This window comes from Pelophylax lessonae (genome assembly GCF_965119305.1).
Source record: "Pelophylax lessonae genome assembly, chromosome: 7".
In the NCBI taxonomy this organism is placed as follows: Eukaryota; Metazoa; Chordata; class Amphibia; order Anura; family Ranidae; genus Pelophylax; species Pelophylax lessonae.
In genome coordinates this window covers 195085946-195196782 of record NC_138774.1, presented here as the reverse complement: position 1 = coordinate 195196782, position 110837 = coordinate 195085946, and the positions used below count along the sequence as shown (strand labels likewise).

At 43.8% G+C, this 110837-nt stretch overlaps 2 protein-coding genes across 2 annotated transcripts in view; both read right to left on the bottom strand.

The window, feature by feature from the left end:
- Nucleotides 1-19507: 19507 nt before the first annotated feature.
- Nucleotides 19508-59266, bottom strand: LOC309560566 (ficolin-1-like). Its single transcript, XM_082264191.1, has 9 exons — nt 59110-59266; nt 56472-56585; nt 50555-50608; nt 48876-48936; nt 47817-47905; nt 38007-38134; nt 36333-36462; nt 32217-32351; nt 19508-19765 (listed from the first exon to the last, which is right to left on the bottom strand). Exons 1-9 carry the CDS (start codon nt 59177-59179, stop codon nt 19515-19517), a joined length of 1032 nt encoding a protein of 343 aa, XP_082120317.1. The 5' UTR covers nt 59180-59266; the 3' UTR covers nt 19508-19514.
- A 40159-nt stretch (nt 59267-99425) lies between these two features.
- LOC309560565 (synaptonemal complex central element protein 1-like) overlaps nt 99426-110837 on the bottom strand; it is a gene marked incomplete at its 5' end in the record, with an annotated part of 145026 nt that continues 133614 nt past the window's right edge. Inside the window, one exon of the mRNA XM_082264190.1 lies at nt 99426-99590. Within this exon, the coding sequence (XP_082120316.1) occupies nt 99494-99590 (97 nt within the window). The 3' untranslated portion in view covers nt 99426-99493. The remainder of the gene's footprint in view (nt 99591-110837) is intronic.

The window sequence follows — 110837 nt, the reverse complement described above, 5'->3', positions numbered from 1 at the left end:
AGAGAGGCCATTTCTTGTTGATAGATCTCCAAATTTTGAGTGTGTCTGAAATGATTGAATTGCGGGAGGAAATTTTGCGTATGGGGATTGTAAGATCCCATAATAGTCCAGCTAAATGATAGGGGGTAGCCGCATTTCTCTCAAAGATGATCCAAGGCAGACTAGAGGTACGATCATGCCACTGTGCCATCTGAGCGAGTCTACTACTAATATAGTAGGACCAAAGATTGGGGAGGCCTAGTCCACCAGCACGTGGGTGATGGTACAAAATGTTGGTTGCATATCTCGGTCTTTTACCACCCCAGATGAATTTATTTATGGTGGATTGTAACTTGGAGATATAGGCTTTTGTGAGATAGATGGGGAGAGCACGGAAGAGATATATGAATTTCGGGAGGATGGTCATTTTGATCGCTGTGATTTTGCCTAAGAAGGATAATTGATAAGAAGACCAAATTTGGAGCATATTCCGTATCTTGGTAAATAACGGGGGATAGTTAGACTGGAAAATGGAGTTGTAGTTTTTATTCAATTGGATTCCTAGATAGGAGATTTTATCCGAGGCCCAGACAAATGGGAAGAGTGACTTCAAATTAATAATGTCTGATTCAGAGAAGTTTATTGGTAGGGCTACCGATTTAGATAAATTTATGCTGAGACCCGAAACAGCCGCAAAATTTTCCAAAACGTCTAATAGATTGGGTATTGAAATGAGAGGGTCTGGTATATACAAGAGAGCGTCATCAGCATACAGGCTTAATTTGAATGTTTCTACGTCCTTTTCGTAACCTGATATTCCCGAGTGTCTTTTAATAGCCACAGATAGGGGCTCTATGGCTAGGGCAAATAGCAGTGGTGATAAGGGGCAGCCCTGTCGAGTGCCTCTACCTAGAGGGAAGAAAGAGGAGTTACAGCCCGGGATCTTAATTCTTGTCATGGGATTTTTATATAGGGCCGTAAAGCCGTTTAGGAACTCGTTTGAGAAGCCAAATCTGGGTAATAACTTTCTAAGATAGTCCCAGGTGACACTATCAAATGCTTTATGTATGTCAAGGCCTAATATTAATAACTGTTTTCTAAATAAATTTGCGTCTTGTATAATATTGCACGCCAGCCGGATGTTGTCTGTGATCTGGCGATTGGGGATAAAGCCTGATTGTGACGTGGATACAAGTTTTGGAATAATATGGGAAAGTCTAGATGCTAGTATTTTACTGAACAATTTCAGGTCATTATTAATAATTGATATAGGTCTAAAGTTTTGAGGGTTTGATAGATCCTTGTTCGGTTTAGGGAGAAGAGTCATGTTCGCTAGAGACATTTCTTCTGGGAAGGTATTGCCTTTAAGTATATAATTAAAGAGCTGTGTGAGTTTAGAGGATAAAATAGGGGAAAACTTTTTATAATATGATGCCGTGAAACCGTCCGGGCCTGGCGCAGACGAGTTACGTAGGGATTTAATCATAAGGGTTACTTCAGCTTCGGTGATGGGAGCATTCAATTGCTCCGTATCTAGAGGAGAAAGAGATGGTAACGGGATTTCTTCAAACCATGTTTGAGAATGGGTGGGTGTAATGTCTGAGGGGGGGGAGAGTAAGGTGGAGTAGAATTTTTCAAATATATTCAAAACTTCTTTAGGGTGAGAAGTGGTCATCCCAGAAGATGTATTTAATTTGTATACATGTGGGGGTTTGATATTTTGGTTTAATTTTCTAGCTAGCATTGTGGACGCAGAGTTACCGTACAGTAGAAATTTTGACCGTGAGTGTCTGAGGGATTTCTCTGCATTCTCTGAAAGAATGCTATTCAACTCTGTTCTCTTTTGATCAATCAGAAGCCTAGTGGATTGAGTATGTAGTGTACTATAATTTTTATATAATGTTTGCAACTCCTTGGTGAGCTCTTGAATTCTACTGGTACGTGTGCGGTTTTTTTTAACTGCCAATGAAATTAATTTGCCCCTCATAAAGGCCTTGTGAGTGACCCAGGTGTTCGGTACTGATGTATCTTCAGTGGGGTTCAGCCTGAAAAACTCCGTAATGGAGTCTGACATTTCTTGTGAATCTATCGGGCACGTTAACAGGGAGTCATTAAGTCTCCATGAGAATGGAGTAGGAGCAAGACCTATCCCTGATGTGTCGTAAAGTACCATATGGTGATCAGACCACACACATGGAACTATATCTGCAGAAATCGAGTTAGCTAGGATCACCTGAGAGCAATAGATGTAATCGATTCTAGCAGATGAGTTGTGTGGGTTCGAGTAAAACGTGAACTCTCTGGAGCCCATGTTTAGACATCTCCAAGTGTCGACCAGTTGTAAGCTATTAAGTCTATGGTCTAGGGATTTAGGGAAGGTCTTGGAGGTTGCATTTGGGTTGCTCCTGTCCATAGTGGGATGGGAGACCACATTAAAGTCTCCGCCTAAGATAGTGTGTGAGGAGTGGTGTTTTTCAAGTTCATTAAAGAATTCCGTGAAGAATTGAACTGAAGCACCGTTAGGTGCATATATATTGGCTATCGTTAATTCCTTTCCCATGATGCGCCCTTTGATTATTATAAACCGACTCTCCGTGTCTCTACAGATCTCCTGGACTTCCATTGGGAATGAGTTGTGGATAAATATTGCCACTCCTCTACTTTTGGATGAGTGTGTAGTATAAAATACCTGACTATAAGCTTTATGGAAAAATTTTGGGTGATTATTTTCAGAGAAGTGTGTTTCTTGGAGTAGTAGAATTTTAGCATTCAAACGTTTAAACTGGTGGAATGCTTTTCTGCGTTTATTGGGGGAATTAAACCCCTGTACATTATGTGAAATTACCCTGATAGTCATTTTAAGGTGGGGATTTGAGAGCTAATGAGATTTATCTTCCGGGCAACAGAGGTGTCTAGGACAACGTCTTTGAGGGTTAGAGTATGGAGGAGTTGTAGAGAGAGTAGGGGCGCATCATGAGAGTAGAGGTTTTGGTTGTATAATTCATAAAGCACCAGTGTCCGGATGAGGTTTTCCCAGGCATAGGATATAAAAAAACTTTCTGAATAAGTACAAAATTTGAGATATTCACAGACAGTTGTTGATAATGGTGTAGAAAAAAAAATAAAACTATGCAGAATAAAGTTTAACAAAAAAAAAAGTAGAACATGGATCAGTAGACCGTTAAGGTACCGATAAAAAAACCTTAATGAAGGATAAACTCCTTCTAAACAGGCGAACGAGAGCCAACAACAAAACAGAGTGAGAGGGGATCCCAACTGGAGTGCCAAGAAAGGGGAGACCCTCCCACTGCCGCCAATGGCCGTCGAACGCCTGAGTGGGTACAACATGTACAAGCGCAGGGCCTCTTTTAGGCCTTTTGTAGATTCCAATATAATTTAAAGGGAATCTGATTTGGTGCATCGTCTGGTTATGATATATTCCTGGAAAGAATCAAATAAAAAAAAAAAATAAAAAAAAAAAAAAAAAAAAAAAAAAAAAAGGGAGAGAAGGGGAGGGGAAGATGTCTAAATATCATGACTGATAAGATAAGGGGTAAACTATCCTGTACTACATAATAATAGGTAGATAGTTCGCATTCCTATATAGCAGGAAATTGCAGTTGCAAATGGCTCATTTCAAATATATTCTTGCGAAAAAAAAAAAAAAAAAAAATTAAACTTGCAAGGTAGAAGGAGGTCATTCAATATCTTTGAGTCACGATGGTGAGGAAGAGTTCGCAAATGATGAGGTTGCTTGAATGTGAGCATCTTGTAGAGAGGAGTTTGACCAGTAGGTGTCACCGGTTGTCCATGAGATAGAATGCAATGCTGCACAGTTCACCTGTTTTGCAAGGGAAGAGTATAAAAAGAAAAAGAGAAAAAAGGCCGGGGTAGAAAAGAAAAATATGGATGAATGAAAAATGCATAAATATGTCAGGTAGATTTGCATTTTAAGGGTATATAGAAAAATTTCCAGGAAGAGCATAACATAGTTCCAGACTCATAAGAAGCAGAAAGTGTCGGTCATATCAGGATGGTTTTAGATCTTGTCGTTGCGTGTTCTCCTGTTACCTCTTCTTGAAGCCGGGGTCTGCCATAATGGAGAGGGTCTAGGGGCCGGGGGGGGTGAGGGGTTGACGGAGGGATCCATCAAACCCAGTTTGATCAGGATTTCACGACCTTCCGTGATGTTCGTGGCAACGTATGTGGACCCATTGTGGGGGATAACTAGTTTGAAGGGGAAACCCCATTTATAGCGTATCCGTGCTGTTTGTAGTGAAGTAGTGATTTCTTTCAAATTGCGTCTTCTCTCAAGCGTAGCCTGTGAGATATCTGGGTATATCTGTAACTTATAGCCGTCTAAGAGAATATTTGGGGTGTTTCTCGCGGCTCTGAGAATTTCCTCCTTGGTTAGGAAATCCTTCATACATAGGATTACATCTCTCGGGGGTTTATCAGCAGGGGGTTTTGGACGAAGGGCTCTGTGGATCCGATCACATGCAAACTGGGATTCATTTATTTCAGGCAATAGAGATTTGAATAAACGGTTTACTGTGGGAATAAGATCCGTATATGTTTCTGGGATCCCCCTCAGCCTCAAGTTATTACGCCTATTTCGGTTGTCTAAGTCTTCCACATGTGCTTGTAGCTGACTAAACTCTGAGCTCAACACTTCATGATCTCTACTCAACTCCTTATAAGCCAGGCACAGCTCATCATGCTTCGTCTCAAGTCTGTCAGTTCTGCCTCCAAGAGCAGAGATTTCCTGTGTAAGGGTGCTTTCTGTTTTGTGGAGTTCAGACTGGAATTTAGCCACTAGTTTAGAGCACATAACCTCAAGGCTGTTGTCTAGATCTTGTTTAGTGAGAGGAGCAGGGTACTCACTGTTTGATGAAGCAGAGGGTGATTTAGAGCCAGATGCCTGTAGCTTGCTGCCTGTTTGTGTAGGGGGAGGGGGGGTGCCATCTTGCTCCATGCTGAACTTCTCCCGGGCTCTCAGAAGATAATGAGTGAGGGACTTCTGTGGAGTCTTTCGGTGCTTTTTCTTACTGGACGACATGCACAGCTGTTGCCGCTTGCAGGGGGTGATCTTTAGAGTGGGTTTTAAGGTGATTAATGGCCCCTGAAGCTGTAATCACGGCCGAGGTGAGCAGAGCTGTAAATTCAAGCAGCCATCCGTCCCGCGCCGCGCATCGCACTGCTGCTATGCTTTTTGAATGCATGTAATATTTTTTGCCTGTAACAGACTTCTAGCCACATTTGGCTATATCTATCTGTCCTTTTGTTGCTAGCATTTTATGTATATATATCTTTCCTATATTTTAATTCAATACAGGAACAATTTGAGGAGGCTACAGAAGAGCAGGTGGCCACCTCCTCCTCTGTAGCAGTGACACACAGTCACAGGCAGTCAGCCTGGGGACCAGAGGAAAGGAACTGAACCCAGAGGTCCAGGAGAACTGGGTATAGGAGAGGGTTTACATCCACTTTAAAGTACACCTTACTTGAGCTGTTCTTCATTTTTTTGAACTTAAGGGTTTTGAGTACTAGACAGTGGGGAAAATAATTATTTGATCCCCTGAAGATTTTGTAGAAGTTTGCCCACTTACAAAGAAATGAAGGGTCTATAATTTTTATCGTAGGGGCATTTTAAATGATAGAGACAGAATATCAACCAGAAATCCAGAAAAAAACACATAATACAAATGTTATAAACTGAGTTGCAGTTCAGCGAGTAAAATAAGTATTTGATCCCCTACCAACCAACAATAATTCTGGCTCACAGACTGGCTACAGTATGTGCTAATTTGGTACACAGATCAGTCCTGTCAATTTAAGATGGTGCTCCTAATGACTACTCGCTATGTGTATAAAAGACACCTATCCACAGAAACTCTTTCTTCCATTCATTCAAACATTCCATTCAAACCTCACTACCATGGGCAAGGCCAAAGAGCTGTCAATGAACATCAGTGACAAGATGTAGACCTGCACAAGGCTGGAATAGGCTACAAGACCATCAGCAAGAAGCTTTGTGAGAAGGAGACAACTGTTGGAGCGAATATTTGCAATGAAAGAAATACAAAGTAACCATCAATCACCATCAGTCTGGAGCTCCATGTAGGATTTCGTCTCATGGGGTAAGGATGATCATGAGATAAGTGAGGGATCAGACCAGAACTACACAGGAGGAGCTTGTAAATGATCTCAAGGCAGTTGGGACCACAGTAGCCAAACAAACCATTTGTAACACAATATGCCACCATAGACATGTACAGTAGAGATGGCCTTTCGGTTTTCCCGGCGGTCGGTTTGCGGCGAACTTTGCTCTCCGATCTTGCGAACATATGGCGTTGTTCGCGGCGGCCATATTAGTTTACATTGGGGAGAACTTTGACCCATGACACATCCATCAGGGGGAACAGGACAGCCAATTGAGACATTTCAGCACATGGACATACCCCCTACCTTATAAATAGACCTAAGCTGGCTGCCATTTTACGTTCTGCTTTTTGTCAGTGTAGGGAGAGGTTTGCTGTGTGCAGCAGGGACAGATTGTCAGTGATACAGATCGCTCTGTTACAGGTCCACAAAAGTCCTTTTAAGGACTGGTATTTGGTTTAGGTGTACTATCTATATTGTTCTTTTTTTCAGTGTAGGTAGAGGTTTGCTTTGGGGAGCAGGGACAGATTGTCAGTGACACAGATCACTCTGTTATAGGTCCACAAAAGTCCTTTCAAGGACTGGTATTTGGTATAGGTGTACTATTCTTTGGTGTGCACTATATAGGGGTGTAATAAACTTATAATATACTTTCTAATATAGAAAGCATATTATAGTGGATTTGTATTGTGCACTGTGCAGCATTGTGACTGGTGTGGTGAGCGTTTCTACAGCGATACTACAACTACAAAGAGTGACAAAAGCACTTTTAAAAAAGTATTATAACTGGTGTGATAGACCAGTGGCCACCCTAAATGACAGATTGAAGCGGGGTGTTATCTAACAATCTACTTTTATAACAGTGTATTTGTGTCCTGCAAAAATATTGCCTCTTTTGCTGCATTAACTCTACTACACACAGTGCCAAACTTACTGGCCGACTTTTTGTATAACTGGTGTGATAGACCAGTGGCCCCCCAATACCACAGATTGAAGTGGGGTGTTATCTAACAGTATACTTTCATAACAGTGTATTTGTGTCCTGCAAAAATATTGCCTCTTTTGCTGTGTTAACTCTGCTACACACAGTGCCAAACTTACTGGACAATTTTTTGTATAACTGGTGTGATAGACCAGTGGCCCCCCAATACCACAGATTGAAGAGGGGTGTTATCTAACAATATACTTTTATAAGTGTATTTGTGTCCTGCAAAAATATTGCCTCTTTTGCTGCGTTAACTCTGCTACACACAGTGCCAAACTTGCTGGCCAATTTTTTGTATAACTGGTGTGATAGACCAGTGGCGCCCTAATACCACAGACTAAAGCGGGGGGTTATCTAACAGTATACTTTTATAACAGTGTATTTTTGTCCTGCAGAAATTTCGCCTCTTTTGCTGTGTTAACTGTGCTACACACAGTGCCAAACTTACTGGCCATTTTTTTGTATAACTGGTGTGATAGACCAGTGGCTCCCCAATACCACAGATTGAAGCGGGGTGTTATCTAACTATATACTTTTATAAGTGTATTTGTGTCCTGTAAAAATATTGCCTCTTTTGCTGCATTAACTGTGCTACACACAGTGACAACAGTTACTGGCCAATTTTTTGTAGAACTGGTTTGATAGACCAGTGGCCCCCAAAACCACAGATTGAAGCGGGGTGTTATATACCTTCTTCCATATATACTGCGCTTCTCTAGAGAGTTTTGTCACAGGGTAATTTAAAAAATGACAGGGAGAGGAAGAGGCAGGCCCTTATGCAGGGGTGGTAGAGGTAGGGCAGGAGCAGTAGGCCGGAGCCAAAGTGTGAAGTTTCAGAAGGTGCGTTCAATTACGTCAAAGCATGCACCAGACTTGGTTGAGTGGCTCACTCAGCCTTCCTCTTCTGCACCCTCCTCATCCTCTCTATCTGCACTCTCTTCCCTTTCTACTGTGTGCACCCTCAAAGACACCACCACCAACACCACCACCTCCATATACCCTCCGCTTGAGTCACTGGAATTATTTTCCGATCCATCACAAGACATTTGTGAAGCGCAGCCATTCTTACCATCGAATCAGGAAGAGGAGGTAGCAACAGCCACCACCCAGCAGTCTGATGACAGTACCCAGATCAGCCAAAGGAGGTCGGTCCTCGCTGTTGCTGCCTACTCCGAGATCTCGAATGTTAGTGGTGGGGAAGGTGACGTTGATGATGACGTGTCTATGGATGTCACGTGGGCGCCCACAAGAGAGGAAGAGGAGGGGAGTTCAGAGGGAGAGATGGACCAGCAGATAGGGAGGAGAAGCAGGTGGAACTTACATTGCACAGGAGGGACAAAGCAGACTGCTAATGTATCAGGAGCGGGCCATCAACCATGTACAGTCACATCTGGCGCTCCCAGGATGCCAACACATGGCTCTGCAGTGTGAGCTTTTTTTAATGTGTCCGCTGCTGACAACTGTGTTGCCATCGGCAGCCTTTGCAGCCAATGCATAAGTCGCGGTAAGCCCAACACTCACCTAGTGACGACCGCCTTAAGAAGGCACTTGGACTCCCATCACCGAGCCCAGTGGGAGCAACGCCATCAGAACCCACAAAAATCATGTAACCCGTGGCACCCGTGTAGATTTGGTTTTACCGCCACGGATTGCATGCAGGCCTGCCTCTTCTTCTCCTCCTCCTACTCCATCCTCCCTCTCCTCCTCGGCTGACTCCTCCATTTTCGCTGCTACCATCTCTTCCTCTGCGCCGCCCAAGATCCCCAGAACCTATTCCACATGCAAGGTGAGACGTTGCCATGCTGTGCTGCGTCTGTTGTGCCTGGAAGCCAAGAGCCACACTGGTCCTGCACTCCTTTCAGCTTTGCTTTCACAGGCAGATCAGTGGCTGACACCGCTCAATTTGACAGTTGGTAAAGTGGTGTGCGACAACGGTGCCAATTTGCTGAGCGCACTGAAACAGGGCAAAATTACACACGTGCCATGCATGGCACACGTCCTGAACTTGGTCGTGCAGCGATTCATTGCCAGGAAAATCTCGGCCCATTTCAGAAGATCTTACACAGCCATGGCTCGCCTTGCTTACATTCAGCGGCGACACAACCTGTCCATCAGACGTCTTATTTGTGACTGCCCGACGCGATGGAACTCAACCTTGTATATGCTTGATAGGCTGCTCCAGCAGAAACAAGCAGTTAACGACTACCTGTATGAACTCTGCGGCAGGACAGGTTCTGGGGAGCTTGGGTTTTTTTCACAGCGCCAGTGGCTGCTCATGCGCGATGCATGCAGATTACTGCGGCCATTTGATGAGATCACCAAACTGGTCAGTCATGGCCAGGGCGCCATAAGTGACATCATACCTTACGCCTACTTTCTGGAGCGTGCATTGCGTCATGTCATTGATCAAGCCGTCGAGGAGCAGGAGCAGGAAGATGAGGAAGTCGCAATGTTGGATGAATTCCCAGGGGGTGCTACTCCATCTGAGACAAGTCAAAAACAGGAGTCTGAAGAGGAGTCAGAGGAGGATGGTGCCAGGGCGGATGAGGAGGAGCAAGAAGAGCATGCTTTAAAACTTTCTGGGATCCCTGGTGTTGTCCATGGATGGGGGGAGGAGAACGAGGACAACATTATCCTGGATGTTGAGCAGGAGCAAGGCCACTACACCGCTTCCAGTTTAGTGCAAATGGGGGCCTTCATGCTTCAGTGTTTTAAGGGGGACCCCCGTATAAAAAGCATAAAGGGCAAGGACCAGTACTGGGTGGCAACGTGCTTAGACTCCCGGTACAAACAAAAAATGGCGGAAATGTTACCACCATCACAGATGGCGGTCAGAATGCAGCACTTGCAGGCCTTGCTTCGAGAAATGCTGCATTCTGCTTTTGCGTGCGCTGGCAGAGGAATTTCCACTCACAGAGAAACAGTTGCAGGTACCAATCCAACAGTGCGTGCAAGAAGAGGGCGTTTTGAAGATGTGTTGGTCACTTCTGATATGAGGTCATTATTTCAGCTGACCCATCGACAGCTGTACTCCGGATCCAGCATCAGGGAACGCCTAGACCGGCAGGTGTCTGACTACATTGGGTTAATGGCCGATGTGGGCGCTCTGAGGAGTGATGAACCCCTGGACTACTGGGTGGGCAGGCTTGACCTCTGGCCAGAGCTTGCACAATTTGCAATGGAACTGTTGGCTTGCCCCCCATCCAGTGTCCTGTCTGAAAGGACATTCAGCACAGCAGGGGGGATCATGACCGATAAGTAGGGATGATCGAACTTTTGAAAAGTTTGGTTCGACCAGAACACCCGAATTTCCCAAAAGTTCGGTTCGGATTGCAGAACCCCATTGAAATCAATGGGGCCCGAACTTCTGGAATCAAAAAACACAATTTTGAAGCCCTAAAATCTAATAACTGCCCCTAACAAGTGCCTAGGGTTCTGGGTCATGCCCCAGGGACTATGAATCAGGCAAAAAAAAGTTCTTAAAAATTGTCGTTTTTGATAGAGAGCCAATTATTGAAAAAAAAAATGAGATTTAGTGTCTGGGGGGTCTAAAAAGTGTACCTGTGAAGTTTCAGCTCTGTAGCATGTCCAGAACCAGAATTATAGCATGCCAAACCTTCAAAAGTGACGTTTTTGCTTAACCGCGCCTTTCTTTTGCTCCAAATCAACTGCACAGCCAATGTGTATGATGGGGACATAATGCAGTGCACTTGGAACATGGAACAAGATTTTTTTTTGGAAAAAGGTGCTGTCTCTTTAAATGTGGATATAATTAACGGGTGTATTTTCACAATGGGGCTATTATTACCAAATGTTTTCAAGAAGTCAAAAGATGTATGTAGATGCACTTTATTTCATGTAAAATTGGTGTTTGGTGCACTTTAACTTGAATTCTCACAAGAAACAGACATATATGCACGGATACATTGAGGGTTAGGGGTAGGGGCCACAACGTAGTGCACAGTGAACAAGATTAGAGAGGTTTTGGATGAATACTGTTGTCTCTTGACTTTGAATAGAAGTAAAGGATGCTTAAAAATTGGGCCTTTGGTGGTGCCGACGATGCCTTGACACCATAACCCTATGAAAGTGCTGGTCATGAAGGCAATAATTGCCTTTGTAAGGAAAAAAATTGCAATGATATGCATCTGTGAAACAGGTGCGCAAAAATTGTTGTTTGGGTGTTGGTGAAGCCATACCACTGTAAGCCCAAAGAGCTGGTGTTGAAGTAGGCGAAAAAATTAAGAAGATGTGTACCTGTGGATCAGATGCGCAAACATGGTATTTTTGGTGTTGGCGGAGCCTCCCCACCGTAAGCCCAAAGAGCTGGTGTTGAAGAAGGCGTAAAAATTATGAAGGTGTGCACCTGTGGAACAGGTGCGCAAACATGGTATTTTTGGTGTTGGCGGAGCCTCCCCACCGTAAGCCCAAAGAGCTGGTGTTGCAGAAGGCCAAAAAATTATGAAGGTGTGCACCTGTGGAACAGGTGCGCAAACATGGTATTTTTTGTTTGGCGGAGCCTCCCCACCGTAAGCCAGAAGAGCTTGTGTTGCAGAAGGCCAAAAAATTATGAAGGTGTGCACCTGTGGAACAGGTGCGCAAACATGGTATTTTTTGTTTGGCGGAGCCTCCCCACCGTAAGCCCAAAGAGCTGGTGTTGCAGAAAGCCAAAAAATTATGAAGGTGTGCACCTGTGGAACAGGTGCGCAAACATGGTATTTTTTGTTTGGCGGCGCCTCCCCACCGTAAGCCCAAAGAGCTGGTGTTGCAGAAGGCCAAAAAATTATGAAGGTGTGCACCTGTGGAACAGGTGCGCAAACATGGTATTTTTTGTTTGGCGGAGCCTCTCCACCGTAAGCCTAAGAGCTGGTGTTGCAGAAGGCCAAAAAATTATGAAGGTGTGCACCTGTGGAACAGGTGCGCAAACATGGTATTTTTGGTATAACTAAAATGAGGTTCTGTGAACCTAAACAGAACGAGAGGAGGGTTGGAGGGTGGCACCCTGGTCCAGGCTTAAACTGAGGCTCAGCTGCCACATCGCAACGATAGACTAGTCTACAACGTTTGCATCAGGTGCATCAAAGCTTGATACCCACGACTGATTCATTTTAATGAATGTCAAACGGTCGACTGAGTCGGTGGAGAGTCTCGTTCGTTGGTCTGTGACGAATCCTCCTGCTGCGCTGAATGCCCGTTCCGATAGGACACTGGAAGAAGTATGCCAGTGGATCAGATTCCTCACATGAAAAGCCCTCTGTCACTTTGTGCCCTGACGTAATCGTCCACCATGTGATGCAGTCGACGCTGTCGATGCGATGTGGCAGCTGAGAGGCCTGGGCGGTGAGGACTAAAAAAAAGACCGAAAGGCATCCGTCAACCGCACGCCTTCTCCAACGCTCCTCTCGTGACCAGCAGTAGAGTCCATGGTAGGTTGTCCCCGTCCCTGCACCCCACGGGAGTCGGGGAACGTGTTCACCATAATCCTCTTGAGACTGTCGTCAAGGGATTTGATCCTGTGGACTCTCTGGGTGGATGGGAAAAGCTCAGAGACTTTTGACTTGTACCGGTGGTCAAGTAGGGTGGCCAACCAATAGTGGTCAGTCTCTTTAATGGCCTTGTTTCTGGGGTCCTTTCGCAGGCTCTGCAGCATGATGTTTGCCATGCGTCACAAATTTGCAAAGGCCTCAGAAGCTGACTCCTCGGGGGTCACTCAAAACGACATGATCTTGAACGTGCTCTTCCTCCTCCCAGCCACGTACTACTCCAAAGTGTCCCGAGGGAGTCAAACTAGGCCTTGCAGATTGCCGCATGTCTTCCTCCTCCTCCTCAAAGCCTGCAAAAGTTCCAGAAGAATCGTCCTCCTCCTCCTCCTCTCCCACCCCTGGATCCTGCTCGGGCCTCTGGGAGATAGGCATAATGGGGTCAGGATTCTCAGGATAAAGGGGGCCTTGAGAGGCAAGGAAGTCCTCCTCTTCCTCCTGCTGCTCTGCCTCCAGTGCCCTGTCCATAATGCCACGCAGAGTGTGCTCCAACAAAAACAGGACCAGTAGGGTGTCACTGATGCATGCACCGTCCCGGCTGACCATCCTTGTGGCCTCCTCAAATGGCGAGAGGACAGCGCATGCATCCTTAATCAAAAGCCACTGCCGTGGCAAAAAAAAGCCCAGGCGCGCTGAGCCAGTGCTGATGCCGTACTCGCAGAGATATTCATTGAGGGCCCTCTGCTGCGTGTACAGGCGCTGCAGCATAGCCAAGGTGGAGTTCCTGCGGGTGGGCATGTCACAGACGAGGCGGTGTACCGGCAGGTGAAACTCGCGATGCACTTCGGCCAAACGTGCAGTGGCACTGTACGACCGCCTGAAGTGACTGCACACCCTTCTTGCCATCCTTAGCACATCCTGCATTCCCGGGTACGAGTTCAAAAACCGATGTACCACGAGATTCAGGACATGCGCTGTTTGCAGACGTGGGGGCAATACTGGCTGCAGCACCGAGCTCTGGCTACAATCCCTTCCGCTGGCAAGCAGTGTCACCCAATGAGCAGTGACAGAAATGTACCGTCCCTGCCCATGTTTGCTTGACCAAGTGTCAGCCGTCAGGTGTATCTTACGGCTGACTGACTTGGCCAGGGACGACATTACATTGCCTTCCACATGTTGGTATAGGGATGGCAGGGCCTTACGGGCAAAGTAATGCCGACTTGGCACCTGCTACTGTGGAACTGCACATTTTGCAAAGTTGCGGAAGGGAGCAGACTCTACCAGTTTATATGGTAAGAGTTGCAGAGCCAGTAGTTTTGCCAAACTACTATTTAGACGCTGGGCATGTGGGTGGCGGGGAGTATACTTTTTTTTTTCGTTCCAGCATGTATGGAATCGAAATTTGCCATCTAGATGTTACAGCTGGTGGTGTGCTGGAGGTAGATGCGACACTGCCTGCTATATCATCATCCCTGTCAGTGGAGGCTGCCAACAGGTGACGAGTGACTACAGCAGGGACAGACTGATGTGCAGGTGGAGCATGAGGAGGAGCACGAGGAGGATTAGGAGGCCGACTGACCAATCTTTGGCCCTTTTGCGGGTTCTTCAAATGCTCCTGCCAACGGGCAAAGTGGTGGGTTGTCAAATGCCTGGTTAGGCAGCTTGTACCCAAGTGGTTGACATTTTTGCCACATTTTATTCCCTTATGACAAATCTTGCAGATCGCAACTGTTCGATCTGCATGATATGTCTCAAAAAAGGCCCAGCAAGAAGAGGTTTGTATAGTGGCCCGGGAGACAACAGGTGCGGCCTTAGATGGAGTGGGCCATCTGCTCTCCCCTCTTGCTTGCTCTGCCTCCTCCTCAACCTCAGACCCAACATCAGACTCCATAAAGGACTGAGCATCAGGCGTGGCCCGGGAGACAACAGGTGCAACCTTAGATGGAGTGGGCCGTCTGCTCTCCCCTCTTGCTTGCTCTGCCTCCTTTCCGCAGCAGGGCCACGTAGGCCTTTCCTTGGTTTACCTGACATAGTTGTCACTGAGGCTTTGGCAACTCTGCGCGGGGAAATTCACCTGCAAAACGCACACTGCTATGCGACCCAAAGTTGTTGCTAAATACAGCAGATGTGTGTGACGCACAGTAGCAAAGCCTTTTGCAAAGTGGACTTAACGCTTACAAGAACAGGCGTTAAGTTGTCACTGAGGCTTTGGCAACTCTGCGCGGTGAAATTCACCTGCAAAACACACACTGCTATGCGACCCAAAGTTGTTGCTAAATACAGCAGATGTGTGTATCGCTGCAATGTATTTTGCTGACTAGCAAGCACGTATACCTGCTGTAGATATATCAGCAGTGCAACGTGCTCACTAGATGGAACCCTGACACTTAAAACTATCCCTACAAAAACTAGATTGTTGAATCTAACTATAGTGGTATATAGTACCCTAACTACACTGCATATCCCTTTCCTCACACTAAAAGAATAGCTCCATTCAGCAGAAGAAATAATTTCTAACTGACACTGTCCCTTTTAATTTTTTATTTTTTTTTCTAACTCAAACAGCACAATCGCTGTATTTCTAACTACACTGACTGTCTGTAAGCTGAATGCTCTTCTGCTGATATGGAGCTTTACAAGCACTCGGCTATGCAGCAAACGTTGTGTAACAAAGCAGGAGTAACACAAATGCTTCCACTCTCTTCCACAGCCTCTGTATTACAGTGCTAGAGGTTAGGCGGGGCTATGTTATATACTGGGGGGCGTATTCACTCCTGATTGGCCTCTGGTCCCCGTAGTCCCTCCAATCACATTCCTAGCAGACTCCTGCCCCCTCATTGGCTTTTGCTGATGTTTCTAGGCCAATCACTGGCTTTTAAAGCCCACTTCCTGTCCCTTTGCACTTTGGACGGTTCTGGGGACCGAATACCAAACTTTTACCACAAAAAGTTCGGAATTCGGCCGAACTTTGAACACCCAATGCTCGGGTCGAACCAATGGTCATCCCGAACCGTTCGATCATCCCTACCAATAAGCTCACTCGCCTAGCTCATGACAGTGTTGACTACCTCACATTTATAAAAATGAATGAGGCATGGATCTCAGAGGAATTCAACACATGTGACCAGTAGACCATGTTTGATTAAAATTCCTCATGACAGGCCACAAATATCCACCAGACCGCCAACCACCCATAACAATCCATGGTCCTTGTCTTCGGTAAATACAGCGGCATAAAAGGCATTTTATGTCCATTGAATGCCAAATTTTTGGGGCCTTTCATGGCCGACAATTATTTATCCTGTCAATGCCTAATGTACCTCCAGCCACAGAATACAACGTTCTTAGCTGTCAGGTGAATGCTTGTGGGCTAATTTTTGGGGCCTGGAATGGGCGACACTTACTTCTGTATCATGTGAATGCCTAATGTACCTTCAGCCACAGAATACAACGTTCTTTGCTGTCAGGTAAACGCATGTGGGCTAACTTTTGGGGCCTGGAATGGGCGACACTTACTTATTTATCCTGTGAATGCCTAATGTACCTTCAGCCACAGAATTCAACGTTCTTTGCTGTCAGGTGAACGCTTGTGGGCTAATTTTTGGGGCCTGTAACGGCCGGAGCGACACTTACTTCTGTATCCTGTAAAAGCCTAATGTACCTTCAGCCACAGAATACAACGTTCTTTGCTGTCAGGTAAACGCATGTGGGCTAACTTTTGGGGCCTGGAATGGGCGACACTTACTTATTTATCCTGTGAATGCCTAATGTACCTTCAGCCACAGAATTCAACGTTCTTTGCTGTCAGGTGAACGCATGTGGGCTAATTTTTGGGGCCTGTAACGGCCGGAGCGACACTTACTTCTGTATCCTGTAAAAGCCTAATGTACCTTCAGCCACAGAATACAACGTTCTTAGCTATCAGGTAAACGCATGTGGGCTAATTTTTGGGGGCTGTAATGAGCGACACTTACTTATTTATCCTGTGAATGCATAATGTACCTCCAGCCACAGAATACAACGTTCTTTGCTGTCAGGTAAACGCATGTGGGCTAACTTTTGGGGCCTGGAATGGGCGACACTTACTTATTTATCCTGTGAATGCCTAATGTACCTTCAGCCACAGAATACAATGTTCTTTGCTGTCAGGTGAACGCATGTGGGCTACTTTTTGGGGCCTGTAATGGCCGGACGACACTTACTACTGTATCCTGTGAATGCCTAATGTACCTTCAGGCACAGAATACAACGTTCTTTGCTGTCAGGTAAACGCATGTGGGCTAATTTTTGGGGCCTGGAATGGGCGACACTTACTTCTGTATCCTGTGAATGCCTAATGTACCTTCAACCACAGAATACAACGTTCTTTGCTGTCAGGTGAACGCCTGTTGGCTAATTTTTGGGGTCTGTACTGGCCGACACTTACTTCTTTATCCTGTGAATGCAGAATGGAATTGAAAATCAATGGGTCTGTAAACGTTCCGCCAAATTGTGGAACGGATGCGGACCCATTTTACAGACGTGTGAATTTACCGGCTGCTGTCAGTTCTGACTGATTTAGGAAAAAAAAAATATATATATTTTTGCTGGAAAAAAAAAAAAATTATATGGCAACTTTTCCAATAGCAATACTTCTGTTATGATAGTGTCCAATGTTGTGGGATTATTTGTGCACAGCTAGTAAGTATTTTATGGCTGCAAATATGACCTGAAGGTTTTTAAAGTTCGCCTGCCATTAAAGTCAATGGGGCCTGCCACGAACTTGCGGTTCGCGAAAATTTGAGAAAGTTTGCGGATAACGTTCGCGAACCGCCCCGGCCGATGTTCGTCAATCACTAATATACAGTTTGCCAATGAACATCTAAATGATTCAAAGAAGTATTAGGAGAAAGTGCTATGGTCAGATGAGATCATAATTGAGCTCTTTGGCATTAATATGACTCGCCGTGCTTGGAGGAAGAAAATGTTGACTATGACCCTAAGAACACCGTCCCTACAGTCATGCAGGTGGAAACATTATGCTTTGGGCCTGTTTCTCTGCTAAAGGTACAGACTGACTTTGCCACATTGAGGGCAATAGATGGGGCCATGTATTGTAAAATCTTGGATGAGAACCTTATTCCTTCAGCCAGAACACTGAAGATGGGTCATGGATGGGTCTTCCAGCATGACAATGACCTAAAACATATTGCCAAGGCAACAAAGAAGTGGCTCAAGAAGAAGCACCTTAAGGTCAAGGAGTGACCTAGCCAGTCTCCAGATCTTAATTCTATAGAAAATTTATGGAGGGAGCTGAAACTTTGAGTTGCCAAGCGACAGCCAAGAAACCTTGAGGATTTAGAGAAGATCTATATAGAAGAATGGATCAAAATCCCTCCTGGGAGGTGCACAAACATGGTAACCAACTACAAAAAATGTCTTACCTCTGTGCTTGCCAACAAGGGTTTCTCCACCAAGTACTAAGTCATGTTTTGCTTGGGGATCAAGTACTTATTTTACTCACTGAACTGCAACTTAATTTATAACATTTGTATTATGTGTTTTGCCTGGATTTTTGGTTGATATTCTGTCTCTATTATTTAAGATACACCAATGATAAAAAATGATAGACCCTTCATTTCTTTGTAAGTGGGCCAATATACAAAATCTGCAGAGGATCAAACATTATTTCCCCCACTGTATGTATCCCTGCTGGGGAGATTTTTCTTCGCCTTTTTGATATTTTCCCTCACTGCCTGTAGTGTTTCTGCAACAGATTGTCCCCAGTGTGGTCAGAGACAGAAATAAGAGCCAGGCACATTGTGTGAAGTGCAGCATTATGTTTTATTATAAGTCAAAATCAGTTAAAGCCAATGCATATCAGGGTCTATTTCACCATGCTTTGACAAATGCTGAAGAAAGGAAATCAAAAATGCCCTGGTATTTCTAGTGTGGTCCTAGAGAGTAACTTCCAAGGATCTGTTACTGCAACTTTGAACTTCTAGAACAAACCCTTCTGTTTGGTCCCTTCTTCCTGTGATTGTTTTTAAATTGGTGCACACCCCAGATCCAATACTACACTGTGTTCAATTGCAGTTCAATCTGACCCAGGGCAAGAGAAGCCTTGTGTCATATGAGGCTATCACATTAGACAGGGGTGTAGCTGCAAATGCAGAAATTTGATTTGTAATTGACACCTCTAGTTGGTGTAAACCATAAAAATACATACCTAGTATAGTTAAAGAGTAACTCCACTTTTGTGGGGAAAACAATAGCAAAAAAATAAAAATCGAGCATATACAATTGCGACACAAGTCATACTGCAATGGAATGTTCTAAAAATTACCTTTACTTTTCAATCTGCAGAGCTGTCATTTTCTGTAAAATACAATGCAATATGGCTACTTGGAGGTGTTCTGTACGCAGATGGTGTACAGAACGCACCCTGGAAATGTTATTTCCTGCTTGTGTGATTGGCTTCCTGATTTTCCCAGAAGTCTGCACTAAGATACAATTCAGATTTTGGGCCTCCCTGCAAGAGAAATGTAATTTTTGATGAGATACTCCCAGAGGGAAATCATGTCTAAGGGATGCAGACCCTGCTATTTTCCCTATTTAGAGCCCTGCAGGTGCAGCAGCTGATTGATAATTATAAAACCGCTCCCATACAGATTCACTCGACACAGACACAGAAAAACAAACAGTTATTTCTTCAGAATAACAAAAGGTAGGAATCTGCAACAAAGTTTGTTAAAATCTTCGCAATGTACATAGGTCACTCAGAGGGAACATTTTTTTGTTTTGTTTTTTTCAACAAAAGTGGATTTACTTTTTAAAAATGTTTTTTTTTTTTTTTTTTTGCAATTGAACACCCAGTTAGAAGCCATAAAGGTTTATTACAGAGTATGCAAAACAGAGCCTGCCTTTTATTACATAGGTCTGATTTTCATCTCACACTGTTTGTAGGAGTAGTTGTAGCCTTTGCCAGTTTGCCAGTTTATACCATCAGCAAAGGATTCGTGGTTTCCTAGCAAGTACTGTCCATTCAGATTGGCAGAATGGCACTGATTGTGCCACCAGGGTCCTTTATAGATCTGGACACAATCGTGATGTTGGTCTGTGTCATTATCCTGGTCAGTAGTGGAGAACTTCATCCCATTGTGAGGTGTCATTGAGTCTCCTGAATGAATGACATTAATGTGACACATATAATCAACCAGTCTACTATGATATAGTAGAGATACTACAAGAGATAAGACTCTCATAACTTCACCAGTAAATAAGCCATATTGCCCACCACTCCAGTACTGACCCTGCATTGCCTGATTGGGACTGGTTTCACACTTTTGCGATGCTGGAAACTCTAAAAATCCTGTGCGGGTTCCCACATTGCACCTGAATTCATAGTGACATCTGTCAACAGCTGTGGGTGTAAATGTGAAGTTAATGACACCCCCAGATCGATTCACAAATCGCAGTGTGAACTGTGAAATGGTACAGGAATTGGATTGCATGGGTGTGAACACCCATGCGATCCGATTTCAGTGCGGACCAATAATGGGTCTTCCATCATTTTGGTGCGAATGCGATTCAATTTCATCTATACAGTTTGTATGGCTGAATTTGCATCGCACAGACATCACATGTGATGTGCACAGCAATGCGGTGAGAATTACATGCAATGTATGTGTTCACGCCAGTGTGAACCCAATCTTAGTAAAACAATAGGTGTGAGTGAGCCTTTATAGTTGATAATTCCTCAGCTGTGTTCCCAGAGAGTTTTTTAATTTCGTTGAAAATATTTAAAATGCATATGAAGCCAAAACTTTTTTAGTTTTAACGTTTGGATTGTTCAGATGACAATTCATCATTTTTGGATTTCCCTTCCCTTTTCTGTCTCTGTGACAATGGTCACCACCAGAACAAATAGTTACATCTACGGGGGAACCCATTAGCAAAAATATGGCGTCTTTGTCACAAGCATTTCCTTGTGTAAAAAAATAACTGTGTTAACTCCTGCGCAACCTCTAGTTGAGAATATAACCCTTTATTTTACTTTGGATCAAATATCATGACCTGTGATGATCAGTAATGCTAAAACCCCTCAAATGCACCTAATCAATGTAAAATTAAAAGACACTTTAAAAAAAATGTATTTATATTATAAGCTTAGATTAGCTAGGTGCCCCCTTAAGGAGCAAAAAGACCAGTTTCACCTTGCTGGGTATATATCACTTCCATAATTCCAAATGACGATGACGTAATTTGCTCTTCCCCCACAGGTTTCACCACTGTCACATGACTTCCTCAAGGGTTATTATTATTTGATAGTAGTTTTTTTTTTTAAGTATTCATTATTTTTAAGCAGAGAGGTATGTCACCACAAGGTGGCACTGTGGACACCAACATAATAAACTATAATTGACCAATTTTTGAATAAAGATGTTCACATTTTAGTTGATTTGAGTGTTGGTGCCTAAAAAGTCCTTCTTCTTTTGAAAACTTTATTCTGTTCATTGCTTTTACATCCATTAAGTGCATCTGGAGTTGACCCCTGAGGAGGTATCACCATTATTGATAAAGACAAGAGTCACGATAATTGATGTTCTTGAAGGCTTTTATTTATTTTAAGCTAAGCTTACATAAATTAAGGGAGGTTTTCAGGACTTTATTATGATCTTTATAAAGGTAGTGCAGCATTATTTATTCAATCACATTTCCTTGTGTAAACTACTACAGGTGGTCCCTGGGTTACAAACATCCGACTTAGGCCCCTTTCACACAGGCGGACCGTTCAGATCCGCCTGTCAATTTTTTTGGCGGATTTGAACGGTCCCCCCATGCATTCCTATGGGGCATCGGATGTCAGCGGAGACATGTCCGCTGACATCTGATCCGTCAAATCTGGACGGATGGAAACCCTATTTTCCATCCGTCCAGCGAATCGGATCGGATGAGAACGGACCGACGGTCCGTTCCCATCCAATTTCCCCCATAGAGATGCATAGGGAACTGACAGCTGTGTCTCCGCACACAGCGCGGAGACACAGCTGCCATCCTCCTACTTAGCGGGGAATCGGCAGAAAAACGGACTCAGTCCGACGGACGGAGTGTGTGAAAGGAGCCTTAAAAACGACTCCTACTTACAACAGGAAGAAGGGAAGGGAGACAACAGGAAGTAAGAGGAAATCTATACCTAGGAAGGGAAATTTCACTCCTGTAGGAGTTCTCATGGGAAAAAGGTGTCTCCACTGAAGCTTTATCACCAATCCTTGTTTCCACAACCAAAATTTTCAAAATCTATTCTGTCATAGGGACAGAAAGTGAGGTGAAATCTTCGGCACAGGGGCCCAGACAGCTAAACAAACATTACAGGGGTGTTAACCCTTCCCTATGATATCCAAAAAACTTAAAAAGACCAGTTCAGACTTAAAAACAAATTCAACTTAAGAACAAACCTACAGACCCTATCTTGTTTGTAACCCAGGGACCGCCTGCAGTCCCAATAATGCACCATGTTATAGAGATATAGAAAGGCAGTCATGTATGAAGTCCAGCTGGTGTGACAACTATGGCTCTTTTTATGGGTGTAGTGTAGAAATTAGCATAGCCACAAAGAGACATGAAGTGCATTATCTACAGGATTAGCAGGTAAAAATAAAAAGCCTGAAAAATGAAAACGAATGCAGCCACTATATCTAAGAAATGGTAAACTGCAATACAATACATTTTTGTTTTTGTGTTTAGATACACTTTAACCAATTTTCGGCCCGCCGCAGTACATTTATTTGCCTGCATGAACCTGGAAGACAGTGCTGCCATTCGCTGCAGGATAAGCTGATCAACAGGTCCCAGTCAATGATTTATGGCCGGCATTTGCTGATTGGCTCAGCAAATGACAAAAGAAAGCCCTATTTCGGTAAAAAAAACACAGGGCTCCCTTTGTACAGCGATGTGCCGTATTTTTTCTCCCAGCAAAGTAGGGAGTAAAAACTGGCACATTGCTAAGTAAAACACCACACAGTAAACACACTTAACATTGTTAGGCACACATTTAACCCCTTGATCTGCCTAGATGTTACCCCTTCGCAGTTCCCCTTTAAGGCCCGATTCACACCTATGAAGGTTGCAGTTTGCATATTCCGTGTGCATTTTGCGTTTTTTAATACACATTTCTGAGCCAATGAAGTCTATGGAACCAAAATCCAGAAAAAAATTCCCTGGCCCTTTCCATAAAATGTACAGATGTGAACTTGACCCGTTGGAAACCATGTTAATTGGACTGTAGTGTGTTTTGGCAAAACTGAAAACGCACTAAAAAATGCTTAGGTGGGAACCAGACCTAAGTTGCTGATCGCCACCATTAGAAGTATGAAAAAATACAGTAAATAAATAAAAATTACAGAATCTATACCATAGTTTTTAGACACTATGACTGTCACGCAAACCGATCAATATAAACTTATTCGTATTTTTTTTTTACCAAAGACATGTAGCAATATATATTTTGCCCCCATTTTTTTTTTTAATTGGATATGTTTTATAGCAGAATGTAGAAAATATTATGTTTTTTTTTTTTTTTTTTCAAAATGTTGTCTTTTTCCATTTATATTACAAAAAATAAAAAGGCCAGTGGTAATCAAATACCACCAAAGAAAAAGCTCAATTTGTGTGAAAATAATTATATAAATTTTGATTATGTACAGCATTACATAACCGCCCATTTGCCAGGTAAAGTATCGCAGTGCTGAACTGCAAAAAATTGCCGGGTCATGAAGGCAGTAAAGTCTTCCGGAGCTCAAGTTGTTAAAGCCTCTGTTAGGTTTTTGCCATTTCCTGTCCCTCTAAGGCATGGGTGTCCAACCTTTTGGCTTCTCTGGGCCTCATTGAGTGTAGAGAAATTTTCTTGGGCCGCATATAAAATATATACTATAGTTAAGGTATATAAGTAATAAAACGCTGCTGCGCCCTTCCCAAGCTGCCACACCCCCCCCCCCTCAGCACTAATTTAACACAACTAGTGGATGATCCCCTCCGAGGCAGCCTCTGCCTACAGTTAGTTGGAAGCCGCCGTGGCCGTGCCCCTGACTCGACTTCCTTCCTCCCCAGCAAAAAACAAAAAATTGTCAGGGGGCAGTGGGCGGCATTGCCTGCGGTTCCGGGCCGCATGGGGCCCCGCCGGGCCGCAGGTTGGACATGCCTGCTCTAAGGTCTGGTTCACACCTATGCATTTTTTAGTGCGTTTTCAGTTTTGAATGAGACACACTATAGTCAATTTAACATGGCTTCCTATGGGTCACCTTCACATCTATGCATTTTAAGGAAAGGGCCAGGGACTTTTTTCTGGTTTTTGGTTCCATAGACTTCAATGGACACAAAAACATGTATTGAAAAACGCAAAATGCACCTGGAATATGCAAACTGCAACCTGAATAGGTGTGAACCAGTCCTAATATTTTATGTGATTGCATCTTAGAGATGAATAGGCTAGCTTTTAAGTAAGCCTGCTCTCAATTGATTTAGTACCATGTATGTTTTACCTCTTCTCTTATAGATTAAACCTAAAAACATCAAATGGCCTATTAAACCTCAAACCGAGGTGTATACACTAGAAGATTATGGAAAATTGTTATCAAATACTTACCGTAATTTTCTTTTCCTGCCCTATACTCACGTCAGCACGCACACAATGGGTTAACACCTCCTCTGGAGCCCACCGGACCACCTCTTCCCAGCTAAAGACAGCCCCTCCCCCACTGAAGTGTTCGATAACCTAGCCTGCAACAAGACACTAGGGAGGGAGTCCTGTGCTAACGTGAGGATAGGCCAGGAAAAGAAAATTACGGTAAGTATTTGATAACAATTTTCCATATTCCTGGCCCACCTCCCGTCAGCACACAATGGGATATAATTAGCTGAATAAATGGGTGGGAAAGAACACATGAAAAGCAAAACATTAACAATCCAAGAAAAGATGCCAAAGACAAAAATAATTTATATGTCTCGTCCCAAACTTTACATACTTGCTGACTGCACGCCTAGCATGTAAATTCAAATGAAGGGCTAGCCATCTCTCATATATTCTTCACTGAAATCCTGGCATAACTGCCCCAAAGGCCGCCACCCCTCTGGTCAAAGAAGCTTGCCCCTGTTCAGAAAGGCCTACTTCCTGCATGCCAATCTAATCACCCCGGTAAACCAATAGAAGAAGACTCAAGAACCCGACGGTGAAAAAAAAAAGGATTGTCCACTTTTCTCATGTCTTTGACCTTTCCAAGTACATGGTTAGCAACTTGTGTAAGGACCTAAAGTCTTCCTGCTGTGTACTCAGTTACTCCATGTGAATGCTTGGATGGACTGCCCCCAGGTTTTCCTGGAAACTGGATACCACTTGGAGATGGACATAGTATCATTATTTCTGGTAAAAAAGACACAAAAGTGATATTTGCAGGAAAGTGCTGCAATCTCCAAATCCTTCTGTCTGAAGCAACTGCTGTCGGAAGTACTAGTTTTACCACTGGGAACCACAATATAAATGAAGCTATTGAAGCAAAGGGTGCCTGTACTAGTGTTTTAAGAGCCAAGCCCAAATCCCATGATGGGAAAAAGGATTTCCTTGGTGGCCTTATATGGATTACAGCCTGCATGAAGCATTTGTTCAATGGCTCTTCCTCCTATCTGCAGCTTGAAAAAAGGGCAGAGACCTGTACTTTAATTGAGTTGTATGCCAGACCAACCTCAAACGCTGAATATAAGAATGTCCAAGATATTGGCTAGAGCTGGGGACACAAGAGAGGAAAAAAAAAACTTTGCTGGGCAAACAGAACAAACTTCCTTCATATCATCTTATATGTAGCGTCCATGGTCTTGTGGTCTTCAAGGTCTGAACCACCTCGGATGAGAATCCCTGCACCTCTAGTCCAGTCAATTCAATAGCCAGACAATTAAGAGTCTCACTGGATAGGGGTGCTGCCATTGACGTTGGCATAAAAGATCTTATTGTTTGACTGGAAACAGGATTGGTGGTGTGGATGATATCTGAGGGAAGCAATTAAAAAGTAAGGCCTCCTCGGCAGGTGGAAAGCACCTGTATGGCATAAACGTACTCTGTCCAAATGATCAGAAGAATCTTTATAAATCAAGGACACTGGAGGAATACGAACACCAACAGAAAAAAAACCATGGCACTGTGAATCCACCTTGTATTACTTCACCTTTGTACCTTGTTACAAATACCGAAAGATGCGTGTTCAATAGACTCTCTATGAGAACTACCGCTGGAAGGCCCCATAGAGCCAATACTAGTTGAGGTACGTATTGTTTGAAAATAATTTGCATAACTGATCCATTAGTGGATCCTGCTTTTCCCAGTAAGTAGACTGCTGTTAACTGCTTATAAGCGGCTCTCCGTCCAGCAAAACATTTTATTACGAAAAGTAACAGGAAAAGAAAGACACTTGGCGCCCCCTTGGTGGGCAATATAGGCTACTGCTGTCTTGTTGTCAGTAATAAGCTTCACTCGGGCCCCTTGGAGTAAGATCCTGAAAAGGCTTGCAATGCTAGAAAAAAAACTGCCTTACATTCAAGACAGTCAGAGCATCTGCATTCCACTAGGTTCCAATGACCTTGCACTTGTCTCCGCAGACTAGAGGCAGACTGGCATCCGACGTCAGAATTATTCCATCTCCTGGGCTGAGAGGGACACTGGGGTCCAAAACTCCAGTTTTTGCTCATTTGTGCAGACAAAAAGACCTTCTGGTGCATAGGCAGCCCACCCCATTGACAGAGTAAGGCAAATTGAAAAGCCCTAATGTGCCACCTGGCCCAAGGCAGAACTGGAATGGCTGCTGTAAAACATCCCAATGGGGACAATGCAGTCCTTCGCTGACATAAATTATGTCTCCATGACTCTTCGTTTTAGTCATTTGGAAAACCACTTGAATTTTTTGGGCATGAAAAACGACTCCGATCCCTCATAGATTAAGAAGGGAATAACTGCTTTTCCTGTTTGTTCACTTGTCGACTGAACTTGAAAAACGATTTCTAGGACAAGGTTGTGATGCTTTGCAACCTACTGGCTTACACCTGCGACAATCAAAAACATTGTCCAAGTAGTGGTAGAGCCTTATCCCCAAAGACAAATTACTGCCACTACTGCCAACAAAATGTTCAAAAAGTTTCTTGGTGCTATGTCAATTCGAAAAATGACAAACACCTGAACTGGAAAATACAGCCGGTCACTGCAAATCTCAGATGTCTCTGGTGTTATGCACCGATTGGTACATGGAAATATACGTCAGTCAGGTAGATTGACTAACTGGTCCCAATGCTGAGCTATCGCCATGACAGTTTGCATGGACTCCATCTTGAATCTTTTGTTGCGTATGTACCCATTCAATTTCTTCAAATCCCGACAGTTGGGAAAGTTCCTGATGCCTTGGGTACTAGATAGAATGGGAAGAAACCCCCAGATTTGTTCTTCTGGCGGCAGCAGCACTATGGACTTGTTGCAGTAGAATTCTTGTACGTAATATTGCAGTAATTCTTTCTTCTTGGGATCTGTTGATCAGGAATAAAAGGATTTGGTGATTGTACTCCCAGCTAACTGTCTTTGAGGTTTGTCTCCCAAGCCCTCCAAAAAGGAGGCTATCCTAGTTCCCACTGGAAGACAATGTTCAGGCCCACCTTCAAAAGACTTTCCAGATGTCTAGCAGCCTGCTCTGGATTTGATTCCATGTAAAAAGGAAGTTCAAGCTCCTGTCAGTGTGATCTGGTAAGTTTCAGCCTGGCCTATAAGATTGGCCTCCTGTACCCTTCTGAAGATTGACCGACTTGAGAAAAAAAAAAAGACGGCCGTTTCCTCTTGTTAGACTGTGGCCACAATCTCAACATTTCTTTTGTCAGTCACTCGCTTTGTCCAGCGTTTTGTCAAACAACAACCTCCTATTATGGAGAATATTACAAAGGGCTTGTGTGGAAGCTTCATCCACCCACATCAGTGTGACCTGATGTGCCAGCCCTAAAACTAGGTCTACTGAAGCCAAAAGTCAGCAGCCAGGTTTAAGTCCTTCAGAACCATGCCCACTCCTGCATGTTCCACTGGAAGTAAAGGCCATTTCATAATGCTTTAAACATCACAGTTAATGCTGTGGCTAGTCAGCAGGCAAAAAAACCTGGCACAGTATAGATTTTGTGCAAGTCTGCGGGCCAGTTGACCACAACTTTTGAGTTGAAGGGGCCTTTCTGCATGCACGATTTGAAGTGTTCGGGTGCTTTTTTTTTTTTTTTAATGCGTTTTTCCATGTTACAGATGCGTTCCATACAGAAAAAGTGCAACATGTTCTCCTTTAGTTGACTGTACTGGAACACACTGCACTGGTGTGGCGTTGGCCATTGGAATCCATGGTAAACACTGTTCATGCATCTTTTACTCAGGATAAAACGCATTGGACTGCATCTGGTGTGAACCAAGACCACTTTTCATAGGATCCCTAAAGGTATTGAAAGGCAAAAACACTTATGCACCAGACACTAGCAGGCCCCATCCACTCCTGGAAGTGCGTTGCTTAAACATGCATCAGCCAGCTTCATTGGATAAGGCTTGGAGACCTTTAATGTAGTCTGGTCTCCTTATCAGATCTCTCTCATTCTTCCTCAATGAGCTTTTAACTTTATCGTCATGGGAAAAGAAGGCCCTTCCTTTTTCGCATCTGGAAATCTCTGTGTGCTGTCCGTGATGTTGTGCCTGAGTCTTGAATGTGGTATGGATATTTGCTGCATACTTTCTGCTACAGCCTCTAGGCTTTGAAATTTGTGCATCCACTCCTTATCCATTGTCATTTGAGGCAATACATGCAAATGAATTTCCCATCACTGCAGACTGCATGCATCCAGGGCTGGGCAAGGCATTTTCTATTGCGCTGATTTAAACGCATGTGAGCCATTGCCATGTGAGCTGCTTGAGGAGCATGAAAGCCGCCCTGTGTGGGAATCTGAGGAATGCATATTGTCCTGGTCGGGAGATGACCAGTGGCGGGTCTTAGGTTTTGAATTTAGGGCCTCTGCACCGAAAAAAAAAAAAAAAATGCAAAACACCATACTTTGAATTCCTTGAGTACTCTTTTAAAAATTGTCCCACGCTGCCCCCATCCTACCTTTGCTAATCTTCTGTGCCACTGACAGGTATGGTGAGCTCATACAAAAAAGAAATATGGAAAAAAATCATGATTCTCTCACCAAGAAAAAAACAGGTACTCTGTCCCTTTTAGACCCCTCTGCTTTCATCTACTTACTTCAGAAGCAGCAGCAGGTGAGGCCAGGCAGTCCTTCAAGAGGAAGACAGGAGACACAGAATCTGAGACAAAAACCAGTCAGACTGTCTAACCCCCGGGAACACAGTGCAGCACAGCACAAGAGAAAACTGGCAGGACTGCAGAGAGGAGAGAAACCAGTTCCTTTGCCGGCTCTAAAGCCCCGTACACACGTACCGATCGTCGGCCGAACGATCGGCCGTCTTTTGTCCGAGGGCTGTCTTGTCTGTTGAAAAGTGCAAAAGACTGCACACGAATTTTGTCGGCCAACAACAGCCGACTGCAGAAGTGATGTCATGTGATGGTTAACTTTGCTTGTCTTTATTCTTTTCTGAGCATGCCCAGTCTTGCAAATCTGCTGTCTATCGGCCGAAATCTGTACTGACTGGCGAACAATCAGCCATTCTGGTGTTGGCCAACAAAAATTTTAATGCTTGCACGACAGATTCTGTTCAGCCGAAAATGCGCTGTCGGCTGTCAGAAGCATCATACTAACAAGCCTACAATCGGCCGATCGGTCGTCGGCCGAATCTTTACGGCCGACAATCGGTACGTGTGTATGGGCCTTAAGACTGTTTAAGCTGCTGCTTGGTGACCGGTGGTCCACCGCCGCTCTCAGACCAAAGACAAAGCCAGGAGAGCAGTGCGGCATGCTGCCTATACAAGACAGGAAAAAATCCAATGGTGACATTGCAGAGCTTACTAATACCAATCCTGTAGAATATTTGTGCTGTTTAAGCAACATTGCCCGCGGCCCGGCACAAAGGGCACCCAGTTTCAGGAGGGTTTACCATCCAACATTCAGGGTCTTCCAACTCCATGAGAGGCTGAACATGGAGCGGTAGGTTCGGCAGGGGGGGATCCTTGCAGCAAGATAAGAACTTACCAACTGCAATCCACAGGTGGCCTAGAGCAGTGGTTCCCAACTCCGGTCCTCGGGACCCACCAACAGGCCAGGTTTGCAAGATAACTAAATTACATCACAGGTGATCTAATTTGCTGCTCAGTGATTGCAGTATTCTAGTCTGCATCCCCCAAGGTAATACTTAAAATCTGGCCTGTTAGTGGGTCCCGAGGACCGGAATTGAGAACCACTGGCCTAGAGAATGACCAAAAAAAAAAGAACACTTCAGTGGGGGAGGGGCTGTCTTTTATTTAGCTAGAAAGAGGTTGTCCAGTGGACTACAGAGGAGGTGTTAGCCCAGTGTGTGCTGACGTGAGATGGGCCAGGAAAATTTATTTGAGACATCTGAGACCTTCCAAATACATTCAGCCACCCGTTGTGTGTGACGAGACATCGTAAGTAGGATCCCTATTTTATACATGAACCAAAGCAGATTCACTCTACATAAACTACTAAGGGATTGGAGAGGTAGAAATATGTCTTTGCACATGTATTCTTAAACTGACCATCGATTATACAATTTTCTTATTCAATTTCCCTAAGATCTACCTTCAACTATGTAGTGCAAAGACCTACCTGATTGCATACAAATTGAAAGTATTTAGGTTTGACCTCATATTATATAGTTTTGGTAAATCTGAAGGAAAATTGTACAAGCAAATTGTATGGCCAACCATATCATACCCAAATGTCAGTCATATACATGCAGTCTGCGGTATTATTTATTCACCACCAGTATTAAGGGCATCTGCAGAGTGCATGTATATGTATAGATTTTGGTATAATACTGTAGACCCTTTAAGATTTCATGCACAGTGGCACATATCTGCTTGCTGTGGGGGCACCCAGCAGGAGGGAGGGGCCAGTAGAGCCCAAGCGGGATCCGAGAAGAGGAGAATCCAGGCTGCTCTGTGCAAAACCACTGCACAGAGCAGGTAAGTATAACATGTTTGTTATTTTAAAAGAAAAATAAACCAAAGCTTTTGGTTTATTAAAAAATAATACATGGGATATTTTGGATAACTGAGGTGGCTGAATTTATATATATATATATATATATATATATATATATATATATATATATATATATATATTATTATTTTTTTTTTTTTCAATGTGATTATGTAGTACAACTTGGTTGCAACTTGGATGCGATTTGCATATTGAATGGGGCCAAAATCACACTGAAATTGCACCAAAGTAGTATAGGAACCTTTTCCAATATTGCCCCATGCTGAGTTGCATTGATGTGAATGGCCACCATTGAAAACATGTGATTTCCATTTTCATGCGATTCTGTGCAACTCACATAGCATCTGAAATCACACTAGTGTAAACAAAGCTTTAAAGTGATTGTAAAGGCTTAATTATTTACCTAAAATTAAAAGAAGGTTATACTTACCTGCTTTGTGCACTTATATTGCACAGAGCGACCCCTTACCTCCTCTTTTGGGGTCCCCCGCTGGTGCTGTCTGATCCTCTTCTTCTCGGTGTGCTCTCATAGCAAGCTGCTTGCTAGGGAGGCACATGTGTTAGAGTGCTCCCAAGCCAGACTGTGTGTGTCCATAGATCTGCATGGTTACACTCTGAACCTGAGACTAGACTATATATATAGTGAAGTAAATTTATTAATAAAAAGACAAAATACACCCCAACACCAGCAAACAGGAAACAAGTAAACATGAAGACCCAAGGTAACTACAACCATATGACCAAAATGCCTAACTAAGTAACAGGAAACCTAACATACAAGATGGGGAGCACAGGTCACAGAAAATACTGAAGATGCAAGGAAGGGGGGAGTCAGGAATGGGTACAGGAGCAAGGAGAGCGGATATAAGGCAGCTGGGTGCAGGGTACAGGATGCAGGTCAAGAACAAGATCAGGAGCAGAATAAATGGCTGCAGCATTTGACCTAGTCCCACAAAGCAAATCAAAGAACTGAGGCAAGGTATACTAGAAGAGGAGAGACTTAAAAGATAAGTTTGCCTTTTAAAAAATAAAAAATAAAAATAAATGCACATCTTTTTGCAGACAGGCACAGCAGTGGATCAATACTGGAATGAGGTAAATATTTTGAGGGGGGAACAACTAGTGAAAAGTTATTTACATGAATGCAGGTAATGCATTAAAGAGGTGCAGTGCCGTATCGCAAAAAATGGCTTGGTCAAGTGGTTAAACAGTTATTTTTCTTTCGTGTCTCAACTTCCACATCTATTTGCAAATGCATGTAGCTGAGACACTTGTTTTTATTCCAAATAAAAAAATGAATAGGTGCTCTTTGTCGGCTAGTCAGGTAGAGTGCCTGGAAATGTTGTATTGTGCTAAATTAATTATTCCTTCCATTATCCATTGCCAGGCCTGGATTTAAATGAATTAAAAAACTGCCAATTTGTGTTTTCATATAGAAAGCTTACCTGCATCACCACTTGTAAAACTCCCCAGTTGCAGCATGTACTTCTCAGATTCTCCTAGAATTTTGAAGGATCTGTATTTAGCAAATGATCTCACTGCTTCAAAGTCTTGAAAGTCCACCCTCAGTTCCCACTGCCCTGAAATAGCATAAAAATTAAAATAAAAAGATGGAAATTTTTTTTTTTTTAAGCCCGTAGCGTGTGAAGTCAAAAGACTCCACCCGGTGCATAAAAAAGTGCACACACACAAAGTGAGAACACAAAAAGTGCACAGGGTGTGCGAAAACGAATGGTCTTCCCTCCGAAGAGGTAGGACCCAAAACCTCGATCCCCTGGGGCGCAAGACTCCTGACAGGGATTTAAGGTACTTGTGGTCAGTCGGCCGAAACCAAACTGACCCCGTTCTTCAGGGGGACTGCCGAAACAGCCCACCCCAAGTACTAAGTGGAGCTCCCCCGAAGGGAGACCCCATGAGAGAGGGCGAACTAAGCCAAAAGGCCATATCCACCCCCTCCCAAGACTCAAGGCTGGGCCCGAGGACCCACACCCTCCAAGTCGTGCAAATAAGGAAAACAAAGGTGATAGTGCAGGTGACAAACCACAAAGAAAAAGAGACTAACAAACAAAGAAGTGGGGGAAGGGGAAGTGGGGAAAGTGCTTTGGTGCCATGTGAAGAACCAAGGCAGGCCTTCCAGCCGGAATAAAAAATTCCTCTGGTGCAAGCCAAAAGGCCTGTCCCAAGAGGCAGGTGTGAAAAAGGTGTACTACACTTGATCTTAGCCAAAAGGCCGAGAAGCGATAAAAGATGGAAATACTGTATTAAAAAGCATTTTTTTTACTATTACTATTGGACAGGAAAAGACAATGAACTACCAGAGTGCTCAACAGCGCCCTGGTAGTTCATTGAGAACTACAAGCCGACATCCGCAAAGGCTGTCAACATACCTCCCAACTTCCTGTGATGGGAATCAGGGACATCTATTAGCAAAAGTATGTAGGTATAAGGCAAGCCCCTGCCAGGGCCCCCTTAAAGGAGAATTGTACAAAAATAAATGATTAGTTAAACCCACAAGAGCTTTTTTTTACCCTACTATTCCTATATATTGGCTTTTGAAATTTCCAAATGTAGCAATTGAGAAGTTGGATGAAAGGTTTAACACTGGGAAACACTTTTTGATAGATAAATAGTGCATCTTATATACAACTATATAGATCAGACCAAAATGAGGAACAAATGAGGAGGAAAGAAGGCCAGAGGGACTTTGTTCCAAATCAGGGACAGTCCCTCAAAATCAGGGACAGTTGGGAGCTATGCTGCCGATACTTGTAGTCTCCCATTCACAGAGCACTGTGAATGAATGACGCGCATGGGTGGAGCCCAACACGACCGCGTTTTCTTTTTAAATAGAGACAGCAACCAGAGGAAGAAGATTCCCCGCTTGCTGTCCCTAGAGGCAGCGGAGTAGGCAGCGGCTACAATAGTGATATTATGTTATATGTTATGTTATATGTTCCCAAAGGGGAACTTATTCTTTATTATAAGGAAGGATTTCTCAATTTGTCACAGAAAACCTATGTGTAGTGATTGATGGGGGGGTATTAGGCAGAAAATCATATGACAGCTAAAAGGGTGTTGCATATCTAAGAACTGGTTTTGTGTTGGGGGAATAAAAAAAGGATTTAAAAATTCCAATGTGGGTTCATTGCAATAAAGATCTTGTTTCTTACTAGTGTTATTGTTTCTCTACTTTTTCCCCCTTTTTTCCCCCTAAAGTCTGCACTGAGTTTGAAGTCAGATTACAAACAATCCCTGCATCACGTGCTACATTTTTGGTGAGGTTCATTAAAAAACTCTTGTATGAGCAAAGTGGTAATATAGTGGCTGCGGCTTTTCTTATTACAACATTGAGACTGCTCAAGTTTTGATAATTAGGACAGGTCCTCTCACTTAAAGAATATGTTACTCCAACATTTCATATTCCTGATATTCCTGATACAGTACATTGTGAAAGTATTCGGCCCCCTTGAACTTTTCGACCTTTTGCCACATTTCAGGCTTCAAACATAAAGATATAAAACTGTAATTTTTTGTGAAGAATCAACAACAAGTGGGACACAATCATGAAGTGGAACGAAATTTATTGGATATTTCAAACTTTTTTCAGAAATAAAAAACTGAAAAATTGGGAGTGCAAAATTATTCAGCCCCCTTAAGTTAATACTTTGTAGCGCCACCTTTTCCTGCGATTACAGCTGTAAGTCGCTTGGGGTATGTCTCTATCAGTTTTGCACATCGAGAGACTGTAATTTTTGCCCATTCCTCCTTGCAAAACAGCTTGAGCTCAGTGAGGTTGGATGGAGAGCGTTTGTGAACAGCAGTTTTCAATTCTTTCCACAGATTCTCGATTGGACTCAGGTCTGGACTTTGACTTGGCCATTCTAACACCTGGATATGTTTATTTGTGAACCATTCCATTGTAGATTTTGCTTTATGTTTTGGATCATTGTCTTGTTGGAAGACAAATCTCCGTCCCCGTCTCAGGTCTTTTGCAGACTCCATTAGGTTTTCTTCCGGAATGGTCCTGTATTTGGCTCCATCCATCTTCCCATCAATTTTAACCATCTTCCCTGTCCCTGCTGAAGAAAAGCAGGCCAAAACCATGATGCTGCCACCATCATGTTTGACAGTGGGGATGGTGTGTTCAGGGTGATGAGCTGTGTTGCTTTTACACCAAACATAACGTTTTGCATTGTTGCCAAAAAGTTTGATTTTGGTTTCATCTGACCAGAGCCCCTTCCTCCATATGTTTGGTGTGTCTCCCAGGTGGCTTGTGGCAAACTTTAAACAACACTTATTATGGATATCTTTAAGAAATGGCTTTCTTCTTGCCACTCTTCCATAAAGGCCAGATTTGTGCAGTATACGACTGATTGTTGTCCTATGGAAAGAGTCTCCCACCTCAGCTGTAGATCTCTGCAGTTCATCCAGAGTGATCATGGGCCTCTTGGCTGCAGCTCTGATCAGTCTTCTCCTTGTATGAGCTGAAAGTTTAGAGGGACGGCCAGGTCTTCGTAGATTTGCAGTGGTCTGATACTCCTTCTATTTCAATATTATCGCTTGCACAGTGCTCCTTGGGATGTTTAAAGCTTGGGAAATCTTTTTGTATCCAAATCCGGCTTTAAACTTCTCCACAACAGTATCTCGGACCTGCCTGGTGTGTTCCTTGTTCTTCATGATGCTCTCGGCGCTTTAAACGGACCTCTGAGACTATCACAGTGCAGGTGCATTTATACGGAGACTTGATTACACACAGGTGGATTCTATTTATCATCATTAGTCATTTAGGTCAACATTGGATCATTCAGAGATCCTCACTGAACTTCTGGAGAGAGTTTGCTGCACTGAAAGTAAAGGGGCTGAATAATTTTGCACGCCCAATTTTTCAGTTTTTTATTTGTTAACAAAGTTTGAAATATCCAATAAATTTCGTTCTACTTCATGATTGTGTCCCACTTGTTTTTGATTCTTCACAAAAAATTACAGTTTTATATCTTTATGTTTGAAGCCTGAAATGTGGCAAAAGGTCAAAAATTTCAAGGGGGCCAAATACTTTTGCAATGCACTGTATGTGCCTGCTGTACCATGTACTTGTATGAAAAAATATCCTGATCTCTTTTTTTAAGGCATTTCTTCCTTTGTAATGGCTATTGTTTCTGCCAGTCCCTCTTCTTTCCTAATAAAAACTGACCACACTAGGCATGAAAGCATAGCGTGGTCTGGCTCTGCTGAGAACTCAGCCTGCTCCCCTCCAATGATTAGACTTGCGTTGACATGCCTACCCCCTAACCAGTAAGCTGCTGTCTCTCCTCCCCTAGCTCTCTGAGCACCCCCCTATGCCGCTGAGAACAGAGGATATGTAAAAACGTGGGAAAAAGGTATTTATAATGTTTTTTTATATTTATACAAAAAAAGTTGGGCCTTTCATTTCTATTTTAAACTGCATAGGTTGTTTTACAACTTGAGGGTTCACATACTGTGTACTTTAACAGTCAAAACTAGAGTTTCGCTCTGAAGCAAAGTTAAAGGTCAAATTCATATGAAATCCTGGTTACCATCACCTGAATTTGTTATTTGGTGAATATATTCATTCCCTAACCAAAATTCGGACAGGTAGCTCCCAAAACCCATCTTGTAAGACTTCCAGTCTCGATAGAAATCAACAAAGCCATCCATACGTCTTTGGAAAACCTAGGCCAAAAGAAACAGACAAACTGTGTACAAAACGTTCTGAAACCTTAGTAAGTGTAAGCTATTATTTTCAATCATTAGACAAAAACATTAAACGTGGTTTAAGAACACAGTTAATTATCCATTTCTTGCAAACCTTGCACATGTTTGCTAACCTTAATGGAAAATAACAATGAATTCAATAACTCACTTATAATGGAAAACTCAATGAGTTATTTGTACCTACACCCTAAAGTAACCTTTCTCAACCAGAGTTCCTCCAAAGGTTGTTAGAGGTTCCTAAGCAATTTCTTCCTCTTGGATACGTAATCTCTGACACCAATGATCTTTTTGGCTTTTTGTAATGAGGGGAGGGGGGGCATTCCTTACACTGACCTCCGGTATACTGGGGTCCTTCTCCACTGAACACCAATGTATGTGGGTCTTTCCCCCACAGACCATTATTCTTCACACTGACCACCAGTGTAAGAGGTCATTGCATTTACCATCAGTGTAAATGGGTGCTTCACTGACCATCTGTGTTAGGAGAACACTGCAATTTTCAAACTCTGTACTTCTTTCCTGGCCATTACTAAAATGTGTTTGAAGTTATACTCTATGACCTCAGTGAGTAGAGATGACTAGAGATAAGGGACACACACAGGAACAGTACTGGGGCTGCCAATCACAGGTTGTGTGCTGAAGCTCCCTTCCCTGTCACCTTTTCTCTTTTGGTGTCAGGAAAACTTGTCAGAAGTGCCTCATGCAGATTGTAGCGGAATAAGGTGGCAGACACTTAGTGTTCTGGATAGTACACACTATAGAAGGAAATGCTTTAATCATAATTTATGACTGAAGTTTAGAACCACTTTAAAGCGGTATTCCAGCCTCCCCTCTCCCCCACCAAAAATTAAAAATCAGCAGCTACACATCTGTCAAAACCAGGTACCTGATACAACCCCCCCCCCCCACCCAAAAAAAAGTGCCAAATGTGGCAGAGGAGGGGGAAGGATGCCAACAAGCAAAACTTTCCCTTTTGAGTGAAGTTCCACTTTACTAAAGATTGGGTTTAATGTAAAGAATACATAATGAGATGGTTCCTTTTTTCTTATATGTAGAGTCTGTTATAGTCACTAAGCCAAGCCACAGACGGAGCGATTTTCTCTTCTGCAACCAGGAAAGAAGGAAAGAAAATCGATTTGATTCCCCCATCAACACTAACTGTGTTGGCCGCAGAGTCATTGTGTTCTCCTGGCTGGGGGGGGGGGGGGGGTATTTGTCCCCGTCGGGAGAACACAGTGGTTATTGCTGGCGGCTATAGCAGCTGCTAGCAATAATCGTACGTAAGGTCCGACAGGTTGGTTGTACCCAAGTTGATTGATCGATCAGATTAGGTACATTCAGCCTGCCCATACATGGTTCGAATCTCAGCCGGTTTCTACTGCACCATCCAAGATTTTAACCATCTATGGCCAGCTTAAGATATGTGAGAAAAAGTCTAATTTGAATTTTGTGACAGCCTTGTGGCCTATGGAGCACTTATCTTTTCTGGCAGATACACTTACATTCCAGCCTCCCCCATCCGTGTGCATGTCACAGAGAACTTTCAGTGGCTTTTTTCCATCTGGGTATATTGTGTACCAGTCGCTGATAGTAAATCCTTTATCTTGGATTTCCTTACAGTTCCTCGCCACTAAAACATAAGGGTATCAGCATTAGAAAAACTTGTATGCAAAGTTAGTGAAATTCCAGGTGGAAGGGTTATGTTTTTTCACTTATAAAAGGATAATTATATATGTGATAGCTCTGCGCACATTTTTCCAGAATACCTGAAAGTGTCTTTTATAGTTAAACTTGGAAAAGCAAAAGATCAATGTTAAATACTGCTTTAAAGTTCTTCCAAATCTGCACCTTTTGGGATGCCAGTCAAGTGGCCAATGCTTACACTTTGCTCAGGAGATTCCTACTAAAGTGGTTATGTAAGCAGTGCAAGGGCAATGGTAACGTGACCAGGTGCTAGTACCTAAATAAAATTGATCTCCTTTTTTTCCCACTAATAGAACTTTCTTTTGGTGGTATTTGATCACCTGTGCAATTTTTATTTTTTGCGCTATAAACAAAAGAGCGCCATTTCTGAAAAAAAAACAAAAACATATTTTTCACTTTCTGCTATATAACATTCCCCAGAAAAAAAAGTTAAAAATAAATTTTTTCATCCATTTAGGCCAATTTGTATTCTGCTACATATTTTTGGTAAAAAAATTGCAAAAAGGGTATTTTGATTGGTTTGCGCAAAAGTTATCACGTCTCCAAACTAGGGAAAAGATTTATGTCATTTTTATTTATTTATTTATTTTGACTAGTAATGACGGCGAACTGCGATTTTTAGCGGGACTGTGACATTGTGGCGGACAGATCTGACCCCTAACTGACCTTTTTGACACTTTTGGGGGGACCAGTGACATTACTACAGTAATCAGTGCTAAAAATGTGCACTGTTACTGTAATAATGACATTGGCAGGGAAGGGGTTAACCTAGGGGTGATCAAAGGGTTAAGTGTGAGCCTAGGGGGGTGTTTACTAGCTGTGTGGGGGATGGGCTTGTGAAATGAGCATAGAGACCTGTGATCCTATACAGCAGAATCACAGGCGCTCTAAGATCATTTCAGAGACAAGAACGGTCAACCGTGTTTACAACAGCTGACTGTTCTTCTCTCTCAGTGGGGGGGCGATCGCGAGTTCCCGACGGCAACCGACGTAGGGCTACGTGGGTTCATGCAGGAGAGGCTGCCTTCCGCAGTAAATGTGTGGCGGGCGATCTTTAAGCTGTTAAACAATCATTTTTACAGGAGCAGTGATTTTAATAATGCTTAAAGTGAAACCATAAAAATGAAAAATTCCTTTAAATATCATGCCTAGGGGGTCCCCTTACTGTGCCTGTAAAGTGGCACATCTGTACGATGTATGTAGCCTGTTGTACCCAACAGCAGTACACACCAGCAGTACCAGCCCTGTAGGACAGCCAACAGCAGCCACCAGCCATACCTGCCTGGAGGACAGCAGCAGCCAGCGATACCTGCAGGAATCCTGAGGAAGAAGTGAAGATTGAGGTGCACTGCCCCCATCTGATGTTACAGTTGTAAAAGCTCAAGAGCATCATTTGGCGGAAGCAACTTTGAATTTTTTTCTATTTTTTGGGTGCGGCGAGCATCATGATTGACGATGGATTTGCATCGGGGGACACTTTTTTTTTTTTTAATAAAGGACTTGTCAAAAACTGTCTTTTTTTTTTTTGTACACTTTGTTGGTGAATGGGTAGGGGTACTATGTACCCGATACCCATTGACATGGGGGGGGCAGGATCTGAACCTGAAAGCCCCCCCACCCACAGACCCCCACAAACACAGCCCGGGGTTGTCGGGAAGAGGCCCTTGTACCCATCAACATAGGGACAAGGTGTTTTGGGGGGCACCCTCCCCATGTTGAGGGCAAGCGGCCTGGTATGGTTCAGGAGGAGGAGGCCACTCGCTCGAACCCCCCCCCCCATCCTGACCTGCCAGGCTGCATACGCAGATAAGGGTCTGGTATGGATTTTGGGGGGGGACCCCATGCCGTTTTTTTTTTATTTTTAAATATTTTTTTCTGTATTGCTGGGAAGCCCACAATACATTACAGCCGTGCGCAAGTTTAAATTACATTTTTTCCTTTAGAAATGTCAGTATTGCTGCAACAGGCTACATACATCGTACAGAGGTCGACGCACTTCCTGTTGACGGCATACCACACGGCGTCACTTCCTCCATCTCGTGGAACGCAAGCCGGCTAAGCGATCCCGGAAGTGGACGCATGATACGTTCCTATGTGGTTTATCTAAACGCTGTCAATTTTTTCTACATTTGTGAGTAGTTCTTTTTGCCTATATACAGTATATTTAATAAAAGTCATTATGGGCTTCACTATGTCTGGCTCCCCCTCTTTATTTTGAGAGAGACCATTAGCAAAGTTTGGAGGCTCGTCTGGTGGGATACAGATCCATCCATCCCCAGGACTGTTTTGGAGAGTTACTGCTTCTTGAGGCTTGATTACTCTTTAGCATCTGGTGAGTGGATCCCCAAAAGGGGTCCTTTGGAGCACTTATATCACTGCGTGGAGCACATCAAGCACTTTCTGTCCAGCACTTTATCTGAATATTTTAATGGACTCATAATTTTGGACTGCACTTTATTTTGCACTAATTCACTTTAGCACCAAAGCATTATTTTTTATATATATCTTTTATTTATATATATATATATATATATATATATATATTAATTTTTATTATCATACTTTTATCACCAAGTGCACTTTATTTTGTTTATTATTGAAGGATTGTATTTACTCATTTTACATTTTCCTGTTAGCGCTGTTTTATAATATTTCATTCTATCTTGTTTTTTTTCCTAAGTGGGCAGCAGCTTCAGGTAGCACTATTTTAAGCACTATTACATATAATTTTTAGCACGGGTTAAGTTTACGTTTACACATATCGTACAGATGCGCCACTTTACAGACACATTAAGGGGACCCCCCAGGCACTATATTTAAAGGAATTTTTCATTTTTTCTTTAAATTTTTTCTTTAAATTACATTTTTCATTTAATCCTATTGGATTACATTACAAAATAAAATAAATTGACAATAGTTTGCCCCCCAGTGCCCTTTCCTGCAGTTTTACTGTACTTTTTTTTATATATACAGTACAGACCAAAAGTTTGGACACACCTTCTCATTCAAAGAGTTTTCTTTATTTTCATGACTATGAAAATTGTAGAGTCACACTTCAAGAGGTAGTCATCTGAAATGGTCTTCCAACAGTCTTGAAGGAGTTCCCAGAGATGCTTAGCACTTGTTGGCCCTTTTGCTTTCACTCTGCGGTCCAGCTCACTCCAAACCATCTCGATTGGGTTCAGGTACGGTGACTGTAGAGGCCAGGTCATCTGGCGCAGCACCCCATCACTCTCCTTCTTGGTCAAATAGCCCTTACACAGCCTGGAGGTGTTTTTGGGGTCATTGTCCTGTTGAAAAATAAATGATGGTCCAACTAAACGCAAACCGGATGGAATAGCATGCCGCTGCAAGATGCTGTGGTAGCCATGCTGGTTCAGTATGCCTTCAATTTTGAATAAATCCCCAACAGTGTCACCAGCAAAGCACCCCCACACCATCACACCTCCTCCTCCATGCTTCACGGTGGGAACCAGGCATGTAGAGTCCATCCGTTCACCTTTTCTGTGTCACACAAAGACGCAGTGGTTGGAACCAAAGATCTCAAATTTGGACTCATCAGACCAAAGCACAGATTTCCACTGGTCTAATGTCCATTCCTTGTGTTCTTTAGCCCATACAAGTCTCTTCTGCTTGTTGACTTTCTTTAGCAGTGGTTTCCTAGCAGATATTCTACCATGAAGGCCTGATTCACACAGTCTCCTCTTAACAGTTGTTCTAGAGATGTGTCTGCTGCTAGAACTCTGTGTGCCATTGACCTGGTCTCTAATCTGAGCTGCTGTTAACCTGCGATTTCTGAGGCTGGTGACTCGGATGAACTTATCCTCCGCAGCAGAGGTGACTCTTGGTCCTCCTTTCCTGGGGCGGTCCGCATGTGAGCCAGTTTCTTTGTAGCGCTTGATGGTTTTTGTGACTGCACTTGGAGACACTTTCAAAGTTTTCCCAATTTTTCATACTGACTGACCTTCATTTCTTAAAGTAATGATGGCCACTCGTTTTCCTGTACTTAGCTGCTTTTTTCTTGCCATAATACAAATTCTAACAGTCTATTCAGTAGGACTATAAGCTGTGTATCCACCTGACTTCTGCACAACACAACTGATGGTCCCAACCCCATTTATAAGGCAAGAAATCACACTTATTAAACCTGACAGGGCACACCTATGAAGTGAAAACCATTTCAGGTGACTACCTCTTGAAGTGTGTCCAAACTTTTGGGCTGTACTGATATGTGTATATATATATATATATATATATATATATATATATATATATATATATATATATATATATATATACACACACGTATATCTATATATGTATACATACATATATACAGTCAGGTCCATAAATATTGGGACATCGACACAATTCTAATCTTTTTAGCTCTATACACCACCACAATGGATTTGAAATAAAACAAACAAGATGTGCTTTAACTGCAGACTTTCAGCTTTAATTTGAGGTTATTTACACCCAAATTAGGTGAACAGTGTAGGAATTACAACAGTTTGTATATGTGCCTCCCACTTTTTAACCTCCTTGGCGGTAATCCCGAGCGTGACTCGGGGTTGATTTTTCATATCAGGAGCGGTAACCCCGAGTCACGCTCGGGGTGGATTGCAGAGAGCGCAGCGGTGTTCTCTTACCTTATCCTGGCGATCCAGCGATGATCTCTCATTGCTGAGATCGCCAGCAGAGAGTCCCGCCGCTCCTCCGTCCCTCCGTCGGTCTGATCACTTCCTAGTTCCGTTCCCTGCAGCAGCAACTAGGGAGGGAAATTAAAAAAAAAAAAAAAACGTTGCACAAAATTTTTTTTATATTTTATATATATATATATATATATGCATATATATATATATATATATATATATATATATATATATATATATGCATATATATATATATATATATACCGGTGTATATATATATATATATATATATATATATATGCATATATATATATATATATATATATATATATATATATATATATATATGTGTGTGTGTATATATATATATATATATATATATATATATATATATATATATATATATATATATATATATACACACACACACACACACACACACACACATATATATATATATATATATATATATATATATATATATATATATATAAAATTATATTATTGATTCAATTATAATTCATGCGTTATATATATACACACACATATATCTATATATAATATATAATGCATGAATTATAATCTAATCAATAATATAATTTTATTATATATATTATATATTAAATAATAAAATAATATTATTGATTCGATTATAATTCACGTGTTTGTGTTTCAAATTTATCACATCTGGGATGTCTACTAGAGTCTTGTTTTGGTCAGGTTTAAGTCAGTAATTACTAAGAATTGTAGGCCTATAATACATAACGCCAAATTTCCATGAAAACAATTGTACTGCTTTTGGTATGTAATTCCTGACATAATCATACCGCCAGGGAGGTTAAGGGACCAAAAGTAATGGGACAGATTAACCATTATAAATCAAACTTTCACTTTTTAATACGTGGTTGCAAATCCTTTGCAGTCAATTACAGCCTGAAGTCTGGAACGCATAGACATCACCAGATGCTGGGTTTCATCCCTGGTGATGCTCTGCCAGGCCTCTACTGCAACTGTCTTCAGTTCCTGCTTGTTCTTGGAGCATTTTCCCTTCAGTTTTGTCTTCAGCAAGTGAAATGCATGCTCAATCGGATTCAGGTCAGGTGATTGACTTGGCCATTGCATAACATTCCACTTTTTTCCCTTTAAAAACTCTTTGGTTGCTTTCGCAGTATGCTTCAGGTCATTGTCCATCTGCACTGTGAAGCGCCGTCCAATGAGTTCTGAAGCATTTGGCTGAATATGAGCAGATAATATTGCTGTGAAGGCTTTTTTAGATGTTGTTTGGCAAACTCTAATCTGGCCTTCCTGTTTTTGAGGCTCACCAATGGTTTACATCTTGGGTGAACCCTCTGTATTCACTCTGAAGTCTTCTCTTGATTGTTGACTTTGACACACATATGAAAAAAGTGAACAACTGCGCTAAACCAAAGAGATTGTAAGCAGCAACTTCAAGTGTGACTATCACCTCAAAAACAATGTATAAATATAAGTTGCGCTATATAGTGAAAACATATATGATAATGTAAAAAAAGTCCAGAGATAAAGTCCATATAAAGGCAAACAGCACGTCTGACGAAATTTTCTGTACAGGTACCGCTTACCAAAGGCTAATGATAAATAGGCCCAAAGATTCCAAGTGATCCACAGGAACCAGATCTCAGACGGACTCCGTATGTTGAATGGATCTCCTCAGTGTTGAGTGATCATGTGAAATGAAATAAAAAACGCCATAGCGTAAAACCACAAACAAATAAATGTAACACCCCAAGTGATGGGAATATCAGAAAGGTGCTGTAGTAGTGATAGTAAAGAACATAGACACCTCCGATCCTGTGAATATACTCCTTACCAGAGTAATAGAAAAATATTGCAGAAACAAATAGTGTAGAGGACCTCCCCCAATAAGACTGCAGCTTACCAAAAGGAAAGTAAATAGAGCACATAAATCCCAATCGTGTCGCCGAAGAGGGCTGACATACATATGCCCTTACCAGCTCCAAAATGATAAAAGGCAGAAAAGGGTCCTAATTCGCCTAAGCACTTCCGCTGCGAGCAAAACTCCAAATGCTGGTGTCTAGATATTCCAAACCAGGCGCCTCCAATGGGAACACTGATACAGGCTCAGCATACAGGTGGTGATGGCCGTGAATTGAAAGAGAGGTAGACCATAGTGTAAAACCCACAAACAATTTATTAAAACAAAGGGCAAACACTTACAAACATGTAGATCAAAAAAGCCAAACGGAGAGATGTAGGGAGCCGCCGGCCGGACGGCTCTGCTCGCCCGTTCCTTCGTAGGACTGTAGCGTATGGGTGACGTCAGCACGCCGTGATCTGACGCGTTTCATCAAAGAGAACATCATCTTTGATGAAACGCGTCAGATCACGGCGTGCTGACGTCACCCATACGCTACAGTCCTACGAAGGAACGGGCGAGCAGAGCCGTCCGGCCGGCGGCTCCCTACATCTCTCCGTTTGGCTTTTTTGATCTACATGTTTTTAAGTGTTTGCCCTTTGTTTTAATAAATTGTTTGTGGGTTTTACACTATGGTCTACCTCTCTTTCAATTCACGGCCATCACCACCTGTATGCTGAGCCTGTATCAGTGTTCCCATTGGAGGCGCCTGGTTTGGAATATCTAGACACCAGCATTTGGAGTTTTGCTCGCAGCGGAAGTGCTTAGGCGAATTAGGACCCTTTTCTGCCTTTTATCATTTTGGAGCTGGTAAGGGCATATGTATGTCAGCCCTCTTCGGCGACACGATTGGGATTTATGTGCTCTATTTACTTTCCTTTTGGTAAGCTGCAGTCTTATTGGGGGAGGTCCTCTACACTATTTGTTTCTGCAATATTTTTCTATTACTCTGGTAAGGAGTATATTCACAGGATTGGAGGTGTCTATGTTCTTTACTATCACTACTACAGCACCTTTCTGATATTCCCATCACTTGGGGTGTTACATTTGTTTGTGGTTTTACACTATGGCGTTTTTTATTTCATTTCACATGATCACTCAACACTGAGGAGATCCATTCAACATACGGAGTCCGTCTGAGATCTGGTTCCTGTGGATCACTTGGAATCTTTGGGCCTATTTATCATTAGCCTTTGGTAAGCGGTACCTGTACAGAAAATTTCGTCAGACGTGCTGTTTGCCTTTATATGGACTTTATCTCTGGACTTTTTTTACATTATCATATATGTTTTCACTATATAGCGCAACTTATATTTTGACACACATATACCTACCTCCTGGAGAGTGCTCTTGATCTGGCCAACTGTTGTGAAGGGTGTTTTCTTCACCAGGGAAAGAATTCTTCGGTCATCCACCACAGTTGTTTTCCGTGGTCTTCCGGGTCTTTTGGTGTTGCTGAGCTCACCAGTGCATTCTTTCTTTTTAAGGATGTTCCAAACAGTTGATTTGGCCACACCTAATGTTTTTGCTATCTCTCTGATGGGTTTGTTTGTTTTTTTCAGCCTAATGATGGCTTGCTTCACTGATAGTGACAGCTCTTTGGATCTCATATTGAGAGTTGACAAAAACAGATTCCAAATGCAAATAGCACACTTGAAATGAACTCTGGACCTTTTATCTGCTCCTTGTAAATAGGATAATGAGGGAATAACACACACCTGGCCATGAAACAGCTGAGCAGCCAATTGTCCCATTACTTTTGGTCCCTTAAAAAGTGGGAAGCACATATACAAACTGTTGTAATTCCTACACCATTCACCTGATTAAGATGTAAATACCCTCAAATTAAAGCTGAAAGTCTGCAGTTAAAGAACATTTTGTTTGTTTTATTTCAAATCCATTGTGGTGTTGTATAGAGCCAAAAAGATTAGAATTGTGTTGATGTCCCAATATTTATGGACCTGACTGTATATACTTTAACTTATTTATAGTTATTTATTATATTATAATTTATGATATTTTTAAGTTTCAAACTTCATCATACCCGAGATGTAATAAAGAAGAACGTGCAGTAAAAAAATCATATGTAAATAGTTGGTTTGGGCTGCTCGTCCTTAAGAATTACTAGCAAAATAATTGTACCACTTTCAGCACCTAAAATCGGAAACAATCATACCGCCAGGGAGGTTAAACATTTTTTTTTTTGCATTGATACCTGCCCCCCAGGGCAGTACCTAGGTCCCCATACACTTTTTATGGTAACAACTTGCATATTAGTCTTTAAAATGAGGACTTTTGATTTTTCATGTTTCTGTCCCTTTAACATAGTTCGCAGGTTCGCTAGAACTTTTCCCTGGTCGGCAAACACACAAACACCCGATGTTCGAGTCGAACTTATGTGCGTTCCTGTGTGATTCAGACCGCATGCAAAACGCACTCCATTTTGCGATCTGCAGCGGGGGTCAATAGAAAGTTAATGAAACCCCAAATGCATGCCATCTGGTTACAGTGCATTTTAAAAAATAGTGCATGCACTACTTTTGTGCGACGAGGTGCAATTTTAGCCCATGCAAAAGGATCATCCCAAAATTTACTTAAGCAAAACTACTTTCAGACTGTCTCTCTCTAATTGAAACACTCTGGTCCGGTCACATGATCTGGTCCCAGCGCCAGCTTCAGTGTACAGGAGAGACAGCAAACACTGCTTCAAAGCCGGGGCACTGACTGATGTCACCCTTAGGCTTACCATGGGACAGCCGTGGTCGGCTTTCCCTCCTCTACAACGAAGCTGGCGCTGAGACCCAAACATGTGTCCGGACCAAAGCGGTTTCAGAATAGACATAATATAGACATCTTTTCTTTTACAGGTTAGATAGAATAATCTTAGAATAGGGGTAGGGGTAAGTTTAGGCTTAGTTAAAATTTAACTGGAATTTCATTTTAACTAGCTTCTAAAACTTACTTCCATCTACATTTAAACTACTGAACTGGCATGCCAGATTTCTGACATTTCCTTTTTTAAAATATGGGTGATATCTTACCGCCATATATTGGAGTGGCTTGAGCTCCATCTTCACCTTTCTGACCTGCAGAGGGATAACTAATAGTCACTTTAGCAAACTTAAGGCTGCTGTAGACATAAGAAATAAAATGTGCCCAGATATGCTTAATCACAATTTGGGTGCAATTGTGAAATTGTCACAGAAATTCCTTCAATATCCCCTTGGTGAACACCTCAGTTTTTTTTTAAATCTTTGCAGGGGATGGAGACATGAGGTTATAAATATAATAGTAAATTGGTCTCAAATTGTTCAAATTGGGGGCATGCTATGGGAGCTTTTGATTGGATTGATGATTGAAGATTTGCATTTCCGATTTCCAATTTCAAGCAGCAACACTCCACCCCATAACCTTCCTCACCTTTGTGTAAAAACCTATGTATAGCTCCTGACCCCTCCTAGGATGGTATTTCTTATGTACAAAATGCTGCTCTATGCTAAACCAAAAGCAAGCTTACCCTTCATTAAATAATTGCAAAAAGATTTGGGTTATAGCCTTTCAAAATCACACCTATTACCAATGACCAGGCTAATTTTTACTTCTTTGATAGATTCCCTTCTTGATAGGTCCCAGGAAACCTGCAACAAACCTAATAACCGCTGGTAGAGGATCCCCTTCTGATTACACTTGCTCTTAAAGCCTGCTAAACACTATAAAAAGTGCTCCTTACCACACTTTCTGACTTATGACTAATTTTCTTAATTCAGGGAGAATGTCCCTCCTACTGTACCAGATCTTCTTTCACCCATTTTTGAGCGGAGCTACTCCTCTCTGTTCCTCATTACTGTTTTGGTTTTTTTACTTTAATCCCTCTCTTCCAACTTCCCATGGTCCCTTGGATACCCCAATTCCTTTTCCCCCATCTCCTTTCTAATACCAGCATTATTCAGCGAATCACTTAGATCACAGGGAGCTAATCAAGGGCCCAACACTGGAAATTACTTGTATATTACGCACAAAGGACAAATGTAGAGCTCTAATTTATTGACATTTTTATCAACAAAGTCCATTTAATAAATAAGGATTATCAAAAAATTGTTCCATCACCTTGTATTCCCTGGACTCCTGGTTCCCCTTTGACACCAGGACTTCCCTTATCACCTAAAATTAAAAACAAATGTAATATAACGCATAAAGCCCAATGTTTTAGCAGAGCTGTATATGTAAATCAAATGTAATGACATAAGTACATAAGGCTCATGAAAGTATGGACACTGCAAATGTATTCTCACATAAATAGAAATCTAGCCCTGCAGTAAGTGACATCACAACATTTTTTGCCCTGGCGCAGAGATATGTGAAAGATGAATATTCAGTTTTCTTCGCATTACTTTTCTGAGCCTATGGTTCTGCAGATTCCATTTCACTGTTATGCCTCTTTTCTGCTCTTTGGATTTCTCATTATCATCATAAGGGCCCAGTCATAGCTTTCTCACTCTGAACAGCTTGCCTAAGATCCTCTCTTCCCCTTACCAGTATAGAAAAGAACACCAAATGCAAGCTTAGTTTCAGTGTTTTGAAAAATGCTTTAAAATGATGTAACTTTTTTTAAATCTACAAAATGAGCGAATTTCTGAGCGAGTTAAAGTGTTACTGAACCCAGGACCCTGCATTCGCTATATCTGGTCTCCCTCAGTACACAGAACATGGAAATGCAATTATTTAAGTAAATATAAACTGCTAAATAGCTTTTCTCATCAGCAGTATAAAGCAGTCTTGTGACTTCTATAAGTGTCTGGTTAAAGCTTGTAGGAGGAGTTTTTATTCTACTCTGACTGTCCTATGAGGCTGCAGGAACCCTGACCATCTGTCTGGACAGTGCTGACTGGCCCTGTGCTGATCACATGCACTTTACCAAGGAAAAGAAAACTCTCTAGCATTACACACTAAACAGAGCATGTGCAGAGTGACTCCAAAGTCTCTGTCTTATCAGGAGATGGATTGGGGACAGTGGAAGAAGGGGAGGATCAGAGAAAACAGAATCAAACAGCCTTTTTTCACAATGCGTTCCACAGTGAGTATAACAAGCATGCTTTACTGCAAATACAGACTGATTTTACTGTTGTGGGTTTAGTAACACTTTAAGGCAACACATAAACTTAAGGAGAATGATTTTTTTTTTTTTTTACATTTTACAGCCTCAAATAAGTCAGCTGCATTGAATGCAATTAAATTACTATTAGCATTGGTCAGAAAAGAAACACAAACAATGAGAATTGTAGTGTACTTGTATATTGGTAGTCAGAGGAGAAATGTCCCTTTAAAGTTGGTCAATGGGGAAGTCCCCCCTTATGCTGGCCATACACTATACGGAAAATTGTTCTAACTTATTTTCCACACTCGATTGTGAGAGCAAACGATCGTGCCATCATGTAATGACTGATAAATCCTATAATAGACATAAATGAATCAGTTTTTTGTTAATTTTTTCACATATACCTAGTGCAAACAGTTTGGACAAGAAACACATTAACCTTTCAATTTATCGTTTGTTCGGCAGAAAATTTCCAAACTTGTCCTTCGTTTTTTCGGCTAAAAAACGTCACAACCAATTACCGATTCGTGCCTATTAACTGGCCGAAAAAGGGAAGAACTGTCCAAATGACCAAATTTCGGCAGATTTTTCGTATAGTGTATGGCCACCAATAGACTCAATAACAAGACATAATAAATACATGAAAATTGTCTGCTTTGATGGTGGAATGAATTTGCTACCCACCTGTTTGCCCTGGTGGCCCCTGCTTCCCAGGTGTCCCAGAGTGACCCCTTTCTCCTAAAAATAAATACATTAAACAATGCAGTTAAAAAGGAGGTGATGATTAAATGGCACAATATATTCAATACAATTTTTAAACATGTATGTATTGTAAGGGATTAGCTCGGTGGTAGGCGTGGATGACCCCTTTGGGGGTGCGTTTTCACAGAGAGATAGCCGACAAGTGCTTGCAAACAAACAGTGTGGTTTATTAAATGGTGTTTTCTTCACCAGGCTGTATGCAGCAAAACATCCAAAATAAAATAAAAGACAAAATAAATCCTTGCCTCTGTGGGCGGCTACCTTCTCACAGCTGGAACCTACCTAAGAAGTCTTTCCAACCTACTGTTGGGCCGACACTGCTGATCCTACAGCAGACACTCAAATGTCCATTTGTTTGCTTTTCACACAGCACAAACATTGTCCATTGAACATGTCCCTTTGTTTTCTTTCACACAGCACATGTTCATTTATAACAGGATCCTTTACTCTTCAGATTCTTCACATTGAACATAGTTCATTTAACAGGTCCCTTTACTCTTCACACTCTTCACATGGAACACTTCTCTTCACACTCTTCACATGGAACACTTTGTCTTCTCACCTTTGAGACGTCTTCACTCGTGGTTACCCTCCTTAGCTTCACATCGCTGTAGGGGGTCTTCTCCCATGCTCACCAGCTTGTCGGGAGGCACACATCCGACTGTCCCCCTCTCCCAGCCCACACGGCGACAGGCGGCAGCAGTCCTTCTCCCATGCCCACACGGCGTCGGGAGGTACACGTATGTCTGTCCTCCTCTTCCCAGCTCACACAGCGACAGGAGGCAGCACTCAATAGATTTTCTCTGGACAAATTATAGAGTCCTTGATCTCCTCATTCTGAACAGCTGAATGGTTTTCAACTTCCTGCTGGCTCTCTCTGCAGCCAACACCCTATAGTATCAGTGAACTTTCAAAGCAGGTGGGAATGTGTCTCCTCTCAGTGACTACATTCCCAGATTTACCTGACTTCCTGTCACATACCCCCCCCTCTTGTTTCAACCCTAGGGTTGGGACACATATTTCCAGGCACGCATGTGTCAGGCACTGCTGACTCACTGATAAGCCTCCTATTATCCTCAAGCTTCCGGATGAAACTGTTTTGTCATCTTCATTGACAGATTTCTCACAAAGGCCACACAGTTTGTCTCTCATCTCATATACACATTCTTCAACTGCATTTTTGGCATCATTTTGCTCCTTCTCGTTTCTGTCATCTTCATTGACAGCTTTCTCATAAATGTCAGACAGCTTGTCCCTCATAACCGTCTGTCCAATCCACCATGGAGGACCGTGATCCATAGGCAACTCAATTGGGCTAGTCTTAATGTCTTCAACATTCTTAAGACGCCTCTCTCTGCAATCCATAAATGTTTTCCACAAAACTTTGAGAACCTTTGCTTCACTAAGCTTTGTTCCAAGTAGGGACTCTTGACATCCCTCTGTGACTTGAGTTGCCTCTCCATACAGCTGTACACAATCATTGACTTTTTGTTGTAAAAGGGAATGATCTTCCTTCTTGAGCTTTGCTTGCTCTAAGATGCTGTGCAGAGGATTTTCCAATTGAGACAACAGGCTGTCACACATTTCTTCAAAGTGACCCCTGTTCCTTTTCCCAGAGATATCAATATCATTCAAACATTTCATATTCATAGGCAGATCTGAAGCATTTGCACTCATCAACTTCTTAAACTTTTCGCCCTCCTGAGCGAGTCGCAGTAAAGGCCTACTATTTGATTTGATATTCAGTTTATATTTCTTGCCAAACTCTTCACAGAAGTAGCCAACCAGAACATCATCAACTTTCCTTCCACCAACATCGGGGTTAAAGGCAACAACACAGTTGAACCCAGCGATCTGGGTGGTATCCATTATAGACCTCCTCTCTGCATCAGTGAAGAAGCATGGAACTGCAACACATTCTTTTACAGGTTTCTTCAATGCACTTTCTGCTGAACTATTTGACCGCTCAAGGTCACCTAGTTCTTTTTCTCTATCTGAATTCCACATGGAATGCATCTCAAGATCACGATCAAACTTCTGCCACCCGTCTTTCACCAGTTCCATTTTGGAAACACTCCCTGAAAGGTACTTATTCATTTGCTTCACGTTTTCACCAACAGCCTTAGTTTTCTCCACTAGGTTTTCAGCCTGAACTGAGAAATCACCACATTTCTTACTCAGCTCCTTTGTTTGCTGAAGCTCTAATGATACATTTTCCAATGCTTGAAGTTTTTGAAGGAACGGTTTATTCCAAAGGGGTGATTCAAGCCACATGTCGTCACATTTCTGAGGCTCACTCAGGACAGACCCCAAAACACTGATCCTTTTAAAAACTGCATCAGGCACACTATCCCCTCTTTGGGACAGATCCTCTGTTGCCTGGAATTCCTCTTCCAGTTCCTGCAACGGAATCTTCATCTCTTCTAGTTGCTGTTCTAAGGCTCGCTTAGACTTTTCTAGCTCCTGAACGCTTTTCACAACATCATCCTTGGAGCTGACCAATTCTTCCATTTCTGTACGCAGCTGTTTAACACTTTCTAGTTCAGCCTTACACTCTAGAGCTTCCTCCAAAGAGCGAGCCAAGAACAGGGCTTTGCTCTCGTTATCACGCGCCTCCGTTTCTGCACGTGCGCGTTCTTCTGCATATTTTGCAGACACATTCTTCTCTTCACCAAGCATCTGATCAAACTTCTTTTTCACATCTTCAACACACTGTAATGAACCAACGCTTTCTTCCATGCGTTTTTTCATAACCGCTATCTGAGTTTGCAATGTTGCGACTTGCTCTGATAGGTTTTTCTTTGCTTCCGCCTCCTCTTTTAATTGTTCCAGGAAGCCATTTTTCTCATCTTCCATTTGTTTGAGCTTTGTGCTAAAACTCAGCCTTTGACACCTCTCTTCCTGTAAGAGTTCCTGCGTGTCTTGCAGCTGCGATTCCAAGATAGAAAAATCTTCCGCAATTTCTCTAGATTTGCTGTCTGCTTGAGAAAGCTGATTTGTAACATTGTCCAACTCAACCTGCAGTCGGTTTGCCTTCTCTGACAGCTTAGCACACAATCGGTCACCTTCTGACACCTTGACTTGCGATTCCAGAAGCTGTGCCTCTACTTTTTCCCTCTTATGTTCACAATCTTCTTTTCCCTGCATAAGAGCCTTCACCTCATTGGCTAGCATCTGGGAATAAGAATGTAATTCTGCCACACAGGCTTCTTTCTCCTTTAACTGCTGCTGGACACGTTGGGCTTCCCCTTTCCAACTTTCACAGTCCGCACGCCATTCATTTACCACATTGCTTAAAGTAGTGAGCTCATACACAGTACTCAGTAATTTAGCCTCTCTTTCACTTTTCTCTTTGTCGCTGAGAGACAATGTCGCTTTCAGAGCAACATTCTGTTCCTGCGACTCCTGCAGGTCTATTTTTGTAGCTCCCAAAGACTGAAGACTTTTTTCCAGCTGATTACGCAACTCCAACATATCAGCCATACTTTGCTTCTGCAAAGTCTGAATTTCACTTTCCTTTTCCATGAGGATGGTATCTTTCTCCATTATAGTCTCTCTGCGTTTTTGCAACTCGACCAAAAGAAGAGCAGTGGATTCTTCCCACTGTAACACATGAGACTTGAGTAGTTCATTCATTTCCTGCAAGTTTCTATGCTCCATTTTAAGCAATTCCAAGGCTTGTTCCTTTTCTTCCATTTTCCGTTGCAAGGCATCCAACTCAGCCCTGCACACATACTCGGTTTCCTCCAAACCGATGGCCTCCATTGGCTGCTGGCGTCTCTGTTTCCAGCCTGCCATGCTCTCTTGATGAGCCTTTTGTTGAGCTGCAAAGCTCTGCTGAAAATCCGCATTTGCCTGCTGTTGAGCTGCATTTGCTTGCTGTTGAGCTGCATTTGATATAATCAGATGTTTCAACATCTCCTCCATTTTGAGTTTACTTTTCATCTGAGCACACTGCGTCTCCATAGCAGTTTCATCAGTGTTGCTAGGGACAACAACCTTCCTCTTTAGTAGACTCTCTTTAGGCATGGATGGGGCTGGTTCAGACGGCAACATCCCCTCCATCCATAGAATCCGGTCTCTCATTTCATCTATCTTTGCATTCTTCAGGCGTTTTGAACGCCCCATCTTCAATAACTCCACAAACAAATTTTTCACAGTCCAGCAAAAAATTTTCAGACCACTGTCTCTTTAACACATGTAGTTTTTCTCTCTCTTGCAGGATCTCTTTTCCTGCGCACACAGTTTGTGCAGTCACTTGCACCAGACACAACAAAGTTCATCAAAAAATTTTGAGACCCCTGTCTCTTTAAAACACTTTTTTTTTTTTTTTTCTGTCAGGATCTTCTCTCCTGCACACATAGATTGTGCAATCTCATGCACCAGATAAAGTTCATCAAACATATGCACTTCCTTGCAGGGATCTCTGCTTATGCCCACTGCATACCTCCACCATATGTAAGGGATTACTCATTGGTAGGCGTGGATGACCCCTTTGGGGGTGCGTTTTCACAGAGAGATAGCCGACAAGTGCTTGCAAACAAACAGTGTGGTTTATTAAATGGTGTTTTCTTCACCAGGCTGTATGCAGCAAAACATCCAAGATAAAATAAAAGACAAAATAAATCCTTGCCTCTGTGGGCGGCTACCTTCTCACAGCTGGAACCTACCTAAGAAGTCTTTCCAACCTACTGTTGGGCCGACACTGCTGATCCTACAGCAGACACTCAAATGTCCATTTGTTTGCTTTTCACACAGCACAAACATTGTCCATTGAACATGTCCCTTTGTTTTCTTTCACACAGCACATGTTCATTTATAACAGGATCCTTTACTCTTCAGATTCTTCACATTGAACATAGTTCATTTAACAGGTCCCTTTACTCTTCACACTCTTCACATGGAACACTTCTCTTCACACTCTTCACATGGAACACTTTGTCTTCTCACCTTTGAGACGTCTTCACTCGTGGTTACCCTCCTTAGCTTCACATCGCTGTAGGGGGTCTTCTCCCATGCTCACCAGCTTGTCGGGAGGCACACATCCGACTGTCCCCCTCTCCCAGCCCACACGGCGACAGGCGGCAGCAGTCCTTCTCCCATGCCCACACGGCGTCGGGAGGTACACGTATGTCTGTCCTCCTCTTCCCAGCTCACACAGCGACAGGAGGCAGCACTCAATAGATTTTCTCTGGACAAATTATAGAGTCCTTGATCTCCTCATTCTGAACAGCTGAATGGTTTTCAACTTCCTGCTGGCTCTCTCTGCAGCCAACACCCTATAGTATCAGTGAACTTTCAAAGCAGGTGGGAATGTGTCTCCTCTCAGTGACTACATTCCCAGATTTACCTGACTTCCTGTCACAGTATATATACATAGTGAGTTAAAATCTCGGCTCAGCCACCTGCGTTTTCATTAAAAAAATCAACCATGGTCATTTTTCATTTTAGCTTCAATGTTTTCAGTAGTTCTAACTTTCTTCCAGGCATGCATCTTGGCACCTTGTTGACTAAATACTTAGTTTGCTATTATCTTTAACTTCTAGTAGGCCTTTTATCTGACCCCCAATGCCTTTTCTCTGAGCTCATAGATATGCACTGGCACTTGAGAAGAAGTTTGTACAACAGAACTATCAGACAGAAACCTGCTGTCCCACTCAGAAGCCCTATGAGAAGTCTGTTGAATCCGATTCAAATAGTTTATATAAAACCTAGATTTATGGCACACAAGATGGACATTCTGACATCAATATGATGGAAATATATTCCAGATAGCACTGGACATATAATATATCTGTGCATTTGTTGTCTGTGACTGATCTTACATTTCGTAACTCACCTTTCTCTCCTGGTGCCCCAATTTCTCCTTTTTGGCCAGGAAGTCCATGAGTCCCAGGACATCCTCTGAGAATGGTCAGTTTATCTGAATCTCCAACTCCAACAATCTTTACCTCTTAGAAGAGAGAATTGTGCAAGACAGATATTAGAGTATACAGTATGTACATCTTTTAAAAAAGAAAAATCCAAATGCAATGTTCCCCATGCACACATTCAAGGGAACCGGCTGTTCAGTGATGCTGGGTGCTGTAATGACCATAGGCTGGAAACCATGGATAATCAAAATAAAGAAAATGTCATCAGCACACCAAGGATTCCGCAAAAGGATTCAAAACTTTTTTTCTGTGGTCACATGATAAATATACAGCAACGTTTTCGGAGCCATGCAGGACCCCTTTGTCAGGCCTTGACAAAGGGGCCCTGCGTGGCTATCAAACATTGCTGTATATTTATCATGTGACCACAGAATAAACCTTTGGAGACCCTTTTGAGGAATCTATGGTGTGCTGATGACATTTCATTCTCTTTTAAAAAGAGTCTCTTAATACACAGAGCTGTTCCCTTAACAGCAGGGCAGGCTGCCTATTAAATGCAATGCCCCATCAGTGCAGGAACGAGAGCTGTAGCTTGTGAAAAAACCTGCACTTACACAGCTCAATCACACCCCTTCCTGCCCTAAAAAAAGGGGGAGGGGAAAACAGAAGAAGAGAAAAAAGAGAAAGAGGTGCCAGTCACAAAGGTCAGGTTATGTTGAATTACCACATTTTTATAGGTTTGTCCTCTTTTTTTTTTCTTATGATAATAGTGAGGAATGTAAAATGGCCACCAGAGGCAGCTCTTAGTGCAGTCACTGACTGCGTTGACAATTCTCATTGGCTGTCTACCAAAAGACTACTCTCAGGATCGAGAAGACTACATACTGGCAAGGGTAATCTATGGTGCCTGATTAACAGTTTCCACAGCTGGAAATGGCATCAGTAAGAACTTGGATTGGGGGGGGGGAGTGTAAGTTTAACAAGGCAAGAGAAACTAAACGCCTTGTAGGGTGGGTTAGATGGGGATGGGAGGAATAAAGGGAGAAATGGTAGCAGGATTTTTTTTTTACCCAGTAATAGGCAAAACTTGTTTTTTTCACTTTGGATAGCGTAGGGGAGGGTTATAACCCCTGAAGGTTTTTTTTTTTAACCATTTGTGTCCCATTACGGAGATTTCTCTTTACTTCCTGTCCCATAGCCAAACAGGAAGTGAGGGGGGATCCCTGCAAAATTAGGGAATTCCTTGAGGACCCCCAGATCACCAGAACTAGTGTCCCCATAGAAAGATTAACAGAGACACAGAGAGCAATACAAACTGACTGGTTTTGTAATCCCTCTCCACTCTAGGCTATATTTTAAATGTCACATATTTTTTCTATGTAATGTCAGGTCTATCTAGTGGCCTAAATGCATTAGAGTTTTCTCATTAAAGCATTTCAGAAAACTGTAGTGCGTTTTGGCCATTAGATAGCATTGACAATACAGGCATTAACATCTTAGAAAAAATTTGGGATAACTTGCACAAATGCTTCTGATATTCATGCATGTAATGTTTAACCAATAGACACCTATGTATCACGTATTCTCTAATGCTAGCTATACACACACAACAAAGGTTTAGGAAATGTCAACTGCTTTCAGACAATTTTTAATTGCAAAATCAAGGAACTATGCCCACATTTTACATTGTGCTCTGCATTTTGACATGTTGTTTTGCTTTTCCACACAGCTATCAGTTATACAAATAATTAAATGTGCATGCCAATGGATCTTAAACTCCAAAAAATCCCACTATACACATGCCAATACCTTCATATTTAATATGTGTTTTTCACAAGCCCTTGCCTACATTTCCTGAAATCCCTTTACTGTAAAATTCTGGATCCATCCTTCTCATTGTCTAATATTACATCTAATCTTAAGCCAAGATTTGCCTGAGATATTATGTGCACACTTTCTGTGAAATGTAAGAGACAGACATGCTACACTAGAGTGAAAGCATATGATGGCATGATTTAAACAACACATGGGAACCTATTGGTGGCAAAACTTGTCTATGATCAGCATTAGTTTTGTCGATTATAATATTTTCGATAATTAAATTTACACTATTTTCGTTGACTAAAATGCGACTAAAACTAAAAATGTCATTTTAGTCAAAAGACTATGCCTAAAAATAAATTGAATTTTGACGTAAAAATTAACACTGTCTGTTATTAAAAATAATAATGCAGGTACGTTTTGGATATTCTGACAACCAGTAGCGAGGATGTCAGAATACAATAGCTGCAGTGGAAGGTTCATCCATCTGCAGGGTTTAGCTGCTATATGTTCCGTATATGGCCAGCCTTAGGCTCAGGCAGAAGAAAACATAAATTAAATATACAGTATAAGAATAAGTAAGGTAAACAAATACATTTGAAAAATTGTAGTTTACTTTTACTGCATTGAACCTGGGAAACATTTTCATATTTTCCTTTTTGTATTTCAGCTATGGCATTGATTCTGCTGGTGATTAATAAACATTATGTCAAATTCAGGTAAGAACTCACAAACTCAGGTGTACAGTTTTTAGGTATGTTTGAAAGTTAAGCCTAAATGTACCTGGACAGGAGTCCTCAGCTTCACTGAGAGCTGTCAGCAGGAAGAGGACTGATATCACCCACATCTCCATCACAGTTCAATATTGTTCCTTTATAGTTCTGAAATCCATCAGGCAATAAGATATAGCACGCAGGATATTTACACAGTAACACATTACCAGGAATAGGGTTATACATTTTCTAAATTCACCTTTGTCTCTTTTTAACTACTGGATTTTTTTAATTTTGTGTTATTTCCTCAACGGTATCACAGTTCCTTCTCTTTAACCTCATTTACATTGTAAGGATATCAAAATTCACTGAAGTCTCCAATAATTTCAAGAAGCAGACATTCTGTTCAAGATACAGGGCATGTGTATATTTTACATATACTATATTACTATGCCACATGTGATATTGATATATGTTTCATGCTCTTTTTGTTTTTATTTATATTCTATTTATGGATGCCTTTTTAAACTTACTTATCACCGTCACAAAGTAGCAGAGAGACACCTCAATTTACATACCTTTACATGCACAAAATGGAAAGAGGATGATGGACAGTGAATAGGATATATATTTTTTCATACTAACCCTACATATGGTGGCTGATTTTTACTAGAGGAATAGAAAGTATTCAAAAAACGAATGTTCACTTAGCTTAGCCAGTATAAAGAAGTTAAAGATGGCTATACACTTGAACGTTTGTCCAATTTCTAAGCGTTAGTGAGGTCAAATCATAAATTGCTTTTGACCACAGCATCAAGAAAATTCAGAGAAATAGAATGGAAAAATGTTCTTAAACTAACAAATTTCTAACAGGGTAAGAAGTTTTAATTTGATAAAGTCCATTTTCTGCAAAATCAAATGCTAAAAACACATGAAAATTTGAAGTAATTTTAAACAACATTCGTCAAGCCGTCAAATGTACTAAAAATTTTCGTAAAAATTTTCTAATGAATGTTTGTTCAAAAATCTACTAGTGTATGGCCATCTTAAGGCAAAGTTCATATTAAATCAGATTAAATTAATCACATGCAAGAGAAGTTTTAAAAAATAAAGTTTTGCTTTTAGGTATTTATTAAATTTAGTATAAAGCTCTGCTGTAGCCAGCCTAACTGCAATTACATTTTTTTTAGTAAACGAATGGCGTTAAGTGCCAAAAGTACCTGCGCTTATTGGATAAAGTGCAAACGTGCTGTATAATACAGTTGAATGTGCAAAAAAGGGGATTGTTGGTGAATATGTGAACTATTTCAAGTATAAATGTGCACAGTGTAATGGTGTGAACCAAATAGATGAGGGAGCTGCAACTCAATCGTAAAAACGTATGATAGGTATATGATACACACAAGGTGTACTAAGCTGCGCTCACCATTTATCGTGCAAAATTAATGATAATACCTTAATATTATTAACATATAAAGTGCATAGTGACAATCCATCAACTATAGGGATGAATAGTAAATAATTTAAAGTCCAAAATTACAAAAACATACAAAAAGTAGTAATATAGTGCATCAAAAGTTCATGGTGATAAGTCCCAATAAGTGAATAAATAGCAGATAAAGCTATCCAAGGGATAGACTCTTCACATGGTATAATCTCAATCCCTTCACCATATAGGCACCCAATGTGTGAGTGTGCTTACCAGAAAGCACAGACCCCTTATTACAGGGGGTCAATGCAAGCAGGATCAACCAATGCGACCAAAATCCAGGTATATAAGACATATTCACATATTCCTATGGCATGTGTGAGCAATATATCATATAAGTGACAACTTTGTGTTAAAAAAAAAAATTTAAATTTTTCCAGAAACTTATGGCAAAAGATAAAATATTCCATGGACTCAACATGCCTCTCACCAAACAGCGGCAACAAACTATGTACAATTTTAAAAGCCTTTACAGGTTACCACTTTAGATTTACAGAGGAGGTCTACTGCTAGAATTACTGCCCTCAATCTGACGTTCATGGTGATACCTCACATGCATGGTGCAATTGCTGTTTACATATGACACGAGACCGATGCTTGCGTTCGTCTTTGTGCGCAAACATAGGGGGTACGGGGTGCTTTATCACGTGGAATGTAAAAATCCCCTCTGAAAGCAATAGGTAGTGACAGGTACTCTCTTGATTGGGTTCTATTAGACTCTAAATCTCTCCTCTGCCCCTAAAGCAGCTTTTCCAATTTAAAAATGGCGCTGTTTATATCTGGCGAACAGTGTTGGGCATGTTACTTAAAAAAGTAATTAGTTCTAGTTACTTGTTACTTCTCACAAAAGGTAACTGAGTTAGTAACTGAGTTATATCACTAAAAAAGTAACTAATTACCAGGGAAAGTAACTATTACGTAAGGAATGCGACCCCTGACGATGTCAAAGGTATGACGAAACACATTGGGTGGGACCAGACGTGACGTCACCACACTCTTCGGCTGACTTTTTTCTCTATTGGGAATGCTGCAGCCCGTTCCTGGATCGTTTCATGCTGTCATGCTTATGAAGTTTGTGAGTGCACTCTTTCATTAATAAATGTATTTTTGTTTTACTGGATTATGCTAGCATACCCTCTTTTTATTCATGTATACCAGAATTCCTATACTCTTTGGACATTCGTTTCAATAAGTACTATTGATGTCTTCATATGCCTTTGGACACTTACCTGACAAAGCGTTTTGGGCTTTTCCATTGATTTGGAGGTCCTCTGTTTTAGTGTCGGTGATTGCACTTATTAAGTATTAGGCACGCATGCTATCACGCATCACGCATCCTATCATCTATGGTGCTTCTCTCCATGGACTTTGCTTGGTTTTTTACCACATTTGCATTTTTGCACAATTTTTTATGGACACTTTACGGAACTTTCATATATGAATTTTGCTCAATATGATCATGATTTATTGTTTTCTATGGACACTTATGAATTTTTCACATGCACTTTTGCACTTTTTAATCATGTTTATCAATTTATCATTTATTAGTGCTGCACTTTAACAATATAACATTACAATATAATAGTATCCCGTACAGTAAAACAGTAGAATGGCAGTATCTGCAAAACAAACTATGGTTAACAATCAAAAACAGTAACAATAAAACATCACAGTATAGCAGTATAATATTAAGTACAGTAAAACAGTGAGAACAGAAAAATTAACTCAATAAAACGACAACTATTTTTGGCTTTTTTATTTTTTAAAACGTTTTATGCTTTCTGTTATTGAACTGTTTTTACACTTTTTTTGTAGTTGTAAAAATCTTTAAACGTTCCAGGCTAGGGTCTCTCAAAATGCGATAGCCTTCTAACATCTTTCAAGACTCTATGTGAAAGTGTGCCCTAGACTGTACCGTGCTGTACCCTATACTAATACTCCACTAGGGTGTGGTAGCGACAGAAACAGTCCCCGATGCAGAGACCAGGTTGGCCAGGACAAGAAGGACAAAAATAACGGGTGTCACGCCTACATCTGCATTTTCTACAGACACAACATCTTCTTTGGGGTTCTCTTTGGGTAGAGGTACCAGGGAGGACATCTGGAAAATGCCTCTCATGCAGCTGGCTCACTGCATCTGAATTGTGAATTTGGGCCACAGCACCTTCTGGAAACAAAAGGGCTGCCTGTGATGATCTCTTCCTGGAAATTTAGGATCCACTTTTTCCTGACACTTTGTATAGCACATAAGCGTTCAGCAGAGCTAATTGAAATAAGTGTACAGACACTTTTTTGTACCAGCGTCTGGCCTTATGGGCAATTAAGTACGGCACCATGATCTGGTCATTGAAGTCCACCCCTCCGATGTTAAGGTTGTAGTCGTGGACACAGAGGGGCTTCTCAACAATACCATTCGCTGTTGTAATTTGGACAGTCATATCTGCGTGAATGGAGGACAGAACGAAAACATTCCGACCTTCCATGTCACTGCAAACAATTTATTACACTTCAAGCAGGCTCTCTCTCCCCCGTCTAAGTCAGGCATCTACAAGCCGTTGGGGGAAGCCTTGTCGATTGGGTTGCAGAATCAAAGAGGTGACTAAAAAGTGGCACGCTTGTGTAATAATTGTCCACTTATAAATGGTATCCCTTTCCGAATAAGGGTGACACCAAGCCCCAAACAATCTTGCCGCTGCTCCCTTTGTAGTCTGTGCAGTCACAGGGCTCCAAGCTGCTATCTTTACCCTTGTAAATCCGGAAATTACATGTATAGCCTGTTGCCCCGTCACAGAGCTTATCCATTTTGACCCTATATCTGGCACGCTTGCTGTGGAGATACTGTTTGAAAACAAGGCAGCCAGAAAATTTAATCAGGTACTCATTAACGCAGACAGCTTGTTGGGGTGTATACAAGGCTGCAAATTTTTGGTTGAAGTGATTTGCAAGGGGCCAAATTTTCTGGGTCCGATCATATCCAGGGTCAACCCAAGGGCAACAGAGTTCATTGTCATTGAAATGCCTGAACCACAAGATTTGCTCATATCTAGTCCTGGCTATGGCAGCAGAGAACAAGGGCAGTGGACCAATATGACCGCAACTCACTCTTGTCAGGTCACCTGTGGCCAGGTGACAACTGCATCCTGTTGGAGGCAGGGGCACAGCGCAAGGTAGTGAACCCTATAGCAGACTGCTGCGGATGGACCGGAACGTGAACCCAGGATTCCCCAGGGCGCGGAGTCTAAGACCCAGCAGGTGTTCACCAGTGCCTCTAGTGGTGAGGATGGACTTCGCTGCAACTGGGCCCAGGTCGCGGCCCCTGGGGTCCCCCAGGTCACGCTCCGTAGGGAGTGAAGGGAAGCAGCCACTCAGGACACACAGAATGGTGATGGGTAAGCCGAGGTCGGGGTAACAGGCAGACAAGGGTAGTCAAGGTACAGGCCAAAGGTCAGGACAACAGGCAAACAGGAATAGTCAGAGGCAAGCCAAAGTCAGTACACAGAGGAGTAGTTATGTCACGGAACCATGAACCAGACGTACAACAACAGATAAGTGAAAATAAGAAGGCTTTATTGAAAATCAAGCTGTAAAGCAAAAGTCCAAACGGATGGCAAAACCGAAGCAGAGTCTTTGCGAAGCCAGAGGTCAGGAGCCAGGAGGGTAGTCAGACGAAGCCGGGATCAGGAACCAGCAGGGTAATCAGACGAAGCCAGGATCAGGAACCAGAAGCAGCAGCAGTCTTAGAAGCATGTGAACACAGGAGGACCAAGCAAGGAACTGAAGCCACAGACCTCCTATATATATGAGCTAGGCATCCAGCTCCTCCCAGTGGGAAGGAGGAGCCGCAGAGTGGGAGGCTACAAGAAACCCAGAAACCAAGATGGCCGCCAGCACATGTCAAACGAAGGAGAACAGCAAGAAGGTAAGACCATGACAGTACCTCCCCCTCAAGGGCCCCTCCTCCGCGGAGTAAAGAATGGTTTCTGAGGGAAGCGTGCGTGGAAGGCACGGAGCAAGGCAGGAGCATGGACATCTACGGAGGGAACCCAGGAACGCTCCTCTGGACCATAACCACGCCAATGAACCAAAAACTGCACCCGACCGCGGACCAGGCGTGAGTCCAGGATATTGCTCACCTCATACTCCTCACGATTGCCCACTTGGACCGGACGAGGCCGAGGAACCGAGGAAGTGAAACGATTACACACCAGTGGCTTCAACAGGGAGACATGAAACACGTTGGAGATCCGCATGCCAGGAGGAAGCGCAAGGGCATAGGCTACCGGGTTTACCCTGCGAAGCACTCGGAAGGGACCAACAAAGCGAGGCGCCAGCTTGGGAGTGGGCACTCGAAGGTTGAGGTTGCGGGTGGACAACCATACACGGTCTCCGGCCTGGTAGGAAGGAGCAGGCGCTCGTCTGCGATCAGCCTGGAGTCTCTGGAGCTGCGCAGAGACCTCAAGGGACTTCTGGATCTGTACCCAAGAAGCACGTAAGACGGAAAGGTGATCCTCCACAGCCGTAATATCCTGGGGAGAGAATACCTCCGGTAACACGGCAGGTTGGAACCCATAATTGGCCATGAAGGGAGACGTCCCAGAGGAAGAGTTCACCGCCGTGTTCCTGGCAAACTCAGCCCAAGGCAGGAGGTCAACCCAATTGTCTTGGTGATCGGAGACATAGCAACGAAGGAATTGCTCCAAGGCCTGATTGGATCGTTCTGCTGCCCCATTGGACTGAGGGTGGTAGGCCGAGGAGAAGGAGAGATGAATCCCCAACTGGGAGCAAAAGGCGCGCCAGAACCTGGACACAAACTGACTCCCCCGATCCGACACAATCTCCTTGGGCAAACCGTGCAACCGGAAAACCTCCCTGGCAAAAATCGTGGCCAACTCCTGTGCAGAGGGTAACTTCTTGAGAGGAACACAGTGGCACATTTTGGAAAACCGATCCACAATCATGAGAATGACCGTATGGCCTCGGGACGCAGGGAGGTCCACAATGAAATCCATCCCCAGGTGTGACCATGGGCGCTCCCCGGTGGCTATGGGTTGCAGAAGGCCCAACGGAAGGTGCCGAGGGGACTTACTCTGGGCACAAACGGAGCATGCCGCTACATATGCGGCGATGTCGGAACGTAAGGAAGGCCACCAGAACAGACGTGAAACAGCCCAGGACAGCTGATTCTTTCCAGGATGCCCCGCGGTCTTGGAGTTATGGTAGGTTCGCAACAACCGAGTGCGCAACTCCTCAGGCACAAAACATCTGCCGTTGGGTCTCCCAGAGGGAGCACCAGATTGAGCCGCCAAAATCTGCTCACCCAGGGGAGAGGTCAGGCTGGTGCGAATGGCGGCCAGGATCTGATTCGGAGGTATGACCGAAGTCGGAATCGACTCCTCCCTGGACAGGTCGGAGTACTGCCGTGATAAGGCATCCGCCCTGATGTTCTTGGAACCGGGTAGGTAGGAGACCACGTAATTAAAACGTGACAAGAACAGAGCCCATCTGGCCTGACGTGGTGTCAATCTCTTGGCCTCAGAAAGGTAGGTCAGATTCTTGTGGTCCGTCAGGATGAGGACCGGAACCACCGAACCCTCGAGCAAGTGCCTCCATTCTTTAAGGGCCTGCACGATGGCCAATAACTCCCTGTCACCAATCTGATAGTTGCACTCCGTGGAAGACAGTTTCCGGGAGTAAAACCCACAAGGAAGCAGAGGACCCTCTGGTGTTCTACGCTGAGACAGAAGGGCGCCTACTCCCGTCTCAGACGCGTCCACCTCGAGGACAAAGGGCAACCCAGGGTTGGGATGCGACAGAATCGGAGCCGACACAAAGGCGGACTTTAGAGCCTCAAAAGCTCAGATGGCCTCGAGCGGCCAGACCTGGGAATTACTGCCCTTCCTGGTCAGATCCGTGAGAGGCTTGGCTAGCATGGAAAAGTCCCTGATGAACTTCCGATAATAATTGGCGAAGCCCAAAAAGCGCTGCAGGGAGCGAAGACCACTGGGCTGGGGCCACTGTAAGACAGCCGAAACCTTCTCAGGATCCATGGAGAACCCCTCAGCGGAAATGATGTAACCTAAGAAGGTTACCTGGGATCGGTGAAATTCGCATTTCTCAAGCTTACCGAACAGCTTGTTCTCTCGTAACCGTTGCAACACTCGTCTGACATCCAGAATGTGGGTCTCCATGGATTCAGAATATACCAAGATGTCATCCAAATAGACCACCACACACTGCTGCAACAGGTCACGGAAAACATCGTTGATGAATTCCTGAAAGACTGCGGGCGCATTGCACAACCCAAAGGGCATAACCAAGGATTCATAATGACCGGTCCTGGTGTTAAACGCGGTCTTCCACTCATCGCCCGCCTTGATCCTTACGAGGTTATATGCCGCCCTCAGGTCGAGTTTGGTAAAGACCGTGGCCCCTTTAAGGCGATCGAACAGCTCGGAAATCAAGGGTATCGGGTAAGCGTTCTTGATCGTGATGCGATTGAGACCCCTGTAATCGATGCAAGGCCTCAACTCACCGCCCTTCTTTTTCACAAAGAAAAATCCAGCCCCTGCCGGGGACGAGGATTTGCGAATGTGTCCGCGTGAAAGCGCCTCCTTCACGTACTCCTCCATGGCCTCATTCTCCGCTACCGACAGTGGATAGACCTTGCCACGAGGAGGAACGGCACCAGGTTGTAACTCGATGGCACAATCGTATGGGCGGTGCGGAGGTAGGGCAACCGCGCGCACCTTATCGAATACATCCCGGTACTCCTCGTATTCAGGAGGCAACAGAGAGTCCGAGGAAGTACACAGCAACTTGACAGGCCCATGGATGCAACTAGCCCCACACTGTGGTGACCACGAGAGGATCTCGGCCGATCTCCAATCGAAAGTCGGATTATGCTTCTGGAGCCAGGGGTACCCCAAGACCACCGAGTAGTGTGGAGACGAAATAACCTGGAAGCAGACCGACTCTCTGTGAACGGCACCAATGGCTATCCCCACTGGAAGGGTCTCATGAGTCACGTGTGGCGGCAGAAGGGGTCTGCCGTCTATCGCCTCAAGAGCCAGTGGAGAACCTCGGGCCTGCAGAGGAATGGAATTGGCGGCAGCGAACACACTATCAATGAACAAACCACCAGCACCAGAGTCCACCAACGCCTGGGTCGTCACTGAGCCCCCGACCCAGAAGAGGACAACAGTGATCAGTGGTTTGTCAACACGGGAACCCGGGGACGAGGAGACTCCACCCAAGATCTGCCCCCGACAGGATCTCAGGTGCGAGCGTTTCCCGGACGGTTCGGACATGCCAACCGAAAATGACCACCGAGACCACAGTACATGCATCGGCCCTCGCGTCTCCGGAGTACCCTCTCCCCCTCGGACAGGCGAGCAAAGCCCAGCTGCATGGGTTCATCCCCAGCCAAGTCATCCCCAGGAGGCGTGGGAGGAGAGGGAGGCACGGGTGGGACAGCAAAGGTAGGCGCCAATCTGTTAGGAGGCCTCCGCAGACTCTCCTTAAAGGAAGGTCTCTCCCTGAGTCTGGTGTCAATCAAAATCAGGAAAGAAATAAGAGACTCGAGCTCCACTGGTAGGTCCTTAGCTGCAACCTCATCCTTCAAGGCATCCGAGAGACCATGAGAGAAAGCAGCGACCAGAGCCTCATTATTCCAGCCCACCTCTGCTGCCAGGGTACGAAACTCAATGGCGTATTCAGCTACGGATCGTGAACCCTGTCTGATGGACATAAGGAGCTTCGCAGCAGAGGCAGCACGAGCCGGCACATCGAATACCCTCCGAAGAGAAGCAACAAAACCGGAAAACTCGGCAACCACCGGATTGTTGTTCTCCCATAAAGGGCTGGCCCAGGCCAAGGCCTTGTCCGAGAGCAGCGAAATTAAGAAGCCCACCTTTGATCTCTCAGTAGGAAAGGCATGTGGCAGCAACTCGAAATAAATGCCCACCTGGTTAAGGAAACCTCGGCACTCAGTTGGCTCTCCCCCAAAGCGCTGTGGAAGGGGGGCAGAACCGGTCATACCCCGAAACACCACAGGCGCAACAACAGGTGTCGGGGTAGACTCTGGCGCAACAACCGGAACGGCAGTAGGAGCGGGCCCAGGAGCGACAACCGACCCATCGGCAACGGGAGCGAAATGAGCCGTGCGTTCAAGCAGGATTTGCAACGCCACGGCGAACTGACCCAACAGGTGATCCTGCTGATCAAGTCTGGCAACCAGCGTGGGTAGCGAGGATGGCCCTGTACCGTCAGAATTCATGGCTTGGTCCTAATGTCACGGAACCATGAACCAGACGTACAACAACAGATAAGTGAAAATAAGAAGGCTTTATTGAAAATCAAGCTGTAAAGCAAAAGTCCAAACGGATGGCAAAACCGAAGCAGAGTCTTTGCGAAGCCAGAGGTCAGGAGCCAGGAGGGTAGTCAGACGAAGCCGGGATCAGGAACCAGCAGGGTAATCAGACGAAGCCAGGATCAGGAACCAGAAGCAGCAGCAGTCTTAGAAGCATGTGAACACAGGAGGACCAAGCAAGGAACTGAAGCCACAGACCTCCTATATATATGAGCTAGGCATCCAGCTCCTCCCAGTGGGAAGGAGGAGCCGCAGAGTGGGAGGCTACAAGAAACCCAGAAACCAAGATGGCCGCCAGCACATGTCAAACGAAGGAGAACAGCAAGAAGGTAAGACCATGACAAGTTACAAGCACACGGCAAACAGGAACTAATACTGTTGAACAGCAAGGCAGGCCTGCAGTGCACTGGTTAATATAGGCTTCCTGTGATGACCTGGGCGGGGCAGGAACAGGAAGTAGAGATGATAAAAGCAGCCAGAAGGAAGAGTCTGGCCCTTAATGCAGACATGAGGAACAGGTAAGCCACCAGACATTATTGCATATCCATGACAACTCTTTTTAGTAACGCCCATGATGAGGGATAGGCTCAGAAAGGTTCTAAATCTGGAAACAGTGATACGTTTCCATGCAACTTCTCTGGCAAGGGTCAAATTTAGGTTTGCGGTGATAAATTGATTGGCATATAAATTGCTTTGGTCCACTATTGATCTGTACAGATATTCCACGAAAAACCACTCATAAAAACCAAGGGGAGTAAAATCCGCTGTTTCCAACTGTATTCTGGGTTGGCCAGTGAATGGGGGTAGTACAGGCGATGCAGAAGTGATGGGCACCCAATCAGGATTTTCAAACACATCAGAAAGGACACTTATTGTTCTACGGGTCTGTCTTTGAATTCTTGGTGGCTGGGGGACACTACTTGTGCTAGCTACTGCACCAGCTTTAACTGCACTTATGGGACTCGCCACCTCACCAAGTGTTACTGCAGCGCTGGTTTGTCTACAAACAGGACGTACTAGGCCGCTAGTGCTCGCCAGTTCACCAGAAGGTTGAGCGGCACTAGTACTGACACTCTGCTGCATACAAGAACCATGCGATTGTTGCACCTCAGCAACCTGGGAACGGGGTTCTGTATGCCTGACCTTAGCAGGGACCACTACTCCATCCTCAGAGCTATCTGTCAGGGTGCCGCTGCTCTCTACAGGTTTGAATACTAAGCCTGATTCTGACAGCGAGTCTTCCCCATCGCTCTCATCTGTCATGCTCAGCATTGCCTTTTCATTAGTGTACATCTGTTTGGACATTTTGGCCAATAAATTTATTGGTGCCTAGTGAGACTCACAGGTAAATAAGCACCTGGTTGTCAGGGACTGTTTGAACTTCTGAAATTTTTTTTAACTGCTAGCGCTAGCAGAGATCAGGCCTAACTCTGCTAACACTGCGGTTTTGTGTGCTGTATAACGGAAGTGACAGTGATCTACCGATACTGCACTTCTTGGGGGGGGGGGGGCAGAGGAGCTAAACACAGGTGCTGGCATGTGTTGGGGCTGATCCTGCTAACACTGCATTTTGGGAACACTATACTGTGCTATTGGGAACGCTAGTATAGTTCTGATCTGATCAAGAGGGAAGAAGCGCAGCGCCTTCTAAGTGCAGCAAGACATTTATTGAAGAAATACAGCAGTATCACACTCACATTTTCCAGGTGAATGAGAGGCAGTTTCAGCAAGATATATAGGTCATCTGGGGCATCACTGGAGCGAGTCCTGGTGGTGGAGGCAGTGGGTCCCGATGAGAGCGGCAGGGGGGTTCCTCCGTATGCGCAGGGGCGGCCTCGTGGTGTCCGCGGGCTCCCCGTCAGCTGGTGGAACGATGGCACTCGTGGGTCTTGGGATCCTGACATCACTCCTGGCGGTGACGTCAGGATCCCAGACGCAAAAGACGCACCTACAACACAGCCTGTATGCTTCACTACCCAATTCCACATGCCTGACGTCCACACGCCCCCTTACGGAGATGGCTTTTTTACTGTTTCATGCTGTTTGGACACACGCGGGACGCCGCGATCGGATCTACAGCGGTCTATTATATCTGCCTGCGTATGCCTCTTATATTGTGAGCAGTTCTTTTAAATAAATATATTACATGTGTTTTACGGGATTACACTATGGTCCTCTGTCTTCATTTCCCTCCATATACTTATTGCATATAACGGAGTAATCAAGAGAGATTAAGAAGTGTCATCCACTTTCTTGGCATCCACCGAATACATTGGTATATACCTTCTTCCTGGGAGTGGCTTTCTCATTAATTTGAGTAGCCATGGAGCTCTGGTAAGCTGCTTATAATACTTGTGCACTGATCCTGTCCAAATTATAAAGATATCGTCTATAAATCTTTTGTACATCAGAAGTTCTTCTTTATGTGTTCTTCTTTTCTATAAAAGACGATATCTTTATAATTTGGACAGGATCAGAGGACAGTTTAAAAGAATTCCTTCAAGAAATAAACATCAATGAGTATAACATAAAATTCACTGGAACATGGGACAAAAAAGAGGTGAATTTCTTAGACCTCACCATACAACAAAATGAAGGACTATCTACTAGAACCCATTTTAAAGTCACCGATAGAAATAGTTATATACCAACCTATAGCTGCCATCATCCTAATTGGATCAAAGGAATCCCGAAAGGCCAAATGATGCGACTCAAACGTAATTGCGGAAACCAAGACACATTGGAGAAACAAACAAAAATCTTGATGATGAGATTCCAGGAAAAATGGTATAAGACAAGTGAACTAGAAAGAGTAAGGGAGGAAGTGGAAAATATAGATAGAAAGAAATTGTTGGAAGATAAACCCAAAGAAAGTAAGGACCACACACTAACTTTCATCACAAACTTTAACATCAGAAACAAAGAAGTGGAACATATTGTGCAAAAACACTGGCCCATACTTCTAAGAGATGAAAAACTTAGGGAGGTTCTACCTGAACGACCTAGATTCGTGTATCGCAGAGGACCAAATTTGAGGGACAAATTGGTTAAGAACATCCCAGACCCCCCCAAAAAACTAAGTACTTTTCTAGACCAAAAAGGATTCTATACATGTGGAAGATGTAAACCATGTAAAACTGTAAAAACGAGAAAACGTTGCACTTTGGAATTTAAATCAAATGTCACTAATCAGACATTTAGAATCAAGAACCTTATTACCTGCCAAAGTACCCATGTAACTTATTTACTCACCTGCCTGTGCAAATTACAATAAGTGGGACGTACCACAAGACAACTAAAAACACGTTTAGGAGAGCATATCAGTAATATTAAGAAAGGATTTAGACACCATAGTGTATCCAATCACATCAGACTGGCACACAATAGGGACCCGAGCCTGCTGACCTTTTGTGGGATTGACAAAATAGAACCTTGTTGGAGTGGAAAAAATATGAGAATTGCTGTTTCTCAAAATGATTTAAAATGGATTTACCAACTCTGCACTTTACAACCCAGGGGAATGAATATAGACATGGACATAAACTGTTTTATATCAAATCCCTAGAAGGAGATATTAGGATAAAGACACATAAAGACACAATTGTTATACATATATAGATACATTGTAAACAAAACATGATCATCCATTTTTTAATAAGTGTTATATACATTGAATTGGGATTTACCCTGACACATATTTGTTGAGGATTTTTTAAACGGAATTTTTTATATATAGTGAATAATTTTAATTATTATATTTTTTTATATATTTTTTTAGATTTTACATGTTCTAAATTTTGCTAATTATACTAATGTATGAAATTTAATTTGAGTATATAATGAATTTTGCATATAAGTATTGTATATTTATAGTCAAAACGCTTGGAACAAATCAACAAAGGGATTGTATACCGCTGCTCTATGTTAATATAAGGGGTCCATACGGTATATCATTACAATGAAGGGGATCTAATAACAAAATAGTAGATTGCTATTCTAAATTTTACTCCCTATTTTAAAAAAAATGGGAGTAGATAACATTTTGGCACAAAATTTCTCACAAAAAAAATAAAAATAAAATAATAACTAGTTTTTTTACATATCATTTTTATAGTATAGAGTATGGGAAAAGCATCATATATATATATATTGAGGTATATCCTGTCTATAGCTAGATTAAAAAAGCAATGAATTATTAGTTTTTATTTTATAAAGATTTTTAGAGGAAAATTTAAAGCATAATCGGTGATAATAACGTTCTAGTTTACTCCATATAAGGAATTATGCAATACGTATATATATCAGCCCTCAAATTTTCCACTCGCCTGCTCGCATTTTGCGAGTGGAAAATTATGTAGGGCGAGCTCCGGGAGCGAGAGGAGATAAAAGCCAGCCAGCCGGCGGACTGAATAATGTCAGAGCGCGGATCATCCAACTGTAACAGCTTGTAATTGCCGGGCGCTCGCTGACACACACAGTCCCGCCTCCTAGCCCGGCTTCTTTGATGGACAGAACACCTGGCCAACCAGGACGTGTGACGTCTATCAAAGAAGGCGGGCTAGGAGGCGGGACTGTGTGTGTCAGTGAACGCCCGGCAATTACAAGCTGTTACAGTTGGATGACCCGCGCTCTGACACTGGCATAGGGGTTATCTTCATGCTACACCGGTACTCGCGCCGATCATCTCTTCCACTTAAGGCAGCTTGCTCCCTCCGTCTGCGCTGCTCTGCTCCCGGGGGCTGGAAGAAGGTGAGTGCCCGAAGATTGAGCAGCCGCTGCCTCCCTGTGTGACTGCATAGAAGGAGTGGTGGGGCGGCTGCATATAGAGGAATTGATCTTTGCATATATGCAAGCCCCATCCAGCCCTCCCCAGTGCTCTTCAGCCCCCCCTCCAGCCCTCCCCAGTTCTCTTCAGCCCCCCCCCTCCAGCCCTCCCCAGTTCTCTTCAGCCCCCCCCCCCTCCAGCCCTCCCCAGTGCTCTTCAGCCCCCCCTCCAGCCCCTCAGTGCTCTTCAGCCTCTCCTCCAGCCCTCCCCAGTGCTCTTCAGCCCCCCCCTCCAGCCCTAGCCAGTTCTCTTCAGCCCCCCCTCCAGCGCTCTTCAACCCCCCCCCCCTCCAGCCCTCCCCAGTGCTCTTCAGCCCCCCCCTCCAGCCCTTCCCAGTGCTCTTCAGCCCCCCCCCTCCATCCCTCCCCAGTGCTCTTCAGCTCCCCCTCCAGCCCCTTAGTGCTCTTCAGCCCCCCCTCCAGCCCTCCCCAGTGCTCTTCAGCCCCCACCCTCCAGACCCTTGATGAGCACTGATGAGGCTGCACTGATGGGCACTGAAAACATTGTTATTAATATTTATTTTTGTAACTTCTGCATTAATGCAAAAACATTTAACAGTGTAATTTTATGAGATAATTTATGAGGGCGTGTTTAGGGGCGGAATTAGGGGCGGAGCAGGGTAGGAGTTGGGTGGGGCAACTGGTGGCGAGTAACCCTGAAGGCCTGGCTAGTAGCTCAGGGCTTTAAATTTTGAGCCCTGTATATATACATGTAAATTTTAAGAAATCCGGAGCCATTATTTAGTTTTAAATGTACTGGTGTAATAGCGAAACAAGTGACACATGATTAATGTAAAGTAACAAGGCGGAGTAAGGGGCGGTGTTAACCACATATAAGAAGACCGAGTACTGTGCCTTCCTATCTCCGAAGACGTCACCGGATGTGCGAAACGTGTAAGATTTGGAAAGCACAGTGTTACATGTGATCGCAGGTGGAACGCAAGCGGGATATTTCCCGCTCGTTACTCTGCAGCTGGTTTGCTACTAGCACACACGGTCAAAGACGGCCTATAGAGTCCTAGGAACCACATTTTTTATGTTTTCTGCCATTTATTTGTATTTTGCCCTGATATTTTTACCCATGGAATGGGAATAAAACTTACCTTCAAAAAATACTACACTATCCGAAGCACCTTTTGTCTTCCTTTATACACTGGCTCCATATCTAACGAGGTGAGAGGAGAGGAGGGAGTCCACCATCCCATCCATTCCACGTTTGGAGAGCCACGAGGAGACCCCTATTAGCCTGGAGGCTATTTAAAGTGTTATTGGTCTTGATGCTATAAGGCAGTGATGGCGAACCTATGGCACGCGTGCCACAGCTGGCACGCAGAGCCATCTCTGTGGGCACGCGAGAGAGTCTATGGAGAGTCCAGGTTTGATGGCGGCGGGAGAGCGGCAGCGGGCAGCAAACAGTGGCGAGGTCGAGTTGTGGGAAAATATCTGAACATGGTGAGCGAATGAGTGGGCAGCCGACAGCCTCTGTGGGGAAGTTAACAGGCCTGAAAACCCAGGAGGGAGAGAAAAGCTTCACTGCTTCCTTGACCCTTGGAAGAGGCGAGCAGCAGCCGCAGGAGGTGAAGGAGGCGGTGCAGAAGATGAGGACGGCCGAGAGGTTCAGACTGCGAGGGAGCGGCTCGAAGGAACAGAGCAGAAAGCACCCCGGATCAAGAACAGAGACTAGCTTGGAAGGTACCAGGCACGATGATACACAGACTACTTGCACACAAAGACTGGGACAGGGGGGCAGAGCAGGGACTGCAGATAAGCACAGTGCTAGAGGTCTCTCTCTCATCTCCCCCCTCACTCTCCTCTCAGCTCTCCCTCTCTCTCTCCCTCCCTCTATGTCCCCTTATTTCTCTCAGCCCGATCTCTCTCTCTCTCTCAATGCCCCCTCTCTTTCAGTTCCCCCCCTCTCTCTCAAGCCCATCCTCTCTCTCACACCCCCTCTCTCATACCCCCCTCTCTCTCTCTGACACCCCCTCTCTCCCCCCTCTATCTCTCCCCCCTCTCCCACCCCTCTCTCTCTCAACCCCCCTCTCTCACACCCCCTCTCACATACACCTCTCTCTCTCAACCCCCCTTTCTCTCTCTACCCCCTCTCCCTCCCTTACACCCCCTCCTTCTCACACACCCCCCTCTCTATTAAGCCCCCTCTCTTTCACCCCTCTCCCTCTCTCTCTGTCCCCCCATCTCTGCCCCCTCCCTCTCTCAACCCCCTTCTCTCTGTTCCCCCTCTCTCTCAACCCCCTATCTCTCTCTCTCTCACCCTCTCTCTCCTCTCTCTCTCTCTCTCTCTCTCTCTGTCTCCCTCTCTCTGTCCCCCCTCTCTCTCACACCCACCTCTCTCTCTCTCTCTCAACCCCCCTCTCTCTCACCCCTCTCTCTCACAACCACTCTCTCTTTCACATCCCCCTCTCTCTCACACCCCCTCTCTTTCTCACACCCCCCTCTCTCTCTCTCACACCCCTCTCTCTCACACCCCCTCTCTCTCACACCCCCCTCTCTCACCCCCCTCTCTCTCACACCCCCCCTCTCTCACAACCCTCCTCTCTCTCTCACAACCCTCTCATTTTCTCTCTCTCTCTCTCTCAACCCTTTCTTTCTTTCTCTCTCTCTCTCTCACCCCATCTCTCTCAGCCTCCATCTCTCGTAGCCCTCCTCACGCTAATTGCAGTGTTGGCACTTTGAAATAATTAAGTTGGTTTTGTGTTGCAGTTTGGGCACTCTGGCTCAAAAAGGTTTGCCATCACTGCTATAAGGCATACAAGACCCACTTCATCTGGTAAGTGACCCACCCTTATCTTACCACGATGGAAAAGGAACCAGAGCTGCACTATTGTCACAAAGTGAACATAAAATTTCCACTTTTTTGCGTTGGATAAGCATCATTTGCACAAGAGATCCACTTTGAACTTTATCACTACAGTCACATATTATGGACTTGATCATATAAGCCACAAGCACTTTATATCTCACTATTAATTAATTATTTATTTCATTTATTTAGAATTTCACCATTGTATGAAATATCAGTGTATTTATTAATAGTTCTTATCAAGGTATTAGATGTTTTTATGGTACACATTAACTAGTAATTTTATTACAAAACCCCACCACTTTATCACAGGACATTAATATTAATTTATTTTATTTCATTTTAATTTGTATTAAGGTGTAAACATACCAGCAAGCGCTATAGGTAGCCTCACTATTAGGCCATTTTTTCCATTATCTACCCAATTTTTTCTATAGCAGCTGCTAAAACATATATATATTAATTTTACAATTTTAAACCAGGCGCAGGGAATATACTTTGATATATTTTTCTTACATAGTTACATAGTAGTTGAGGTTGAAAAAAGATAATAGTCCATCTTGTTCAACCTGTGTAGGTGTGTGTGTGGACGTATTCATTTCCCATACCCCTGAATGTTTCCATCCTGGAGATGTACAGTATCTCACAAAAGTGAGTACACCCTTCACATTTTTGTAAATATTTTATTATATCTTTTCATGTGACAACACTGAAGAAATGACACTTTGCTACAATGTAACTCAACACACAGCCATTAATGTCTAAACACCACTAGCAACAAAAGTGAGTACACCCCTAAGCAGAAAATGACCAAATTGGGCCCAAAGTGTCAATATTTTGTGTGGCCACCATTATTTTCCAGCACTGCCCTAACCCTCTTGGGTATGGAGTTCACCAGAGCTTCGCAGGTTGCCACTGGAGTCCTCTTACACTCCTCCATTACAACATCACAGAGCTGGTGGATGTTAGAGACCTTGCGCTCCTCCCCCTTCCATTTGAGGATGCCCCACAGATGCTCAAATAGGGTTTAGGTCTGGAGACATGCTTGGCCAGTCCATCACCTTTACCCTCAGCTTCTTTAGCAAGGCAGTGGTTGTCTTGGAGGTGTGTTAGGGGTCGTTATGTTGAAATACTGCCCTGTGGCCCAGTCTCTGAAGGTAGGGGATCATGCTCTGCTTCAGCATGTCACAGTACATGTTGGCATTCATGGTTCCCTCAATGAACTGTAGCTTCCCAGTTCCAGCAGCACTCATGCAGCCCCCGACCATGACACTCCCGCCACCATGCTTGACTGTAGGCAAGACACACTTGTCTTTGTACTCCTCAAGCTTGACACCATCTGAACCAAATAAGTTTATCTTGGTCTCATCAGACCGCAGGACATGGTTCCAGTAATCCATGTCCTTAGTCTGCTTGTTTTCAACAAACTGTTTGCGGGCTTTCTTGTGCATCATCTTTAGAAGAGGCTTCCTTCTGTGATGACAGCCATGCAGACCAATTTGATGCAGTGTGCGGCGTATGGTCTGAGCATTGACAGGCTGACCCCCCATCCCTTCAACCTCTGTTGCAATGCTGGCAGAACTCATACGTCTATTTCCCAAAGATAACCTCTGGATTTGACCCTGAGCATGTGCACTCAACTTCTTTGGTCTACCATGAAGAGGCCTGTTCTGAGTGGAACCTGTCCTGTTAAACCTCTGTATGGTATTGGCCACCATGCTGCAGCTCAGTTTCAGGGTATTGGAAATCTCTTATAGCCTAGGCCATCTTTATGTAGAGCAAAAATTATTTTTTTCAGATTCTCAGAGAGTTCTTTGTCATGAGGTGCCATGTTGAACTTCCAGTGACCAGTATCGGAGAGTGAGAGCGATAACACCAAATTTAACACACCTGCTCCCCATTCACACGTGAGACCTTGTAACACTAACGAGTCACATGACACCAGGGAACGAAAATGGCTAATTGGGCCCAATTTGGACATTTTCACTTAGGGGTGTAATCACTTTTGTTGCCAGCGGTTTACACATTAATGGGTGTGTCTTGAGTTAATTTAAGGGGACAGCAAATTTACACTGTTATAAAAGCTGTACACTCACTACTTTACATTGTAGCAAAGTGCCATTTCTTCAGTGTTGTCACATGAAAAGATATAATAAAATATTTACAAAAATGTAAGGGGTGTACTCACTTTTGTGAAATACTGTATGTCAAAGAGTCTTTTAAAAGTAGCCATAATCTCCGCAGTTACTACCATTTGTGGAAGAGAGTTCCACAATCTTATTGCCCTTACTGTAAAAAAAACCCTTGTGTAGCCTGAGGTTAAATCGCTTCTCCTCTAATCGCATTGTATGGTCTTGTGTCCTCTTAAACTCCTTGTGACTGAATATTTTTTTTTCTATGCTGAGATCACCGTTGAGGTATTTGTAAATTGCTATCATGTCCCCTCTCAGGCGTCTCTTCTCTAGAGAGAATAAATCAAGGGCTTGTAATTGTTCCTCATAATTTAGGTCCTCCAATCCCCTAATTAGCTTTGTTTCCCTTCTTTGCACTCTTTCCAATTCCAGCACATCCTTTCTGAGGATTGGCGACCAGAACTGGACAGAATACTCCAGATGTGGCCGGACCAGAGTTTTATAAAGTGGTAGAATTATAGTTGTATCTCTTGAATATATCCCCTTCTTTATGCATGCTAATATTCTGCCGGCTTTGGCAGCTGCAACTTGACATTGCATGCTATTGTTTAGTCTATCTTCTTTTAAGACTCCTAGATCTTTCTCCATTCTTGATTCCCCCAGAGGTTCCCCCCCCCAATGCGTATTTTGCATTTATGTTTTTATTCCCCAAGTGCAATACCTTACACTTCTCCACATTAAACCTCATTTGCCACTAGTTGCCCACTCTGTTATTTGGTTCAGGTCATTCTCTAAGTCATTCTGTGAAGTTATTGCCCTGCTTAATTTTGTGTCATCTGCAAAAACTGTGATTGAGGTAGTGATCCTGTCCTCAATGCTATTTATGAATAAATTGAACAAAATTGGTCCCAGAACTGAGCCTTGGGGGACCACAATTATCACTCCAGACCAGTCTGAGTATGCGTTATTTATTACCACCCTTTGGACACGCCCCTTTAACCAGTTTTCTATCCAAGAGCAAACCTTGTGGTTTAAGCCTTCAGACCTTATTTTGTAAATTAATCGTTTGTGGGGACTGTATCGAATGCCTTAGCAAAATCCAGATACACCACATCCACAGGTCTCCCCCTATCTAGCTCACAGCTCACCTCCTCATAGAATGTTAACAGATTGATCTGACAAGAACGTCCTTTTGAAAAGGACACTGCCACATTTTTCACAGCAGTGATTTCATTCCAGCTGTGGAGGAGGAGGAAGTGGTGAGGTAAGGCATGTATAAGGTGGGTCAAGGAGGGTGCCCTTTTGCAGGGGCAGTGTCCTATTTCCTTGCATTAGCAAGGCGATAGTGTCATTTTGACACAGAACACAGAGTACTGGCATTCAGGCCACCTCTGCACCCCCTTCCACTCCTGAAATCCCTTCCACCTTTGCACCCTTTCCACCATTGTATCTGCATCTGCAACCCCCTTCCTTCATTGGATCTCCTTTCATTATTGCAATCCCTTCTCCTCCTTGCAACACTGCATACCTTTCTACCTCTGCATCCCCTTCCACCATCACAACCCGTTCCACGTCTGAACACTCTTCCACCATTGAATCTGCCTCTGCAATCCCCTTCCACCATTGTAACTTCTTTCACCAATGCAATCCCTTCCCTCCTTGCAACATTGCAACCACTTCCACCTCTGCACTCTCTTAAATTATTGAAACCTCCTATACCTCTGCATCTCCTTCTACCATTGCAACCCCTTCCACCTCTGTTCCCGCTTCCATCATTGAAATATCTACCTCCTCTGCAACCCCTTCCAGCATTATGCACTGCTCACCTAAAGAGTTAGATCAGAAATCCCATGTGTTTGTAAAAGACCCCCCAACCGAACTTTATATTTTTTGAAAACATAGGACCAGTAAAATAAAAATAAAGCGCAACTGATTTTTTAGTCCTGCGATAGTTAGACAAATATTTACCAAAACTATATTATTACTAAAAATCCTGTACATTAAAATCAATATTGGTAGACAGAAACAACTTAACTTACAAAATTCCTGCTAATTCCTACTAAATCCAAAGCTAATACTGTACTAATTTAATAAATAAACAAATATTTGATCCAGACCCGGAGGAAACAAAGGATTATTGAGAATAGGTGACAGGGGGAGAAAGATTGCCTGAGTATCCGAATTCCACATTTTCAGACTGTGTTGCATAAGAGGGCTTAAAGACGTTGGGGTCGAAGTTTGTGAGGAAACCAAAGGAGTGTTTGCAGGGAAAGGTGTGTGCAGTTAGGTAGTTCCAAAAGAAGCAAAGACAACTGTGAGATCGGGATGGCTAAGTAATATTTGCCAATATTAGGGACTTCCAGTCCAATCTGCAATCTCTGTGTAAAGAGGGTAGCCCTGGGAACTCTTGGCAGCTTATTGGCCCAAACAAATAGTAAACCAATGCGTCTGTGGCATTGGCCAGAGGATCCCGAGACCTTGCCACAATTCTCTGTACCTTCCTGTTGAAACAAGAGGCCAACAGGTCCACCTCAGGAGTTCCCCACCAAAGACACAGCTGAACCTTAGAATGCCGGCCACCTCCCGAGCCGCCAGGACACTTCTTGTGCCCCCTTGGTGATTGACATATGCCAGAGCTGTGGCATTGTCCAATTGAATCCTTACCGGGCACCCCTAAAGGCGATTTGTCCAATGAACCAGACAAATCTTATCGCCTGAAGTTCCAGTATATTGATCGGTAGTTTTGACTCCTCCAGAGTCCAGACCCCTTGAGCACATCCTTGCCCAAAACGCCTCCCCACCCAGACAGGCTGGCAACCATTGAGACCACCGTCCAGTAAAGGGGAAGGAAGGATTTTCCCCATCGGAGCCCCGGAGAGCGAAGCCACCATATCAGGGACCCTCTAGTATCCCGGCTCAACAGGATCAGATTGGCTAAAGACTGTGGATTCTTGTTCCACTTGGCAAGAATCTCTCTTTGCAGAGGTCTCGAGTGCAACCGTGCAAATGGAACCACCTCGAAGGTAGACACCATCAGGCACAGCACCCGTATGAAAGTCCTGAAAAATGACTGACTGCTGGACAACAGGAGCCAAATCACATCCTGTGGCTTTTGGAGTTTTTTCCCCTAGAAGAAACACCCTGGCTAAAGCCGAGTCCAGAGTCGGACCCAGATAGTCCAACTTGGTGGACGGAACCAGAGCATATTTTTGGAGTTCAATTTCCAACCGAACTCCTGCAGAGTCTACACAGTAATTTCCAGGTTGTTCTTTAGAGCAGTCGGAGACTCTGCTTGCAGAAGAAGAGCGCCCAGGTACTCAGTACTGCAATCCCCCGCTGTCGCTACAATGCCAACACCGAGGCCAACACTTTTGTGAATACCCGAGGTGCTGAGACGAGACCAAAGGGTAATGCCATAAATTGGTAATGCTCCTCGCCCACAGCAAAGCGGAGGAAACGCTGATGACAGACATATATTGGTGAAGGTCATGCGTCCTTTGATGTGGGGATGCCACTATCGCATGAATGGCCTCCATTCGGACTCCAGGATTGGACGTACACTCCTGGAAACTGTAAACAGGTTTGACTAGAAACCTTGAAAACGTTCCAATTTTGGAACCAGAACAATCACCCCTTGTAGTAGAAAGTCTTGCACCTCCCCGAAGAGACCCTACAGGCAGTTTGGAAGGAAAGAACCCTACTGGAGGGTAAGACTGAAACTCAATCTTATAGCCAGACCGAATCAGCTCGTGGAGCCCCATGTTTTGAATCAGGGAGGTCCATGGATCCTGGAAAGAAGCGAAGACGTCCCCCCACCTCAGACACGGGTGAGGGCGCCCCTTCAGGCAGAAGAGGGCTTATCTGCAGGTCTTGAAGAACCCGCTCTCGGCTTACCAGACCAGGTCCTCTTGGAACCCCTAAAAGGAGGTCCTGACAGATTTAGATCTTTTGTCTTGAGATCCCGAGAGACGAAAAGGCCGCATATGAGCCGAGAAAAAAAGGGCCTATATCTGCAACGAGACTCCTTGCCCCTGGCAGCCTGTGGAAGAAGAGTATTCTTCCTCCCTATAAGACCCTTAATGATATCATCCAGGAAGGATCCAAACAGGCGATCCCACACAAAGGGAAGAACAGATAAGGCCTTCTTGGAAGACTGGTCCGCAGACCAACATTTCAGCCATATCATTGGCTGAAGGGCCACTGCTGTCAGACAATAAAACAAGATGTGTCAGCACTGCTTTTGCTATAAATCTCACAAACATAACAAAAACACTTATGCAGTGTAAGGGCTACAGTGCAATAAAGTGCAATGAAGTGACTCAGTGCAATACTGTCTGTAAACAATATACACAAAAAATCAATCAATATATTGCACACATAAATAAAGTTCATAAAGTGCTCGTGGTGCTCCAATGAAATTGATGAAATCCAAAAGGTGTTACAAACGTGCTCTTAAGTGGTGCTCCCCTGTTGTGTCCCTACTCACCAAAAGGACTTTAAACTGAAGCCTGTATCCTTAAGCTGTTGCTCCAATGTCCGTCTGGGCAGGGAAGGGATATGCCAGATGATTACACCCTGGTATATGCTGAGCACTCTTTCTCCGTGACCCAAATGAAGAGAGGATTCTCCATGGTGAAAGTACGTTTAAAAGGAATCTTTATTGAAAAATATTCACTAAATACAGCTTTCCTCCTAAGTGCGGCTCGGTGGTTTCTGTATTACTCGGCGTGCGTTCCACCGGCCGGAACTGACGTTGTACGCTTGGTCACACGCTAAACGCGTTTTGCCCTCCCACAAGGTGTCATCAATAGCTGTTCCCCTTCCAGATCCTGGCACAAAAGCTTTTCCCACTCCGTTAAAGTCTGGGACACCAATGCTATGATGAGCACCAGCCACAGTAAACATGTAACGGACAAAAGTCTCGGCTCTCCTGTCAAAGGGGTCTTTAAAAGCCAGAGACTCCTCCATCGGATTAGAGTGGATTTATTCAGCCTGGAACCTGAGAATCCACCCCAGGTGGGACTGTCTACTTTTTTACCAGGGACTCTTCAAAAGGATACTGTCTAGCGAAACGCTTAGGCACCGACCTTTTGCGTTTTGGTCAGTGAATCGCAACAATTTTGTCGAAATAGGCAGGAAAAGGGAATGCTGCTTTTGGGGAGCTGCGGGTACCAAAAGGGACCCGCGCCTCCGATGCAAGAGCAGCTGCATCCTCCATTTTTAAAGTTGCCCACACCAATGCAATCAGTGCATCCACCAGCGCCATTTCTTGCGCCGCTGCAGTCGAATAGGAACCATCCTCACTATCAGAGCACTCGAAGTGTGTGGACGCAGACCCAGTAGGGTTGCTACTTACTAAGCTCACACGAAACATAACAATCAGGGGAGAACGCCGACTGCAATCCTACAAGGGGACGCCGGCTAAGAGTCCACAAATGGACAACCTATGAGACTCCCCAAAGGACAATGAGGTCGCCTTAAGAGCCCACCATAGAGGACATAATAGAACATAGCCCCCCTTAAAGGTAAGCCGCCCACCGTGACAGGCAGCGTACCCCCGCTCACACAATAATGGCGGCAAGACTGTCACTAAAAATGAAGCACCCCCACAGTGCCACCCGGTTCAATGGAGGTGCCAAGCTGACCATATGGCCCAGCAGGCCGCAAGCCGTGGCCTAAATTTTTGTGGGGGCCCAGCTGCAAATAGCACGAATCATAAGTCTGGCAGATGCCCAAGGGGGGAGTTGGGGGCTTCAACTAGACCCACTGAGGCCTCGCCCCAATGGTAGGGCCCAACTCGGCCGCATAGCCCAGTAGGCCGTGGCCTAAATTTTTTTTTTTGTTTAAAAACGTTTATTGAAAATATTTATTAACACATACAAAGATATGTATCTATCAAAAGTGCAAGTACAAATACAAAACAGTTGTATTTTTATATATATATATATATATATATATATATATATATATATATATATATATATATACACAGTTTATAAAGATTAAATGAAAATAAAAAAAAAATAATATAATAAAATGAATATATAACAACTAAATGCTATTGCGTTGAGTGAGAGGTATATTCACATATTCTTCTCTCTTTTACTACATTCTATATGCCCATATCTGAACGGTAGCAATAATTGTAAAAAGAGTGAAAGAAAAAAAATCAGAAACAAAAATTAATATAAGAATGAACTTTGGAAATTGCTACTCCCATGCCTCAATTGGGAGCAGCATCAACCAAATGGTTTGGTCCAGAGTCAAGAGGGGTGGACAAGAAGATGTTAACATCGAATGAGGTAGCTTGAACTTTCCGCTTGTCTAAAAGATCATACAACTAAAGAACATTTATACAAATACCATGGATTCCATTTCTTATCATAAATTTTTTTAGAATTCGTGATGGAGTGGTGTAAGAATTCCATCGAACGAATATCTTCAATCCTATTTATCACCATTGAATAGGGAACGTCTATGCTTTTCCACTGAACTGCCACCGTCCACATCACAGCAATACATATAGTATGTATTAATCTAGTTAATTGAGAGGACACATCAGGGATATTATGAAACAGCAAGCACTGTGGTAATGTAAGAATATTTTTTTCTCTGCTATCTTCTCTATCAAAGAGAAAATCCTTGACCATGTGGGAGTCAATTTATCACAATCCCAAAAAATGTGTTTTAGGGAGCCTATTTCTCCACAACCTCTAAAACATGTGGAAGATACTTCTGGGAAAAATTTGTTTAACTGTGCAGGGGTATAGTACCACCTAGTGAAGACTTTCATAGCTGTCTCCCTGACACTCAGGGATTTTGTAGATTTGCGTATGTTTAGGATCATAAAAGTCCATTCTTGTGTTGAAAAATTCATTTGTAAGTCCTGCTCCCAATCAGACATATATTTCAACTTCAAATCCGGGTCACGGGAGATGAAATCCAAATAGAGCCTGGAGATCGAACCTCTAGAAAGAGGATCAATCAAGCATAAGTGTTCAAATACTTTGGAGGAGCTATTGGAAGTACGGGTGAAGTGTGTTTCAAAGAAAATTTTTATTTTATCATAGTTAGATTTTTCTGATAAGGGGATTTTGTGGGTTTCAATCAGTCTATCAAAGGTGTGAAAGACCCCACCATTGTATAGATTTCTGAGTCTGTGGAGATCTCTCTCACGCCACCAATCAAAGTACTCAGGGAATCTAAAAGCTTCCTCTAGTCTGGGGTCTCCCAGGAATGAAGCCGCAAAGGGAGGAGCGGAAGATATCCTCTCTATTCCCCCCGCTTTTCCCCATAATGTCAATGTATCTGAAACAATCCTGTTTTTTGCAGAGATAGTCCTTGTGGTGATAATATCAGACTAAAGAATGCCCGATAGATTATAAGGGGAGACTGAGCATCCTTCAAATTGTACCCATTGTGTAGCTCCCACTGCAATATGCCACTGGGCTGTCTGTGAAAGTCTGCAACTAAGATAATACGTCCAAATATTGGGCACCCCTAAGCCTCCCAAATTTTGGGGTTGGTATAGTATATTTTGAGAGAATCTGGGTTTCTTGTTGTACCATATAAATTTGTTTATTGAGGATTGAATCTTATTTATATATGCTTTTGTGATTGATATGGGAAGTGCTCTGAACAGGTATGTTAACTTGGGAAGGATGTTCATTTTTATAGCAGTGATTCTTCCAAATAATGATAGGGAATAGGAGGACCAAGTAGATAGAGAATCTTTGATTTTGGAAAATAAGGGTGGCACATTACAATCAAACATAAGTTTAAATTCCTTGAAGAGTTTAATACCTAAGTAGGGAATATTATCTGATGACCAAGAGAGTGGGTAAGTATTTTTAAGATTGCTGAGTTTTGTGTCCGAAAAGCCCAGCGGAAGAGTGACTGCTTTAGTGACGTTAACTCCTAAGCCTGAGATATTCGCAAATAGGTCTAGAATATGTAAAAGATACGGCAAAGAGGCAGAAGGGTACGAGAGAAACAAAAGGGAATCATCCGCATATAAGTTTAATTTATATTGATTATTTCCCTTGCTATATCCAGCTATCTCTGGGTGTCTTTCAATTCCCAGAGAGAGTGGTTCAAGGGCCAGGGCAAATAGGAGAGGGGAAAGTGGGCAGCCCTGCCTTGTTCCTCTACCCAGAGGGAAGAAGGGAGAGCTGCACCCTGGTATTTTGATTCTAGTTGTTGGGTGATCATACAATGCCAAAAATCCATTTATGAATTCCTTCTCAAAACCATATTTAGGCAGTAAATTTTGAAGATATGACCAGGAGACGCTATCGAACACCTTATGTATATCCAATCCCAACAACATGACCTTCCGTTTAGAAAGATTTGCGTCTTGGATGATATTACATGCCAACCTAATGTTGTCGGTTATTTGAGGCCAAAATTTTGCTAAATATTTTGAGGTCGTTGTTAATTATAGAGATGGGTCTGAAATTTTGTGGATTGGAAAGGTCTTTATTTGGTCTTGGCAGTAAGGTCATGTTGGCAAATAAAATTTCATTGGGGAATCTATTACCTTTTAATATATTATTGAAAAGGGAAGATAGTTTAGGAGAGAGTATATCTGAAATTTTTTTTATAATATATAGCCGCATACCCATCTGGGCCTGGGGCTGATGAGTTTCTAAGATCTTTTATGATACGGGCCACCTCGGATTCAGTGATAGGGGCATGTAATTGCTCAATATTAGAGGAGGAAAGTTTTGGAAATGAAATATCATTAAACCACTTCGCAGATTCTGAAGTCGTGTTTGTAGTTGAGGCAGATAGTAATTTGGAATAATAGGGAACGAAAATATCTAAAACCTCTTTAGGATGAGAAGTAGTGTTACCGGAGGTAGTATTTATTTTAAAAATGTGAGGGGGTTTAAGGGTTTGATTGAGTTTTCTGGCTAATAAAAATTTTGCTCTGGAATATTTTAAGGACTTTTCTGCATTTTCAGTTAGAATAGTGTTGAGTTCCGATCTCTTGTCCGCTATTTGCTGTCTGATTTGCGTATCATGTAAAGTGTTAGGATTTTTGTATAATTTTTGAAGGTCATTGGTGAGGGACTGTATCTTAGCTGATCTCTCTCTATTTTTTTTTGACTGCCAAAGCTATTAGTTTACCTCTGACAAAAGCTTTATGAGTTACCCATGTATTGGCCTCAGAGGTGTCATCAGGATGGTTCAAAGCAAAAAAATCTGTGATTATATCAGAGAATTCCTGTACTATCAAGGGATCTGATAGGAGTGAGTCATTTAGTCTCCATGTGAAGGATGAGGGAGGAATCCTATTTGTTTGGTTTCAAAAGATACCATGTGATGGTCCGACCATACACAAGGAACAATTTCAGCGGACAAGGAATTGGCTAGAATAATCTGGGAGGCAAATATATAGTCCAGCCTGGCAGAAGAGTTGTGAGGATGTGAATAGAATGTCAATTCTTTAGCGCCCATATTATTGCAACGCCAAGTGTCATTAGATTTTGTAGTTTTTTCGTAATGCTTTTTGGGAAGGCTTTAGATATTGAGGAGGGATTACTAAGGTCTAATGTGGGGTGGGCCACCATATTAAAATCTCCTCCCAAAATCAAGTGTGTTGACCGATATTTATCTAATAATTCTAAGAATTCTAAGTAAAATTGTGTAGAAGCGCCAGTTGGAGCATACAAGTTCGCTATAGTTAGCTCTTTACCTAAAATAAGACCTTTAATGATTATATAACTGCTCTCTTCGTCTTTGCATACCTCTAGTACTTCCAAGGGAAAAGAGTTGTGTATAAATACCGCAACACCTCTGCTCTTTGATGAAAACAGGGTGTAGAATGCCTTGGTATAAGCTCTATAAGATTATTTTAGCGTTCAGCCTTTTATATTGATGAAAAGCTTTGCGTCTTTTATTAGGGGAATTTAATCCCTGTACATTGTGAGAAATGCATTTAATCGACATAGATGATGTTTAAGAGTTTTGGCAAATGGAAGTGATGGTAAAGAATTGAGGGGAGCAATGACAAATGTAAGGGGTGGTATATAAAGGATCCATAGAGCATACACCAAACCAGAGCATAGAGTGCAACCACATGACTATATATCTCAAAATGTGTATGTGTCTGACTAAGGCTGTCCATGGCAGACACAACAATGAGGGCATATAATAAACCTCTATTATAAAGACAATTGGACCAAAAAAGAGAAAAGGAAAACAAAAAAAACAACGTCAAGAAAATGAGAACTTGAAAAAAACTAAAACTAGAACAATGGTTCAGTATTCCTGAGAGGAACTGAAAAATTTCAGAGTAATATAGAGGTAAACAACCTCTGAAACGGGGGAGGGAGAGAGCCACGAGATCAAAAGAGATCTCGAAAGGGGATTCAAGGGCGCAGCCCGAATCCCCAAGGTATCATCCGTCTCCATCGGGCTGAGTGGGTGTGGCTAGTACAGGCGCAAAACTATGTTTTGCATATAATATAATACCATGAGATATAACCTGAAAGCATAGTATAAAGGGTAATGAGCAAAATAAGTATTTCCCTGAGAAAGTGTAAAATACTAAACTTTCATCAACACTATAACATTAAAGCCACTATGAAAGGATGCCTTCATTACTCCCATGACTCTCTCTGTCAAACCTCCCGAAGGTTCGAATAAAGGTTGAAGGAAACTATTGTTGTGAATACAACTGCCGCTGTCAGATACTTATACTCAAGTCCTTTCTTGATGATGAATCGCAATCTTAGAAACGAGTATACCACTGAAGTTTCTTTCATAGTGATGTATTGATAGTCTTGCAACAGATGAGTTCAGAAGATGACCCTATTGCTAGAGCCTAGAGAGAAGCTTCCTAATTTGGGTAGTTTTAGGAGAGAGTATCAAAATCTCCTATTAGGCCCGGTGAGAAGAACAACACAACTTCTAAGTGTAGCAGATTTAAAAAAAACGGAGATTGTATAGTCACCTTATAACTGAGGGCCCCACAGGGAACGATGACGATATCTGATGAGTCCACCATATCCTCATGCCTCCTGAATCTTCGATGCTATGCTGAAGGCAATGGTTCGTTCTTCAAACTCCTCCAAGTGTACTCTGTCTTGATTATCAAACTTAGTTCTTGGAAGAAATAAAAGAGGAGAATGTAATAGATATGCCAAGTGCTCGGAGCAAACCAACCACTAGGTGTCGCTGTTGGGAAAGAGAGTGCATAAAAATCCCTGTAATTAGGAACATCAATTGTAACCTGTGAGAGAGAATAGGGGGAGTCAAAGGAGAATTCCAGTGTATGTAAGCTGTTGAATATCATCTTTTCTTCTACTTAAGTGGAGTGTAGATGAAAGAAAAGAAAATATAGTTATATAGGGGAGGAAAAAACTCTATCCAAAAAATTAGAAAGTGGGAGAACTTCCGCCTATATGTAAAAATCTGGCTGTAGTAGTCAGAGACCCGCAAATTTATATATAAAGATAAAAAAGAAAGAAGTCCAGATATAATTGAACCACAGGAACGAGAGCACAGCATGGAAAAAACTATTATCGTAGTGTTAGATGACTTATCCAAAGTCATGCCTCACTCTTCTGTGTCCACGCCTGGATGCTGGTGTTTGCCACAGAGGTGAAGGACGGGTGAAGGAGAAGGGGCCAGGGCATCCGAAGCTTTCATGGGGCCAAGTTTAATAAGGGTCTCTCTTCCCTCTTGTAAATTTGTAACCACGTCAGTAGTGCCATTGTGAGGAATGATTAATTTGAAAGGGAAGCCCCATCTGTATCTTAGGCGAGCACCCTGGAGGACAGAGGTAATCTCTTTCATATTTCTCCTCCTCTCCAGTGTGGCATGAGAGATGTCAGGAAATATTTGTAATTTAAATCCGTCAATCATAATGTTGGGGGTATTTCTGGCTGCTCTTAAAATTTCTTCTTTTGTAATAAAATCCTTCATACATAATACCGTACAATGTCTTTGGGCGGTTTATCCGCAGGAGGTTTGGGTCTTAGTGCGCGATGAACGCGATCACAGGTAAAATTGGAATCCTCCATCTCAGGGAGAAGAGACTTGAAAAGATGGGTGACAGTAGATAGTAGATATTAAATCTGTATAGGATTCAGGTATTCCTCTCAGGCGTAAGTTATTCCGTCTATTTCGATTGTCGAGATCTTCGACATGTGATTGTAATTGTATGAATGCTGTATTAAGAGACTCGTGGTCGCTACTAAGTTCCTTATACGCTAAGCAGAGCTCATCATGCTTTGTTTCCAATCGGTCAGTTCTACCTCCCAGAGAAGAGATCTCCTGTGTGAGGGTATTGGTAGTCTTAGTTAACTCTGATTGAAAATTAGAGATCAGTTTTGAATAAATTGCTTCTAAACTGTGGTCTAAGTCTGCTTTTGTGAGGGGAGCCATGTACTTACAGTTCACTGCAGATGCTGGGTCAGAAGAAGTAGAAGCTTGTATACTGTGTCCCTTGTGGAGGAGGGGAGAGGAGCCGGCGCCATCTTTCTCCATGCTGTACTTTTCTCTATTCCTTAAGAGATAGTGAGTAAGAGATTTTTGAGGGGTCCTGCGCTGTTTTCTTCGGGCGGAAGACATGCACCCAGGTCTTATGAGGCAGGGGGTTATCTTTTTGTGCGATATGGAGTGTTATTGCGGCCTCTGTCTGCTACAAAGCCGCCGCTCTGACCGGAGCTCCCTTATCAGCCGTCCATGCTAGTCCGCGCCGTGCATGCGCACCCTGCCGTGGCCTAAATTTTGAGTGCGCCAGGACGCGAGCCCCAGCTGACCTGATAACCCAAGGCAGCAGAGGGCAAGGTGGATGCTCACACGGGAGGCAGTGGCTTCAGCCATCCTCACAGGGGCTGCCTCACATAGGTTCCGCCATGTAGGCCGAAAAGCCGCGGCCTAAATTTTAGGCTGGACCATCCCAGGTAGGGGCCCACGTCCACCCCAAAAGACCACCAGAGGAGAGGGGGGACACTACTTACCACACCATGGAACCAGGTAGGCACTGCTCTGGGCAGACCACCGCACCATCAATATGGGGTGCTGCGGGCCAAAAGGCACGCTGCGATACAGGACCAGGTCATATGCACCTTCGCAAGATGTTTAACTCACAGGCCAGGCCCCGTCCAGTAAGGCTATGTAGCAGCTGACCTAGCACGAAGCTGAGGCCTACGCGCGCTCACTGGCCAGACTGGGGAGACCTTAAGGATCTAGAATATCCAGTCCGTTGCCCAGTCCAGCAGTTGATTGTAGTTCCATTTAAAAAGGAAAAAATGCCAGGACCAGAGATCCCAGCAAGAAACTAGGTACTTCTGACTAGGCAGAAAAAACTGAATGCCTATAGCAGAATGTGGGAGTATATCTCTTGGGACTGCCCCATAGGTGTGGTAAAGCTTTTTCCTGCCTAGTGTTCTACTCCTGTAGGGGACAGCATAACCCAATGGTTAAGAAGATTCTGGAGCTGTGTCCGTCAATGAACAAAAGAGAAATATATTTCTGAAAGCATTCTTACTTAACAATATTTCTTCACACCTTCAGTACTGTGTATATATACGTAGCGCACACTCCCAAAAGGGCTGCTGGCTAATGATGATCAAAGGCGCAGTCACAGTACATTCCCAGCACAGAAGATGGTGGTAACCAGGGTACTCGCTAGTGCAGAGGCTGCCAGCACACACAGAGCACAATTCAGGTACACTGACATATAGCTCCCAACTGTCCCTGATTTTAGGGACTGTCTATGATTTAGAACAAAGTCTCTCTGTCCCTCTTTCCTCCTCATTTGTCCCTAATTTTTGGTCTAATCTATATAGTTAACAACAGGTGCACACTAATCTATATAGTTGTACCGGTATAAAAAATGCACTTTTTATCTTTCAAAAGTGTTTCCCAGTGCTAAATATTTCATTCACTTTCTAAATTGCTGCATTTGTACATTCAAAAAGCCAATATAAAGGAATAGTAGTGGTAAAAAAGAGCACTTGTGGGTTTAGCTAATATTTTTTTTTTTTTGTATAATTCTCCTTCAAGGGAGTGTGTCCTATGCCTACATACCCTTACTAATAGGTGTCCCTCATTACCATTTAAAAAGTTGGGAGGTATGCGGATACAAGGAGCAGTCTAGGGCAGGGGTTTCCAACCCCCAGTGCCAGTCCGTGGCCTGTTGATGACCAGACTGCACAGCAGGAGGTAAGCGGTGACCGCAGTTCGCATAGAGCTATCACAGACTGCTGTTGCCACTGACCTCCTGCTGTGCGACCATGCCCGTGTGTCCTATCTCGGTACCTCTGCCCACCCCACTAACTATGTCATCCTATCAGCAGGGCAGGGGGCGGGAGGAGCTGCAGATCAGAATGGAGAGCTCCTCACGCCCCCTGCCCTGCTGGTAGGATGACATTGTTAGCTGGGCAGGCAGAGGAGCCGGAGAGGACACACGGACTAATAACAGCCTCTGCCCTGCCAAAGGTAGAACTCTTGTGCAGAGGAGAAAAAGAGATTGGAATGAGGAAGTGTAATGTTAGAAAGAAAAGGGATGGGGAGGTGGGATGGGGTCAGATTGCAAAGGCACTGTGATGGAGGAGGCTGTGATTGCTAGGGACACTGTAACATAAAGGGGACTGTACTTTAATCATTACAGTGCCCCTTTTCAGTGCAGTCCCTTTTATATTACAAAGTCCCCTTTACATCACAGCCCCCCTTTTAAAGCAGTCCCACAGTGTCCTCAGTTCCCCTTCACATCTTACATTACAGTGACCCCTTTACAGAGCAGTCTCCATTACAGTAATGTAGAGGGTAACTGTGATGTGAAGAGGATTGCATTGTAAAGTAAAGGGGGGCTGTGATGTGAAGGAGAACTGAGGACTCAGTGGGACTGCTTTAGAGGGGGAACTGTGATGTAAAGGGGGATTGTTCTGTAAAGGGGAGTAGTGGTGTGAAGGAGGGCTGAGGACAGACTTAGAAAATACCATTCCCCCACCCGTCCACTAACAACCACCACCGAACCCCCCCCCCCCCCCCGGTCCCATGGATCCAGTCCCATGAAACTGGTCCCTGGTACAAAAAAGGTTGAGGATATCTTTTTTTGTGGTTTTATTTTAGGTAACTCAGATGGGGTGTAGGGTAGTATGGGATACTCCAGAACCTGTAACAGTAAGAGGAGGATACACTTCTCTATGTTGCAAACTTTAACCACTTAAGCCCCGGAAGATTTTACCCCCATTCCGACCAGGGGGTATTTTGCGATTCGGCACTGCGTGACTTTAACGGACAATTGCGCGGTCGTGCGACGCTGTACCTAAACGAATTTGGCGTCCTTTTTTTCCCACAAACAGAGCTTTCTTTTGGTGGTATTTGATCACCTGTGCGATTTTTTGATCACGCGCTATAAACAAAAAAAGAGCGTCAATTTTGCAAAAATAACAATATTTTTCACATTTTTTTATATGAAATTCCCCCAAAAAAAAATGTAAAAATCAAAATTTTTTAACATTCTCGGCCAATTTGTTTTATGCTACCTATGTTTGGTAAAAAAAATCACAAAAAGCGTATTTTGATTGGTTTGCGCAAAAGTTATCGCGTTTACTAACAAAGGGAAAGATTTTTGTCGTTTTTGTTGTTTTTTTTTTTAACGCGTAATGGCGGCGATCTGCGATTTTTTTTTGCGGTACTGCGACATTGCGGCGGACAGATCGGACCCTTGACCCTTGACTGACATTTTTGACACTTTTGGGGTTACCAGTGACATTTCTACAGTAATCAGTGCTATATATATGCACTGTTACTGTAAAAATACACTGGTAGTGAAGGGGTTAACTTTATTGGGAGGGAGGGGCTGTGTGTGTCCCTAGGGGCGTGCTTTCTACTGTGGCTTCAGCTGTAAGGACACTGATCAACGGATCTACATAGTAGATCCATGTGATCAGTGTCTTTGCAGCGAGGAGAATGACAGGCAGCTTGTTTACACAAGCTGCCTGACATTCTCCCTCTCCCCCGCCGATCGCCGAGTGGCCGGCGGACATCGGGTCCGCTGGTCACACGCGCGGGGGGGTCCGTGACCACGCGGGAGCGGGAGCGCGCCTCCGGGGGCGCGCGCTCGCTCCCTAGACCCTCACAAGCAAGCAACGTAGCCCTACGTTAGTTTGCCTGTGAGGGGCTGACCGCCGACGTAGATAGTCGTGCGGCGGTCGGCAAGTGGTTAAAGACAGATCTTCTGCTCAGCTTAGAGTACAATCCTCCCATGAGAGACTAGTGGAGGCCAGAGGACTGTACCCCTCAGAAGAGGAACTAATTGACCTATGTTTAGAGGATGGTTCTCCCACGAGAAACTGGAGGAGGCTAAATAGTATGAACCTCCCAAGAGAGGAACTACTTAACCTAAAGTCTTTCCACAAAACTAAAGAGGACTAGTCAGTATGTACCACTCAGGAGAAGAACTACATAGCCCAGCAATTCCAATAGTAAAGGGTTACGAGAATCTTGCAATAAAACAGTACTCACGAGTCAATGGGAGCAGCTGGGCCCTTGCAGCTTCCTCCAGATGCCTTCTAGTGAGGCTATGTGGACTGGATCCTCAGGTGAAGTTTCCCTTTAAAAGGAAGACACTGCTGTTTCAAAGCTCAGACTATTTATGAGATCATCAGCCACCTTCGGGGCATGCCTTCCCAGGGATTGTCTGCAACAACATAAATATTAATGCTTCCCATTTGCCTTGCTCAACTCCTATGTTCCAGAACTTTTTAGGAGGCAGGGGAGAGCAATCAAACCTGCAGCCTGTGATATCCAGAACAGCCAAAAGATACAGTATCAACAACTGCTCCAATGATTACAGAGGAACCAAAAACAAAATTTACCTAGCATCCTAGCAACCCAACTAGGAGAGTGCTACACCCACCCACACACACATATAGTTTTTTTTTCTTTCCTGAAAAGGGGTACTGCTGTAAGGTAACTGTTCTGCATATGGTGTCTGACTTGCTACTTTAGCCAGCTAATGGGGGGGCCTAACGTGTGCGATGGTGCACTCATTACCATCTTTTTAAGACTGCATGCACTAAATTGCTTTTGGGGCTGCAAGGCAAAGAGGCAGTTTTCTGCTGTCCTGAATAGTTAACAGTGGGGAAATAAGCACAGCAGAATCCACTCACTAGTCCTGGCACCCAGCAAACCTTGTCCTGTACACTTGTCAGTCTGCAGTCCTCAGGAACCTGACCCCTGCAAACGCAGTCCTCTCGGGCTTAGCTCCAGTTCTCTGTTCCTCTGTGTCTCTGTCTGGTGTAGGTATAGACACAAACACAGACAGCAGGTCTGTACCACTCCAGTCCCCAGAAAGAGACGCTAAGTCCTCAGTCTCTGTACACACAGCACACAGGTACTCACTCTCCCATTTTCAACAATGCAAGCCCAGTTTCGTCTTCAAAGGCCCTGGAGCACTCTCTTCTCTCATAGGGTATCACTGGGGATAGTATTTCACAGCCACATCCACTGCCCCAGCACAAGGCATCCATAAACTACAGCTCCCAAGGCTCCACAGCCTGCTCTTAACACAGTACAACAGCCAGAAGGGAAGAAGAAGGCAGACAGAGGAGCACACAAGGGTTGATTTACTATAAGTGGAGGGTGCAAAAGTGGTGCAGCTCTGCATATAAACCAATCAAGTTCCAGGTTTTACCGTCAAAGCCTAATTGAACAAGCTGAAGTTAGAAGCTTATTGGCTGCCATGCACAGCTGCACCAGATTCTGTGTGCGCCAGTTTTAGTAAATCTCCCCAACAGTCCACTCTTATACAACCAGCACCATGGTGGGGGGCGACTTGACTAGCAAATTAAATCAGAATTGACACTAACACTTTCCCGCCATCTGCAATCATATATGCGGCCTCTGGGAGGGTGGGCTTTAATGCAGAGAAGCCGCATATATGTGGCCTAACTGTAAACATATCTGTGCTGAAAGAATGCACCCTGCACGCTCCCAGCACAGCTGCCGAGGGGGATTGGAAAACTACCGATGCATATTTGTAATCGGGAGCTTTCCGATCATGTGACCGCTACAGCCAATCACAGCGGTCACATGACCTGAATGCCTGCCTTCGCTTTCTGGCATCTAGAAGCTCTTAAAGGGCCAGGAGGGGGCGACAGTGGGAAGGGGTTAAGCAATTACAGTAACTAGTAGTATGTTTTTTTTTCTTTTTGTGAGAAAGGTTTTACATAAATAAGTAAAAGCTGATCATTGTAAGCACCCCTGGGTTTGTCTTAACCGTCTAACTGCCACTTTTGCTGGACATCTTGATCTGTTAAAGGAAGTTTAAAAATAACAGACTTACTGGCCGGATCACCAGGTAAAAACAATAGAAAAAAAGCCTAAAAAAACAAATACATCTGAGGATTGGTAAGCTGCAATATAATATTTTGGGGTTTAATAATGCTTTAACCTTCCTAGTGGTATTCCCGAGTGTGGCTCGGGGGTTAATATTCAGTGGCAAAAGTGGTAACCCCGAGCCACACTCGGGATTACCGCAGAATGAAACTCACCTTCCCTGCGATCCTCCGCCGTCCTCCCCAGCTTTCCTCCAGCCTTCCACCAGCCATCCTCCCGCTGTGCGTTCAGCCGATGCTGTCACCTGTCTTCCGGTTCCCGTCCCTGCGAGCGCCACATCGCAGGGGGATGGAACCGGCGGGAGATTAAAAAAAAAATTACGCGATACAGATCTGTTAGAATTACAATTTTGTATCATGCCATTTCACCTAGTGACTTTTCCAGTGCCCTGCCTGTACTTTTTGCGGTACTTTGTGCCTGGAAAATTTGGAATGTCCATGGCATCCAAAAAGCGTTTTTTTAGCTCAAAAACCCTTTTGGACGAACTGGAAAACAGCTCTTCAGATAGCATTTGACAGGCGGTGAGGAGGTATTGTATTGCCTCCTCACCGCCTGCTTTAACCCCTTGATCCCCACACTAGCTCACCACAACCAATTTTTACAGTCTTTGATTTGTACATACTTTTATACTTTTTGTGTATATTATAGAGTTATCAGTGTACCAAACATAGGAAGTCTCCCCTTTGACCCAAAAACTTCCTGCCAGATTTTATGTATTCTATAGAACCATAACCTGGCTTTGCTTTTTTGATATTCTCCCTGTGGGAAAGTCCTTGTTTTATCCTATACACCACCATCAATTGAACAACTTGGAAAGCAGAGTAGATTAATGCAGATCGGAGTGAATATATGACCCATAGCATGGTACAGAGCAGGCACAAGCCTGTTGTGGAATGTGTACGGTGTCACCCAATCACGTTCTGAGGTTCTAGTTATTGTCTGTCTATAGCTGTGGGGGTAAACTTAAAAATCATATGGGGCCTCAAGTGTGGCTTCCGACACCTCCAGAGGCTGCACAATAGAACCACATTTTGGCACCTCAACATCAATTTTGGTCCTGCTACATGTGTCTTGCAATACACTCCAAAGAAGTTGGAGTTCAATTACCTCAGCATTAGTGTCAGTGAGTGCAATAGTAATTCCCCAGCATTGGTGTCAGTGAACGCAATCCCCAACATTGGTGTCAGTGGATGCAATAGTATCCCCCCTGGCATTGATGTCAGTGAGTGCAAAAAAAAAAAAAAAAAAACAGTATTGGTGCCAGTGAATGCAATATTAACCCCCAGGACTGGTGTCAGTGGACATAATCACCAGCATTGATGTCACGAGTGCAATAACAAACCCCAGCTTTGATTTTGGTGGATGTAATACTAACAACCAGCACTGGAGTCAGTGGACATAATCCCAAATTCTGGTATCAGTGAGTGCAAAAATAACCCCCAACATTGATGTCAGTGTGTGCAATAATAACCCCACCATTGGCATCAGTGGATGCAATAATAAACCCCAGGATTGGTGTCAATGAGTGCAATAAAAACCCCCAGTATTGGTGCCAGTGAGGGCAATTATAACCCCCAGAATTAGTGTCAGTGGACGTAATCCCCAGTATTGGTGTCATGAGTGCAATAATAAACCCCAGCTTTGATTTCAGTGCATGTAACACTAACCACCAGCATTGGAGTCAGTTGACATAATCCCAAGTACTGGTATCAGTAAGTGCAATAATAACCCCCAAAATTGGTGTCAGTGGATGCAATAATAACTCCAATAATTGGTGTCAGTGGACACAATAATAAACCCCACCATTGGTCTCGGTGGATGTAATTCTGAGCATTGGTGTCAGTGGATGCAATAATATAAGCCCATATAAATATCTCCCAACTTTTTGAGATGGGAACAAGAGATGCCTATTAACAAAAGTATGTATGCATAAGAATAGGACACACACCCCTGCCACGCCCCTTCAAAGGAGAATTATACAAAAAAAAATATTATTTAAACCCACAAGTGCTTTTTGTTACCACCACTATTCCTTACTATACTGGCTTTTGAAATTTACAAATGCAGTCATTTAGAATTTAGGTGAAAGGTTTAGCACTGGGAAACACTTTTTGAAATATTGCATTTTATATACAACTATATAGATCAGACCAAAATGAGGGACAAATGAGGAGGAAAGAGGGAGAGAGGGACTTTGTTCCAAATCAGGGACAGTCCCTCAAAATCAGGGACAGTTGGGAGCTATGCATATATAACATATTGACATGCCTCCATTTGGTGAGATCTGTTCTAGCAAAGGATAGCCACTAGCAAGAAAATAAAGTAAATAAAGTAAACTTTATTTAACAAATAATTAATGAACTTCACGAAACAGAATAACTTATCAGGAATGCTGAAATTAGGACCAAAACAGGAGAATGAGGGCTAAAAAAGTTTGTTCAGAATTCCACATGTATTGATTTAAAAATGAACACTGTAAAATTGGTTGATTTCACCAGACACAGCTCTGGAGGTCTTAGACAGCTTTACTTCTGCAGCTTTCAGCTCTGCTTCCAGTCTGAAAGACAAGGCATATGAGGCAGAAAATGATGGGAATAAATTAGCTTCTTAAAGGCACAGGGCTATCCAGATACCAATATACTGTATATACAAAAATATATATAGAACAAAAAATCTGTATAACATGTACTTTATGTGTGCAATTTTATAGATGATGCAGGGCAGCACTGTGTGTTTTCAAAACACTTAAAAACTATATTGAATGGCGAGAAAGGAAGAAAACATTGAGGGCTGCAGGTATAATGCTCTTGTATGATTCCTTTTTTATTACAGTATGACCATGGGGAGCCATGTAGTCAGCCAGTGGCGTCAATTGCCCTCCCCTACTAAATTAGGCTGTGGGGCAGTGGCGGTGCTACTAAGGTCGTAGTGAGCGGGGTGACTTGATCAGGTGCGGGTGCAGGGGCGGACAAAGCTGGTTGTGGGAGATCAGGGTTGGGGCAGCCACTTGCTCCCATCTCGCTGTTCATTCCTCACCGCTAGGTGTCCATATCTCCTCCTTTTCCATTACACCCAGCATGGAAGACAAAAATAGCCCTACCAGGTGAGCTGAAGACGTGCAGGGACATCCTGGGGAGGGAAGAAATAGTTTAATAGGATCTTAGCCTCCTCTACCTCCAACAGTAATAAATGGCAGTGGCAGAGCCAGGAGTGGGAGGCAGAGGCTGAAAGTTGAGCCATTACCCTCCTCATTACACTCCAAATTCTCCTATATTGGTGTTCCCTGCCAACCTTCCATCTTGCAGATTTTGGAGTCAAAGCAACTCACCCCTTGCCACTCCATTGCCTCATCTCTAGCCTTGCATTACTTCTAGTGCTGCAACTGTTGACCTAAAAATTAGTGGACACAGCCTGCTTTCATCACCATGTGGCCTTTACTGTCCCCCCAGTACTCTATTCCCTGCAACCACTATTTTTCTCTCAAAAGTTTTACTCTGCCCTACATGACCCAGAATAGAGTCCTTGTCATTGCAGCAAACTGTCAACGGCAGGGTACACCTGACCTCAGATATGTGGGACAATAGGCATGGGCAGAGGAGGTGCGAATTGTTTACCACAAAGTGGGTAAATCTAATGGTGGATAGGCAGCAAGTTACGAGGGGTAAACCTATTAAATTTGGAGTACCACCATGAGTTGCGGAAGATTCGGCCACCTCTGCCATCTGTACGCCTCCTCCTATTTCACCCCTGCCTCCTCCTCTTAGGATCCTTTTTCCAAGGACACACCCTTTACATTATCAACACAGGGTGCAGGGGGCAAAGTTCAGGTGTGCGCTATGTGCAGGTTGCAGAGTTCAGGCGTGTGCTATGAACAGGGTGCAGAGTTCAGGCGTGTGCTATGAACAGGGTGCAGAGTTCAGGCGTGTGCTATGTACAGGGTGCAGAGGTCATGCGTGTGCTATGCCAGGATACAACCCAAGCCTCCCCTCAGAGCTCTCCTCTCTCCTACAGAAGAGAATCTTTTACAACCTACAGTGGCAGGTCAGGCTGTTGGCGCGGGCTGCGTAGATACCCCGCTCCGCCCCCTCCTCTGCAGGGAGGGTTTTGTGTGTGCTGACTGCCGATGCTAGAGGCCAGCGGTGGAGGTGGCAGAAGCTCTGGATGATAAAAAGCCCTGCCGGCTGCCTTCCTGTACTGAGTACAGGTTCACGGAGAGTGTTCCAGCGCCCAGCATCCACTGACACTCTACATGGTGCGCTCTGGGTGATTAGGTGGGCCCGAGCACACCCTGTGTACATGCCTTTGGTGCTGCGTCTAAAAAAGTCTAAAAGAATTGAGCAAACAGTTTCCTAACCTTAAAGAGCAGTCCATGTGGGTATCTGCCGAGGAAACATTGAACTACAAGGTTAATCAAGGGGCCCAGGCAAGGTACGTCTGTTAGCTTTCCTAGATGAAGTGTTACTAACGGGTTTGACTCATTGTTACACATGACCTTGCCTGTCTTGAGCTTGTGCGTGGTTATCCATGTGGTGCCTGGGCCTGCAGGGCTGCCAGCAACTCTGCACCTTTTTTGGCAGAGGTCTCCTAGGCAAACAAGTTTCACACCATTTAGCCTATGCATTGCTTTATACTCGGTGCTTGCTTGGTGCTTGGGAGGTCCAAATCTGACCTCACAGATACACTTTCTGGAAGAATGGTTAAACATTCCCATAGACACAGTCTTAAACCTTATGGACAGCCTTCTCAGAAGAGTTGAAGCTGTTATAGCTGCAAAGGGTGGGCCAACTCAATATTAAACCCTACAGACTAAGACTGGAATACCATTAAAGTTCATGTGCTTTTAAAGGCAGGCGCCCCAATACTTTTGACAATATAGTGTGTGTGTGTATATATATATATATATATATATATATATAGATATATACAGTGGGGATCGAAAGCATGGGCACCCCAGGTAAAAATTTGTATTAATGTGCATAAAGAAGCCAAGGAAAGATGGAAAAAATCTCCAAAAGGCATCAAATTACAGATTAGACATTCTTATAATATGTCAACAAAAGTTAGATTTTATTTCCATCATTTACACTTTCAAAACGACAGAAAACAAAAAAATGGAATCTGCAAAAGTTTGGGCAGTTAATATCTTGTACTGCCCCCTTTGGCAAGTATCACAGCTTGTAAACGCTTTTTGTAGCCAGCCAAGAGTCTTTAAATTCTTGTTTGAGGTATCTTTGCCCATTCTTCCTTACAACAGTCTTCCAGTTCTTTGAGATTTCTGGGCTGTCTGTCATGCACTGCTCTTTTAAGGTCTATCCATAGATTTTCAATTATGTTGAGGTCAGGAGATTGTGAAGGCCATGGCAAAACCTCCAGTTTACGCCTCTTGATGTAATCCCCCATGGATTTCGAGGTGTGTTTAGGATCATTATCCATTTGTAGAAGCCATCCTCTCTTTAACTTCAGCTTTTTCACAGATGGCATCAAGTTACCATCCAAAATTTGCTGAAATTTTATTGAATCCATTTTTCCTTCTACTCGTGACGTGAGATGTTCCCTGTGCCACTGGCTGCAATACAACCCCAAAGCATGATTGATCCACCCCCATGCTTAACAGTTGGACAAAGGTTCTTTTCATTCATTTTAAATAATTTTTATTGAGTTTTCATAAAAGGCATAACAGTGCAAAATGAGCCAACTCGGCTCAACCATACAGATAGAAGGCGGTACAGCATATGTGGAACATGAAATATGAAAATACGTATACAGATATCTTTAAAAGCAGGAATCAGAGAAAAATTACAGTAGAAGCAGTAAGACATCGACCAAATCGAGGTAGATACAGAGCCCCCGCTCTATAACACTAAAGGTCGGGCGGTCTTTTTACCCAAAAGAGCTTGTTGGGGATCTTTCACCAGGTTCACTTGTGTTAATGAATAGATAGAGTTATAGACACGGATCCAAAATCGTCTAACCTTTGAGCAAATCCACCAGATGTGGAGGACAGTGCCTACTTGTCCGCATCCCCGAAAACAGTTGGGGGATGCAGTGCGAACCGCCGCCGCCAGCCTGACCGGGACCATGTACCATCGTAGAAACACCTTATAGTTAGCTTCTATTAAGGAAGTGTTGAGTATGGATCTAGAATTAAACTGTGCTAAAGAATTCCATTCAGCTCGGTCCAAGTACTCATTCAGATCCTCCTCCCAGCATAGCATATACGATAGTTTAGTGTCATCGTCATGCAGTGTATTATAGATCGTGGATATATAGCTTTTTTGTTTATCCAGCGTACGACAGAGATACTCCATTTGTGTGGAGGTAGTGATGTCACTCTTACTCTTAAGGGAGGCTACGAAATGAGAAATCTGAGCGTAGCGATAGTACTCTCCCTCAGGGAGGGAATATTTCTCCTGCAACTGGGCCCTAGTAAACAGCCCCCCGGTGATCGCACAGATCGGCCAACCTGAGAAACCCCCTTGTTTGTCCACCACTCAAACACCGAGGGGCAAAGGCCCGGTGGGAACGAGGGATTGCCAAACAGGGGTGCCAATGGGGCATAGGGGGACTTAAATGTATGTCTGCCTGACAGCCTATCCCAAATTCCCAAGGAAAGGGACAGGGTAGGGCAGAGTACTCCTGGCCTGTCTCTGGCCCGTAACCACATCACATGGTGGATTGGGACCGTAGATGGGCCGCTTCCAATTGCATCCAAATGGGGAGAGGAGCTCGGGAGTGAAAGCGAATCAAGTGGGCCAGTTGTGCTGCATTATAGTATTTGCCCAGGTCTGGGACCCCCCATCTCCCTCTTAGCTTCGGGGGAAAAAGAGTGCGTCTGTTCACCCTGGGCCTCTGTCCCCCCAGATAAATCGGACAACTGTCCCCTGGAATTCTCTAAGATCAGACATGTTAAGCATTACAGGTAAAGTGCGGAACAGATACAACAATCTAGGCAATATGTTCATTTTTGCCGAATTCAACCTACTGAACCACGACGGGGGACTAGCTGACCAAGTAGCAAGGTCCTCTCGCAGTTTTTTGTACGAAGGCGGGTAATTACGTATGTAAAGAGTAGCTATAGAAGTCGTGAGGTGTATCCCAAGGTACGGTAGCGACCGCTCCTGCCAGGTGAATGTAAAATTGTCTCTGAGAGCAGACAGTGGGGTCTCGTCTAGTGTTAAATTTAGAGCCTGGGACTTTGAGGGGTTAACCCGAAGACCAGAGATGGACGTGAACTCCTCCAAATCCCTGAGCAGGTTGGGAATAGAGATCAGAGGGGTCGAAATGTACATCAAGATATCGTCCGCAAATAGGGCGCACTTGTGTTCTACACCTCCACACTGTATGCCCAGGATATTTGGATTAAGGCGTATCTTGATGGCCAGTGGTTCTAGGTTCTTTTCATTCAATTTTATGCCCCTTCTTCTCCAAACGTACATTTTTCTCATTCCGGCCAAAAAGTTCAATTTTAACCTCATCGGTCCACAGAACTTGTTTCAAAAATGCATCAGGCTTGTCTATATGTTCATTTGCAAAGTTCAAACGCTGATTTTTGTGGTGAGGAAGTAGAAGAGGTTTTTTTCTGATGACTCTTCCCTGAAGACCATATTTGTACAAGTATCTCTTTATAGTAAAACAGTGTACCACAACTCAAGTGTCTGCCAGATCTTTCTGGAGGGATTGTGCAGTCAAACGTGGGTTTTGAATTGTTTTTCTCACAATCCTGCGAGCTGTTCTGTCTGATATTTTTCTTGGTCTTCCAGATCTTGCTTTAATTAACTTCCACTGTTCCTGATGACTGCCATTTCTTACTTACATTCCAAACAGAGGATATTGACATCTGAAAACGCTTTGCTATCTTCTTATAGCCTTCTCCAGCTTTGTGAGCGTCAACTATTTTCAGTTTTCTAGACAACCGCTTAGAGGATCTCATGGTGCTGATTGTTGGGGCAAGGTCAGATGAGTCTGGGCATTTAAAACCTTTGAGATTGACATCACCTTGTCTTCCCAGACGATAAATGAGAACAATCCATGACACTGGCAGGTCTCAGCCTTGCAAAGGGGGCAGTGCATGCTATAAATTCTGCAGGGTGCCCAAACTTTTGCAGACACCATTTTTTTGTTTTCTGTAATTTTGAAAGTGTAAATGATGGAAATAAAATCTAACTTTTGTTGACATATTATAAGAATGTCTAATCAGTAATTTGATGCCTTTTGGAGATTTTTCCATCTTTCCTTGGCTTCTTTATGCACATTAATACAAATTTTTACCTGGGGTGCCCAAACTTTCGATCCCCACTGTACATACATACATACATACACACACAGTATCTCACAAAAGTGAGTACACCCCTCACATTTTATTATATCTTTTCATGTGACAACACCGAAGAAATTACACTTTGCTACAATGTAAAGTAGTGAGTGTACAGCTTGTATAACAGTGTAAATTTGCTGTCCCCTCAAAATAACTCAAACACAGCCATTAATGTCTAAACCGCTGGCAACAAAAGTAAGTAAACCCCTAAGTCAAAATGTCCAAATTGAGCCCAAAGTTTCAATATTTTGTGTGGCCACCAATATTTTCCAGCACTCTTGGGCATGGAGTTCACCAGAGCTTCACAGGTTGCCACTGGAGTCCTCTTCCACTCCTCCATGATGACATCACAGAGCTGGTGGATGTTAGAGACCTTGCGCTCCACCACCTTCCGTTTGAAGATGCCCCACAGATGCTCAATAGGGTTTAGGTATGGAGACATGCTTGACCAGTCCATCACCTTTACCCTCAGCTTCTTTAGCAAGGCAGTGGTCATTTTGGAGGTGGGTTTGGAGGTGGGTTTGGGGTCGTTATGTGGGAATACTGCCCTGCGGCCCTCTCTCCTGAAAGGAGGGGATCATGCGCTGCTTAAGTATGTGACAGTACATGTTGCCATTCATTGTTCCCTCAATGAACTGTAGCTCCCCAGTGTTGGCAGCACTCATGCAGCCCCAGACCATGACACTCCCATGCTTGAATGTAGGCAAGACACACTTGTCTTTGTACTCCTCACCCGGTTGCCGCCACACACGCTTGACACCATCTGAACCAAATAAGTTTATCTTGGTCTCATCAGACCACAGGACATGGTTCCATTAATCCATTTCCTTTGCCTGCTTGTCTTTAGCAAACTGTTTGCAGGCTTTATTGTGAATCATCTTTAGAAGAGTCTTTCTTCTGAGATGACAGCCATGCAGACCAATTTGATGCAGTGTGGCATATGGTCTGAGCACTGACAGGCTGATCCCCCACCTCTTCAACTTCTGCAGCACTGCTGGCAGCACTCATACATCTATTTCCCAAAGACAACCTCCGGATATGATGCTGAGCATGTGCGCTTAACTTCGTTGGTCAACCATGGCGAGGCCTGTTGTAAGTGGAACCTGTTCCGTTAAACCGCTGTATGGTCTTGGCCACCATGCTGCAGCTCAGTTTCAGGGTCTTGGCAATATTCTTATAGCCTAGGCCATCTTTATGTAGAGCAACAATTCTTTTTTTCAGATCCTCAGAGAGTTCTTTGCCAAGAGGTGCTATGTTGAACTTCCAGTGACCAGTATGAGAGAGTGAGAGCGATAACACCAAATTTAACACACCTGCCCCCCATTCACACCTGAGACCTTGTAACACTAATTAGTCACATGACACCGGGGAGAGAAAATGGCTAATTGGGCCCGAATAAGATATTTTCACTTAGGGGTGTAATCACTTTTGTTGTCAGCGGTTTAGACATTAATGGCTGTGTGTTGAGTTATTTTGAGGGGGACAGTAAATTTACACTGTTATACAAGCTGTACACTCACTACTTTACATTGTAGCAAAGTGTAATTTCTTCAGTGTTGTCACATGGAAAGATATTAAAATATTTACAAAAATGTGAGGGGTGTACTCACTTTTGTGAGATACTGTGTATGTATGTGTGTGTTGTGACAGGGCACATGGATCCGTGGTCGACGGAAGATACGTGTCACCGAGGTTCCTGGCCTTGGTGAGATAAGAGCCGGTAATTCTGTGTCAGGAGCAGCTAGTGCTGTTTGACATTTTTTATTTTAGTGTGGCTGCAAAGCCGAATCCGGGCCGGCTCTTATTGGGAGCAGTTAAGGTATGGGTGGGTGGCTGCTCCCCACGCTCCAGGCCAGGTCTTGCCTGGGGTTTATAAGGCAGACAGCCTAACAGGTGATTGAGATTTGTCTCCATGCACCAGAAGGCTGTGGAAGTGAGTGCTGAGTCTGGAAAGGTTTCAAGCAGGTGAACTGATCCGTTGCTGTGTGTGAACAGCACCAAAGAGACACAGGTGAATGGACTTGTTGCTGTGTTTAAAACCTGCCTTAAAGACTGTCGTTTTCCTTTTTGTTGGGTGTGAGTTAACACCAAGAAAGACTGTTATTTTTGTGTTCCTGAAGTGTAAATAAAACACTCCTGATTTACTTGAAGAACCATCTGTTTTGCCTCTATACTGCACCCGCAAATCCTACCTACCAGAGCAAATCCCCACATTTGGTGCTCGGATGCGGGCATGCGCAGTGAGGCTGGCGTAAAACGCCAAAATATTTTTGTTCTGCTGAATGTGACTGTACATGTCGTATATTAAGCCTGCTAAGCTGCAGCCACAGGAAAAGATGGAGGAATTGATAAGGCAGCTTACCCAGGCCAGTTTAGGACAACAGCAGGCCATAGAGCTACAGCGGGAGACTAACCTGCAACAGCAGAAAAGACATGAGGAGGCTATGCGTGCACAGCAGGAGACTAATCAACGGCTGCTGCAACATGTGTTGGCGTTGGAAAAGTCTGGGGTGTCTCGGGGAGTGCATGATGCCTGGAAAGCGGTCCGTGCAGCGATACCCAAGATGGCTCCCACGGATGACGTCGAGACGTACCTCGCCATATTTGAAAAAGTGGCGGTCCGGGAGAAGCTACCCCGTGACCAGTGGGCTGAGGTGGTCGCTCCGTTCCTGGCATCCGGACCCCAGCAGGTGTTTTTCGATTTGACAGATGACCAAGCTGCCGACTACCCGACCGTAAAAGGTGAGATCCTGGCGAGACTGGGCGTAAATGTCTTAGTCCGCGCTCAGCGAGTGCATCAGTGGGGCTACAAAGCGGCCCGAACCGGCCAGGCCACAATATTACGATTTACTGCACAGATTGCAAAAATGGCTGAAGCCTGATCTGTTAAAGCCCACTGATATGCTGGACCGCTTATTGGCTGACATGTTTTGGAGGGCCTTGCCTTATCCCCTCCAGCACTGGATCGGCCAGGCTTCTCCTGACAATGCTCTGGATATGGTTGACCTGGTGGAGCGCTATGAGGCCACCAAGAACTTGCAGGGATGTACAGGGGGGAGGGGGCCAGTCAAACCCCGGAAATCTCCGCCACAGAACCAACGCTTGGTGGCAATGAGACACACTCAAGACGTACTCCCTGTACGCCCGGCCCCAATAGTCTGCTGGCGGTGTCAGGAGCCAGGTCACGTGAAGGCTGAGTGTCCCCAACAGGACGAGCCTATGGAGACTAACTATGGACACCGCCACTTGTTGTATGCACGAAAGCTATGCGCCACAGGCACTGGTGAGGTGATAGACAGTAACCATCTGTGTCAGGTGGAAGTGGGAGACACTTTGGCGGTGGCTCTGCTGGACTCAGGAAGTCTGGTGTCCCTGGTGAGAACGGCGTTAATACGGCCTGCTGAATATACCGGCCGCAGAGTCGGGGTCGTATGTATTCATGGAGACTTAAAGGACTATCCCACAGCGCTGGTAACTTTGTCTACAGCGGCCGGCAAATGGACCCATGAGGTGGCTGTCGCTACCAAGTTGCCACATGAACTAATAATCGGAAGGGACTTTCCAGGTTTTCCGGCACTGTGGCCTACGGTTAAAGGGTCTGACAAGCCTGAGACAGGGACAACCCTAGCAGAATGGCCTGGTTCCAGTGTGAGGCCAGAGCCCTGGGAGCCTGAGTCCGAAGGGCCCTCGGTAGGGGTGACCACAGCTTCTGTGATAGAGGGGGACACCACCCCACTAAATGTAATGGTGGGAGACGTGGAGGACTTGCCATCCGGCCCTGAGTTGGCAGACCTCAATGTCTCCGGGGAAAATTTTGGGACTGCACAACACCGGGATACGTCCCTAAGCAGGGCCTGGGAAAATGTTGTAATCATTAATGGTAAACCAAAAAACCCTGGGGCTGAATTGATGTTTCCACGTTTTATTGTTCAACAGGAAATGTTATATCGAGTGAATCAAATCCGGGGTGAACTGGTTGAACAGTTGGTGGTGCCCACAGCGTACCGCAAGCTTGTTATGGATCTTGCCCACCAACATGTTCTTGGGGGACACTTGGGGTGGCAGAAAACACAGGACCGCATACTACAGAGGTTTTATTGGCCCGGTGTGTTCAGAGAAGTGGAAGAGTATTGTAAGTCATGTCCGGTCTGTCAGATAACTAGCCCCCAGCCCCATTTCCGTAGTCCCCTGATACCTCTCCCGATAATTGAGGTCCCATTTGAACGAATCGCTATGGATCTAATCGGCCCTGTTCCAAAATCTGCCAGGGGTCACCAACATATTCTAGTCATCCTTGACTACGCCACTAGCTACCCGGAGGCGATACCCCTGCGACATACATCCGCCAAACTTATAGCTAAGGAGTTAATGGAAATGTTTTCCCGGGTGGGACTGCCTAAAGAGCTCCTGACTGACCAAGGGACACCGTTTATGTCCAAGGTTATGAGAGAACTCTGTAAGCTGCTCCACATAAAACAATTACGTACATCAGTCTACCATCCCCAGACAGATGGCCTGGTCGAGAGATTTAACCAAACATTAAAAAACATGTTAAAAAGAGTAGTTTCCAGGGATGGTAAGGACTGGGACCTGCTTCTACCCTATCTGATGTTTGCAGTGCGAGAAGTACCTCAGGCTTCCACGGGGTTCTCGCCCTTCGAACTGTTATATGGTAGGCATCCTCGCGGGTTGTTGGATATAGCCAAAGAGGCCTGGGAACAACAACCCACCCCCTACAAAAGTGTTGTTGACTATGTCACCCAGATGCAGGAACGGATGGAAAAGGTGATGCCCTTGGTCCGGGAACACATGGAGGCAGCCCAAAGAGCCCAGAGTAGGATCTACAATCGACAGGCTAGGGTCCGGAACTTTAACCCGGGTGATCGGGTAGTGGTACTAGTACCAACAGTAGATAGCAAGTTCCTAGCTAGGTGGCAAGGTCCCTATGAGGTGCTCGAAAAGATAGGAGAAGTAAATTACAAAGTACACCAGCCAGGGCGGCGGAAGCCGGAGCAGGTGTACCACGTAAATTTACTAAAGCCGTGGAAAGATAGGGACTTGTCCGAGAACAACAGCCCCCAGCCAGGGTTTCTAGGTGAAAAAGGTCCAGCCCCTACTCTTGAAGCCTGTGAAGCAGTAACCTCGGTAAAAGCTGCAGATAGCCTGTCCTCCAAACAGGTCCAGGAAGTCAGGGAGTTCATTAGTCGGAACACAGATGTGTTCTCAGACCTCCCTGGACGCACGTCTCTAATCCTACATGATATCGTCACTGAGCCCCGGGTCAAGGTCCGGGTAAAGCCATATCGGGTACCCGAGGCTCGGCGACATGCTATTGAGGAAGAAGTACAACTCATGTTAAAACTCGATGTTATTGAAGAGTCTAAAAGTGAATGGGCCAGTCCCCAGTCTTAGTACCCAAACCAGACGGGACGTTGCGGTTCTGCAACGATTTTCGTAAGCTAAACGAGGTCTCCTAATTTGACGCGTACC

Coding starts and splice junctions, on each gene's coding strand:
- LOC309560566 (XM_082264191.1), bottom strand. CDS start 59,179: ATGGAGATGTGGGTGATATCAGTCCTCTTCCTGCTGACAGCTCTCAGT. Junction 50,609..56,471: donor TGGGGCACCAGGAGAGAAAG/GTGAGTTACGAA, acceptor ATTTATTTTTAG/GAGAAAGGGGTCACTCTGGG. Junction 48,937..50,554: donor GGGGCCACCAGGGCAAACAG/GTGGGTAGCAAA, acceptor TTTTAATTTTAG/GTGATAAGGGAAGTCCTGGT.